This window comes from Schistocerca gregaria, chromosome 3 (genome assembly GCF_023897955.1).
Source record: "Schistocerca gregaria isolate iqSchGreg1 chromosome 3, iqSchGreg1.2, whole genome shotgun sequence".
NCBI lineage: Eukaryota > Metazoa > Arthropoda > Insecta > Orthoptera > Acrididae > Schistocerca > Schistocerca gregaria.
This window is the reverse complement of record NC_064922.1, coordinates 569,057,715-569,177,417: the sequence shown is the minus strand read 5'-3', so window position 1 is coordinate 569,177,417 and position 119,703 is coordinate 569,057,715. Positions and strand designations below refer to the sequence as shown.

General features: G+C 41.7%; 1 protein-coding gene across 1 annotated transcript; it reads left to right on the top strand.

Moving 5' to 3' along the window:
* The first annotated feature begins 23,907 nt into the window (after positions 1-23,907).
* On the top strand, positions 23,908-110,066 carry LOC126354558 (fatty acyl-CoA hydrolase precursor, medium chain-like). Its single transcript, XM_050004301.1, has 10 exons — positions 23,908-24,017; positions 29,422-29,556; positions 46,741-47,017; positions 49,752-49,937; positions 57,577-57,779; positions 68,772-68,922; positions 73,749-73,930; positions 93,106-93,235; positions 101,793-101,925; positions 109,380-110,066. Exons 1-10 carry the CDS (start codon positions 23,955-23,957, stop codon positions 109,546-109,548), a joined length of 1,629 nt encoding a protein of 542 aa, XP_049860258.1. The 5' UTR covers positions 23,908-23,954; the 3' UTR covers positions 109,549-110,066.
* Positions 110,067-119,703: the final 9,637 nt, after the last annotated feature.

Sequence of the window (119,703 nt, the reverse complement as noted above, 5' to 3'; positions counted from 1 at the left end):
GTTTCCAGTCATCAAAAGTCCAATGTTCATGGGCCTAGGCGAGGCGTGAAGCTTTATGTCTTGCAGTCACCAAGGGAACAAGAGTGGGCCTTCGGCTCAGAAAACCCATATCGATGATGTTTCGCTGAATGGCTGACATGCTTGCACTTGTTGCTGACCCAGCACTGAAATCTGCTGCAGTTTGCGGAAGGGTTGCACTTTAGTCACACTGAACGATTCTCTTCAGTCGTCAATGGTCCCGCTCTTGCAGGATCTTTTTTGGAGTCGCAACGATGTCGATATATTAGCGGATTCCTGATATTCATTGCAGACTCGTGAAATGGTCAAACGGGAAAATCCCCACTTCATCGCCACCTGGAAAACGCTGTGTCACATCGCTCGTGCGCCGACTGTAACACCACGTTCAAACTCACTCAAATCTTGAAAACCTGCCACTGTTGCAGCAGTAACCAATCTAACAACTGTGCCAGACACTTGTTGTCTTACATAGGCGTTGCCAACCGCAGTGCCGTATTCTGCCTGTTTACATACCTCTGTATTTAAATAAGCATGCCTATACGAGTTTCTTTGGTGCTTCAGTGTAATTTCATATATACAACCAACTTCAGCATGAGATTTCATTTTCTCGTGTACTTGCATAACGCGCATCTTTGTTGGAACTTCCAGTTCTGTTTGAATGGTATAGTATTAAATTTTTAGTCATGATAGCAAATAACACGGTGATATTATTTGTTTGTAACGCTGATCTCATATACGGAAAAGCTTTTTACACTTCGTCGTGTGGGATTTCGCTTTTGAGCTTGTGTGTCTGTGTATTTTGTTGTAGGAATGATGAACATTCGCAACTGTAGACAGTATGAGTCTCAGTGTAGTTTATACAAACAGTGGTAACGAACGCAGTTTCCGAGGTACATATGCTGCTTTCCCACATTTAGCAGAAGTAGCTTTCTTACGCTGACCCTATAGCGCTGGCATCTGAAACACCCTAGTGTGTTTTGCACTAAGTCTCACATGTTCTGGTAAGACTGGTGAATGAAGGAGCGTACAAATGCGGCAATTTTCTTTCCCAGTCACTCGCATCATTCTGTTTACTCGGCAAAGGCGACGTTCATCTTCGGTTTCCGCTTTCGCTGAAGCATGCAAAAAGCTTACATTTATTGAAGACTGGCCGCACTCGCCAGTTCTCATTACGGAACCTCGTATTGCGTTACTCGTATTCAGCCTAATTCTTATTACCGTGGGGCGGTCCACACTGAGCACGAACAGGGACGCTTGTGACTGATCCACTGCTACGGACAAGGTAAGCTACGTCCCCCTCCATCCTACGGTCATCTACCCCCTCCCGCCTCCGTATCGCCATCCGTCCAAGGACGTTTCCTGTAGTATGAAAAGCAGGCGAACTCGACGACTTATTTGCAACACGTAGCACTTCTGTCTCATCGGCGTGATTCACAGCAGCAATATGAAACCAGTAGGTGGCTGCTAGTGAAGCGTCCAGGCTCTGGCGGACTGAGCCCAGTACTCCCATTTAGTTCCTACAACGGCTACAGTCCTGGGTTTATCTACTGGGGAAAGTGGTGCTTATGATAGTTTCAAGACAGACTTCAATTCCTTTAAGCTAGTTCAGTTCCTGTGCACAAAGAAGTACCGAAAGCAGTGAGGTAGATAGTGTAGAGATGAGTAATCGTTAACACCTTCCTCAAACCAGGAACGATGTGAACCAACTACTGCAGAAACTGATGCGCATGGTTTTTTGTGTTAAATGTTCATGAAATATTACATTCGCGTTTTCTTATACATATGATACGGAAAAAATGGTTTCCAAATAGTTATCCACTGAAATTTTCTGTATACCAGCAACTTTGCCCATACAGTATTGTTATATTTCCCCAATCTGTACTGCAAGTTTCTGTAGTTATACTCAGTAGAACACTGCAGAGATAATGGGAGATCCACTAATTACGTGCGATCAAAATGGGGTTGATAGGGGGAGGGGGGGAATTCCGGCGAAATCTCATCAGATCTCATTTGGAAGGGGGATCAATGAAAATTTCATATCAACTCTTAATTCAGAGAATATAAATTATTGTAACCACTAACATTTTGTTTTACAAAGTTGATTCAGAGAGTAGACTATTTTAAGTGTCCACCTGTCTTTATGGCCTGTCTCTACTGAACTTAATGCCTTACACAAGCGCGTGCCCGGGATTCCCCTATTTGAAACAAGTGCCCAAACAGTGTCAGATTTCATGGTGTGAGTTCACTGCTCAGCCGGTCGACATCACTGTGTATCAGTCGTGAATAAGTCGTTATATTTTGCAGTGCATATAAAACCGATTTTATTGTGAGAAACATGAATTTATGTCAAAACGTTTACAATGCATGTTTTAAGATTCCTGTCGACAGGTCGAAACCTGCGATCAAGAAGTTCATCGTATGTGGAAGGAAGCTAAGCTGGAAGTTCACCAACAGGAATTCTCTTACTGATCATATAAATCAAGAGACTGAATACGATGTAATCAAACAGTGCCAAGGCAGGTACAAATAAAGCTGTCTTTGATCTGTAAGTAAACTATCAATGACGTTTAATCTCAAAGTATAAAAACAAATGTCCTGACTGACTCATCATCTATCTTTCAGCCGAAACCTCTTGGAACGTAAGTTTGAAATATGGAGAGGATGTTGATATTTCACTGAAGGCATCTTTAAAAACGAATTTTTCTTAATTACGCTCCTCAGGAGGCAAAACGGGTGATGGAAGCTTTTTGAAAGTATGTCGCTAGTTAGGTAATTTTGAAACTGTAACTACGAAAACGGGTACTTGATTCTCGGCCGAAAATTAAAAAATATGCTTTTTAGCAGTTTTGTAGTTTCATCCCGAAAGGGGTGAAATAGTGGATGAACTTTTTCTTGAAAGGTAATCCTTATTTTAAAGGTATTTATATGAAAATTTGTATTTGACTTCACAGTTTGTAATCGAAAAAGTTATTGTTTTAGTGTTTTTAGAAACTCAGTCCCTTACGGGGTGAAATAGGACAGGGAATGCTTTATGAAAATATTTCGTTATGAAAGCATTTTTGAAGCTAAATGCATGAAAATTTGTTTTTTGGAAATTCAACCCCGAGGGCGGTGAAACAAGGAATGAAAAAAGTTGTGAAAATATTTCGTTATATGAAAACATAGAGTGCTGATGTTATAGTGCAAGCTTCTTTAAAGAAGGTTTTTTTTCGAAATTCCATCTTTAAACGAATGAAATAGAGCATGAAAGCTTCTTTTTTGAAAACTATCTCAAATATGACAATTTTGTAGCTATAACTACGAAAATTAGTATTTGGTTCTTTGTCAGAAATAAAAAGGTACCTGTTCAGCTTGTTTAGAAATTCAACACTTAAGGGAGTGAAATAGTGGGTTAAAGCTTTTTTTAAAAATACGCCATTACTAAAGAACTGAAAAGGAATTAGGAAGCGACATATAGGAAAACTTGTATTTGACTTCTCAGTTAGAAACAAAAGCTACGTGTTTTAATGTTTTTGAAAATTCAGCTTCTAAGGGGTGAAATAATGGATGAAAAGTTTTATGAAAATATTTCATAATGAAAGCAGGGTCGCTTTTCAGTCAGAAACGACCGTACTCCTATCGCCTTAACTGTAGTGAAAAGTTAGGTGTTGGAATTTGTGAACTAAATCAAACCAAGCTATTTAATAGTCACCTAGACAAATCGCTGTGTCAAAATTGCGTGAGAAAAGGAACAGATCCAGAATGCATTAGTTTTACAATAGACCTATATTTTGTACTGTGCTGAGCATACTTAGGCATGAAAGAATGGTGGTGGTGACCGGTCATCAGGCTAAGTGCCAACTGTGTTAACAGTTACAAAGCACTTTATTGGTCTTCGTAGGATTTTTGGTCAGATGAGCATAGGGTAATATCGAAAGCAGAAGAAAATGGAGTAAAGGAGTAGGATTTGTTATGAACAGGAAGATACAGCACAGAGAGAGAGAGTTACTCTAAACAGCTCAGTGACAGAATTGTTCTCAGCAGGATCCACAGCAAAACCAAAACTGAAAAGAATAGTTCAGGTATGTATATCGACGTCGCAGGCCCAAGATGAAGAGGTAGAGCACGTTAGTGTAGGAGGTTACTGAATGGTTAATACAGTATCTATAGGGATATGAAAACCTAACAGTGATGGCAGGTTAAATCGTGGTTGTAGATGAAGGAATAGTAGTAGTAGAAGAATATAGGCTTCTTAGTAGCAATGAGAGAGGGAAATGACTAACTGAGTTCTCTAACAAATTTCAGCTGTTATTAGTTAACACTCTGCTCAAGAATCACAAGAGGAGGAGGTACGCTTGGAAAAGGCTGGGAGTTACAGGGAGATATCAAGAGATTACATCAGTAGTAGGGCGAAGCTGACTTTACTCGAGCCTCTATTGTAGCTAAATTTATTCAAGATGGCAAATCCAAGGTGGCGGCAATAGATATGGCAACGTCGTAACGATGTCATGGTCGGAAGTTCAAATTTTAGTGGGAAGATAGGTCAATTTGGCTACCTCCACTAACCTAACCCCTCCGCTCCCTCCTCCCAACTCCACCCACAGAAAATGGTGGGATGTTCAAATTCCATCAGGAAATGCTACACATAATGGCTGCCTCTACTAATCGAAGAAAATAGCGGGAAAAAATGGTACTTGTGCTACCTCCACTAGCTGAAGTCATCTGACGCCACATCTTCCTAGGAATTGGTGGGAAGAGCCTACGCTGGATAGGATGGACATAAGTCTTTATTTGCAGGCACTCTTTATGTAAACAGAGGCAGTACCTCCATTCAATGTGTCCACCATGAGATTCGGGGTCCAGCTGACAGTACAGAGTATTGCCACCAGGGGGTGCTGTCATCCCTCCTTTGACATAATCCTATATGGCGGTATGGAGGGGGGAAATGGCGGGAAAACGCTTCAGCCTGCGCATTGGTGCCGAAGAGAGGAAGGAGTGTACTTTATTTATTCTTGGAACAATTTATTTAGGGTTGAATTGCAAGTAGATAATTTATTACACTGATACGAAACACTCGCCGTGACATGTTTAGGGTCACAGAAAATAATCTGCATACCTGCAAACTACTCATAAATAATGCTTTACACTGATGTGCAGCCACGCAAACAGCTCTTAAATTACCGAAATAACGCATGTTAAACACTCTGCAGACACGCTCACTAATTCTAAACTGTCCAAATAATGCACTACACAGCACACAGACGTGCAAACAACTCGTAAATTAGCGAAATAATTCAGTACACAGCCTACATAACTGCAAACTACTCGTAGACCACCGAAATAATGCAGCACACTGATGTACAGACAGTTACGCAACTCGTAAATTTCCAAAATCATGCAGTACCCAGTATACAGACCTGCAAACTACTTGTAAATGACTGAAATAATGCAGTACACTGAAGTTCAGACACGAAAACAACTCGTAAATTATCAAAATAAAGCATGTAAAACGCTCTGCAGACATGATCACTACCTGTAAACTGTCCAAATAATGCATAGCACAGCCTACAGATCTGCTCACAAAATAATGCAACAAACAAGCAAACAACTCGTAAAAAAAGGCTCCAGTGTGTGCACACATGACACACCGCGCCCTGTCCACTGGACTGCACACGATGGTACTGTACACGTTCCCAGCAGTCATGATGCACCGGCAGCCCCCAATGTAGTGACGACACAGCTGTCAGCTGCTGAGCCACGCACAGCTGTCTGTTCGGGTACTTCAAGTATGAGGCAGTGGCATAATTTTCATACCTGACACCTGAGAAATTCCTCTCGAAGTACATGTTCACCTAGGCACCACTGCTGACATAATGATGCATAACTGCAGTGTGGGTCCAGCACCAAGAGACATGTTTGCATAAAAGCTAAAAAGTTCGCAATGTTATACTGACATCACAGGTCGCGCTACAGAAATATGTTCGAATGAGTTCCCCCCTTGCGATCCTAAAGAGACATGTGAGGCCTGTCTAGACCACACGTGTGAAACCTGTAGATACTGAATTCACAGGTAGCGCTGTAGAAATCTCTCCCTTGCGATCCTAACGAGACATAAAAGCTGCATCTAGCTGCGCATACATGCTTACCTGCCCAGCGTAGCAGATGGATCGCTGCAAAATGTTCGTCATGCTGTCAACATATCTCTCACAAACTTTTAACGTTTTCACCGCTAAAACCCTTCATCATGTCTGTGCATGCTTACGAAAATACCACTAATCATAAAAGTTTTCTTGTTGTTTGGAAAGAGAGCACTGTCTAAGTACGGAAGGGGAAGTATGGCAGGGGAAAATCAGAACAATTATGCAAACAGAATTCGAAGCACTGTCCTACAGAAGACAAAAATAGCGCGAATTTTCGGCGTCCTACACCTATTGGTCTCGAGATGTCCTAATACCGTAACGGCAGACGAGCGACGGCAATGCTGCCTGAGATGGATGGTCTGCTTCGATTTGTCTTTGAACACTCGCTTTCTCAGAACTTTCCATAAATACCTTGCCTCCATCCTGTTCGAATCAGTTCGTAGTCACTCCTATGTCCTGGCACATAGGATGTCTGGTGAATGAATGGAGCATGCTACACATGTGCAAGCATTGTCCATCTTTTTCTTTTCTCTCTGCAGACAAGACTTTCAGTGGCAAAAGCTATTTTGCACAGATCACCAAACTGCACCGACAATTAAACCCTGCAAAGCGACCTCAAGATCGTCAAATATGGAAAGACTCTTACTCAATTACACTGCTCTGCCACTGAGGACAGGAACAGGAATGTTAAAGCGTGAAACCGATCTCCAACCCAGCAATATATTACCACATACTGCGTCGATGTAGCAAACACACACTGTGTATCCTGCACCACCCAAAATCGCTCCTGATACATCATTTGTGTAGCTATTGGCCACCAGAAACTCGCACATATACCGTGAAGACACACGGCATAAGTACATGCACTATAGGCATACTCCTCGCTCCACTAGATACTTCACGCAAGATCGGGTTTTCATCCACTCCCAATACATGACCAGAGCGCCCTCAGTGGACTGAAGTCAGTCTCAGTACTGTTGTGGAAAGACTGGCTCGATTCCCCTCACCACAAACACATTACTGTTTCTGCTTCAGACATACTTACTTGCTTGCTTTTCTACAACCTTCTCCAGACTCTGGGATTACAAGAACATATGTAATTTCGCCCTACCCCAAATTAACCATGGACCTTACCGTTGGTGGGGAGGCTTGCGTGCCTGGGCGATATAGATGGCCGTACCGTAGGTGCAACCACAACGGAGAGGTATCTGTTGAGAGGCCAGACAAACGTGTGGTTCCTGAAGAGGGGCAGCACCCTTTTCAGTAGTTGCAGGGGCAACAGTCTAAACGATTGACTGATCTGGCCTTGGAACACTAACCAAAACGGCCTTGCTGTGCTGGTACTGCAAACAGCTGAAAGCAAGGGGTAACTACAGCCGTAATTTTTCCTTCATGGCATGCAGCTTTACTGTATGGTTAAATGATGATGCCGTCCTCTTGGGTAAAATATTCCGGAGGTAAAATAGTCTCCCATTCGCATCTCCGGGTGGGGACTACTCAAGAGGATGTTGTTATCAGGAGAAAGAAAACTGGCGTTCTACGTATCAGAGCGTGGAATGTCAGATCCCTTAATCGGGCAGGTAGGTTAGAAAATTTAAAAAGGGAAATTGATAGGTTAAAGTTACATATAGTGGGAATGAGTGAAGTTCTGTGGCAGGAGGAACAAGACTTTTGGTCAGATGAATACAGGGTTATAAATACAAAATCAAATAGGGGTAATGCAGGAGTAGGTTTAATAATGAATAAAAAAACAGGAGTGCGGGGAAGCTACTACAAACAGCATAGTGAACGTATTATTGTGGCAAAGATAGACACGAAGCCCACGCCTACTACAGTAGTACAAGTTTATATGCCAACTAGCTCTGCAGATCATGAAGAAATTGAAGAAATGTGTGATGAGATAAAAGAAATTATTCAGATAGTGAAGGGAGACGAAAACTTAATAGTCATGGGTGACTGGAATTCGAGAGTAGGAAAAGAGAGAGAAGGAAACATAGTGGGTGAGTATGGGTTGTGAGAGAGAAATGAAAGAGGAAGCTCTCTGGTAGAAGTTTGCACAGAGCATAACTTAATCATAGCTAACACTTGGTTCAAGAATCATAAAAGAAGGTTGTATACATGGAAGAGTCCTGGAGATATTAGAAGGTATCAGATATGTTATATAAGCGTAAGACAGAGATTTAGAAACCAGGTTTTAAATTGTAAGACATTTCCAGGGGCAGATGTGGAATCTGACCACAACCTATTGGTTATGAACTGTAGATTAAAACTGAAGAAACCGCAAAGAGTGGGCATTTAAGGAGATGGAACCTGGATAAACTGACTAAACCAGAGGTTGTACGGAGATTCAGGGAGAGCATAAGGGAACAATTGACAGGAATGGGGGAATGAAACACAGTAGAAGTAGAATGGGTAGCTTTCAGAGACGAAATAGTGAAGGAAGCAGAGGATGAAGTACGTAAAAAGACGAGGGCTAGTAGAAATCCTTGGGTAACAGAAGAGATATTGAATTTAACTGATGAAAGGAGAAAATATAAAAACGCAATAAATGAAGCAGGCAAAAGGCAATACAAACATCTCAAAAATGAGATCGACAGGAAGTGCAAAATGGCTAAGCAGACATGGCTAGAGGCTTATCTCAGTAGGGGTAAGATAGACACTGCCTACAGGAAAATTAAAGAGACCTTTGGAGAAAAGAGAGCCACATGTATGAATATCAAGAGTTCAGATGGAAACCCACCTCTAAGCAAAGAAGGGAAAGGAGAAAGGTGGAAGGAGTATATAGAGGGTCTATACAATGGCGATGTACTTGAGGACAATATTATGGAAATGGTAGAGGATGTAGATGAAGATGAAATGGGAGATACGATACTGCGAGAAAAGTTTGACAGAGCGATGAAAGACCTGAGTCGAAACAAGGCGCAGCAAAGTAACTGATGATGGTCGAAGTAGAGAGGATATAAAATGTAGACTGGTAATGGCAAGGAAAGCTTTTCTGAAGAAAAGAAATTTGTTAACATCGAATACAGATTTAAGTGTCAGGAAGTCATCTCTGAAATTATTTGTATGAAGGGAAGCCATGTATGGAAGTGAAACATGCACGATAAATAGTTTGGACAAGAAGGGAATAGAAGCTTTCTAAATGTGGTGCTACAGAAGAATTCTGAAGATTAGATGGGTAGATCACATAACTAATGAGAAGGTATTGAATAGAATTGGGGAGAAGAGGGGTTTGTGGCAGAACTTGACTAGAAGAAGGGACCGGTTGGTAGGAGACGTTCTGAGGCATCAAAGGATCGCAAATTTAGCATTTGAGGGCAGCGTTGAGGGTAAAAATCCTAAAGGGAGACAAAGAGATGAATACACTAAGCAAATTCAGAAGGATGTAGGTTGCAGTAAGTACTGGGAGATGAAGAAGCTTGCACCAGATGGAGTAGCTAGGAGAGCTGCATCAAACCAGTCTCAGGATTGAAGACAACAACAACATGTAATTTCGCATGGTTTGCCAGAATGTCATACCATTTTCGCGATACTTCTTGATATCATGCACTTACTAATATCGCTTGCATAGCAGTATTGCTCACGCAACATCATTCAGAAGATATAGACTCGTAATTATTTCTCTAGAAACCCAAAATATTAGAGAGGTGGAACATGCTGTAAACCACTGAGTAACTAGAAACTTACCCCATCTGTGGAGGCCTTTATGTGAAAATTCGAAGAAGAAATAGAGGAAACTGTTATTTACACTCACGAATACTGATGTCTGTGATGCAACAGAATCCAATTCATCCGTATAATTTACAAAGTCAACTAAGCTGTTCCTTCATATCTAGAGAACCACCAAATTTGTCATCCCCCTGTCTTTCACCTGCAAGATGCACACACCACAATTGATGTTCCCTCAACTAAATAAAAGTGCAAAATGTGCAGAAGCACTCAACTGTAAAATTTACATTTGAGGGAATAATGGTCCAGCACAAACACATTTACATACTGAATCATCTCGAATTTGCATGCGGTCACGAAAGCTGCCCAACAAATACTAAGTATCAGCTCGCTGTTTGGCCATCTAGAGCACGACACGGTTAAGTCAGCTACATTCCTAGATCCCCAACAGGCCTCTGCATTCGGACACATTCTGCCATTAACGGGTAACGTGAATCATTCCCGCCACAGGCCACCACCACCGTACCACTTGCCCCTAGACAGGATTATCCTAGGAAATCGGTCGCAAACATATTTGATCGCTATACTTACAATTAAATGCTACGATTGCAGTCTCAACTGAACAACATACAACAATGAGAAAAGTATCAGAAATAGCCCTTTCTGAAGGCTGTGGCTCCGGAAATAAAAATGTCTCTATCATTGTTATAGCCTGGCATACTCTTCGCTTTACTATCTCACTATTCCACGTCAAATCCACACCTTCCTTACGTCTGGACACAGTCATTTCCTTTGCACATGCGAGAACAGAAAAAATACCTTATAAGGCTGATGCACAAGATGAACCTATCACTCTTCCCTACTACTAAGTATAATACTTTGCCAATAAATGATTGCTGACGATACGAAATATTACTTAGAGGAAATCAGCGGTGAGCGTCTCATACGTTTTCTTGCTAGTGGTACCACTGTGTCTTAGAAAGAGATGCATAATCGTCTTACAAACCGCCAGATGTTAAAAATCCGATGGCAACAATTACTGTATCTCACTGTCACAAGCAGTCTTGGTTCTATAGGTGCACACCAGTATCCCTGTTAAAACTGGCTTTGTTAATCGAGGTATGGCATTACCTCCAAACGACATGTTTTCTTCCAAACAAATACCTTGACACTGAATATAGACGCTGATCATAGGAGTGTATATTGCCAGACCAGCAGTGTGGTTACACATCGCCAACGGTGCACCGTCCTAATAAAATTACTGAATTTTGAAAGTGATTTGGCTAAGGATTTTGGCATGAAACCAGTATTTGTAAAGTCCTCATGCCACCGCTAGATATTTCTCCAGTATTTTTGACACATTCTGTCTCGAGGCCATGGTTCACTGAGAAGGATCACAAACGGTAGTAAATGGTGTGCTGATTGAGGTCGTAAGAAATGTACACTAGGTTTTCAGATCTCTAGTGATACACTTTCGGTAGAAACGCTGTCTATGACTTGGAGTCAAGTCTTTCCATTCAACCACAGACCTCGATTGTATCTAATGGGGAAGTCCTTTACTGATTACAGCCACAAGTGACTCTTGCCTCTTGTATCTCTAAATTAGTCACCTTTCTCGAACCTATCTGCTTCAGTAAAATTCCATTGTGGTTTTAGGTAGTCCCTATGCATCTTGCAACTATTCCTCAGACTCCGCGCTACCGTCCTTACAGCTTTTCGCATGTGATCGTTCCAATGTAAGACGGAACTGAGTAGAAGTCGAAGAAAGCTATATCTTCAAGATTGTGCAAGCCATGTAGAAACAGGCTAAGCTGAGTTATTGAAACAGTACTGTGTTTTGACCATTCACTGCAAACAGGAACTGGGAGAAGCACGAGGACTCTGCTACTGCACTGTGCTGCATCCCCAAACTACACACAAGTAGTACAGATCGTCTATCACCCGCAACATGCTATCTTTGTTATTCTGTACCCTCCAACAGAGAAAAATTACGAACTATAAAAGTTTTCACTAACTTCACCTAACAGAGAACTCGATAAGACTTTTAGTGCTTCTCTCTCCTCACATATATCAAAAACAAATACCGCATGTGTGCTAGTATAGAGCACATGTGATGATAATATTAAATATACAAGTATTGATCAACTGCACAGACCAGTTTAAACTTTCTTCATCTGGACTGTATGAGGATGATCGTATCCCACAGACTATACTGTAACTCGCAAGAGACGCTCCCTGTGACCCTGTGTCATGGTTTGAAACATTGTTTTGTTTTCCTGCTGTAACACACTTTATACTGTGCTATAAATTTTATATTTCCGCCATGACTTCGAGGTCTGTTAGGTTCTAAACTGATATTTACACGTTTTGATCAATTGCTCCTGGCAGAAAGCTAGATGTCGCATGGTGTAAATCATGTTGTTACTGCTGCTACCATAACACACCACACACACTGGATGATTATAAATAAAAGACAGTTACAACATATGGGATCTGGAAGAGTTTTGCAGCGTTGTGGAGAGTTTCCAAACTGCAGTCCGTAGGTGACTGACGACGTCTACATTTAAACTCATTTGTCACAGTGGCGGAATAGATGATGGCTCTGCATTCCATTTCGACTGATTCCTTAGATTGCAGTCATGTACGCTATCACTTTTTCGGTGCTATCCTCTGCAGAATGTGTTGCCCTCCACCAAAATTCTTTCTGCTACACAAAGAAGTGATGTCAGTCAGTCATTATGTGGTACCCAACAGCGTGCCAGTGGACAGATGGCATGGAAAAGGCACCCTTGATGTACTGTAAAAATAAGCATCACAGTTGATAGTGTGAACTATTTTAGCAATTTTACAGTTATTTCAAACTGACCAATGATGCCACAGCTTTTTTCCCAATTTTAGTATCATAGCTAAACCGCCCCTTCCCTACTTTGCGAGTATCATTGCGAATGTAGATAGATGACTGTGCAGAATGTCCATTCATTGTTAATTCTCGAACACATCATCAAATTATACCAGACAGCACTCTACTTATTTCAAACACCTCGAGCATACTGCTTAATTTAAGATCTATCTCTATGCAGATGGGGGTCACTGAGCATTGCGGCAGTCTTAGGATAGAATTAGGGACTAAAACACCCCCTCACATTGTCTTTGACCAGCCCAACCTTCAGCAACGCTACTGATTTAATCTGCAGCTGACCAGAAATAGGCCATTACATTTCGCATCTCGTGAATGAATGGAGCTTTCCAAGTCCTCGCCCATCCAAGTGCACAAAATTTCTCCACATGCCCCCATGTCAAGGAGGTTAGAACCCCTTATTGGTGTACCACAACAGATTGGAAAGTGTTGTGATGTAATAGTTGATGGTTAAGACGAACAAGAAGGGGGTGATTTTTATGCAAGATGGAGCTCCAGATGGATGGAGTTCAAAGCATTTTATCTAAATCAACTATGCACTCAATTATTGTATTTTTCTAGAGTTTGGGATCATTACCAGGAGGGTATTGGTAAACGTAAACACACGCACTCCCAAGGCTACACAGTTCTACACTTAAAACAGGCTATAATGTTAGATCGCTTGAGTTCCTGACCCATCAGTCATGTGGAATGCAGCGCTGTTTATATTCCAATGTAAGAAATATATCTACATGACATACATCCTTCTTGCAGTTTTCTCTACGATAAACTATGGTAACAAACTGTAAAACGAAGAAACTACATCCTTAAAACATTTGTTCCGTGTGCTACATGCACAATGTAGTTCTCCAGAGATGTATAGCTTCCACTGTTCACATCCGATCACGGTTCGGAAACAATACTGCGTTCGCATCAGTCGTATATAAAATGATCGTTAGTAGCAGAGAATACCTCTTAGAAGGAAACAGATAAATGCAAAGCACCGACGTCCGACATGTGACATTACACGTTATGCCGCCACTAACTCTGTAAACGCCCGACATCTGTCAAGCAGATGTTTACAGGAGGACTGCAGTGTCTCACAAACACCTATCGCTAACATAGAATCATCTTAGTTATGAAACTGAAGTCTCAATTTTATACCCAAAATGCGACAAGGGAGTACATAGCACAAATATACGTTAGTTTAGAGGAATGTGTTGGAACAACATTATCACGTTTCATCACACATGAGATGGAAGTCCTCTGATGACAGAGTTTTGCTGTTAACGATCGCAAGTAGACAGTGCTCTAAGTCAAATACAAAACACATGGTTGTATACAAGTCGAATGCTGGCTATGTCACATTAGTGATGCATTCCGACAGATCAGCGGAAAAATAGTCAAATTACCTGCGCCAACATCTCATTCCCTCTCTAAAGTGCATCATCAGTCTGCCATTAAATTGTACTTTGTTACAGCCGCATCTCACTCGATCACTCAGTCCACTCTCTGTTATCCTTTAACGCAGATGCATGTAAGTTTAGAGGCGGATGGTTCTCCACTCTCCTTAAAAGCGTCAAATACAGTAGTCTACTCGCGTGTATCACTGTTACCTCAATAGGCATACAGTAGAATGCTGCCTCTATGGGAAAAAAGTACCTGTTTCCCTGGTTCCCTTCACTTACATGTCGATGTTTTCTCGGACTCCTCTTGCTCTCACATACTTGTCCCCATGTACAGCAACTGCTCTGCTCCAACTAGAAGACATGCAATTACTTCTTCAATTTCCCTGCATTTCAGTGTATTTTCCCTCAGTTTACACATAATTTCCATCACTTTTCGCCATTCTATTGATTTTTTAAATCAGTTCTACCCAGCCAATCATGACATAACCTCTCGTTTTGTGTTCTAAACTGCTTGTAAATGTAGTACATTTGCCAACATTGAGTGCAGATTCACTATTTATCTATTCAGAAGGTGTAGTATAGTACTGAAGTCGATTGTATCCTCTCGCCTCCACCTACATACTCCAAATAAGCAGTGCGTTTACTCCGTTTTCTGGAAAAAACTCCTCATTTGGAGGTAAAGTGGAGGTAGCCCAAGTGCCCTTTTTTCCCGCCATCTTCTTGGGTTAGTAGAGGTAGCCATGGTGTGCAGCTTTTCCTCATGGGATTTGAAGTTCCTACCAGTTTCTGGGTGAGGGGAGGGGGTGCGGGAAGGGAGGGAATAGGTTAGTGGAGGTGCTCAAGTGACCTATCTTCCCACAAAAATTTGAACTAACTGCCATGACGTCACTGCAACGTTGCCATATCTAACCCCGCCATCTTGGATCCGCAATCTTGAATAAATATGGCAACAATGGAGAGTCAGGTGACTTCTGCTTTGCCCTACTACTTACATCATTATCAGTCAGAGATTTCGGAATCAGGTACAGGATTTTAAGGAGTACCCAGGAGCAGATGGCTCAGATCACAATTAAACACTGATGAAGAGTAACTGAAACTAATGAGACTAATCAGGAAGAATCAGTACACAAAGAAGTGGGATATGGAAATACTAAGGAAAAAACAGAAATACCGGAAGTTCTCTGAGGGTATGGATGTTGCAATGAAGAGTAGTTCAACTTCCACGTATCATAGTGCGCCACGAGAGATACTCTCCAAAGCTTCAGGTGTTTTTCGCATTTTACCGAGAACACAGTTAGAAAACATCTTTCTTGTGCACAAAACAGTTTGCAGAAATCACGAGCCTCGATCTGGCTTTTCCCAAAATTGCGATAAGGTTCATTCTTTTGAAACTGAGTACTTGGTATTCTTATGTGTAACATGAAATTCATCCCAAATTATTATCTTCCTTCATATAGAAGACATACTGACTATTTATAAAGAGCGATATAAAACGACTAATACCTGACGACCTTCATAAAACGAGTTTCAAACGAAACTCGTAGAGTCACTAATACTCCCCATACTTGAATATGGTGGTGCTATTCTCCTAGGACTTTGGTAAGAGGGTTTATGCGGGCACGAACTGGCAATGAATGGCTCTGTACAATACAATTAGGACATACGCCATTTCGACCATATCATACCTGCATATGAGCAGTGAGCATTGTTACGCGCCTTAAAGAGTAGAGACTTTGAAACCCGGTGTTTGCACCATCGTCTTCCCGGTCGTTGCACTCCCTCTTCTTTATCTTCAACGCTTACACTATTACCTGAATCGCTCAGCTGAAACACTCATTCACAACAAAGTAAAACTCTCTCTGTGCCGTTGCGTAAAACTGCAATTTTGTCTAATTGTTTTCTGTTCCAGGAGCTCGACCTTGGAATATTCTTCCTCAAAATGTCACAAAAATCAAATCAAGTTTAAACTTCAAAATACAGTTAACGGCCCACCTTCTATCACAATAGTTATCTCTGCTACATAGAGGTCTCTTCCATATGATGGCCTATAGCTCACCCTCTTTAGCTCCCCTCGCCCAAAACTTAGCCATACCCCTTGTGGATATATCACTTAAAGATCAGTTCTTTATGGACCCAGCAGAACTGTTAATAATTGCTCCACAGGGTCTTTTCGTTCGTCTGTCTTTGTTTGCCTGTCAGTCCGATTACTACGCTGGTTTGGCATGTTTCAGATTTTTTAATGACGTGTTCAAAATACTGTTTAACACACTTTCTAAATAAAACAAATTTTTATTAAGATTGTTTACTCAGTGTTTAAAACTTTACGTTGTAATGTATTTTTACTCGACTACAGGAAAGCGACGGAGCGTTTATAGTATCATTTTAGCACTCAATGTATGTTTGTATGTGACTATGTTCATCTGTGTTCATCAAGTGTGAAAATCGCTCACGAATGTCTCATGCCTCCTCCTTATCCGAGCCTCCAAGTTGTGAACAAACCAAGCCAGTATCTGAGGATCACGATGGAAAGTCGTTTGCACCGTTCCTTCTTCTAAAATCTCTTATGGATTATCTACATCTACATCCCTACCGGTTCTAGGCGCTACAGCCTGTAACCGCGGGACCGATCCGGTCGCAGGTTCGAATCCTGCCTCGGGGATGGATGTGTGGGATGTCCTTAGGTTTAAGTAGTTCTAAGTTCTAGGGGACTAATGACCACAGCAGTTGAGTCCCATAGTGCTTATAGCCATTTTTTTGGTACGGATTCTACACTTCTTCTACCCTTCTTGTAGGTAGGTGTGAGCTGTGCTTTTTTCCAAGGTTTTGTTCCAGGAACCTACGATACATTATAGGTAGAAGACGGGCTAATTCAGCTGCAGAGTAATTATAGAATCTGTTAGGGATTCCTCCACCGCTGACGGTAATGCTTATTTTATTCCCTTTTACAGTGTTTTTTTCTTTTTTCTCTTTTTTGTGTCATCAGTCTTCTGACTGGTTTGATGCGGACCGCCACTAATTCCTCACCTGTGCTAACCTCTTCACCTCAGAGTAGCACTTGCAACCTACATCCTCAATTATTTGCTGAATATATTCCAATCTTTATCTTCCTCTACAGTTTATACCCTCTACAGTTCCCTGTAGTACCATGGAAATCATTCCCTCATGGCCTAACAAATGTCCTATCATACTTCTCTTTATCAGTGTTTCCCATATATTCCTATCCTCTCCGATTCTGTGTAGAACTTCCTCATTCCTTACCTTATCAGTCCACCTAATTTTCAACATTCGTCTGTAGCACCACGTCTCAAATGCTTCACTTGTGTTCTGTTCCGGTTTTCGCACAGTCCAACTTTCACTTCCATACAATGCTGTACTCCAGACGCACATTATCGGAAATTTCTTCCTGAAATTGACGCCGATCTTTGTTACTAGTAGACTTCTCTTGGCCCAGAACGCCCTTTTCGCCATTGGTAGTCTGCATTTGATGTCCTCCTTGGTCGTCCACTCTTATTATTCCCTCTTGGCTGTTGTACATATTGTATATGACCCGTATCTCCCTATAGCTTACCCCCACTTTTATCAGAATTTTGAAAATCTTGCACCACTTTACATTGTCGAAGGCTGTTTCCACGTCGACAAATCCCATGAACGTGTCTTTATTTTTCTTTAGTCTTAACAAAAACGTTAAAATTACCTGTCTCGTCCCTTTTACCTATCCTAAAGCCAAACTGATCGTCATCTTGCGCATCCTCAGATTTCCTTTCCATTCTTCTGTATATTATTCTCGTAAACATCTTGGATGCATGTGCTGTTAAGCTGATTGTGCGGTAACTGTGCCACTTTTCAGCTCTTGCCGTCTTCGGAATTGCGTGGATGATGCTTTTCCAAAAGTCAGATGGTATGTCGCCAGACTCACACATTCTACACGTAAATCTGAATAGTCGTTACGTTGCCACTTCCTCCAATGATTTTAGAAATTCTGGTAGAATATCATCCATCCCTTCTGCCTTATTTGATCTTAAGTCCTCCAAAGCTCTTTTGAATTCCAATACTGTATCTCCTATCTCTTCCACTCCTGTTTCTTCTTCTATCACATTAGACAAGTCTTCCCCCTCATAGAGTCTTTCAATGTATTCTTTCCACCTACCGCTCTCTCCTCTGCATTTAACGCTGGAACTCCCGTTGGAATCTTAATGTTAATTTCGGCGTAGCTTCCCTACACTTCCTATTTATTTTATCCCTCAGGGACTTTTTTTCTCTGTTCCTGATTTTCCAGGAACATTTTTGTACGTCTTCCTTTCATCGATCTATTGAAGTATTTATTTATTTTGTTTCTTAGCATTTATCTTCTTTGTACCAAGGTTCTCCTTCCCGACTTCTGTGATGGCGCTTTTTAGAGAAGTGCATTCCTCGTCAACTGTACTGTTTACTGAGATATTCTTTATTGCTGTATGTATAGCCTTAGGGAACGTCAACCGTATCTAGTCATTCCTTATTAATTCCCTATCCCACTTCTTTGCGTATTGATACTTCCTGACTAATGTCTTAGATACTTCAGACTACTCTTCATCAGTACTATATTGTGGTCTGAGTCTATGTCTGCTCCTTGGTACGCCTTACAATCCAGTATCTCACTTCGGAATCTATGTCTGACCATGATCTAATCTAACTGAAATCTTCCCGTATCTTAAGGCCTTTTCCAAGTATACCTCCCCCTCTTGTGATTCTTGAATAGAGTATTCGTTATTAGCACCTGAAACTTGTTATAGAACTCAATTAGTCTTTCTCCTCTTTCATTCCTTGTGCCAAGCCCATATTCTCCTGCAACCTTTTTTCTACTCCTTCCCCTACAACTTCATTCCAGTCTCCAGTGACTATTAGATTTTCATATCCCTTTAAATACTGTACTACCGTTTTAAAATCCTCATACACATTCTCTATCTCTTCATCTTCTGCCACGACGGCCAGCCGAGCGGTCTAAGGCGCCTTGTCACGGTCCGGCGGCTTCCCCTCGGAGATTCGAGTCCTCCCTCGGGCATGGGTGTGTGTGTTGTCCATAGCCTAAGTTAGTTTAAGTGAGATTAAGTTGTGTGTGGGCTTGGGGACCGATGACGTCCGCAGTTTGGCCCATAAGACCTTACCACAACTTTCCAATTTTCTTCGTCCTGCCGGCCGCGGTGGTCTCGCGGTTCTAGGCGCGCAGTCCGAAACCGTGCTACTGCTACGGTCGCAGGTTCGAATCCTGCTTCGGGCATGGATGTGCGTGACGTCCTCAGGTTAGTTAGGTTTAAGTAGTTCTAAGTTCTAGGGGACTGATGACCACAGCAGTTGAGTCCCATAGTGCTCAGAGCCATTTGAACCATTTTTTTTCTTCGTCCTCTGCTTGCGACGTCGGTAAGGATACCTGAACTACCGTTGTCGGCGCTGGTTTGCTGTCGATTCTAGTGAGAACAATCTTATCACTGAACTGTTCACAGTAACACACTCTCTGCCCTACCTTCCTATTCATAGCGAATCCTAGTCCCGTTACACCACTTTCTGCTGCTGTTGATATTACCCTACACTCATCTGACCATAAATCCTTATCTTCTTTCTACTTCACTTCACTTACCCCTACTATATCTAGATGGAGCCATTGCATTTTCTTTTTCAGATTTTCTAGTTTCCCTACCACGTTCAATCTTCAGAATTCCACGCCCCCACTCGTAGAACGTTGATTGTTGACTCTTTTTCTCATGGTGTATCCCCCCACCCCAACGTGCACTCCCCTCCCGGAGATCCGAATGGGGGACTATTTTGTCAATTGTGAGATCATCATGACACTTCTTCAATTACAGGTCACATGTCCTGTGGATACACGTTACGTGACTTTAATGCAGTGGTTTCCATTGCCTTCTGCATCCTCATGCATCATTGCTGATTCTTCCGCCTTTTGGGGCAGTTTCCCACCCCTAGGACAAGAGAGTGCCTTGAACCTCTGTGCGCTCCTCCGCCTTCTTTTACAAGGCCGTTGGCAGAATGAGGAGTAACTTTTATGTGGGAAGTCTTCGGCCGCCAATGCTGATTATTAATCAAAGTTTAAGGAGGGGCGGGATTTGAATCCGAGACCGAAGACGTTTTGATAATGAATCGAAGATGCTACCCCTAGAACACAGGATGATTAAATTCGTGCATTTCTGATGGTTTGTGTTTGTGAAGGAACAAACATGCGGGCTATTTGCAAATGCCGTACCTTTAATACTGCCCATCTCTTTTGATGAATGGTCATACTATCCATAAAAGATTGTGCAAGCCTCGCGACATATATTTTACTTCACGTGTTGAAACACAAGTCGGCGATGTGACTGAGGTCATAGTTCGACCAAAGTGTGTAGTCACCTGTCGGGCCGATGAGCAGATGAGCGCCAGAGACCATAGGCTGGCGCAGCCGCCTGAAGAGTATGTATCTAACTACTTTTTTGTGTACTACCAAAACAAGTGCCAATCATGTGTCCAATCACTACAAAAGAAGAAACACATGAATGTCCATGCGATGAGTGAAGAATGGGGAAGGTTGTGTAGCAGCCTACTTTGTATTTGCTTATTTTCAAAAACCAAGAAATGTAGAGAGCTATTTGACAGATTTTTAAAAATTTAATTAAACTCGTCATAGTGCACCTTAAACGTAGTTATCGTTTTCAACCTGCTTCACAGAAAAATTGTAGTACATATAAGATATACTGTGGGTATTTTAGTGGTACTAACGAATCAAATTTAATTATTAAAAATTATAAGGTAAAGGTGAAGTGAGGGGAGGGGGGGGGGGGGGAAAGGGGGGAGTCCCACAGCTACTCACCAAATATCACTCATGTTGGACGATGTACCCAAAAAAAAAAAGTACGTCCCTTAGAACTACTCTTTGTAGGTAATGGTACGCTTGCTTAAATCTACTTAAAATGGAACACTGTATGTGAATTAATCAACGTTCCACTGAGATTCAGTAGCTAAGATACATAAGTTAATCGTGCCTCTATTGAAACACTAAGCTCGATAGACTACATTATTAATGAAGTGAAACATTCACATCTTCGGTGCCTCCGAACTTCCGTGACGAGGCACAATGTGACACTGTTGGCTACGGCCAGAATACCCGTACTCTCTGCTACGCTCATCAGAAAAATTAAGGGACGATGCCGCTCGGCACAGTGTAACTGCAAAACTTTACTACTGGACTCGAAGTAATTTTCTGTTCTTTTACAGTGTCAAATGAGCCTAAGTTAGGGTCACCAGTTGCGCCGCAACCCTCAAGGTAGGGTTAAACTTCTCACCATTCCAACGCCAATGACTGAAAGGCCCTTTAGTACTCCGACCAATTTCAGGAAGATTCCAAGATACGATTACCATGCTGGAATATGAACAGCGCCAACAGTTCATACCATCTCTTACTGCTAACCAACAACACGCGCAGGTAGTTCACCAAGTTTTGCACAGTCGTCTTTAATTGTTTTTATATTTTCCAGGAGGAGAATAAAATTTTTTGTTTGTAGTAGCCACAACAACAAAACACGAATACAATGTGAACAGGGAGAGAATTACAAACAACCATCACTCAGAAATCTATACGTAAACAAATGAGCCGGCCGGAGTGGCCGAGCGGTGCTAGGCGCTAAAGTCTGGAACCGCGCGACCGCTACGGTCGCAGGTTCGAATCCTGCCTCGGGCATGGATGTGTGTCCGTAGGTTAGTTAGGTTTAAGTAGTTGTAAGCTCTAGGGGACTGATGACCTGACCAGGTAAGTCCTATAGTGCTCAGTGCCATTTGAACCATTTAAACAAATGAAATTTATTGACATAAATTTACTCTAGCTCAATCTGTCACTTTTATCCTAGGCAATGTACAGTTACTCAAGAGGCTCACGCTGTGCTGTAAGGTAATTCTTTTTACCATCCAGGGTTTACAGCCAAGCAGAATTACGACCACAATGTAGGCCTTCTCATTGGCCGTTTCCTGCTCCTGCAAATAAGGCTCTGGGATGCTGGTGCTTCCTGACCTTGATTTTTAAGACTTTTTCTGCAGCAGACGACGGAAAACAACGGTCATCATAGGAAATCAAAGAACTTTAAGGGAACCATGGAACTCATTTATGAAGATTAGGGAATGACCTGCCCATTATCGTCAGTTAGACCAAAATCTGCTTACAGTTGCAAGAGGAAATGGGCTGTGACGGCCAGAAAAAGGCACAGGACCGACCAGGGAATAATGTGCAACACGAGTTGTCATAGGCAGTGTGTTCTGAGCAGGTTTTCACATACTCTATCTTGTCACATTAATGTCCCTCTAAAAATCCGGCAAAAATAACTTTCGTAGCGTGGACTGCTCCGAGGCGTGCAGGAAGAGGCTGCCTGGGTTTCCTAGTTGAAGATCCACGGCGCGTACAGCCCGATCTAGGTGGCTCCAAAGATTTTCCATTGGTCTAAGAACGTGGAGTTTGGAGATCAGATGAGCAAGGGAGACTCATCTTGGTGCTCTTTGAGGCACTAACGTACAGGGCGGCCTGAATGAGACGTTGCACTGTCGTGCCATCGTGCCAACGGAAAACAAGCAGCATCAAGGGGTGGGCATGTTCCAGAATAACAGAATGCACACTTCTTTTGATCTATCGTGCCGTCAATTATGACAAAATCACCCACGGAATGCCACAAAAATATTCTCCAGACCATAACGCTCCCCCGTCAAACCTTAATCCTTCTGAAGATTAATTCAGTGTGTTGGCCTTCAGACGCTTTACGCTGTACGTGCCACGGCTATCGGTCCGATAGAGCATAGGACGTGATGCAAATGAGAAAGTAACCTGACCGCCCGTACTGCACGTTCAGTTGCTGTACTGGCGTGAAAATTGCAGCCTTTATCACCGATTAACAGCAGTCAGCATGAGTGCATGAACCGGCGCTTGCTTAGGAGGCCGCAACGTTCGCTGAACGGTCGTTGAGGAGGCACTCTTGGTAGCTGCTTATTTCGTATTGGCGGTCAACAGCTGCACGCCCATTGTCCGTACACATGTCCGCAACTGTCTTTCACCACTGTCATTTATGGTCTGTGGTGCTTCATAGTTGCCTCGTCTCCGGTTTTGGATAGCGCTGTTTTCCCATGCACAGGAATGGACTACAGAGTCATCCGCTTCTGAAACGATTCAATGGTTCGCCCGAAAACCAGTGATCACGCTCTTTGGGACGTCAGACAAACTGCTCCGTTTCCACGTAACGACAACGACTGCCATGCTTCCCGCGTGTCCCCGACAAGCCTTACTTAGCCTCACGTGCTAGTGCTGTCACTTGTCTTCTTTGAGTGTTTATTCCACGTTTATGTCAAACATAGGCGGTGGTCATAGCGGACAGTATAGCGTATATGGATTTCATCGCCCATAAGAAACATTAGGGTTTAGCACCCATTGACAACGACGTAGAGACAGAGCCCAAGCGCGAGTTGGGGAAGGATGAGAAAAGAAATCGGCAGTACTCTTTCCAAAACATCCATACCGCCATTTACCTTGAGAGGTTTGGGACAATCAAGAAAAATATAGATCTGTCTGTCCGGGCAGGTACTTAAACAGAAAAGGAGATAAATGTCTAAACCGCTGTGTCACCTCACTAACAACAATCTAATTTCATTGCCGGTAGTAAGACTACTTAATCAGAGCACAGTAATCTGTAAGATCCTCTGTGGCAACAAACGGCAATTAAAGCAATCTTATCGGACACTTTGCTGATGTCCTTGGGTTACAAACCGCGATGTACTGATTCTATTCGCCGAGTAGACTACTGTGATTTTATTGCTTTGCTTTGAACCTGCGCTACAGCCACCGCGATGCAACTTGATTGGTCACTAATCATAGCGTTGTTGCTGCTCGCTTTCGCCACAGTCATCCAGGTAATGGTTTTCTCTTATCCATATTGATTGTAGGTCATTGCGAAAAAAATCGAAGATCAAGAGCGAAATACGGCCTTTATCATTTTCAAATCTTGAGTAGTACCTCCCTAATTTTAAATATCTTTTTATTATGTAGTGGAAAGTCTACTGTATTTAATGATATGTGTTTGTTTTCACTTGGTCAATATTAATGGTCAAATTATTAATATGTTCCGTTCCAACAAGTACTTTTTCTGATAAATGAGCAACTCATTTACTTCAGACAAATCTATCAATAACCAGAAGGTTGGTTTGAACGACATTTTCAAATTAATAAATTATTTCTTGAAGAGAAGAGAAAATGTCACAATGAATCTCTGGATAGCCTTTGAATCAACCATGGCTCTTTGTATTGGTAAACTGGCACTTATTTGTACTGTGTCATATAGAAGGTATTCCATGATGTTTATGTTACTGAACAGACTATTGTAATATATCACAACGAGTTGCAGCTAAAGACTTCTTGTGGCCAAATAATTACCGTATAAAACTTTAACAGATAAACTATAATAAGGGAATTGGAAATTGGCGGACTGATTATTTAATAAAAGCAGAGATTTAGTTTATTCTCTGCTCCTCGCTCCCAATAAGACACAAGTAGAAAGTACAAGGGCGTGCTGAAGAGTAATGCTTTTTAAGTTTCACTCTAAAAACTCTTCTAATATTTTTAAGAAAAAAACGTCATTAATAGTCAACATTATTATTCTTCGTGTCTACATTTCTTTTTTTGGTCATCAGTCTACCGACTGGTGTGATGTGCTCCGCCACGAATTCCTCTCCTATGAAAACCTCTTCATCTCAGATTGGCACTTGCAACCTACGTCCTCAATTATTTGCTACATGTATGCTAATCTCTGTGTTCCCCTAGAGTTTTTGCCATCTACAGCCCCCGCTAATTCCGTGGAAGTAAATCCCTCATGTCTTAACAGATGTCCTATCATCCCGTCCCTTTTCATTATTTGACGCGTGGCCGCTACGGTCGCAGGTTCGAATCCTGCCTCGGGCATGGATGTGTGTCATGTCCTTAGGTTAGTTAGGTTTAAGTAGTTCTAAGTTTTAGTGGACTGATGACTTCAGATGTTAAGTCCCATAGTGCTCAGAGCCATTTGAACCATCCTTGTCAGTGTTTTCCTCATATTCCTTTCCTCTCCGTCTCTATGCAGAAACGTCTCATTTCTTACTTTATCAGTCCACCTAGTTTTCAACATTCGTCTGTAGCACCACACCTAAAATGCTTCAATTCTGTTACTGTTTTCCCATAGTCCATGTTTCACTACAATACAACGCTGTACTCCAGACGTACATTCGAAGAAATTCCTTCCTCTAATTATGGCCTATGTTTGGTACTACTACACTTCTTTTTGGCCAGGAATGCTCTTTTGGCCATTGCTAGTCGGCTTTTGATGCGCTCCTTGCTCCGTCCGTTATTGGTTATTTTACTGCCTAGGTGACCATCAATCCTGATGTTAAGTGTCTCACTGTTCTCGTTTCTTCTACTTCCCATTACCTTCGTCTTTCTTCGGTTTACTCTCAACCCATATTCTGAACTCATTAGATTGTTTATTTTATTCAGTGGATCATTTGAATTATTATGGGTGGAGGTTATACTCAACAACCGAGCTAGGTTAATAATTGGCTCCTTTTACCGACCTCCTGACTCAGCAGCATTAGTGGCAAAACAACTGAGAAAAAATCTGGACTATATTTCACATAAATTTCCTCAGCATGTTATAGTCCTAGGAGGAGATTTCAATTTGCCAGATTTAGACTGGGACACTCAGATGTTTAGGATGGGTCGTAGGGACAGAGTGTCGAGTGACACTATACTGAGTGCACTATCCGAAAATTACCTCGAGCAATTACACAGAGAACCGACTCGTGCAGATAACATCTTGGACCTACTGATAACTACCAGACCCGGACTTTTCGGATCTGTAAGCGCAGAACAGGGAATCAGTGATCATAAGGCCATTGCAGCATCCCTGAAAATGGAAGTAAATAGGAATATAAAAAAAAGGAGGAAGGTTGATCTGTTTAGCAAGAGTAATAGGAGACAGACTTCAGACTACCTAACAGATAAAAACGAAAATTTCTGTTCCGACACTGAAAATGTTGAGTGTTTATGAAAAAAGTTCAAGGCAATCCTAAAAGGCATTTTAGACAGGTACGTGCCGAGTAAAACTGTGAGGGACGGGAAAAACCCACCGTGGTTCAACAACAAATTTAGGAAACTACTGCGAAAGCAAAGAGAGTTTCACTCCAAGTTTAAACGCAGCCAAAACCTCTCAGACAAACAGAAGCTAAACGATGTCAAAGTTAGCGTAAGGAGGGCCATGCGTGAAGTGTTCAGGTAAAATTCTATGTACCGACTTGACAGAAAATCCTAGGAAATTATGGTCTTATGTTAAATCAGTAAGTGGCTCGAAATAGCATATCCAGACACTTTTACATTGGATTATGAATAAATAATATCCTATTTTAAGATTGTGCATTTACTTATTGAGCTCCCCTACACCTATTTTCATACAGACGCAGTACTCGTCTTGCTGTGTACATCTGCTCCATGGGCCATCATGGCCACCACAACCAATGCACAGACACCATGTCACGATCAGGAAAAGGCACGCTTCATATGTGTGCATCAGACATTCAAAAGTGATGCATGACACGAGCAAGCAGCTTTCCATCGCCACACTAGTGGCTTCACATAAAAAAGCATGATGTATTGGCGTAATATAACATATGATGATTATGCATTGATTTCTCAATTCCGTTCACATGCTCAACCAAGTCGTGGTGGTGAGATTCTGTATGATTTTAAGAAGACATCTGTTTGGTGCAAAAACTATCAAATGACTGTAAGTAGTGAAAGGTGTGAGATCATCCGCATCAGTACTAAACGGGATCGGTTAAATTTCGCTTATAAATAACGCAAATATATAGGCTTTCAGTTCAACTAAATACCTACAATATATCGATTATCAACAACTTAAATTGGAACGAGCTCATAGATAATGTTGTGGGGAAGTGAACAAAAGACTGTGTTTTATTGCCAGAACAGCTGGAAGATGCAGTGGATCTACTAAAGAAACTGCCTACTCAACTCTTGCCCTCCCCGGCTAGAGTAGTGTTGTCTTTTATGGGATACTTACCAGAGGCCGCCAAAAACGTTCAAAAAAAGGACACTAGTCTTGTATTATTACGGAACAGGTGAGAGAGTATTATGGATATGGTGTGAGGGCAGGGATGGCAATCGTTAAGACTTGGGGGTTTTACTTCGTGGGGAGAACTTTTTATGAAATTTCAGTCATCAGCTTTATCTCCCGAAAACGAAAATATTTTGTTGACACCCATGTAGAAGGGGAGAAATGAGAGCTTAAAAGGATATATTTAAGTGTTCGTTTTTCCCGCACGGTGTTTGAGAATAGAACGGTAGACAAAGAGTCTGAGGGTTGTTCGATGAACTCTGTGCAAGCCACTGAAGTATGAATTATGGAGAAGTCATGTTTATGTAGATGTAACTGTAGAAGTTATTAATTCCTATTCTATAGAAGGCGAGTGCTGACACGTGTGAATATTATCAAACCAGCAGTTTAATAAATAATGGTTGCAAAATATTGACACGAATAATTTATAAATGAATGGAAAAGTCAGTGTATTCTGACCACAGGAAAGGCCAGTTTGGGTTCCGGAGAAATACTGAAACACGCAAAGCAATACTGATACTGGCAACTACCTTAAAAGGTAGGTTAAAGAAAGGAAAACCAATATTTATAGAATTTGTACATTAAGGGAAAGCTTTTGACACTGTTTTCTGGAATCCTATTTTTTTTTATAAGCTGAAGGTGTCAGGGATAAAGTACAAAGAGTGAACAGTTGTCCACAACGCATTCAGAAAGCAGGCTGCCGTTGTAAGAACCTTAGGGCGTGAAAGGCTGTAGTGGTTGAGGAGGGAAAGACTAGGAGTTTTATGCTCTTTTTTCTATGGTATTCAGTCTTTCCACTGATTAGGAAGTAAAAGAAGCTAAGAAGAAATTTATCCAGGGTATTAAAGTTCATGAGGAAGAAATAAAAACTTTAGGGATTCTCGACGACATTGCAATTCTGTGAGGTATGGCAAAGGACTAGGAAGAGCAGTTGAAGGGGTGGGAAAGTGTCTTGAAAAATGTTAATGGAACATAGTCGAGTTCAATCAGGATGTGGATATTACATTACGAAATGATGCACAAAAGGAAGTCTAGCGTTCTTCTATTTCGCTAGCAAAATAACGGACGATGGTTGAAGTCGAGAGATACAAAATACAGACAGGCAACAGCACAAAAGGATTTCTAAAAACCAGAAATTTTCTAGCGTCTAAAACCAATTTATATGTTACAAATACATTTTTGTACGGAAGTGAAACATGGACGATAAGTAGCTCACACAAGAAGAAAACAGTATCTTCTGAAATGCGATGCTACAGAACACTACCTCAGTTTAGGTGTGTAGTACGAGTAACTAATGACGCGTTAATGAATCGAATTGGAGTTAGAAGGAAAAGTATAGTACAACTCGACTAAAAGAAGGGATGAGAAGATAGGACATATCCAGAGGCATGAAGGCATTATCAGTTTGGTAATCGAAGTAGGTGTGAGGGATAAAATTGTAGAGGTATACAAGATTTGAATGCAGTAATCAGATGGATGTAGGTTTCGTTGATTATGCAGAGATGAAGAGGTTTGCTCAGGATAGACTAGCGTAGAGAGTTACATCAAACCATTCTTTACATTGAAGAACACAATAACAACAAGTTCTGACGATATATGGAAATACAAAACACGTGCTACGTTCGTACCATTGTTCCTAAAACTGCAGTGAAATACAGAGCCGCCATTCTGTGTGCACTAGCTATTTGTCAGTTTTTATTACATGCTCCGCGTTTCTTCAGACTGACATTGGGCACCTCCGTGATTGTAAAAGGTTTTCCTTCTGCGTACGCAGTTCCAACGTTTTCCATAAGGGGTTGCTGAAGTGTGTTAGGCGTATCTGTTCGGTCTAGATGCGTCCAATGACTGTTAAGTTTGTAGTCTGTGTGACCGGTAACTTGAGACAGAGTGTGGAGATAGAATCTCAGTGCGCACCAAGGATCGTGTGAAAAGAATATACTGTTTGATATCTTCATCGTTGGCGAAACAATTTCTAATACAACCAATCTGAACATAATTTTGAAGCAACAAGTTTCAAAATGCTCTTATGTCAGTTTTATCTCCAACGTAAATCTGAAGAACAGTTGCATTCCTCCTAACAAATAGTTCTGCGGCCACATTTTTAAGTACACTATATCACGTAAGGTTATGTTCGCCAGCAAATATTGAACCTGTTTCAGGCGGAGGACGTGCTGGTGACCGTGCAGCAGGGTACCCTCCGTGGGAAGACGGCCACCGGCGTCTACCACACGTCCTACACGGCCTTCCTGGGCATCCCCTATGCTCAGCCTCCACTCGGGGAGCTGCGCTTCCAGGTGAGTACAAACTGCGTGAACCACACTGTAACTTCTACTCCACAAAGTAACACGTTATGTCTACCGAAGATGTCTTTCCTAGACCGCAGTGGAACAAATAGTGAACCCTTTTTGAGATTAAAGAGTGTTTTTTTTTCTTTTTTTCTTTCTTTTTTTTTTTTTTTTTTTTTTGAATCTTATAGGACTTAACTGCTAACGTCATCAGTCCCTAAGCTTACACACTACTTAACCTAAATTATCCTAAGGACAAACACACACACATGCCCGCGGAAGGACTCGAATCTCCGCCGGGACCAGCCGCACAGTCCATGACTGCAGCGCCCTAGACCGCTCGGCTAATTCCGCGCGGTAGTCGTTTCTGGCCTTTGATGCAGCTATTTCCGTTTCAAGAGCGTCACCGATTATCTGCCGCATCTAAGTATGCCTCACCTTTTGGTTGACGTTTACACCTCTCTGACTTAAGAAATTCTGTAACGACTCTCACGTGGTTGTACCATCTCGGTCCGAGACGTACACGGTGTGGAAAAAAAGGTGAATCACTCAGAAGGGGAAGAGGAACGACATGAAACTTCACTGTTTTAATGGAGTCCAATTAGCAAACAACCTCGCAGTATGAGCCCAGTTAGCAGCATGGCATTGCAGCCGCTCTGGATGCACACAACGAATTGGTTGGGAAGAGTGTCTTAAAGCTGTTGCGTACACTCCTGAGGCAAGGCGGTCCACAACTGTTGTAATAGTCCTTGATATCCTGGGTGCTGAATCTAGGACGACGTTGTTGTCTGAGCTCGACCGACACATGTTCCGTTGCGGACAGATCAGCGGGCCTTGCTGGCCTCAGGAGCACCACAACATGACGCAGACAGTTCATAGAGGCCAGTAGCAAGTCTGGGCACGTATTGTCCTGACAAAAAATTGTACCAGTATACTGTCGCATGAAAGAAAACACACGAATACGCACGATGTCCATGAGCTACCATAGGGCCCTCAGTGTTCACTCAATCATTAGCAGCCGCGAACTAAAGTCATACCCTATGGCTCCCTTTATCATGACCAGTAGTAACACTGCTGTTCCCCTCTAAGACGCTAGAAGAAAATGACTTCTCACCTGTCCGCCACCATACCTGCTGATGACAGTTATTTGTGGTAGTGCAGAAACGTGATTCGCTGCTGCGGGAAACGTGACACCATTATTCAGAAGTTCATGCTTCCGTGTCATGCTACCACTCCAAACAGTTACCTTTGGTGTTGTGTTGACGGCAGCCTAAGCTTTGGACAGTAAGTCCCTACACCGACTGCTGTCGGTGAAGGACGTGAGGTGGCACAAAAAGTTGCAGGATGTTCCTGGATGGCAGGCGCCGGTGTGATGGGGTTACGATGTGCTCGATGACCATACGTGGCTGACCAGAATCTTGACAACGTGTTTGTCTCCTCTCACATTCCCATGCAGTCCAATGTCGTTCAACTGAGACGTCTGAATCGCCTACAAATTTTGATACACCTCGACTTACCAGCTGGCCAAATGGGGACGCCAATTATGCTTTTCTGAAACGCTTTTTGGTGTTGATAACGCTGTGTCAAACCACTATCCTTCAAAGTGATAACTTAGCATCTGATGCTGTCCAGGTTCATTCTAAATGCCATCAGCCCTAATTGCAACACTGAACACGAACAACACTATAGCACTCTGTAGCCATTCTAACCGTCACAGAGAATAGCAATGACAATCATTTATACTCCAGGTATGTCAACAAATCTATTTTGAAATCCAACCACGTCATCTGGATGCTTTACTTATTTGTTTGTCAGATTACAGTGCTGCTGCAGGACTGGTCGAATGGATCACATCTCTTATTCCGCTAGGTCGCCTGTCGCGTTCGCATACGCCATCATCCAAGTGAACGGCTGCTTGAATTATGGACTGCCCTCATGAACACGTGACGACTTGGACGGCCCTATAGTATGGGGGGACGTTCACTTGGGCTTTCATGAAACCTGGAGCAGTAGTGAAAGGCAGAATGATATATGTGGATTACGTGTAGATTACTGCAGACCATCTGCATCCATCATCAATGAAATCTTCTCTGAGAGTGATGTCATCTTCCAGGACGTTAACTGAGTCTCAAAGCCAGAATCGTGTCACAGTAGTTTGAGGAACATAGCGAACCCATGTTGATGACAAGGCCACTAAATTCACCTGATCTGAACGTGATGGAAAACACCTGGGACGCTGTCTGGCGCCAGCTTCACACCTTAATACCACTGGCTACTAGTATACCGTAATTTCGTGAGATGTGCGTTCACATAGCTGGTGTCACATACCTCGGGATTCGTCACATCGATGCCACGCAGAACCGCTGCGGTATTGCGTTTTACACCTGGCCCAGCACGTTATTAAGCAGATGGGCATTATGTTTTGGCTCGTTCAGTTCTCCATAGTGAATTCGAGGGGCAGTGTCTGGTACACGGATAGAGATTGTCTCACTCTAGCCAGGAAATGATGGTTCACCGTTCCCATGAAACTAAATCGAATTTGGTCTAGACATACTAACTTGATTTTAAACACGGGTGAATTCCCTAGGATGGCCGCTGTTTTCTGGCACATGTTTCACCCAATTTTGTAATGCCTTGGTAGTAAGTTCTCTCGTGTATAATACAATGAGCAACAGAAGCAGGAAGAGACAAACGGGAACCCCTCAATTCAGTTCCTGAGGCTCAATGGCTGTATGGGCTAAATGCTAAAAAAATATGTTCCCGGAACCGTTCGGAGCTTGCGGAATCGAGACGTCACTTTAGGGTGGAGTATACAAGTCGTGTCATTCTGGGACAAAGGTGATGTTTCGGTGTGTGTCTCTAAAGATCCTGTAATTCTTCACTTTCACTGAGAATATCAGATCAACGAATCTTAACATCGATATCCTTTCACCTTGAATTTTAATTCCACCCTCGACCCTTTCTTTCGTTCCCGTCATTGCATCTTCGCCGTATAGACTTTACAGTAGAGGCGAAAGGCAACATCCCTGTCTTACACCCTTTCTAATCCGAAAACTTCGTTCCTTGTTTACCACTCTTATTGTTCCCTCCTGGCTCTTATTCATATTGTATTTTACTCGTCTCTCCCTATAGCTTACCCCTAATTTTCTCAGAATTCCGAACGTCTTTCTCCATTTGTCAGTGTCGAACGCTTTTCATAGGTCGACTAAACCTATGAACACATCTCGAGTTCTCTTTAGTCTTACTTCCATTATCAACCGCAACGTCAGAAATGCGTGGCTGTCACCTTTACGTTTCCTAAAGCTAAACTGATCGTCACCTAATACATCCTCAATTTTCTATTTCATTCTTCTGTATATTACTTCTCTCATCAATTTGGATGCATGAACCTTAAGCTGCTTGTGCGATAATTCTTGCACTTGTCAGCTCTTGCAGTCGTCGGAATTGTATGGATGATACTTTTCCGAAAGTTTTCATTGTATGTCGTCAGACTCATACACTCTACATAGCAATGTGAATATTCGTTTTGATGTCTCTTCCCCCAAGTATTTTATAAATTCTGATGGAATGTTATCTTTCCCTTCTTCCTTAATCGACCAGACGTCTTTCAAACATATTTGAAATTATGATTCTAATAGTGGCTTCCCTATCTCTTCTATATCGACTCCAGTTTCTTCTACCACGTCAAGATACAAACCTTCCTCTCATAGACGCCTTCAATGTACTCTTTCTATCTGTCCCCATTCTCCTGTGACTTTAACAGTGGCATTCCCATTGCGCTCTTAATGTTTCCACCCTTGCTTTTAATTTCACCCAAAGTTGTTTTGATTTCTCTGTATGCTGAGTCAGTTCTTCAAGAATCATTTATCTTTAGATTTCTTCACATTTTTCGTGTACCCAATTCACCTTAGCTTCCCTGCATTTCTTATTTCATTCCCAAGTAACTTCCGTTTTTGTGCTCCTGAATTTCCCTGAACGTCCTTTTACTCCCTCCTTTCACCGATCAGCTGTAGTATTTGTTTTGTTATCCTTGGATTATTCACATTTATCTTTTTAGTGATGTGCGTTCTTTCCTCATCAACTGTACTGCCTACTGAGCTATTCCCTATCACAGAATTTATATCCTCTCAGAACTTCAAGCGTACCTCGTCATTCCTTAGTATTTCCATATCCCCCTTCTTTGTGTAATGATTCTTCCTGACTCGTCTTTTAAGCTTCAGCCTACTCTTCATCACTACTAAATTGTGATCTGAGTCTATGTATACTTCTGGGTACGCTTTACAATCCATTACCTGATTTCAGAATTTCTGTCTGACCGTGGTGTAATCTAACTGAAATCTTCTCGCACCTCCCTGCTTTCCCCAAGTATATGTCCTCCTCCTCTGATTCTTGACCAGAGGATTCGCTGTTAATAGCCGAAATTTATTGCCGACCATAAATAGTGTGTCTCCTCTCACATTCCTAGTTCGAAGTCCATATTCGCCCGTAATCCTTTCTTCTACGCCTGTCCCTGCTACCGATTAGATTTTCATCTAGTTTACGTATCGAATTACCCGTTCAATATCATCAGCCGCATTTATACTTGAACTATCATTGGTGTTGGTTTGCTCATAACGGACACTGCTCCCATTATGCAATTTTCTGCTGTTATTGTTACCCCAACTGACCACAAATCTTCGTCTTCTTCCCATGTCTATTCATTGAACCCCACTACATCTAGATTGAGACTTTGCCTTTACCATTTCTGAATTTCTAGCTTCCCTACCACGGTCAAACTTCTGACGTTCCATGCCCTGGTTCCTAGAACGTTGTCATTTCGTTGGTTCTCCAGTCTTTTTCTCATAGTTACCTAACCTTGGCAGTCAACTCTCCATTGTGACTGAGGAGCTATAAAATAAGTATGTCAAAATATCTGCCAAAAACGAGTAGCTACTTCAATTTCAGAAAGGCTTAGAGTCCAAAAGTCGCTTGAGTGCGGTATAGCTACTTATCTGAACCACGAGAGCCTGAAAACACTGAGTTGATGCTTAGTTCGCCATGTAACGGCATGGACAAGCAAAAGCAAAGAAAGAACATAGATGACGCCGTGGATCATATATAAACATAAATGCGGACGAGAACCAATAATACCAGGCAGCCTGTCCCTCAGCTCAGATGAAGCTTTTCTGGAGGTTTGCTATGAATGACGGCCGTTTCCTGTTCATCTTCAACTGGAAAAAAATTTCTGCTAGTCAAGGCTCTTTTCAAGTTGCCAATGAGAACAGAGTTCTTTAACAGACTGTCCTATCATTTAGCGAAGGGAATGAAAACACGAAGCAAGAGAAAAAAAGGTATTACTCCATCCTAGGCAGCGAGATCACAAAAGACTACTGCACAGAGCACTTGAAGAACAAGCAGAAGTTAACAGACTAAATATTATAATAACCTGACATTGTCAGTGTTGTAGGAAGCGATATTTAAGTGTAGTGTTGTAATTTCCTTTTGGAAGTCTGGAATTTGCTGTCACCTGGGTAGCTCGTAGCGATACTGTCGGCAAACAAGATTGCTGTTTATATTTCGTCATTTTACCACGATGATGCATCCTTCCTGCCACACAATAAAACGTTGCACAGCATAAATACATTGCGCAACAATATTAAAGGCTCACTTTTTCGAAGTTTGAAATTTGGCACAAACGTGCCTACAACATACCTACAACTAAACCCTCGGACTGGGTGACTCTTGAAAAGACAATGTGTCGACATACACGGGAAAGTAGTCCACAGCCCAGAAGTTGGTGACGGTCGCAAGGAGGATTATTCATATCAAATTGGCACCAAATTTTAGCATAATTCTGTCCAACGTGACAGTGGACTTGTCACACGACGAGGAAGTCGTCACACCCCCTGTCACCCAAAATTCATTTCTTGTTTCGACGCCTCTCAGATAGACATCAGAATCGCTGAAGCTCTAGCGCCTGAAAGAGTCAAACTGCACCTAAATGGTTCTGAGGGGCTTATGTAACTCGCATGTGCTAGAGGAACCGCGAAATTAATGTGTGTGTAAGTTCCTGACAGTTGCATTGGTAACTTGTTCAAGAAAGGTGCACGGGTGCCACGAATGATGTGTCTATCCGGGGGACTTTCTAGGGCTCTTTGCCATCTAATTCAGGCTCATGTTGCACCTGCCCCACCCCCTCGATATGGCACAGAGGGTGCGATAAAAGAAGAATGAAAAAACGTAAAAGCGCCTTCAAACTTCGGGTCACGTTCAAATCCAATAGAATAAGTTCGAACCTTGTGTTTCCAACCAATACACCGGGCAATAATGTGCTGCCACGTTACACTTCACGGAGGTCAGGTGAGTTTTCCTTGGACTAAAGCCCCATGATGTCTTTAGAGTTGGGTTGAAACGCCCGCGTGTTCGCAGAAGTGTCTAGTACGTCGTTCTGCAGCTCATCGCACTGCTAACTGTTGTGGGGCGGCAGGTGGAAATTTCTATATTAAATGTGGAATGTCTTTCCCGGCACATGCACAATATGTGGGGCAGCGGGTGGAAATATTTGTTATTTAATGTGGAATGCCTTTCCGGGCACATGCACCTTTATGTGGGGTGGCGGGTGGAAATATTTGTTATTGAATGTGGAATGCCTTTCACGGCACATGCACCATATCTGGGGTGGCGGGTGGAAATATTTGTTATTGAATGTGGAATGATTTTCACGGCACATGCACCGTATGTGGGGTGGCGGGTGGAAATATTTGTTATTGAATGTGGAATGCCTTTCCGGGCACATGCACCTTTATGTGGGGCGGCGGGTGGAAATATTTGTTATTGAATGTGGAATGCCTTTCACGGCACATGCACCATATGTGGGGCGGCGGGTGGAAATATTTGTTATTGAATGTGGAATGCCTTTCACGGCACATGCACCATATGTGGGGCGGCGGGTGGAAATATTTGTTATTGAATGTGGAATGCCTTTCACGGCACATGCACCATATCTGGGGTGGCGGGTGGAAATATTTGTTATTGAATGTGGAATGATTTTCACGGCACATGCACCGTATGTGGGGCGGCGGGTGGAAATATTTGTTATTGAATGTGGAATGCCTTTCACGGCACATGCACCGTATGTGGGGCGGCGGGTGGAAATATTTGTTATTGAATGTGGAATGCCTTTCACGGCACATGCACCATATGTGGGGCGGCGGGTGGAAATATTTGTTATTGAATGTGGAATGCCTTTCACGGCACATGCACCATATCTGGGGTGGCGGGTGGAAATATTTGTTATTGAATGTGGAATGATTTTCACGGCACATGCACCGTATGTGGGGCGGCGGGTGGAAATATTTGTTATTGAATGTGGATTGCCTTTCCCGGCACATGCACCATATGTGGGGCGGCGGGTGGAATTAATTGCTAATGAAATGAAATGTTCCTATGATTTATTTAACGCTGTTGTTTGCCGTTCTCAACACTGGCTCTCTAACTATTTTACGCAACCACAAAGTGATTAGCAAAACGTGAAGCCTGTAATTAGAATTCCTAGTGCCCACTTCATCTGAGAAATACACTTATAGTTACAGCTTATAGCTCTGACGAATTAGGAGATTGTCTGGGATTCATAATCAACAACGATTCACTCTAAAAGGTTCACTATATTCTGAAAGTCACAGGCCAAAAAGAGACCATATAATCCAACTACCAGAGCAGTTCAGAGTCTAATGCGCTGATACAACTATAACTGTTCAAATTAAATGTTTAAGTGAATGCTCGCCATAATTTGATGATAATGTTCATCAAACGCCACGCTAAATAATGGTAGAATGTCTGTCCCAGGGCGGCACGTGAAAATACGACATACGCGAACTGAAGACAGATCATTAAAGTCATCCCAGAATTAACACTTCACTCGAAAATGATTTCTTGGCTACGCGCATCCCGAGTAACTTATTACGGCATCCGAGGCTGTTTATAGCAATGCTACCGACGGGACGCGACTCCCGGCATAGGTGGTGCGCTGATCAGCGTCTGGAGAGAACTGGGGCCTGAGGAGCAGTAGCGGCGGCGTCAACTGTGGCCGGAGCACCCGCTGTCAGGCGATCATCGGCTGCTGTGGCTGGGGCAGGTGCACCGGCTCCTGCATGCGCTGCACACGAGCATCAGCATGGTGGCAGCTGCCGGCAAAGCCCTCTGACGTGTGTATGGGTCACGAATCCTGAGCTCTGATGCATAGGAATGCTAAGTGGAGACTTGTCTACCACGGTCCATACCTAATCCACGGGATACCACATTGAGGAGCGTACTTAATTTTTTCAGTGGGTGCAAGCGGCACCCAAGGGTTGGCTACAAGGTCTCTCAGCTGCCCCCTCCACAACCTCTACGTGGACTTCCTCCATCTTGGCAGAACCCCTGAGACTCTCGGCTGCATCCTCCTCTAGATCTTTATCCGCCTGGGCAGCACCCGTGAGACGCTCAGCTGCCTCCTCCTCTAAATCTCGATGGGCTTGTTCCATCCTAGCTTTATTTATTCACCTAATTAACCTTTCTTGCTTCCTTAATTTTTAAGACAAAAACCAGAAAATCATGAATTGCCACTAAAATTTTAATTTATGAGATCCAAAATACTGTTTCTATTTAATTATTATGCAAAACGAATCTAAATATAAATTTTTAAGTTTCTAGCTCTTTTCTGTTGCGCCAATGATTTTTACAGAAAAACATCCATATTTCGAAAACGGTTAAAGTTATTGCACTGATATTCAAAATATACTGGTTTAGTATTACTCCTGACATGCTAGCAACGTTTCAGGTTATTTACTTGATTTTTAAAATATTGCGCAACATTTAGGACGTCAGAGCCAGTTACAGCGGACTGGCTGGCACACAATGGAAAGACTGATGTAAATTTCATACGGCGTGAGTAGGCTACTTCCCTTCATCGCCTTCTACTTAATTTTTTGTAATTTAAATGAAAAAAAATTAATTACAAAAAGGGAAGCAATTGTACAGCTTTACTCCCTATGAAAAATTAAATTTTAAATGTAAACATATACAAATATTATAAAAAACCTTATTAGCTACTTAAATTATTTAAATTGCTAGCATATTCACTGCCTCTTAAGCAACATTATCACTCATAATTTAAGCAAAATAAATGAAACACTTTTGCATACATATTGCCTTAGACAGACAAACACGTAAAATATGTAAAATTATGAAAATCTTAAATCCATTAAATTTTCTGTAAATATTTTTACATACACAAATTCAAACAAACTAACACAGTTATTCATGATACATAAACAGATAATTATATCTTAGCAGTCTTTTCTAAACCTGAAAGAGAATTTTCACAAATCATGACTATTTCATTTCTACACACGTTGTTGTAGCCGCTTTGGTTGGCGTTCTACGCTTTCATAAACAAGGGTATAGGAGGGCAAGTTGCTATGGTGTGCGTCCTTCATGTTCACTCTAAATTACATGGGGAAAGGGAAGGGGTCACTCTGAGTTGTGTCCAAGTCACTCCACGCTTTCACACACCTACCAGGCGGCCATTATCTGGTTTGTCCTGTAGAACAAACAAAAATAGTGACTTGGACTCTGTTCACTTAATATCTAAGGGTGGGTCACAATGAAATGGGAATATATACATTTTATCTTTCAATATGTTACTGGAACTAAGTTAACAGAACTTTTTCAATTTTATTCTCTTGGTTACTTAACTGACATAAACAAATGGCTCAAAGGGCCGTTAGTCACGTACTGGAGAAAGTTTATGCTCAAGGCATACAATCATAAATCCTATTTAAACTCAATTTATTATTTCTGGGCCAGAACACTGAACCAATGCTAGGTACATTCTTGATACATCTGTATTTTATTTACTTAGCTGACTCATCTTTGATTACCTTATTCTTAGTGATAGTATCAGTATATTTGATTGGCAGTTGTCTTCTGAACTTCGTTGTACGTGTGAGTAACTTGTGGTAATAGTACAGTTCTGAGTGTTCAAAACACACTACGTTTGGTTGACTATTAAATCCACTTATTGGTCGTCTTCTGCTGTGTCAGTTCCACATCTGCAATTATGTACTTACTTCATCCAAGTGTATTAATGCTGAGCTATAAATAATGTTTCACGTCTGCCATTATCTTACTCAATTATGTTGCTAGTGTATGTACTTATTTAACACTCACGCTATTAACATTTAAAGCATAGGATAGCACAATTGTTTCATATCTATAGTGTATTGCAGCTGATCAGTTTGCTCACATGGCAATCCATTTCCACTCGATCGGACGCTGAAACCACAGGTAGTCTCTCTCGACCTACCACTAAAGTAATTATGGACTAGCGAAATGCTAAATTCCTTAAACCTATAGGACACCATGAGTTGCTCTGTCTCATCTAACATAAGGGTACCAATGGTCGCATTCACGCCTCCAACTCATAACCTCAATACGTGTAATTGTGTCCTGTCACACACTACACCAAACTAATGGCCAGCTCCAGCCTTATAAATACTTCAGGAACGTGTCCTTCACGTCTCAACCACAAACACTGTTCAATTCTATTACACTGCCATTCCTTGCTACACAAGGTGAGTTCATTCTTACAACTTACCTGCATATTTTTCACAACACTAAGCAATCTTTTTTTTTACTATTTATTAGTTAGCTCTACAGCATAATAGGTTTCACTGCCACTTCAGACCCTATTTATAAACGAACTTGTACATCTTTTTTAAATATTATTCTGGGACCATTTAAAAAAACAACACTTTGTACTTACAATATTACCGGGGTTCTATACATACTTGTTACTCAAATACATTTGTATCTTAATTACATCATTCTTCTCTATTGTTTATGTCACTGTTAGGTTTGTTACATTAGGTGTTTTCTTCACTAATCGGTGGATAGAAAACATGAAGAGTGAGTTAAATCTGAAATGAAAAGAAGATCTCACACAGCTGGGACTACACAGCTGCCACACTGTGTAGAGGATACAGAACAACCTCCTCCCTACAGAATTCATTAGCTTAATGCTGGCTTGATAACCACAATGGAAAATTTATTGTGTTGGAAAGAAGAAGTCGAAATTTTAGATGGATAGAAAAGATGAAGAGTGAGTGAGACCTGAAAAGGAAAGAAAATCTCACACAGCTGGGACTGCACAGCTGCCGCACTGTGTAGAGGTTACAGAACAACCTCCTCCCTACAGAATTCATTGGTTTTAGAAAATTTTCATATTGGAAAGAAGGGGTCGAAGTTTTTGTAGACAGGAAAGATGAAGGATGAATGAGACCTGAAAAGGAAAGAAGATCTCACACAGCTGGGACTGCACAGCTGCCACACTGTGTAGAGGTTACAGAACAACCACCTCCCTACAGAATTAATTAACTATTTATGAACTTCTTTAGGTTGATCACATTCCTGAGACCTAATATCTTTTTACCCTTAGGGTAAACAATTAAGCATGGATGATCAATTAAATTATCATTAATGTTAAAGGGCAGCAAAGCTTCTTGTTTTACCGTTTTTGACACCTTGCCAGTAGCAACAATTATTCTTAGTCCTGATACCCGCATTACTGTAAGCTTGTCTTTACCAGGTAATGCACAAAGAAGGACTGAGATATCGCACTCACCTCACTTCCACTGTCTAAGAGACAACGCACATTGATACCCAACTTATTCACTATTATTATTGGGTGCCTTATTCTAGTTTGTACTGGTGGTTCCTCAAACTCATCCAATAGTTCCTTTTGGATCTGTCTCGAACTAAAGTGATCGACATCTGTCTTCATTACATTTAGGTCAAAGAGTGTAGGGGTTTCCTAAATTACATTTTCAGCTGCCTTTTCCAGACGGTCTATTAATTTCAAATCGAAATACCACACGACTTCATTACATTTAGTTTGCTGAACATGACCCAAATTACTGTAGTCTGAGTGATTCTGCGTCTCCAGACCGGGCATAACACTAGTTACAGCTAAACAACTTTCATCATTATCGTCAGGTTCCTTCTCAAGTGACAACTGGTCACAGCTAGTGGGTTAATCGACCACCAACAGGCTGCCCTCTACATTCTCACTTACCTCCTGTCCTAAATCCATTAGTACAGTATCAACATCCTGCACAGGCACTTTAGATAAGAGCACATCATCCTCATCGTAAATATAAGCATGAATTTCTTCTGCTTCCTCACCTGACAATTCAATATTTCGTAGCTCTTCCCTACCATTACACTACTGTGCCTTCTCTTTCTCTTGCCACCTAGAAAGCGTCTCTAACACGGTATCTATCAAATACTGTGAGTGATCTAATATTTCTGTTGTATCCTTAGATGCTACCGACCCCTCGTTCAAATGTTCAGTCTGAGTATTCTGATCTGTCTTACCAATTACTGTAATTACTGGCTTAGGAAAAGTAACCGCCTGGTGAGCGTCGGCGTTCTCATAGACGGGAACTAGTTTTCCTGCTTCGGCCTCCTACTGTTTCCTTTATTTCCATTATAGTTAATTGGCACAACATTGCTTTCCGCACTATTCCTTACTGCATAATTTTGTTCGGAACAACATTACTATCATTTGGATGCCATTGTTGGTTCTGGTAATTATTTCTCCAATTCCTACCTCTCTTAGGATGGCGAACACCTACTGTTCTGATGTTTACATTGTCATTCTGCTCGTTCCTAAAATTACTACTAGTGTTATTAGCATTTCCCTTATTACGTGCTTGCTCCTCATTGGCAGCAACACGTTCTACACGTTCCAAATATTCAATGAAACGATCAAGATTGTCTCTAGCGGCAGATATAATCCTAGTTTGCCAATACCATGGTAGTTTGGCTTCAAGACCTAGTATTATCATTTCAGGTTGTAGCTTTTCGGCCAAATGTGACAAACGTGAGATCCATGACCTGGCAAACTCTTTAATAGATTCCTTGCCTGCATTTAAGCGTTTTCCACTCCAAAATTCTGTCAACACTTCATTTTGCTTATTACTAGACCAATACTCATTAACAAAAGCTGTTTTAAATTCCGCTAATGTTTTACAGCTCAACATCACATCAGCTGACCAACGCATGCTAAATGGCTTCTAATAAATGAGATTGTCTCTCGTTCAGACCAAGCTGGTGGAATCACATCTTCAAAATCGTTCCAGAAATCTAGCGGGTGGATATTTTTATCTGGATCGAACCGCAAGAACTGCCGACACCCTATAAAAGCGGCGTTTGCAGCTACAACTTGCTGCATACTACCGTTACCAGAAGTTACTGAAGCTACTTTACTCTCAATATTAGCAATGTTAGTACTAATATTTTCTACTGTAATTTCAACATTATCTACCCTTTGCAAAATCTGAGTGGTATCAGTTTTCATTGCGTTTACTTCTGCATGACATATGTTTACCTTTATATTAACATCTTTAAACCTATCTGAGCACAGTTCAGATTCCGCCTCGATCCTTTCTGTTAACTTGCGCTCAAGCTTCGCATCTTCCATTTGGAAGTCTTTGCGAACCTCAGCAACTTAGGATTTTACTGTTTCATACATCTCAGATAACTGTTGAGCAACATTTTTATTAATATCCTCATGGTTGTAATCAATTTTATAATTTAAACTGTCCAGATCCCCTTTCAACATATTACAGCCAGTCTTTAAGAAAGTTTCTAATTCAGCTTTATTGGATTCTAATTTATTGTCCATTGCCTCAAACTGTTTATTAAAGTTGGTTCGGCTGGCCAGAATCCTGTTATTTACCTAAGTTATATCATATTTAAACTCAGCTGTCATTCTAGCATTACTGGCTGACATTTTTGCATTACTGGCAGCTATTGCTTGTAATATAACATTTAAATCAATAGCCCCAGTATCTTTGGGTTGCTCACTAGCTGGCTTTTTATCACACTCAGGTGACGAAAAACTAGCTCCAACACCAGAATCATCAAAGCTAAACGAAACTTCTGATCAGTCATATCTAACTTCTCCCTCTTAAACTCTACCATCTCTGATGACTGTTTCATTTTTAATTAATCAGAGAAACTATCATCCAATAAATTAACAATTTCTGATTTCTGCTTTACTACAGGGGTCTCTATTATTGAATCATTGCACCTTTTAACACTACTGTCAGGAGACAACACTTCGTATTTCACTTTCCCATTACTATTTTCATACATATTTACACTTGAACCGTTGTCTGGATTTACAGGTCCCTAACAGACATAGGTTCTGATTCAAGTTTAACCACGGTTTCTTCTGGCAGTTCTATTGGCGACAGTCTTTTAGTGCAGATTAGGAAAAGTTTTAACAGCTTTTAACTTAACTTAGTTCCTTCTGCACGCCATATGGGGTTGCCGGCGCGGCGAACCAGGATTACTGATGCGATTAGGCGCATTGAACTGCAGACGGGTGCTGTGTGTTTGCGTGGCCCCCAACTGCAGGCGTGGTTCCGGTTGCTGCGGGGTGGCGAAACTGGCTTCTAGCGAAGCCGGCAGCGCCGCTAGACTCAGTGCCAGGTCCGTCAATCCAGATGCATTGTTAATCCAGTTGCGTCGTCCACATGTACACCTAACACCATCACTGTTCTATTACTCAGTTGCGTGTCGCATTTCACTCCCGAACCCGAATATTTAAAAATCACCTTCACTTATACTCAGTTTGTTTCCGTTTTTTCCTAGCTGATGCAACATAAGTGGGGCGGTGAGTGGAATTAATTGTTAATGAAATGAAATGTTCCTATGATTTATTTAACGCTGTTGTTTGCCGTTCTCAACACTGGCTCTCTAACTATTTTTCGCAACCAGAAAGTGATTAGCAAAACGTGAAGCCTGTAATTAGCATTCCTAGTGCCCACTTCATCTGAGAAATACACTTATAGCTACAGCTTATAGCTCTGAAGAGTTAGGAAATTGTCTGGGATTCATAATCAACAACGATTCACTCTAAAAGTTTCACTATATTCTGAAAGTCACAGACCTAAAAGAATCCATATAATCCAACTACCAGAGCAGTTCAGAGTCTAATGCGCTGATACAACTATAACTGTTCAAATTAAATGTTTAAGTGAATGCTCGCCATAATTTGATGATAATGTTCATCAAACGCCACGCTAAATAATGGTAGAATGTCTGTCCCAGGGCGGCACGTGAAAATACGACATACGCAAACTGAAGACAGATCATTAAAGTCATCCCAGAATTAACACTTCACTCGAAAATGATTTCTTGGCTACGCGCATCCCGAGTAACTTATTACGGCATCCGAGGCTGTTTATAGCAATGCTACCGACGGGACGCGACTCCCGGCATAGGTGGTGCGCTGATCAGCGTCTGGAGAGAACTGGGGCCTGAGGAGCAGCAGCGGCGGCGTCAACTGTGGCCCGAGCACCCGCTATCAGGCGATCATCGGCTGCTGTGGCTGGGGCAGGTGCACCGGCTCCTGCATGCGCTGCACACGAGCATCGGCATGGTGGCAGCTGCCGGCAAAGCCCTCTGACGTGTGTATGGGTCACAAATCCTGAGCTCTGATGCATAGGAATGCTAAGTGGAGACTTGTCTACCACGGTCCATACCTAATCCACGGGATACCACATTGAGGAGCGTACTTAATTTTTTCAGTGGGTGCAAGCGGCACCCAAGGGTTGGCTACAAGGTCTCTCAGCTGCCCCCTCCACCACCTCTACGTGGACTTCCTCCATCTTGGCAGCACCCCTGAGACTCTCGGCTGCATCCTCCTCTAGATCTTTATCCGCCTGGGCAGCACCCGTGAGACGCTCAGCTGCCTCCTCCTCTAAATCTCGATGGGCTTGTTCCATTCTAGCTTTATTTATTCACGTACTTAACCTATCTTGCTTCCTTAATTTTTAAGACAAAAACCAGAAAATCATGAATTGCCACTAAAATTTTAATTTATGAGTTCCAGAATACTGTTTCTATTAAATTATTATGCAAAACGAATCTAAATATAAATTTTTAAGTTTCTAGCTCTTTTCTGTTGCGCCAATGATTTTTACAGAAAAACGTCCATATTTCGAAAACGGTTAAAGTTATTGCACTGATATTCAAAATATACTGATTTAGTATTACTCCTGACATGCTAGCAACGTTTCAGGCTATTTACTTGATTTTTAAAGTATTGCGCAACATTTATGACGTCAGAGCTAGTTACAGCGGACCGGCTGGCACACAATGGAAAGACTGATGTAAATTTTATACGGCGTGAGTAGGCTGCTTCCCTACACTGTCAATGTCGACCACAAAATGTGAAGCAATCAAAGACCCAAAGGAAGGCATGGTTTCATTGACGTCCTTTATGCCAACCCTGATGCCTTCTCATGCTGATTCTGAGCGGCGGCATGCCACCCATAAGAAAATCGCGTGATTTCAGAACTGGATGTCGCGGTTCTGACCTAATTGCAGAGACGTCAAAAGAAAGGGTGAAATGTGAGTAAGAGGAGCTGTGTCGACCTCCCTGTAATGTGACACATTCACAGTGTCATTGGGCAAAACTGTGCTAGTATTTAGTGCCAACATATCAGTAACCTACTGTACACCTCACATGAACTGAGCTGTTGCTTCTCTCTTACTTGAATTGACACCTTGGTGTTCGAAGTGTCTCCCAACCTGAGAGTGAAGTCGCGAGCCTCCGTGCTTTTGCATCGTTACAGAGAAAGCTTGTAGGCACCTTTGAGCTAAATTTCAAACGTATCGCAATATCCATTTACAATAGAAAACATTTGCGGTGTTTCGAAAAAAGTGTCATTTAATTATATTATTACCCAGTGATATTGTAACTAAAAATTTGAGTTTCGAAATGTCAAGATGATGGTGATACAGGGACTCGAATTAGTAACCCATGTAGACACTGGTTTATATTAGGTAATCTGAAGACGACCTTTTAACTGTTCTAAAATAGTAACCGTTCTATCCCTCCTTGCAATCTAGGCAAATTAAAAGTTTTGCAAAACTACAACACTAAATAATCTACCTAAATCACAATCAGCAACGAGGCCAGGGAAAATGATTATTGGATCTGTCCGAGGCACTGGGGATGACTATAACATCTGCCTAATTTAAGAATCGTCTGTACGAAGATTATTTCCCGGTTCCATTGCTTCAGAGTCAAAGCGTGCGGAACATACTTGGAGTCTTGGAGACTAAGATCTTTCCAACGTCACGCCCTTGCTGTTTCAGGCTCCTCAACCACCACGTAACTGGGAAGGCATCCGTGATGCCACGGAGTACGGCAGCGACTGCGTGCAGAACACGGGCTCCGGCTCCGAGGACTGCCTCTACCTGAACGTGTACGTGCCGGGGGTTCCAGAGGAGGGCGCCGGGCTGCCCGTCATGTTCTGGGTTCACGGCGGGGGATTCTTTACCGGCAGCGGCTCAGACGACGAACATGGCCCAGACTTCCTCGTTTCCTATGGCGTCATACTGGTCACCATCAACTATCGCCTAGGACCGATAGGTATGTCTGTTGCACTTCCATCAGAGTGATACGACTAACATCTCTTCTTCATAGTGAAACAGTTGCTACTTTTTATGAAGCTATTGGAATTATCTTTCCATACATCCATAACTCTTCCTTTTTCCTTTTTAAATTCCACCTCTCTGTAGATTCTTCCTTCTTCTCTTTCTCATCGTCATAACCCTCTCAACTTCAAGTCATATTAATTTGATTTTAATGGTTAATTTCTTTGCAGTTTAATCCTGCTAGAGGTGCTCGCACGGTCTATCTGTATGTTTCAACGATTAGCTGTACTGTTTCGCTAATCTATGTACCTTGGTCAACCACTTTATATATCAAAATCAAACTGACAAATTTTCAAGGAGAACTGCGGGTAGTTGTCCTTGACTGGAAACATTAGAAAATGGCTCTAAGGACTGTCCAACATATAGAGTCCAATGAATGACATCGTGCTACGTTTTTAGCAGTAAATGCGTTTTTGCACTGATGGGCCGCAATCGGTACTTCTCGCATTATCCCTGATATGTACGCGGTGCATCGAAAAATAAAATGCGGGAAACGCTTAGTAAATTGTGTAGGATGGCAAACATTATATTTTAGAGAGGGAACTCTTATCCGGTAATGCACTATTCCGGGAGTGTAGGGGTTAGAAGTTTCATGGTACTGGCGTCAAAACTTCTTTACGCTGTGATTCGTATTCCCATGTATTAGGAAACCTATTAGCTATCAGTGTAAAGTAGACACGCCGATGACATCTTTAGATGTCACGATTTGCAGGAATATCAAATTCAGTGCGGAACCCATTTCAAGAAACTCACAAATTCATGGTTTTTGCGATCTGGGGTTTCAGATTTGTATAACAGCTCGCATTTGTTGATGGATAAGTGTTTCCTTTTTAGTTATAAATCTGTTCTAGCATTACATTGTGCAGTACGCAAGTAACATGATAGTTTGGCCATTTTGGTTTTTTCGGTCACAAAGTAAAAGTCTTTCTACACTTCTGGGAAACAGATTAATACACCTGGAGAGTTGCAAAATCGCTCTGTTAACTCAGTTAGCGGATTACTTGTTTGGGCAATATGTATTTCCATCTTCAGATGGTAGTTACACCTTACACCTGTCACATTAGGCTTATAAAATATGCATAAGAAAAGGGAGACATTACCACGAAATGTATTTGTAAACTGATATCACTTTACTCGAAATCCGTGGTTGCTGCTGAAGATATGTACTTAATATAAAGAATTACTTAATCGTTTAATCAGTAACTGTTGTTTTTTAGTTAATGTTCGTATTAAACAACGAATGAAAGAATAATAAAGCATTATGAAAAGTCATAGATAAGTTATATTTTCTGTGCTGAGAAATTTAATCAAAGTCACTATTCCTGAAAAAAACATAATAAAACTAAAACAAAAGAGCGGCTGTTGCAATGTGTTGTGATTTAAATATTTTTTGAAAATAACTTTAAAAAAAGTAAATCATAGGCCATATGTACGTAGAAATGGTATTAATCGGTATCTACAGCATAAAAATGAAAATACAAATGCATCTTATGTGTATTTTATGTGTGGATAGAAAAAATGAATAGTAGTGATGAAAACGAATGTCCAAGGTTGCTAAAACTAAAGTTATAGAAGCATTGCATCCAAAAACTACTATCTGTTGATGTTACTATCTACTTAACTGATATCACATCGTTACATCTTGAGAGATTTTTGCATTGCTGAAAAATCCGTGTGAAGTACACTCTGAAGACAACTGTCAGCAGACTGGAAAAGTCCTTGTCAGAAAAAAGTGGACCTACCACTATAGTGTCAGGGAATATAAGGCAAATTCTTTGAAGTTCATGTATCAAGTTGACGTCCAACTATCAGGAGGCAAGTACGAAGAACGTTTTAAAAGAAGGGTGCCAACTTGTTAAATAATAATGTATTCTTTCCTGTTCTTGAGCAGGTAAGAAATTGTCAGGTCCGTCAAAAAAAGAAAAACATCCTAAGATCTTCGATTGCTCAATTTCCATACTCGAAACTAATGATAATGAGAAACTGGCCGCTCCAAATATTGTAAAAGAGTTATCGTCTCCCAGCCGATTCAAGGAATTAAAAAAGAGAAGGGTTTAAATTGAGCATATTAGGAAAAAATTTAGAGCAATGGAAATGTGACTCTACTTTCTGAAACTATCGATAAATGAGAAGTCGATCTAAGAGAAAAATGTCGCAAATTTTATAACCCACCGTATTGGATTCTTCATCTTCATCTCTACAATGTTATTATAACAAATTCGCAGGTAGCATGGTCAAAATTGCGATATCAATTTTCATTGAATAAAACTGTTTTTCTCTCGTCTTTTATTCGTCACTTGCAATTCATTGATTCCGTTATCAAATTCTTTATTAGCAAGACAGGAAACGCACTCTTCTCTTCTTTCTTCTATCTTTCGCTCTTTCTTTTGAAGCTCATCGAGGTTTCAATTTTCGGTCTGACCCATTGCACTCAGATGAGGAAATATGTATAAGCGTTGGATTACTCTACCTCAACAAGGAAACTGCCTTTCCGAATTTATCTCTGGTGAACAGTCATCACTATCTACGTATATATAGTGAATTACTGAATAAAAGTGTTTGAGATGTTATTCGGATTGGCTGTTAGTATTTAACGAGACTGGTAGCAATATCCCGATAAACTGATGAGCAAGAAGCAGCTTGCTTAAGTATCAGCCCTGTTTCTTCAGGTTTTGTGAGTACGGGAGACGCTGTCGCACCTGGCAACGCAGGACTCAAGGACCAGCAGCTGGCGCTAGCCTGGGTCCAGAACAACATCGCCAACTTCGGCGGTGACCCTCAGCAAGTGACTCTCCAGGGACAGAGTGCTGGCGGCGTGTCCGTCTCACTCCACTTCGTATCGCCCATGTCCGCAGGTGAGCACCGTCCGGCACCACACTGCTGCTTCCGGTCAGTCGTTCGTTCTACAGACATACGACTTCGAACAAGCGCAAAAGGAATATTTTAAGAGCGGATATGGTGGTGGTGTGAATGGTTCAAAAACTGGACTACAGTGATCAGTTAACTGAATGGGATGCATTTTGAATGTATTCCTCTACAACTCAGGATTATAAGGAGGTAATAACACATTTCAGCACAAAATATTGGATACGATACGTTTACTTCATTCCTTAATGAAATTTGTAACAAATAAAACAGCAGTTTTCTGAACCAACAGTTCAGGTCATGGAATCAGTATTATAAGAATAATCTTCTTAATGAAGGCACATAATTTAATCAAGAAAGACGTCCATTATTCACGAACACGTGTTTTCAAAAACATGCCAGAGCTATTCCAAGTTCAATTAGCAATATATTTCAGTTTAAGAATGTCAGAGTAAAATACAGTGTGAAACAGCACTTTTCGTGTGATCGAGTATTGCGTTTCACAGTTACTTGAGCTTCCTTTTCGAGATGGTCCAGTCGCATCAATGTGACTACCTAGCAAAAGCCTGAATAACTACCTTTAGCAGGTAAGTCAGAAAATTTAAATATTCTGGATAAAATTAGACGAAATGGACATTTGCTAAATTCGGCGACAGGAGGAACAGGACTTCTCTTCAGATCAGTACAGTGTTATAAATACAAAAACAAAATAAGAGTAACGGAGGAATAGACCAAACAATGAATAAGTAAATAGGGATGTCATTAGGCTACAATGAACAGCATTGTGAACGCATTGGCGTAGCCTAGATAGTCACTAAACCTACCCCCCCCCCCCCCCACCACCACCACCACAAACACACACACAAGCACAGAAGAACAAGTTTATGTGCCAACTGTCTCCGCTGATGATGAAGAGATGAAGAGATTGAAGAAATGTATGATGAGATAATGAGAAATAATTCAGATAGTAAAGCAAGACGAAAATTTGATTTTGGTATGGGAGTAGCATTCGATAGTAGGGCAAAGAAAGAGAAGGAAAAATTAATGTATGTTAATTCTTATAAAGAAGAAAAAACAGCAACCAGCCACTATTCATACTGCTATTTATTTAGGTAAATAGCGCCGTTACCGGTTTCGAACTGACAAGTTCGTCATCAGACGGCTATTCACATGATTTTCGATTTTTGTTATTCCACTATGACGAAGTAGTTTTGGTGTGTTGTTTCCCTACGGTAGAAAAACAATGATATAAGCGCCCTATGTGAAAATAACTAACCTCCAAACGATGAAATACAACGAAATACAATGAATACGACGTAAGTACCATAACCACTTAACCTCACAAATTGATTTACGCTGTATTTCATCGTTTGGAGGTTAGTTACTTTCACATAGGGCGTTTATAACATTGTTTTTCTACGGTAGGGCAACAACACACCAAAAACTTCGCCACAGTGGAATAATAAAATCGAAAACGGACGATCATGTAAAGTGTATCTCGAAAATCATGTGAACAGCCGTCTGATGATGAACTTGCGAGTTCCAAACCGGTAACGGCGCTATTTGCGTAAATAAATAGCAGTATTAATAGTGGCTGGTTGCTGATTTTTCTTCTTTGTAAGAATTAACCTACATTAATTGTACGAAGCCGCGATCTCACCATGTCAGTTTTAGACAAAATAGCAGCAGGAAAAATAATAGGTGAATATGGGCTGCGGCAAACGGATAATATAGAAAGCTACAAGGTAGCATTTTGCATAGAACATAATTTAATCATCCTTTGCACTTGGCTTAAGAAACCATGAAAAAAGATTTTACTTGTAGAAGAGACAGTTTTCATACTGATTGTATAGTGGTAAGACATAGATTTTGGAACAATATTTTAGACTGTAAGACTACTATCAGATGTGGATTCTGACCACAATTAAATGGTTATGAACTATAGATTAAATCTGTGCAAGTTAAAAAAGACAGGAAGCTAAGAAGATATCATGGGGATAAGTTGCAAGGACCATTCGTTGTTGAGAATCTCAAAAGAACAAGGCATCGATTGTCTACAACAGGGGAAAGGAATACAGGAGAAGACTGACGGGTACGTTTCAGAGATAAAATGGCGAAGGCAGCAGAGGATTAAATAGGAAAAAAAGGCAAAGCCCAGTAGAGAGAAATTGAATTTTATAGATGAAACGAAAAAATGTGAAATGCAGTAAATAAAGGAGGCGAAAGTGAATACCAACGTCTAAGAAACGAGACTGATAGCAAGTGCAAATGTCGAAGCAGGAATGACAAGGGAATGAATGTGAAGATACAGAAGCAGACATCACTAGAGGAAAGGCAGATACCTCCTATAGAAAAATTAAAGAGATCTTAGGAGATAAGGGAAGCCTCTACACGAATATCAAGATTTAGATGGAAAACCAGTACTAAACAAAGAAGGGAGAGCTGAAAGATCGAAGGAGTATGTAGAGGGTCTGTACAAGGGATCCGAACTAGGAGGCAAATTATAGAAAGTGAAGAGGAAGTGGATGAAGATAAGATTGGGAATATCATGCGACGAGAAGGATCTGACAGAGAGCAGTGAAGACCTAAATTGCAACAATGTCCCTGAAGTGGAAGGCATTCAGTAATAGCTACTGATATCCTCGAGAGAGCCAGCCATGACTAAACTACTGTACCTAGTGTGAAAGATGTGCAAGACAGAGAAAATAGCACCAGATTTTAAAAGGATGTAATGATCCCAAATCCAAGCAGATGGTGACAAGTGTAAATATTAACTTATATTAGGTTAATAAATGAAGATCGTGAAGTACTAACCTCCAGAAAAGATCATTTTCGATTGCGGAGTAATGAAGGAATAGGTGCGAAGCAATATTGACTTTACAACATCTCTCAGGAATTAAGTTAAGAATAGGCAAACCTACACTCCTGTAAATTGAAATAAGAACACCGTGAATTCATTGTCTCAGGAAGGGGAAACTTTATTGACACATTCCTGGGGTCAGATACATCACATGATCACACTGACAAAACCACAGGCACATAGACACAGGCAACAGAGCATGCACAATGTCGGCACTAGTACGGTGTATATCCACCTTTCGCAGCAATGCAGGCTGCTATTTTCCCATGGAGACGATCGTAGAGATGCTGGATGTAGTCCTGTGGAACGGCTTGCCATACCATTTCCACCAGGCGCCTCAGTTGGACCAGCGTTCATGCTAGACGTGCAGACGTGCAGACGACGCTTCATCCAGTTCTAAACATGCTCAATGGGGGACAGAGCCGGAGATCTTGCTGGCCAGGGTAGTTGACTTACACCTTCTAGAGCACGTTGGGTGGCACGGGATACATGCGGACGTGCATTGTCCTGTTGGAACAGCAAGTTCCCTTGCCGGTCTAGGAATGGTAGAACGATGGGTTCGATGACGGTTTGGATGTACCGTGCACTATTCAGTGTCCCCTCGACGATCACCAGAGGTGTACGGCCAGTGTAGGAGATCGCTCCCCACACCATGATGCCGGGTGTTGGCCCTGTGTGCCTCGGTCGTATGCAGTCCTGATTGTGGCGCTAACCTGCACGGCGCCAAACACGCATACGACCATCATTGGCACCAAGGCAGAAGTGACTCTCATCGCTGAAGACGACACGTCTCCATTCGTCCCTCCATTCACGTCTGTCGCGACACCACTGGAGGCGGGCTGCAAGATGTTGGGGCATGAGCGGAAGACGGCCTAACGGTGTGTGGGACTGTAGCCCAGCTTCATGGAGACGGTTGCGAATGGTCCTCGCCGATACCCCAGGAGCAACAGTGTCCCTAATTTGCTGGGAAGTGGCGGTGCGGTCCCCTACGGCACTGCGTAGGATCGTACGGTCTTGGCGTGCATCTGTGCGTCGCTGCGGTCCGGTCCCAGGTTGACGGGCACGTGCACCTTCCGCCGACCACTGGCGACAACATCGATGTACTGTGGAGACCTCACGCCCCACGTGTTGAGCAATTCGGCGGTACGTCCACCCGGCCTCCCGCATGACCACTATATGCCCTCGCTCAAAGTCCGTCAACTGCACATACGGTTCACGTCCACGCTGTCGCGGCATGCTACCAGTGTTAAAGACTGCGATGGAGCTCCGTATGCCACGGCAAACTGGCTGACACTGACGGCGGCGGTGCACAAATGCTGCGCAGCGAGCGCCATTCGACGGCCAACACCGCGGTTCCTGGTGTGTCCGCTGTGCCGTGCGTGTGATCATTGCTTGTACAGCCCTCTCGCAATGTCCGGAGCAAGTATGGTGGGTCTGACACACCGGTGTCAACGTGTTCTTTTTTCCATTTCCAGGAGTGTATATGTATAGCGTTTGTAGACTTAGAGAAAGCTGTTGACGTTGTTGAATGGAGTACACTCTTTGAAAGTCTGAAGGGAATAGGGACGAAATAGAAAGTGGAAAAGACTGCGTACAACCTGTGCAGAAACGAAACAGCAGTTTCTAGTGGCATGAAAGGGAAGCAGTGATTGAAAAGGAAGGGAGAAAGTGTTGCGGCCTATCCCATATACTATACAATCTGTACACTGAGAAAACACTAAAGAGAACCAAATAAAAATTAGGAGAAAGAATTAAAGTTCACGGAGAATAAATAAAAACTTTGAGGTTTGTCGATGACGTTGTGATTCTGTCCCAAACAGCGGAGGACTTAGAAGACCATTTGAGTGAAATGGACAATGCCTTGAAATGAGTATGTAAGATGAAGATCAGCTAAAGCAAAACAAGGGTAGTGGAATGTAATCGATTTACTCAGGCAATGCTGGGAGGGGGGATTGGATTAGGGAAAGAGACACTACATATAGTAGAGGAGTTCTGCTATTTTTCAGTAAAATAACTGATGACAGCCGAAGTAAAGAGGACATAAAATGTAGATTACCAATGGAAAAAAAAACATTTCTGGAGAAGAAAAATTTCTTAAGATCGAACATAAATTTAAGTGTTAGGAAGTCCTTACTTTTTTGGAGAGCAGCCTTATATGGAATGGAGACGTGGACGGTAAGCAGTACAGACAAAAATAAAATAGACATGTCGAAATATGGTGCTACAGAAGAACACTGAAGAATAGGTAGAGATAAAAGCAATTTGTGGCACAACAAGATGTCGGGTGATAGGACGAATTCTGAGACATCAAGAGATCACCAATTTAGTGTTAGAGGGAAGTTTGTTGAATAAAAATTGTAGATGGATACTAAGAGATGAATACAGTAAGCAGGTCGCACTTAATAGTATTTGAAAGAAAGACATCGGGTAAAACAGAAGTAATAGCTGACGTTCACCAAGGAAGTGTCATGGGCCCTCTGCGGTTCCTGACTTATGTTAACGATTTGGGGGGCAATATGAGCAGCCTTCTTAGAGTGTTTGCAGATTATGCTGTCATTTTCCGTCTTGTAAAGTCAACTACAAATCGTTTTACACATTATATCTGTTTAGTGCGAAAAGTGTCAATTGACTCTAAACAGTAAAAAGTGAAAACTCAATCCATATGAGTAGTAAAAGACGCGCTACGTCTTCTACGGGGCATTCTGAAGCCGCTTATGCAGAACAACCGCACGAAAGAACAATCCCAGTACGTTCAGAGGGCCGTATCATCACGCGTTATATGGCGCTTGCAGGCGACGCTACTGGTGCCCATGGTGTGCACCTGCACTCAATATAAATCCTGTGCACCTCTCACCGCCAGGACATGCTGCTAATTCCACCTAACTTTTATGCTTCCTTGAAAGTGTTGCATTTTGGGTGACCAGCAGTGTAAAAGTCAGAGATCTCAGGGTAAGATTTAAGTTATCACCCTATCAACAGATCCTACCGAATATAGTCCACTTACGCAATATTTACGTCAATGCTGCAGTATCCCATTCATTAGGCCTCACATAAATGAAGACTAATTCCCAACAGTCTTTCATCCAGCTCTGACCACCATCACCCATACTTCCCAACATCCAACAACCAAATTTACTCCGCAGGTATAGTACCTAGGTCCTATACTGTCCTATCCTACATCCTCCATCACAGTGTACTTCCCTTCTAGACATACGACACTTTCCCTGAGCCTATTATCCACATACACTATGTGATCAACAGTATCCGGACAAACCCAGAGACATACGTTTTTCTTATTAGGCGCATTGTGCTGCCACCTACTGCCAGGTACTCCATATCACCGACCTCAGTAGTCATTAAACATCGTGATAGAGCAGAATGGGGCGCTCCGCAGAACACCCGGATTTCGAACGTGGTCAAGTGATTTTGTGTCACTTGTGTCATCCGTCTGTACCCGAAATTTCCACACTCCTAAACATCCCTATTTCTACTGTTTCCAATGTGATAGTGAAGTGGAAACGTGATGGGTCACGTACAGCACAAAAGCGTACAGGCCGACCTTCTCTATTGACTGTCAGAGATCGCCTACATTTGAAGAGGGTCGTAATGTGTAATAGGCAGACGTCTATAAACACCATCACACAGGAATTCCAAACTGCCTCAGGGTCCACTGCAAGTACTATGACCGGTAGTTGGGAGGTGAGAAAACTTGGATTTCAGGGTCGAGCGGCATAAGCCACACATAACGCCGGTAAATGCCAAACGACGCTTCGCTTGGTGTAAGGAGTGTAAACATTGGACGATTGAACAGTGGAAAAGTTGTGTGGAGTGACAAACCATGGTACACAATGTGGCGATCCGATGGCAAGCTCTGCGTATGGCGAATGCCCGATGAACATCATCTGCCAGCGTGTGTAGTGCCAACAGTAATATTTGGAGGCGGTATTGTTATGGTGCGGTCGTGTTTTTCATGGAGGTGGTTTGCACCACTTGTTGTTTTGCGTGGCACTATCACAGCAAAGGCCTACATTTATGTTTCAACCACCTTCTTGTTTCCACTGTTGGGGAGCAATTTGGGGATGGCGATTGCATCTTTCAGCACGCTCGAGCACTTGTTCATAATACACGGTCAGTGGTAGAGTGGTTACACGACAATAATATCCCTGTAATTAGATGACTTGCACATAGTCCTGACGTGACTCCTATAGGGCACCTTTGAGATGTTTTGGAACGCCGGCTTCGTGCCAGGCCACACCGGCCGACATCGATACCTCTCCTCAGTGTAGCAGTCCGTGAATAATGGGCTGCCATTTCCCAAGAAACCTGCCAGCATCTGATTGAACGTAAGCCTGCGAGAGTGGAAGCTGTAATCAAGGCTAAGGGTAGGCCAGTACCATATTGAATTTCAGCACTACCGATGGAGGACGCCACGAACTTGTAAGTCATTTTCAGCCAGGTATCCCGATAGTTTTGATCACATAGTGTAACAATACCCACCACTCAGTAGCCAAATGCAGCTGTACCCTTCTTTGCACTAGCCATATAATTGACTAGAATGTTCCATTAATAGCTGCAATAAATATTAATATTTTATAATACTTGTTATTTTATTAATGTTAAATACTGATGTCCTAAATTCTACTATCTTAATGAGCAGAAGTGTGGTCGTACCAGGCCGCCCCTTACCCCACATAAGAGGAAGGGCATCGAAAGATCAACAGTGAAAACAGAACCACTTTTGTTCACATGCATACTGCTTGCGTCCATAGGTCTGTTCTCGCGACTGATCATTGAGAGCGGCAACTTCATCGCCCGACCTCCACTGCCGGCCACAGTGGCACGGCAGCATGCATTTCGACTGGGCGCCGCCCTCGGCTTTGACACGGACGACTCGCAGCAGCTCATCACTTTCCTGCGGTCCGTGAACGCTACAGACCTACTGGTGGACAATTCACTCATCCTGACAGAGGAGGTGCGTAAAATCTCTCACTGTTGTCGTTCACAAAATTTGCTTTGTGGCTTTTCATAAACATCTTACTAGATTTTGGAAAATTATCTGCCTTTATACCTTCCCGCTTGTTTTAAACCCTATTCCCAGTACAGACAGCTGAGAATATACACAAACAAAGGCATTCTGCCAAGTCGGTGTATCAGGATCTTTCGTTTCCCCAAAGCTTACTTGATTGTACACAAAAAAAGAATGTTTAGAATCTTCTTACGTCCTGCTTTAAAACCATAATGCTCATCCACCCTTTCTCATAGGATGTTGTCAGCATAAACATAACACAATAAAAGGTGACATACTGCAGCCCTGACATAGGACCTTTCTCATATTTACTGCTTTACTCAGTGTTTTGTTGGTTTCTTTGATTATTTTTATGCGATTGTACAGACTACTAAGAACGTAAAATAACTGCTTGGTGTAGCCCGTTTTACCAGCCCCTCTTATCCATCATTCCCCAGAATCTCCCCCCCCCCTTTCCTTCTCAAATGGTCGAAGGTCATCTTCATGACCTGTAAAGCCAAGACGCGTTTCTGATTTGAATTCTCTATGTTTTTCAGTAAGGTTATTCACTAAAAATATTATATCAACACGGAGTTCAAAAAATAGTTCAAAAGGCTCTAAGCACTATGGGACTTAACATCTGAGGTCATCAGTCCCCTAGACTTAGAACTACTTAAACGTAACTAACCTAAGGCCATCACACACATCCATGCCCGAGGCAGGATTCGAACCTGCGACCGTAGCAGCAGCGCGGTTCCGGACTGAAGCGCCTAGAAATCCTCGGCCACAACGGCCAGCTAACACGTAAGTTGCCTGGCATATAGTCATATAGTTCCTCAAGCAGTAAGATCTCAATAATCACTGTTGTCCTTTCATTTATTCATTTTGTGGTGTAGATTTTGTAGCCAGTTGTCTTAATATTGAATTATTAAAAATCGTCTCCTTTCTTAAAAACTGAGATCACTATCATTATCGTCCAGTGTGCAGTAGTTGTTGTTGTTTTCAACACAAATTGTACAAATGAAGCAGTCTTAATTCAACGGATGTTCCACCATGCTTCAGAAGTATCTGATTTATCTTATCTATCCAGACAGCTTTACTATTCCTATTCGTTTGCAGGGTGTATTTTAATTGTGTTCTTGATATTAAACTAACACCCAAATTTTCTTGTGAAAAATCTCTCGGTAGTTACGTTTCGTCATGTCATTACTTTTTATACTACTCAATACTGTCCTTTTCTTTATAATTTTCAGTCTAACGACGTCTCTTTCCGTTTTGTTTAGGTATTTTGTCATCCTACATGCTACTTATTGATGTCCTTTTTCCTGTTAACGGTATTCGTTATTGTCAGCTGAATAAAATTTCCCAAATCTCTGAGCTCTTCTAATTTTTCGTTCTCACAAGGTACCCCAAAGATTTGAACTACGTTTGGTATTGGTATATTGCCAACTACAGGATTTAAATCTACTCTCATAATAAGGTAGTCATTATTGTTCAGTTCATCCACCTGTTTCTGAATAGTATCATAAAATATTCCTGATTGCTCTGGTGCGTCTACTGAAAAGAACTCCAGTTTAAATCTAGATGTGTCTCTCCATTCATTAATGTAGTTGTAGGACACCAATTTTTCCTTCTATTTAGAATCTGTCAGAGGTGACAGAAATGCTCTTCTATAGTCTACATATCCACCCTGATGTGTATCATAAGATTCCTAGATTTTAAGTCCCATTAAACTTCTTTTTGGTTTCTGTTATGGCAACAATATTTATTCTCCTTTGTCCTAGAATTTGTATTAAGTCATTTTCTAGCAAGTCCATTCCAGGTACTGAAATTCAATCTGTAATTAAACATAACAATTTTCCTCGTATACACTATGTGATCAAAAGCATCCGACCACCTGGCTGAAAATGACATGTTTGTGGCGCCCTCCACGGCTTGCGCTGGAACTCAGTGTGGTGTTGACCCACCCTTTGCCTTAATGACAGCTTCCACTCTCGCAGGCATACGTTCAATCAAGGTTGAAGGTTTTTTGGGGAATGGCAGCCCGTTCTACACGGAGAGCTGCACTGAAGAGAGGTATCGATGTCGGCCGGTGAGGCCTGGCACGAAGTCGGCGTTCCAAAACATTCCAACGGTGCCCTTTAGGATTCAGGCCAGGACTCTGTGCAACCTCCGTAATTGTACATATGCATGCACTATTTCATTAAATTGCAAAGGGTTTATGCATTTACACTTCTTCAGACGCGTGATGTACACCATGAGTTTTTTTATCTTAGTTGCTTAACAGTTCTACGGACACCATTTTAAGTTCAAAAACATTTAATATTACTCTGTAATGAAGTACGTTACATTACAACAACACAAATTTACCGTAAACCACATTTACTACCCATTACTGAGCGAATAAAACCTGTGTGTCCACCTTCCCTTTATAGTTTCCTCAGTTCATATCGAGCAGCTGAACTCAAGGATAATCGACTTATTTGTTTGAAAAAGATACAGATTAGTGTGAAAATCGATGAAGTGAATATCGTATTAGGACGTTTTCAAGGAAACAGACTGTTATTGTCCTGAATTACTCTTATAATGGACATGATACAGATTTATCAAAAGGCTTGTATATAGTTGTACGTATTGATACAGTTTTAGATCAAGACTATGACATATAAATATAATCTTAAGAGACAAAACTGCTAGTAGGTTAATAAGTTCAGTATTGTAGAAGTCTTAACAGGCACATTCCATTAAGGTAAGTAGAAGATTAGTGCTTTATGTACACTGAAAGCATTCTGTTGAATAGGCGATCAGAATTTCTGACACGAAGACTAAATATTTTTAAAATAAATTACGAGAGGCAGACTGCACACTTGGCTCAAATTCATCAGGAAGTACAAGATCACACTAACGTAATGTATGTTCCAACTTTTTTTGTTTGAAAGTAGCTCAGTGCTCGTGGAAGAACCAATTAAAAAAATCAAAATATCATCAAAGTTAGCAAACAATCCGGTATTAAAATACCTTGTAGATTAACATCTGTACTCTGCAAGCTCTCTAACGACTTTGGATCTGTGGCCGTGTAGACTGCAGATTCTTCGACTTGCGCCATTGGGTTGTGGGGTTTAGGAATCCGCTCGATAGGTCAGGTGTCCACTACACACAAGAGTCGGCTACACGGCTAGCAGGGCTGTGTGGCGTGGACTGGGTGCTTTTTACGTTAGACAGTCTTCAGAAAGATCAAAAAGGGGATCAGTCTCAAAGGGTACAGGGCAAAGACACGACGAGAATCGATCAAGCAACAGTCGGTATTGTAATTGTAAATTGTCGTAGCTGTGTTGGAAAAGTACCAGAGCCTTTGCATGAAGCTGAAGCAGAAATAGTTATAGGAACAGAAAGCTGGCTGAAGTCGGAGATAAATCCTGGCGAAATTTTTACAGAGGCGCAAACCGTGTTCAGAAAGGATAGGTTAAATAAAGTAGGTGGTGGTGTGTGTGTGTTTGTTGGTAGTAGTTTACCTTGTAGTGAAGTTGAAATAGATAGTTCGTGAAAATTACTATGGGTAGAGGTTATACTCAACAGCCGTACCGAAATAATAATAATAATTGGCTCCTTCTACCGACCCCCCGACTCAGATGTTATAATAGCTGAACACTTCAAAGAAAACTTGAATCTCATTACAAATATTTACTCCTTTCACACAGTTATAATTGGTGGAGACTTCAATCTATCTTCGATTTTTGGCGAAAATACATGTTCAAAACCGGTGGTAGACAGAAAACATCTTCCGAAGTTGTACTAAGTACTTTCTCTGAGAATTACTTTGAAGAATTATTTCATGAGCCCAAATGAATTGTAAATGGTTGCGAAACACACTTCACCTCTTAGCCACAAATAATCCTGATCTAATAGAGAGCGTCATGACGGGTACAGGGATTAGTGAACACAAGGTCATTGTAGCGAGGCTCAAAACCACATCAACCAAAACCACTAAAAATGAACGCAATATATATATATTTAAAACAGCAGATAAAAATTAGCTTAATGCCTTCCTAAGAGAAGGTCTCCATTCTTTCCAAGCTAATTATGTGTGTGTAGACCAGATATGGCTCAAATTCAAAGCCACAGTATCGACAGCAATAGACAGATCCATAGCGCATAAGTTAATAAGAGTCGGGACTGATCCACCATGGTACACTGTTGCAGAAGCAACGAAAATAGCATACCAAATTCAGAAAAACGCGTAATCCCCATGACTGGCTAAGTTTCACGGAAGCTCGAAATGTAGTGCGAACGTCAATGCGAGATGCTTTTAATAGTTTCCACAATGAAACATTTTCTCAAATTATGGTAGAAAACCCAAAGAGATTCTGGTCGTATGCAGAGTACACCAGTGGCAAAAAACAGTCACTACCGCCAATGGGCAATAGCGATGGAAATGTTACCGATGATGGTGCCACTAAAGCGGAGTTACTAAATACAGTTTTCCGTAATTCCTTCACGAAGGAAGATGAAGTAAATATTCCAGAATTCGAAGCCAGAACAGCTGTTAGCATGAGTGACAAAAAAGTAGATATCTTAGGTGTAGCGAAACAACTTAAATCACTTAAGAAAGGCAAGTCTTCCGGTCCAGATGGTATACCAACAACTTTCAGAGTATTCTGACACAACAGCGCCTTTCTCAGCAATTATGTACAACTGCTATCTTGCTGAAAGGTCTATTCCTGATGACTGGAAAGTAGCACAGTAACACCAATATTCAAGAAAAGAACTAGGAGTAACCCATTCAATCACAGACCCATATCACTGACCTCAATTTGCAGTAGGATTTTGGAGCATATACTGTATTCGAACATTATGAATCACCTTGAAGAAAACAACTTATTGGTACATAACCAACATGGATTTCCATGAAGTAATAAGTGCTGTCGACAAGGGATCTCAGATCGATTCCATATTCCTAGATTTCCGGAAGGCTTTCGATACCGTTCCTCACAAGCGACTATTAATCAAGGTGCGTGCATATGGAGCATCGTCTCAGTTGTGTGATTGGATTCGTCATTTCCTCTCAGAGCGGTCACAGTTCGTAGTGATAGACGGTAAATCATCGAGCAGAGCATAGGTGATATCTGGCGTTCCGCAAGGTGGTGTCATAGGCCCTCTGCTGTTCTTGGTTTATATAAATCATCTACGTGATAATCTGAGCAGCCCCCTTGTATTGTTTGCGGATGTTGCTGTAATTTACCGTCTAGTAAAATCATCACACGATCAATTCCTATTACAAAATGATCTAGAGAGAATTTCTGTTTGGTGCGAAAAGTGGCAATTAGCACTAAACAAAGAAAAGTGCGAAGTCATCCAGGTGGGTTCTACAAGATATCCGATAAATTTTGGGTGTACGATAAACTGCACAAATCTAAGGACTGTCAATTCAACTAAATACCTAGGAATTACAATTGCGAGCATCTTAAATTGGGAAGACCACATAGATAATATTGTGGGACTGATGACCTCAGAAGTTAAGTCCCATAGTCCTCAGAGCCATAATATTGTGGGGAAGGCCAAACAAAGGCTGCGCTTTGCTGGCAGAACACTTAGAAGATGCGACAAACCCACTAAAGAGACAGCCCACATTACACTTGTCCGTCCTCTGGTGGAATACTGCTGCGAGATATGTGATTTTTACCATATTAGGAATAACGGAGGACATCGAAAATGTGCAAAGAAGGGCAGCTCGTTCCGTGTTATTGCGCAATAGGGGTGAGAGTGTCACTGATATGATACGCAGGTTGGGGTGGAAGTCACTGAAAAAGCTGTTTTCTTTGCGGCGTGATCTATTTACGAAATTTCATTTACCAACTTTCTCTTCCGAATGCGAAAATACTTTGTTGAGACCTACCTACGCAGGGAGAAAGGATCACCGTAATAAAATAAGAGAAATCAGATCTCGAAAGGAAAGATTTAGGTGTTCCTTTTTCCAACGCGCCATTTGAGAGTGAAATGATAGAGAAGTAGTACGAAAATGGTTCGATGAACCCTCTGCCTTGTCCTTAAGTGTGAATTGCAGAGTAACCAAGTAGATGTAGATGTAGATGTTGACAGAGGGTACCTCGGGAGACACAGTTATTTCCCACCTCTCTTTTCTTTCACGAAACGTACACCTGAATTCTGAATATTTCAAAAACTCCGTCTTTCCTGTCAAGTTCATTTTAAAGGAAATGAAGATCTTTATGAGAGCGATTGAATATGGGGTACCAACATAACGAAAAATTTATCAATTCAAATGATTTATGGACATAGTGCTAGTCACATAGCCTTACGTACAGCATTCTAATGGTGCCATATGGAGGCCGCCCAGCATCGCGCGGTCCTCTCAGCGTGATCGCGGAGTTACCTTTAATTTTACGTCTAGCCTTTTCTAAGGTCCAAAAAGCAGTGAAAAAGACGCCAAATGAGCAAACAATACCACATAAATCTGTAAATAATGTTCATGCAGGACAGTAAATGCAGATTATCTCTCCCTATTTCTGAAATTATTCAGTCCTATACAGAAAAGTAAAGTGTATCGCTGTTCGTGGTATGGAACTGCTGACCAAGACTCAGGCTTAAATTTTTGAGACAACAGCACCCCCTATCGTTTTCACCTCACGTCGTTTTATGTCTCTTTGTTGGTGTTGTTGTTGTCTTCAGACCTGAGACTGGTTTGATGCTGCTCTCCATGCTACTCTCTCCTCTGCAAGCTTCTTCATCTCCCAGTACCTACTGCAACCTACATCCTTCTTAATCTGCTTCGTGTATTCATCTCTTGGTCTCCCTCTACGACTTTTACCCTCCACGCTGCCCTCCAATACTAAATTGGTAATCCCTTGATGCCTCAGAACAGGTCCTAACAAGCGATCCCACCTTCTAGTCAAGTTGTGCCACAAACTTCTCTTTTCCCCAATCCTACTCAATACCTCATCATTAGTTATGTGATCTACCCATCTAAACTTCAGTATTCTTCTGTACCACCACGTTTCGAAAGCTTCTATTCTTTTCTTGTCCAAACTATTTATCGTCCATGTTTCACTTCCATACATGGCTACACTCCATACAAATACTTTCAGAAATGACTTCCTGACACTTAAATCTAGACTCGATGTTAACAAATTTCTCTTCTTCAGAAACGCTTTCCTTGCCATTGCCACTCTACATTTTATATCCTCTGTACTTTGACCATCATCAGTTATTTTGCTCCCCAAATAGCAAAACTCCTTTACTATATTAAGTGTCTCATCCTAATCTAATTCCCTCAGCATCACCCGACTTAATTCGACTACATTCCATTATCCTCGTTTTGCTTTTGTTGATGATCATCTTATATCCTCCTTTCAAGACGCTATCCATTCCATTCAACTGCTCTTCCAAGTCCTTTGCTGTCTCTGACAGAATTACAATGTAATCGGCAAAGATAAAAGTTTTTCTTTCTTCTCCATGGATTTTAATACCTACTCCGAATTTTTCTTTTGTTTCCTTTATTGCTTGCTCAATATACAGATGGAATAACATCGGGGAGAGGCTATTACCCTGTCTTACTCCCTTCCCAACAACTGCCTCCCTTTCATATCCCTCGACTCTTATAACTGCCATCTGTACAAATTTCTGTACAAATTGTAAATAGCCCTTCGCTCCCTGTATTTTACCCCTGCCACCTTTAGAATTTGAAAAAGAGTATTCCAGTCGACATTGTCAAAAGCTTTCTCTAAGTCTACAAATGCTAGAAACGTAGGTTTGCCTTTCCTTGATCTTTCTTCTAGAATAAGTCGTAAGGTCAGTATTGCCCTACGTGTTACAGTATTTCTACAGAATCCAAATTGATTCCCGGAGGTCGGCTTCTACTATTTTTTCCAGTTGTCTGTAAAGAATTCGTGTTAGTATTTTGCAGCTGTGGCTTAATAAACTGATTGTTCGGTAATTTTCGCTTCTGTCAACAATTGCTTTCTTTGGGATTGGAATTATAATATTCTTCTGGAAGTCTGCGGGGAATTTCGCCCGTCTCATACATCTTGCTCACCAGATGGTAGAGTTTTGTCAGGACTGGCTCTCCCAAGGCCGTCATTAGTTCCAATGGAATGTTGTCTACTCCGGGGGCCTTGTTTCGACTCAGGTCTTTAAGTGCTCTGTCAAACTCTTCACGCAGTATCGTATCTCCCATTTCATCTTCATCTACATCCTCTTCCATTTCCATAATATTGTCCTCAAGTACATCACCCTTGTATAGACCCTCTATGTACTCCTTCCACCTTTCTGCATTCACTTCTTTGCTTAGAACTGGGTCTCCATCTCAGCTCTTGATGTTCATACAAGTGGTTCTCTTATCTACAAAGGTCTCTCTAATTTTCCTGTAGGCAGTATCTATCTTACCCCTAGTGAGATAAGCCTCTACATCCTTACATTTGTCCTCTAGCCATCCCTGCTTAGTCATTTTGCACTTCCTGTCGATCTCATTTTTGAGATGTTTGTATTTTTTTTGCCTGCTTCATTTACTGCATTTTTATATTTTCTCCTTTTATCAATTAAATTCAATATATCTTCAGTAACCCAAGGATTTCTACTAGCCCTCATCTTTTTACCTACTTGATCCTCTGCTGCCTTCACTACTTCATCCCTCAAAGCTACTCATTCTTCTTCTACTGTTTTTCTTTCCCTCATTTCTGTCAGTTGTTCTCTTATGCTCTCCCTAAAACTCTCTACAACCTCTGGTTTAGTCAGTTTATCCAGGTCCCATCTCCTTAAGTTCCCACCTTTTTGCAGTTTCTTCAGTTTTATTTTACAGGTCATAACCAATAGATTCTGGTCAGAGTCTACATCTGTCCCTGGAAATGTCTTACAATTTAAATCCTGGTTCCTAAATCTCTGTCTTACCATTATATAATCTATCTGATACCTTTTAGTATCTCCAGGGTTCTTCCATGTATACAACCTTCTTTCATGATTCTTAAACCAAGTGTTAGCTATAATTAAGTTGTGCTCTGCGCAAAATTCTACCAGGCGGCTTCCTCTTTCATTTCTTAGCCCCAATCCATATTCACCTAGTACGTTTCCTTCTCTCCCTTTTCCTACTACCGAATTCCAGTCACCCATGGCTATTAAATTTTCGTCACCGTTCACTATCTGAATAATTTCTTTTATTTCATCGTAAATTTCTTGAATTTCTTCGTCATCTGCAAAGCCAGTTGGCATATAAACCTGTACTACTGTAGTAGGTGTGGGCTTCGTATATATCTTGGCCACAATAATGCGACCACTATCCTGCTTGTAGTAGCTTACCTGCTTTCGTATTTTTCTATTCATTATTAAACCTACTCCTGCATTACCCCTATTTGATTTTGTGTTTATAACCCTGTAGTCACCTGACCAGAAGTCTTGTTCCTCCTGCCACCGAACGTCACAAATTCCCACTATATCTAACTTTAACCTATCCATTTCCCGTTTAAATTTTCTAATTTACCTGTCCGATTAAGGGATCTGACATTCCACGCTCCGATCCGTGGAACGCCAGTTTTCGTTCTCCTGATAACGACATCCTCTGAATTAGTCCCCGCCTAGAGATCCGAATCGGGGACTATTTTACCTCCGGAATGTTTTGCCCAAGAGGGCGCTATCATCATTTAATCATCAGTAACGCTGCATGCCCTCGGGAAAATTTACTGCCGTACTTTCCCCTTGCTTTCAGCCGTTCGCAGTACCAGCACAGCAAGGCCGTTTTGGTTATTGTTACAAGGCCAGATCACTCAATCATCCAGACTCTTGCCCTTGCAACTACTGAAAAGGCACTCTTCAGGAACCACACGTTTGTCTGGCCTATCAACAAATACCCCTCCGTTGCGGTTGCCCCTACGGTACGGCTATCTGTATCGCTCAGGCACGGAAGCCTCCCCACCAATGGCAAGGTCCATGGTTCATGGTTATCAATGCAAAATGGTGTATGTTGTTCTCTATTCATAATGGTTAAATGAATCACAGACTGAAGAAAATCAAATTTGGAAAATAAAATCTTCCTAGCAAAAAAGTTTTCCATAAGAATAATCGTTGTGGTTCAACAACGATTATCTTACGAATATCAGGAAAAAACCTATTCTAGCTGTAAACATATGCTCCGAGTTCAAGAAGACGACTTCTGCCCTCGACGTTATTTAACGTTGAAGCTAGACTTACTGAACACTGGATTCATAGGAAAGTTCCTGAGTTGAGCTGGAAGAGAGGGCTTGTCATTTGACAAGCACACATGTTGTACGAATCTCTCTAATTCAGGACAATAACAGTCTGTTTCCTTGAAAACGTCCTAATACGATATTCACTTCATCGATTTTCTCACTAATCTGTATCTTTTTCAAACAAATAATTCGATTATCCTTGAGTTCAGCTGCTCGATATGAACTGAGGAAACTATGAAGGGAAGGTGGGCACACAGGTTTTATTCGCTCAGTAATGGGTAGTAAATGTGGTTTACGGTAAATTTGTGTTGTTGTAATGTAACGTACTTCATTACAGAGTAATATTAAATGATTTTTAACTTAAAATGGTGTCCGTAGAACTGTTAAGCAACTAAGATAAAAAAAACTCATGGTGTACATCACGCGTCTGAAGAACTGTAAATGCATAAACCCTTTGCAATTTAATGAAATAGTGCATGCATATGTACAATTACGGAGCTTTGTCATAAAGTATTTTCAGTATGATAAACAGTGAAATATTTACATATGCATTTTACTTCCACCTTATATCTGTGAGCTGTTATTCCACACTGAAGTCGAACATAGTCTGTGGCAACATTAATGTGACTGGAGCATGTATGAAGATACTGTAAGGCGAGTACACAAATCAGTCATTATACCACAAGATAACAATTCCTAATTGCTGAAAGCATGAGTTAAATTTTTAAGGGAAGTTAGCATGCAACGTAAAAATATGTTTCTGTTCTAGGAGCAAAGTCGCATCATATCTCAGCTGTGGGCTCCAAACATAGAGTCAGATTTGGACGGCGCCTTCATTCCAGAGTCTCCGATTCAGGCTCTGATCGAAGGGCGATTCAGCCTGATGCCTGTCATGACAGGGACTACTTCTGCAGAGATCGGTTAGTATCCATTAAGCAGCAACACTTGTTTTGTAGTGTTCAGACGACAGAATCACTAATGCAAGACACTTATCAGTACTTTCGATGTTGATGCAGACGGTCGTATCGTTTCGGAAGCACTGATTTCTATCATGATAGTAGCGTTGTACTTAGTGATGTTTAGTACCTCTAGAATTCTATGTGCTCTCTAAACAAACACAGGTATTATTGTGCAATTATTGGTCTGTTGAAAATGTCTTACCCATGCAACGTCGGATAATGGTGCCGTCGTATTTTAACAGCAAACGGAGGTTACGTAATTGGTTTCCATTACGCTATGACCTACTAATGATATTATGTTTACATGATCATGTCGCTGAATTAATAACGTCAATTCTGCTGATCAATAACTGCAGAGCTTCATTTACGGTGTGCGATGAGTTGTACTTGCTGTTGCTTTCAGTAGGCACGAATACAAATTATACTCTATTTCACGAATCATTAGTTTCCGTGCCTCTCATTCTCAACCCCTTAGCCCATGAGATAGGTAAATTATTACGTACTTCTGGAAGTAAGCTTCCGTTGGGATGTTACACCAAAAATTTTGTTACAAAAACCTGAAATAGGAAAGGAAATCGTACAATTAATACAAACAAAGCTATCTGTTTTGAGACAGAAACCATTAGCTACTTTTTGACTGCAACACCTGTGACAAATTGATGGGCCATGTCATTAGATCGAAGTGTTGCACCATCGTTATGATTTTGGATAGTTTTGCTTTCTGGTAGGAAGTACTGAGGACAAACCCTCAATTACTCTAACGTATGCATTTTAATCATTTCTGCTGTCGTATCCACTTCAGCTACCCTGTGCCAAGCTTACTCATTAAAATCCGTCATCTCGTAAAGGGATTTACTGTCGTTTACGAGTTTTACCTACTTCTCAGAGACACCCACCTCCTCATAAGTAATGATGTTGGTACACAGATCTATTATTTTTTTCTAAACAAGTCTCGCCATTCCTTACAGTCATTTAGGATAACTTTTAAGTTTCTTGTTAGTAATAATACGCTGCTTTCAGCCATTTCAGTACCCTAATGCTTCCTGTAGCTCGGAGAGTAAGAGCCCTTGATGGAGAAATACTGACGAAAACCGAATGTTGCAGGTCTTCAGAACACATTCTGCGTCTTTTTGTTTTTGATTTGATGGCCATAATGTCCGTTTCCAGAATTCTCTTATATCCCTTTCGTTTTCCTTATTACAATACTAGAGGGATATTAAAAGCAATCTAGATTAAAGGTAATTCAGCAGCGAAGCATTATTTGTAGACGTAATTTTCTATTAAGTTAATGAACGTTATCAAACGTTTTGTCCTGTGAACGGATTCCATCTGTGGGAGTGCAGTTGCTGGAGGTGTACAAAATATTTTTCTACGGACGCCATCTTCAGTGTACTCTAAACGTCCTTGACCCAGGATTTACCGTAATTATGTTAGTAACTGAAACTCAAATAATGTTAAAACGGCCAGTAAGGTGCATCTTATAATCATTCTAACTTCAGATATTTCGAATTTATTTTTCCTCCTGAAATATTACTGTTCTCCTTCGGCCGATTTATTTATGCGACCCAGGCGGCAATTCCTCTTATTTTCAACAAGATTTCTATTTGTGGTACCGATATAGAGAGAGGATCAAGTAGATAAAATACGAGGGCTAGTGGAAATCCTTGGGTAACAGAAGATTCATTAAATTTTATCGATGAAAGGAGAAAATATAAAAATGCAGTAAATGAAGCAGGAAAAAAGGAATACAAACATTTATAAATGAGATCGACAGGTAGTGCAAAATGGCTAAGCAGGGATGGGTAGAGGAAATGTAAGGATGTAGAGGCTTATCTCACTAGGGGTAAGATAGATACTGCCTACAGGAAAATTAGAGAGACCTTCGGAGATAAGAGAACCACTTGTATGAACATCAAGACATAGGATGGAGACCCAGTTCTAAGCAAAGAAGGGAAATCAGAAAGGTGGAAGGAGTACATAGAAGGTCTATACAAGGGTGATGTACTTGAGGACAATGTTATGTAAGCCACCTAACAGTTATTTGTTGCAGCCATAAAGGAAGGCGCTGAGAGATATCAATGTAGATGAAAACATTACTGTTCTTACTGCAGATAAGGGTAATGCCACCGTCATATTGAAGAACTATCATGGAAAGATCAATGATATTTTGGTTCCCTCCAGTTATAAGAACTTCAAAAAGATCCGATTATGAAGATTTTAGTAATTACCAACCGTCAGATGAAAACGTCTTCATTCTGCTCCAATGATAAGAAGCTGTTTTGTGAAACAGAAGCGTACCAACCTAGACTCTATAGTTACCCAAAGTGCGCAAATCTGAGGTTCCTTTGAGTGACATTGTTAGCGCTGTAAGTGGTGCCACTCTCGAGTTCGCTAAACATCTTTCTCATTCCTCCAACCTCATGTTGGTAGGATTGACAGTCATATTAAAAATTCAGCTAAATTCATTAACAAGTTAAGGTTAATGGGGGTTGACCCGGATGATATCCTCCTTATTTTTTATATTGTGTCGTTATTTACCATGATTTCGGTAAACGAAGTTATCTCGTGCATAGCGGATACATTGTGGCATTATTCCGACTGCGTCAAATCAAATTACTTTCAATACAATAGCCACTTTTATGAACATATTGACGGCGTGGCTATTGGCAGTCCTGTTAATCCTGCAATGTATGGAGACCTTTGAGCAACGGGCGCTACAGGCTGCCATTAAGAGACTAGCCAGATGGTATCGCTATGTCGGTGACACTTTCGTAGTATGGACACACTGAGCAGAGGATCTGGATGCCTTCCTCACACATCTATCAGCATAAAGCCGAAAATCCAATTTACTATGAAGACGGAGAGTAATGGGCAACTGAATCTTCTGGATGTGTCTGTGATTAAACGATGGGACGGAACGTTGAGCCATAATGTATATAGAAAGGCCACACATACTGATCGTTATCTGCATAAAGATTCAAACCACCACCCTACACAAGAATGAGATGAAATAAAAAATTTAGTAAGCAGGGCGTAAAAAATTGGTGAACATGTTTATTTCGAAGATAATTCTGAACATCTACGGTGAACTATCGTGAAGAATGGTTATTCTAGCAACGAGTGAGGTAGAGCATTTCGCTCTAGGCAGAGAATTAGGAGCAACGACGAACAACAGTCGCCCAATAGCAAGGTTTTTCTTTCGTTCATCGGTAAGGTCACAGATCGCATTGGGGAAGCGTTAAGCCAGTATGGCGTGGGAACTATTTTCAGACCCACCACGAAAATAAAAGAATATTTAAGATCCGCAAAAGATGCACGACATCCTTTGACTACAGCGGGGATATGTAAAATTCCTTGTAGTTATGGACAGGTTTATATCGGTTCCACAAAGAGAAGGTTTAACATCCGTCTTGTTGAACATAAGAAGAATTTCCACCTGGGTCGCATAAATAAAAAAGCTTGACGATCAATTACTTTATATCGAGAACGTTGGCATTACCAGAGACTGCCTCATAGCCGACGCCACCTGAAGGAGAGTGGCGCCCTATGTACTGCCTATATAATCAGCGCTTCCTCGAGTTCTCTTTGCAGTTCCCCCATTTACCTCGGAGGATGTGTCCCGCAGTCGGAGACGTAACGTGATGGGAGAGTTTTAAACATCGACCAAGTTCTATCAATTTTAATTGTTATTACAGCTTGTTTGCCGAGGGATACAGTTTCTCAAAACTGCGTTGTAAATGTCCTCTATTATAGGATGTGAATGACTGAAGAATGTAATATATGAAGAGGGAAAGAGGAGTCATTTTTAGTAACGAATGTCAAATTATGACAGATGTAGGTTAATCGTTTAATTTTGGTCTAATGAGAGGTACAGCCAAGTTACGAGTATACCATTCCTTTGTACGACCAGTTGTTACATGTGGGTCAGGAAGGCGCACGATGTCAGAGACACGTATTAACAACTTAAGGGTATTAAAGAGAAACATCATTTGAAAAAGTTATGGGCCTTTGAGAGAGACAGAGGTCCAGAGACTAGGATACAACAACGAGCTGGAACATATTCAGGCGAAAGATACAGTACAATTTATTACATGTAAAATAATACACCGGCTAGGACATATGAAGAGCACGATATGTGAGTGGTTGCCCAAACGAATAACGAAATACAGATTGTATTCCACCAGCTTGAAATGCCGACAAAGACGTCAGACATATCCTTAAAAATATAGAGAGCCGAGGATGGAAGATAATAACAGATAAGTATGGAGGCAGATTGTTGAGAAGGGCTAGGTCCATCAAAGGCTGTAGTGTCAAAGAAGGAGAAGAAGAAGAAAAAAATTAATTTTAGTGAAGTTGTGGAAGACCTCGTCTTTCAGCGAGCGATAACTTTGCACATCAGTCATCAGTGGCACCGGAGCCCTTTAATGTCAAATCTACTGTGGAACTGGTTTAGTCTGGTATTCTTTAATACAACTGTCTCGTAGCCACTGATGGAAATTTGTGGTACATTCCTATGGGATCAGACTGCTGAGTCATCGGTCCCTAGGCTTACACTCTAGGTAACCTAACTTAAACTAACTTACGCTAAGGACAACACTCACGCCCATGACAGAGGGAGGATTCCAACCTCCTGCAGGGGAGCCACGCGAACATAGGAAAGGCGCCTGAGACCACTCGGCTTCCCCGCGCGGTGCCCCTGACGATATAACTATTCAGAATGGGACCATATTCTTATTTTTTCCGTCTAGAGATTAGTTTTTATGTTGATGTGTTTCACTTTTCCATAGGATTTTTAATACTAGAAGACCCAACTCTTATTGCTGGTCTCAGTAATGAGTTCGAGGATACAGTTGGACCCTGCCTTCATTTGTCGACGGTGGAACAACAGTCAAATGCGGCCGATAAGTTGAGAGAATTCTACTTTGGCAATGACACCATTTCCTTGAACGATTCGGACAATCTGGTCAACGTGAGTACTCAATTAGTAATTAGTATCACCTTATGTCCTGAGAAACGTGTAGACAGTTGCTTATTAAATGTTATGTAGTATCTCATACAGAGTGTAACGAAAAGGTGTGGCCAAACTTTCAGAAAACATTCCTCACACACAGAGGAATAAAATACGTTACCAACTTTTAATTCTGAGATTCATAACTAGTGTTCGTTGCTTCAATTTGAACGAAGGTAATCTTAACATGGAACTCACTTCAATGACTGTCTTAATATGTTTCAAACTTCGTTTCTTGCGCAGACATGTGAATAAATTCTCTGCTCGTGTCGACATATGGTTAACGGCATTGCTCTACTAACGTCAACGCATAGCTGCAGCTGTTTACTGTTCATCACGAACGTTGTTTCCAGTGCAGTGCAGTAGAAATGTACTCAGATCCGTGGTTGGCACATGCCTGTTTGCTGTGCGAATTAGCAGATGGTGATGGCTGTGGAGCTCGACTTTTTTTTTTTTTTAAATCGGAAGAGATATCCAAAACAATCGTTCTCGGAGAGGAGGACACTTGAAGCAATTTACAATTGTCATAGGGGGCAAGGAATGTTTAAGCCAACTACTCGCGACTGGAGGAGGCCTAGAAGGAAGTTGGGTAGGCACTTACTCTTACACTTGACGACAACCCTAGTACACTCATTTAAAACAAGTAATGTTGACCAAGTAACTGCCTGGAGAGTAGCCTGCTGTATTCGTGCCAAGTACAGAGTTTGCAGGCCCTATCAGCAGCTGATTTTCCCGAAGCGCTACTCTTTAACCAATGGTTCATTGAACTATGTGTCCAGTCGCACGTCAGTGCGAATGTGCTTTTCACGGATGAGATTAAGTTTCAGCGTGATCATTACACTCAGAACGTATGGGCTGTCGAGCGTCCTCATGAAATTGTGCAGCAACGTTTTGGCTGCCGTTGTTGGTGACTATTTCTTAGGCTCAACGGAGAAACTTAAACACAGTTTCTTAGAGAATACTCTACATGTTCTGCTACGAGATGTGCCTTTACGAGTGAGACAAATCATATACTTCACGCCCAATGGAGCTCCTCCTGACTTCAGTGTTAATGTTCGCACGCTTCTAAATAACAGTTTCCGCGACAAACGGATGAGTAGAGGTGGGCCAATTCCTTGGGCTACATGCACCTCGGACCAAAACATACAAGACGTTTATTTGTGACGGCTTTCGAAAGCTGTTGCGTACTGAAGCCCGGTACAAGATGTTCATAGTCTTCGTACTTGTACTGTGGAACATTCTGAAACAAGCGATTTCTAGGGGTACATCAGAGCATCAGAGATTGAGTGCATATGCGGGCTGATGAATGTATGCTTGCTAACGGTGAGCATTTTGAATATTTCAAACTGTGCTGATACGTTCTTGTCCTGTGTGTTTTCCATGGTTATTGCTTTGGAGAGTAGTAAAAACTGAACTCTAATATGAAAATAAAGCATTCCCGTTCCCACGACAATATAACACATTTTCCTCCTGCTAGTGCGAGGAATGTTTCCTGAAAGTTTGGCAATAGTATTTTGTTCCATCCTGTATGGATAGTGACTTATTTGCTAAGACGTCGTGAAAATTTACTTTCACGTTACATCCCATTCTTTTAAGTTGAGAGTTTAAAAACAACAAGATACATTGCAAGGTATGTGTACATCTTGGATGTATGAATGGCTGGACGCACAAAAATACATGAGAGCTATCTAAGAGCGGTAACTAGGCAAAAGTTCTACATGTAAGTATTACAGGAAACATTACTAATAGGTTAAGGGTTTGGTCACACACAATGAGTAAAGAAGTAATTACTATAATATTGCGACATTTATTTGATTACAATATGAAATACAGTAATATGAGTTTTGTTGTTATATCCCACAATAGAATAAGGAACTCACAGTTTTATTAATTCACTCCTAAATTAAAAATAATATACTTCACAAGGAATTTCATTATATTATTTGTAAATATTTTCGTGCGTTTGTAGAATAACTGATCACTATCTCTGTCTAATCAATGTGGGCCTATGAAGCATCTTGCTTCTCGTGATTTTCCACTTTCCCAAGCTTTTCCATTTGACGAGTAAACTTATTTCGGAGGTATGGATTGTTAATTATCCTCTCCATTAGAGAAAAACACTTCTTTTATCAGATCTTCCCTCCATGTAGTTGGGATGTTGCTGTGAAAAGACACTTATTCATACTCCATCCATTACGTTTGTCCATAAGACAATGTACCATTTTTATGACTGTCCCTTTCAGATCTATGTATATGCCTTCTGATCAAATTAATCAACTCCCGATTTACACTCGTTATAGAATAAAATTTTCTTATTTGGTTTTTATGTTCTTCGGCTACAGTGGTGCTGTGGTGTAGCGTACTTACTACAGCAATATGGCCGAAGCCTTCATTTGGAGTAGAATTTTCTATTTTTCTTGTTACACTACCTCTTGATAGACCGGTTCCAGTTTTCATGCTACTATGTACACGTATTCTACTCATCTGTGGCAGTGATTTACTCTAATGAGTTCCATCATGACGTATAAGGAAATTAGAAATTCTGTCCTCTGTATCATCTAATTCTTCACAATTTTGTTTGACTTAGGTTCATTATTCTGGCATCGGTGTCCGAAACTGCTGTCTCCTTGATCAAAGAGAGTTTGATCATCAAGTCATCCTGTAATTCATACCGCAGGAGATGGACTCTCAATACCCTAGTACAGCAAGCTGTCACTGGACGATCACTTTAAACTTTCGTGGTTATGTCATCATTGTCTTAACACAGTTCCATTGGTAAGATTTTTTATCAGTTCTCCGCGGTTAATGAGTGTTCCCTTAATGTCCCAATTTTTTCCTATTTATGACAGACCAGAGTTGGCTATAAAGGTTTTTTCCACCCGACGCAGACGTTGTATGTCCTGACTGCACTCCTCTTTTAATGTGGACTGCATTTCAGCACTACGTTCAGTAAGGGGTCAACTTACCAGTCTTCTAGTCTGTTATATTACAGATTAGGTGAGCGACATCTTTCACTACACGGCGTCCATTACCACAGTTTCTGCCCTTTACATTTTAACTTCCAATGATATGCTCTAGTTCCCCATGTCTTTTACTGGGGCCTGAGTGTCCATTAGCACTGTTTCTGTCCTACAGGCCTTATGTGCAGTGAATTGTCTTTATTCCGTAGGTATTTTATTGGGGCATCAGTTTTGTGGCTTTCGACATTCAACTAGGATGTATAAATTCAAAGTTTAGCCTTTCGTTTTTCAACCTTTGAAGAGGCTACGAAATTAATCTGTTTTCAGCTTGAGCGTTAAGACATCGTGCATTCTCTCTGGCCTTATGAAGCGAGAAATTGTGAATAAATACCTGTTCCTTTTGCTCGCTGTTACGTGATTTGTATTAATAGAATATTGTAAAACACACTTTTTGTATTCAATACAGGTTATCGCCTGAACATTTGACTACAGTGATATGAATCGGGTTGTGTTAACTAATACATGAACATATATACAGCTAATGCGACCTTGAAGAAATGTAATTCATTTTCAATAAAAAATATTTAAGATTATTTTGGAGAATTTTAGAAATATCCTTACACTAACGCCTCAGCATTCGTTGACACAAAATTTCGATGACTTGTGCTGATTTCAGTTGATAGTTTTTCCGCTTACAGATAGTATGGAAAAAGTGTTCTAAGTAAAGAATAATGGTTATGCTGTTTATGAAAGGAAACTGAGAATAAGACTTATCTTCATACGAGTAAACGGTTATAGCTTTCACAGTACAAAGCGTTTAATGGTTCCAAACAGACAACTGTTATCAGTAATCTGTTTTAACCCACCATTAAGATAAAAGATAAATAAACTGCTGAAAGATGGCTGTTTCACTAGGGAGTTTAAAAGACCTTTGTCATGCACCAGACATGTAGGATTACAAAGTTCATAAGTTTTCAGCGAATCATGTGTCTTTCCGAAGAAAATCAATTGTATTTCCAAGAATTGCACAGGACACCAACAACATGAAAGGAATTTTAATGAAATGTATTGAGAAAATGAAAGGTTTCTGGCTAAATGAAGTGTTTCATGCATCGAAGGCTAACACCACATAGGAGAAGCAGCGACATGAGACGTTATGGTTGTGAAATTTCTCTCAGAATTTGAGGTGACATGCAAATTATACATGTAAATAAAATCTGAGCTCTAGCAAAGTGAGAAACGTAACACAGAATTTAAAGTGTCGGAGATGGTATTTGTGATCGTCTTATCGGAAAGTTCAACTATAGACGTGGATTCCATCCATGACGTTAGATGTCTTGTTGCTTGCACTTACACTACTGGAAATTGAAATAAGAACACCGTGAATTCATTGTCCCAGGAAGGGGAAACTTTATTGACACATTCCTGGGGTCAGATACATCACATGATCACACTGACAGAACCACAGGCACATAGACACAGGCAACAGAGCATGCACAATGTCGGCACTAGTACAGTGTATATCCACCTTTCGCAGCAATGCAGGCTGCTATTCTCCCATGGAGACGATCGTAGAGATGCTGGATGTAGCCCTGTAGAACGGCTTGCCATGCCATTTTCACCTGGCGCCTCAGTTGGACCAGGGTTCGTGCTGGACGTGAAGACCGCGTGAGACGACGCTTCATCCAGTCCCAAACATGCTCAATGGGGGACAGATCCGGAGATCTTGCTGGCCAGGGTAGTTGACTTACACCTTCTAGAGCACCTTGGGTGGCACGGGATACATGCGGACGTGCATTGTCCTGTTGGAACAGCAAGTTCCCTTGCCGGTCTAGGAATGGTAGAACGATGGGTTCGATGATGGTTTGCATGTACCGTGCACTATTCAGTGTCCCCTCGACGATCACCAGAGGTGTACGGCCAGTGTAGGAGATCGCTCCCCACACCATGATGCCGGGTGTTGGCCCTGTGTGCCTCGGTCGTATGCAGTCCTGATTGTGGCGCTCACCTGCACGGCGCCAAACACGCATACGACCATCATTGGTACCAAGGCAGAAGCGACTGTCATCGCTGAAGACGAGACGTCTCCATTCGTCCCTCCATTCACGCCGGTCGCGACACCACTGGAGGCGGGCTGCACGATGTTGGGGCGTGAGCGGAAGACGGCCTAACAGTGTGCGGGACCGTAGCCCAGCTTCATGGAGACGGTTGCCAATGGTCCTCGCCGATACCCCAGGAGGAACAGTGTCCCTAATTTGCTGGGAAGTGGCGGTGCGGTCCCCTACGGCACTGAATAGGATCCTACGGTCTTGGCGTGCATCCGTGCATCGCTGCGGTCCGGTCCCAGGTTGACGGGCACGTGCACCTTCCGCCGACCACTGGCGACAACATCGATGTACTGTGGAGACCTCACGCCCCACGTGTTGAGCAATTCGGCGGTACGTCCACCCGGCCTCCCGCATGCCCACTATACGCCCTCGCTCAAAGTCCGTCACCTGCACATACGGTTCACGTCCACGCTGTCGCGGCATGCTACCAGTGTTAAAGACTGCGATGGAGCTCCGTATGCCACGGCAAACTGGCTGACACTGACGGCGGCGGTGCACAAATGCTGCGCAGCTAGCGCCATTCGACGGCCAACACCGCGGTTCCTGGTGTGTCCGCTGTGCCGTGCGTGTGATCATTGCTTGTACAGCCCTCTTGCAGTGTCCGGAGCAAGTATGGTGGGTTCTGACACACCGGGGTCAATGTGTTCTTTTTTTCCATTTCCAGAGTGTAGATTCGATTATAAAAGCGATTCAAAACCAGTTAGTTTCCTGCCTCTCCACAGGGGATGAAACCCGTGATCCATTGCGCTGCTAAAAAATCCATCTCATTGACTTTAGGACAAAAGAAAATGTTTAGTGACGAATGTTGCTACGCTATTTTGAATTTCACCTCGGCAGTCCAAGACCATCAAAAGCTTTTGGATAGCGTGGACAAAGGTTACGCGGACAATTAAAGTTGGGTTTCAGAAATTGATAAGTGGTTCCACACTGGCAGAAAGTGTACTCAGTGTAATAAATTAATTAGAAAGATTTCTTGAAGTATGGACAGAACTACAGTAGGAGCTATAACAGAGAAATTGTGTCCTTACCTTTGAAAGGCGTAAGTCATACCTTACGTTAGCTGGAAATTCCAAGGACGTTTCTACATTTTATTGTGACCCTTTGTAAGGGATAGATATTTTAGATATTCAGCAAATACTGCCTGATTTTGAAAAATAATATAATGACTGTAGTTCGAGTCTACGAGTTACTGCATGTTTCCCATGTCGCAAATAGAAACTACCTTTCCTGCAGCAAAGAAGACAGCAACAGACTGACGGATTTGAGTATGGGATGCCACTGCAGTCCGACGAAATGTTTCTGTAATTCTGTAACAAGATCTGGTTGGTAGGGCTGTGTTCAAGGTCGGCGACAGGGTGTTCGGATAGCGATCACACTCTCTCTTCTTAAACCAGGGATGGGTCATATGTCTCGAAGTAGTTTCCACAGAGATGGAGTTGACAGCTATATAGGACTTCTCTGCAGGTCATGAACAGGGCTCCAGAACACATTTTGAAGAAGTAGTTTTCGGTGTGACCACATAAAGTAACATTCCGTTTCAACAGTGTTTGAACTGGAAGTGGCATTACAAGAGCCTTGCCTTTGTACCTGCTGTCTGGAGTGTATTTCTTCTCTACTTCGGAAGGCACATTATGCTACTAGTCACAAGTCTTACGTTAGCTGCAAACCTGGAGATTCTACAGGTGTCTTGCCATTTCATTGAGTTCACTTCTAAGTCACACAGATATTTTAAACTAGCTGCTACGAGCAGCTGCACTCGAATACAGTACCATCAGTACGATGAGTGACGGGTACTAAGCTGTTGTAAATGCAATAACATCAGCTGCACTAACGTGTCTGACTTTTCGAGTAAGTACAGTTCGTGATGTGTGCTCCGCTTTCACCTCTCCCGAGCTGTCCGAATTCACAGTGCACTGACATGCTCAGCTGCCTTGCTAATCATTGCGTACGGTGGGTGGGGAGAGACCATGGGCAGGAGTGCAAACCTTCTCTTTGTGCAACTGAATAATGTGTTTTCGTTTTGAACGGCCAGTGTCGGTTGGTCACAGCCAGTGTGCTCCCTACCGCCTTTGGATAAGCAGCTGCCAGCAGCAAGTCGTATACCCCTAGCTTACTTATTTGTTACATAGTTTAATTCTTAATTTCTTTTCGTGTTTTTGGTACTTGCATTGTTTAATTCATACCTTTCAGGCGTATTTTCGTATTTGAGAGTTGTAGCATCGCGCTTTAGTGTTTACATCGTAGATTCTTACTTAAATTGCTTGTGAGTTTCGTATAGGAGGTGTAATTTCGAGTTTCAGTTACTGTAATCGTAAATTCAGGCAGATTTTAGCGCAGTCGTTAGGCATTTGCACAGGTTTGTTAATACATTCTTTGCGTGTTTCGCTTGCGTTATCTAGGCAGAGACTCGTGTTTCAGTAACTGTTGTTCAACATCGATTAGAATGGACAGGGACTGCGATTGCTGTGTTCGGATGAGGGCTGAGTTGGCATCCCTTCGCTCGCAGCTGCAAGCGGCGCTGACTTCGGTCGCGCAGCTGGAGGCTGTTGCCAATGAGCACCACTGTGGGGAGCCGGACTCGGGTATCACGGGGATGTCAACCTCGTCCCGTCTTTGCCCAGACCGGTCTGCCGCTGTGGTTGCGCCGGTTGCTGCCCGCAGTGGGGCTGAGCCCTCGCCTGTGGTTGATTGGGAGGTCGTTCTAAGGCGTGGCAGGCAGCGAAAGACGTCCCCGGAGGCTGATCAGAAAGCCTCCCCGGTGCGTCTGACAAACAGGTTTCAGGCACTGTCTCTGGCTGAGCTAGATGCAGCTGCCCGCCCTGTTTCAGAGGATCATTCTCAGCCTTCAAGGTCCGAGCAATCGCAGAGGGTGGGCTTATTGGTAGATGGGAGCTCCAATGTTAGGCGCGTAATGGGGCCCCTTAGGGATATGACGGCTAAGGAGGGGAAGAAATCCAGTGTGAACTCTGTGTGCATTCCGGGTGGAGTCATTCCTGATGTGGAAAGGGTCCTTCCCGATGCCATAAAGAGCACAGGGTGCAGCCAGCTGCAGGTGGTGGCACATGTCGGCACTAATGACGAGTGTCGCTTTGGATCTGAGGAAATTCTCTCTGGATTCCAGCGGCTATCTGATTTGGTGAAGGCTGCCGGTCTCGCTTACGAGATGAACGCAGAGCTCACCATCTGCAGCATCGTCGACAGAACCGACAATGAACCTTTGGTGCAGAGCCGGGTGGAGGGTCTGAATCAGAGGCTCAGACGGTTTTGCGACCTTGTTGGCTGTAGATTCCTTGACTTGCGCCATAGGGTGGTGAGGTTTCGGGTTCCGCTGAATAGATCAGGAGTTCACTACACTCAGCTGGGGGCTACACCGATAGCGGAGGCTGTGTAGCGTGGGCTGGGCGGTTTCTTAGGATAGAAGGCTTCGGGAAAGTGCAGGGTGGGCTGCAATCTCAAAGGGTGCATGGTAAATACAGGATGTGCTTGGATCAAGGAACAGTCGGAATTGTAGTTGTAAATTGTTGTAGTTGCACTGTGAAAGTCTCTGAGCTTCAAGCGCTAATAAAAAGCACAGAAGCTGAAATCGTTATAGGTACAGAAAGCTGGCTAAAGCCTGAAATAAGTTCTGCAGGAATTTTTACGAAGTCTCAGTCGGTGTTCAGGCAAGATAGATTACGCACAATTCCTGGTGGAGTGTTTGTGTCTGTCAGTAGTGGTTTATCTTGAAGTGAAGTTGAAGTAGATACTCCGTGCGAATTGGTATGGGTGGAGGTTATGCTTAACAGCCGAACTAAGTTAACAATGGGCTACTTCTACCGACCCCCAGACTCCGATGATATAGTTGCGGAACAGTTCATAGAAAATTTGAGTCTCGTAACAAATAAATACCCCACTCATACGGTTATAGTTGGTGGGGACTTCAACCTTCCCTCGATATGTTGGCAAAAATACTTGTTCATAACCGGTGGTAGGCAGAAAACATCTTCCGAGATTGTCCTAAATGCTTTCTCCGAAAATTATTTCGAGCAGTTAGTCCACGAACCCACGCGAATTGTAAATGGTTGCGAAAACATACTTGACCTCTTAGCCACAAACAATCCAGAGCTGATAGAGAGCATCATGACTGATATAGGGATTAGTGATCACAAAGTCGGTGTAGCTAGGCTCAATACCGTTTCTTCCAAATACACCAGAAACAAACGCAAAATAATTTTATTTAAAAAAGCGGATATAGTGTCACTAGAAGCCTTCCTAAGAGACAATCTCCATTCCTTCCGAACTCACTATGCGAGATGTGGCTCAAATTCAAAGATATAGTAGCAACAGTAATTGAGAGATTCATACCTCATAAATTGGTAAGAGATGGAACGGATCCCCCGTGGTACACAAAACAGGTCCGAACGCTGTTGCAGAGGCAACGGAAAAAGCATGCGAATTTCAGAAGAACGCGAAATCCCGAAGACTGGCTAAAATTTAAAGACGCGCGAAATTTGGCACGGACTTCAATGCGAGATGCCTTTAATAGGTTCCACAACGAAACATTGTCTCGAAATTTGGTAGAAAATCCGAAGAAATTCTGGTCGTATGTGAAGCGGCAAGACGCAGTCAATACCTTCGCTGCGCAGTGCCGATGGTACTGTTACCGACGACTGTGCCGCTAAAGCGGAGTTATTGAAGGCAGTTTTCTGAAATTCCTTCACCAAGGAAGACGAATGGGATATTCCAGAATTTGAAACACGAACAGCTGCTAGCATGAGTTTCTTAGAAGTAGATACCTTAGGGGTTGCGAAGCAACTCAAATCGCTTGATACAGGCAAGCCTTCATGTCCAGATTGTATACCGATTAGGTTCCTTTCAGATTACGCTGATACAATAGCTCCCTACTTAGCAGTCATATACAACCGCTCGCTCACCGATAGGTCTGTACCAACAGATTGGAAAATTGCGCAGGTCGCACCAGTGTTTAAGAAGGGTAGTAGGAGTAATCCATCTAACTACAGACTTATATCATTGACGTCTGTTTGCAGTAGGGTTTTGGAGCATATACTGTATTCAAACATTATGAATCACCTCGAAGGGAACGATCCACTGACACGTAATCAGCATGGCTTCAGGAAACATCGCTCTTGTTCAACGCAGCTAGCTCTTTATTTGCATGAAGTAATGGCCGCTATCGACAGGAGATCTCAAGTAGATTCCGTATTTCTAGATTTCCGGAAAGCTTTTGACACCGTTGCTTACAAGCGACCGCTAATCAAACTGCGGCCCTATGGGGTATCGTCTCAGTTGTGCGACTGGATTCGTGATTTCCTGTCTGGAAGGTCGCAGTTCGTAGTAATAAACGGCAAATCATCGAGTAAAACTGAAGTGATATCACGTGTTCTCCAGAGAAGCGTCCTGGGACCTCTGCTGTTCCTGATCTATATAAATGACCTGTGTGACAATCTGAGCAGTTCTCTTAGGTTGTTCGCAGATGATGCTGTAATTTACCGCCTAGTGAGGTCATCCGAAGACCAGTATCAGTTGCAAAGCTATTTAGAAAAGATTGCTGTATTGTGTGGCAGGTGGCAGTTGACGCTAAATAACGAAAAGTGAGAGGTGATCCACATGAGTTCCAAAAGAAATCCGTTGGAATTCGATTACTCGATAAATAGTACAATTCGCAAGCCTGTCAATTCAACTAAGTACCTGGGTGTTATAATTACGAACAACTTCATTTGAAAAGACCACATAGATAATATTGTGGGGAAGGCGAGCCAAAGGTTGAGTTTCATTGGCAGGAGACTTAGAAGATGCAACAAGTCCACTAAAGAGACAGCTTACATTACACTCGTTCGTCCTCTGTTAGAATATTGCTGCGCGGTGTGGGATCCTTACGAGGTGGGATTGACGGAGGACATCGAAAGGGTGCAGAAAAGGGCAGCTCGTTTTGTATTATCACGTTATAGGGGAGAGAGTGTGGCAGATATGATACACGAGTTGGGATGGAAATCATTACAGCAAAGACGTTTTTCGTTGCGGCGAGACCTTTTTACGAAATTTCAGTCACCAACTTTCCTTCCGAATGCGAAAATATTTTGTTGAGCCCAACCTACATAGGTAGGAATGATCATCAAAATAAAATACGAGAAATCAGAGCTCGAACAGAAAGGTTTAGATGTTCGTTTTTCCCGCGCGCATTTAGGGAGTGGAATGGAAGAGAGATAGTATGATTGTGGTTTGATGAACGCTCTGCCAAGCACTTAAATGTGAACTGCAGAGTAGTCATGTATATGTAGATGTAGATACAACATTACACAACATGTATATCATGCAACAAATAGTGAGGAACTATGGATCAAACAAACAGATGATTGTATGAGCACTGTATTCATTACTTTGAATCGTATCACATAGCATACATCAACCAACAAAATAATTTTCACAATTGCAATAAACATAAAAAGTCACAGAGTAAACACCTTTCAACTAATGTGCGCAATAGTACAACAATCTTCTACTATACACTTCGTACAGTAGCCTACGTTTTTCCTCAGATTCCAAGCTATCTCAGTACAAAATTCGAGGGAAATCGGTTTAGATTAGTCGTTAAAATATAACAGAACGAGTTAGTTTCGAGTTTATAATATTTGTATGAGTACCACTTTCAGTAACAATATCTTTACTTCCGTGATCCGATTCTGGTTCCGATTCTTCGTGCCCCAAGCTATTCTGAAGTCACCTGCGAAAACCCCAAGAAAACATGTATAGTAATTTAGGAGAAATTTGTTCAAACATTCAGACGTGACACTTTTACAGATTTATTATTAGTATAAATACAGATTTCTATACACTCACATAGTTCTTTTCGGAAACATTTTCGCTCCTAAACCAGTATTTATTTTACTTTTTTCTTTGGTTCTTTGAATAGCAATGATGATGACCTTATGGCATTACTGGCTGGGAGACACCGTCTGCAATTATTCGGCCGCCTAATGAAACTCTTTCAACTTTGCGACGCTTCGAAGACTGGAGCGTCTTTTTCATCAGGATGAGATGAAATGGTTAGTACAAGACAAGGATCCAGCCCCGAGTGAAGAAAATGTCAGGCCAGACTGGGAATTGAGCGCTGCACCCAGTGATCTGAGGACAACGATGCTAACCACTGGACCAAGAGCTGCGGACATTTTCATAGTATTTCTCTCACTGCTTAACGTCTTGTGGAATCATCGTTTTATGTGCAAAAGTTTTCGATTTTAGGCTCGTCTTCCAGTATTATAACTTCAAATATACTGTCCAATCACATTGTGACCATACGTCAAAACCTGAACGATCACCTTTTGTAGCGTGGACGTCTGGGGGACGTTGAGAAAGAGAGTCAGTGAGAGTTGAGATTCTGGAAGAAACTTACAGTGATGTGGTGCCATGCCGACCCCAATGGCTTTCTGTCGTTTCACGTCCTACACGCCAACAGCAGTATGAGCGATGCAGCATAAAACGTGAAACATCTGAAAAGTACACCTGTCGCCATTCAGTGGACGTCCAGTTGAGGTATTGTCGTGAAAATCCCAACCGTCGTCGCTAACGGACAGCAATCAGCATAGGTGCATGAACCAGGCGCTTGTTTCTGATAGAGCCATTTTGCCACGAACTACGTATATACTTTAACCATAGAGGCACGCGAACAGTTTGCACACTTAGCCGCTTCTGAAATGCTGCTACCCTTGGCCGATAGCCAATGATCATGCCCTGTTGGACGTCAGATAAATCGCTGAGTTTCCACATTCCTCCCCCAACCCCTCTCTCACCCCCACACGGCTTGTATTGTATGCCATCACTGCTAGTGCTGCCACTTGGCGATGCCTGTGTGTGGTTATTGCACGTTGACACTGAACGTAGCAGTGATCGATCACATTAATATGCATGGACTGTGTATCTCTTCAAAGAATGGAGATATGTGCAGAGAATATTGGTTTCACTTTTTACTGAAGTGAAACTATGGTCGCTAGTTTTTCAACATTTTCCTCATCTTTTCTTTGGTTTTAAGAGTTTCATGAGGTTCCTGACCATAGCATGTGACGAGATTCTTAGTTATCTGATCTGAAGGCTACGTTAATGTAAGTACATGATATTTCAAACTACCCCAATGACGATACTTGTAGGACAGATTTAACGTGTTAGCTACAAACTCATAGAATTTTCATTTGTTCTTGCCTCGCTTACAACTGTAAAGTATATGTGTCAGCCTGACACATCTGTAGAAGGTACATGCCAATCGTGAGGGCATTAGGCTGGCTACTGGGGCTTACAGATGATATGTCTTATCCAGTTTCAGGGCAGAGTCGGAAAAGTCGCTTCTACTTTTCAGCCTGCAGCTTCTTTTGATTCGAAACAGTTCCAAATGCCACTCCATAGATCAGTCGAATACTTATTTTTCAGTTACCCATCTGGGTATTTTTGCACCTGTATCAATGACATCAGAAAGTAGTTAGGCTAAGTGCGATTAGGGCAAGCAGCTTTTGATAGATTCACGCGGCTGGCAGAAGTGTTCTATGTCAAGATAGGAGTGGATCACTGTGTTGATTACTGGTAAGGCCCTGTACATTTATAAACCTGATGGTGTGTGTGAAGTCGTGTTTCCCAAAGTAGTATTCGTAAAACAAAATTTAAGTTTTTTTTATCAAAGACAAAGGATTTGAGGTTATATGCAAAGACGGGCCTAAACTGGGTACTAATATAGCTAGCTCTACAATACATGGCAGAGGTTGCCTTGTACCATTAGTAGTTATTATCTTTCACGTTCCATGTGCAAATGTAGCGAAGAAGAGCTGATTGCCTCCGTACGTCTGTACGAGTCATAATCTTTATTTTATCCTTAACGTCCTTATGCAAGATGAACGTTAGAGATAGAAGACCCTTTTTTTAAAAAAATTGTGGTAAGAGAAGAGCCTATGGGACCAAACGGCTGAGGTCATCGCTCCCAAAGCTTACACACTGCTTCATCCAACTTAAACTAATTTACGTTAAGGACATCACATACACCCATGCCCAACAGAGGACTCGAACCTCCGACTAGGGAAACGGCGTGAACGGTGACAAGGCGCCCCAGACCATGCGGCTACCAAGGGCGGCATAGTAGAGTGGTTCTATAGTCTGCAGATATGCCGGTTATACCTTTCCCGACAACAATCGTTCATTGCAGCCCATCCCTACTCAGTGAGTTATTTTGCTCAATGTGGGATATTCGGCAGTTTCAGAGATCGCTATAGCTCGAAATAGCCGCAAGGGCCGTTAGTAGAGTCAATATCTTCTCTGCGGGAACACACTACACTTTAAGGTGTTTAATACTAGAGAAATAAGAACTATTAAATTCTCCATTTCACATCTTTGGCTCTGGGCGAGGGGGGTGTCTATTGCAATGGACTTGCTGGTGCTGCATGGAACAAGGCAGATGGCGAACTTCAGATTTTTTTAGTGTCTGACAATCTGTTCACAACCTTTAGAGCGCTCATATTTAGCTTAGAAGTGGCTCTAACGGATCTGAAAAGTGTACAGCCTTCGATAGAATCTAATAATAAGTTTTTTCCGTACGTGTCTAAAATAATTTTGAAGTCGTATCAGCAGGCTTCTTTTATGGTTGTAAGTTTCAGAGATTAGATCAAATAGTCTCGGCTTAAATAATATAATAATTATAATGACTGACACACGCGGGAATAGGCTTAAGACTTACGGTAACTCTAATTAAAGTTAAAAAAAAGATTAGCCCTCTGACAGTGCTGAAAAGATGACCTTGATAATGGAAGAGGCCGAAAGGGATTAAAATTGTCACGTAATTTTAATTTCCATTGTGCTTGGTAATCACTCTTAGCGATAATGTAGATTGTCTGCGTTGGATTAGACAGCTAACCTGTCTTATCTTAGATGTTTTAATTCAGCCTTGGCACCTAAGAAGTGAGGTATTCGAAGGCCCTAAGCAACATTTCGGGGAGCCTAGTGCGACATCATATGTGCTGCGAAACTCTTGACTTTCTCTCAATCGGAGTATCACGACGATGTCGCCAGTGGCGGTGTAGGAGGCGCTCACAGCATTACTTATCGGAGGTGCAATATGCATCAATTGAAAAGGCTATTGCATGTTTTGAATTATCTGATCTCAATCGCCAGTATCGTTCTGCCATTTGAACGAATGTATGTTTCCTCCAATTCGTGCTGTATAGAACAACAACAAACAAGTAATCTATCGTATATCACTTTTTTCAACAGATTTTATGTTGTTTTGCCATAAACATTTCCAAGTGAAAATATCTCTCACGATATTTCAACCTTTGTCTTTACTGGATGCCGTGTGCACAGTGGATATTAGACAGTTTTATGTATACACATTCAGGTTTGGTTATTTATTTATTTATTTATTCTTCACAATTACAGACAATTATCCGAAAAGCTGAAATAGGCCATATAAGTAGCATTTCCTTGGATGATAATAATTTGTGTAATAACAATTTATTTAGTTATCTTCTCTCCATCTGCAGAGTACGTAATGTAGCCTGGATGGCAGCACGCTGGCTTGCAGTTAATAGTCTCTTGATGGATTCCTTGGCCTTTTGGGATACTGCAGCAACAGTCTCGTTCATGATCCACCAGGTTGATTCACTCCTTACTGCTGCTTTGGAATCCATCAACCTTAATACCTTATATCCATTACCCGCCACATCTTCATAGAGGGTGCAGCCCACAATGTGCGTTCTGGTGTGTCCACACTGTCGCAGGCGCAATTATTATTCACTTGTCTTCTGATTTTGTATAGATACGTAGCATAAGGGCCATGGCTAGTCACATAATGTATCAATCTAATCGTCGCGTTAACAAATCTCATTTATAATCCCTCGCTGATGCGTGTGCCTGAAGTGTCCCATTCATTTTGCCACAATTGTAATAGGGATCTTTCATTGTCTTTTCCGAACTGGCCTCAGTTCCAAGCACCCTTCGTACATCCATATGATTGCCTTTCTTTAACCAGTAAAAGGCTCCCTTTTGATAGTTTCCAAGTTCAGAGCACATTCCTAGAATTACTAACAATGCATCATTCGGGGTAGTGCAGTAGGCACCCGTTAATCTTAGTAGCACTCCTCGTTCTACTCTTCTCACTAACGAGGATCGCTTCAATAGCTTGATCTTGTAATGTTTTGCAATATAGTTTTTTAAATATCTTACCGAGAACGTACGAAAGGCAAATTATTCTGTAGTATTTGGGTATCATTGGATCCTTAACTTACCCTTTACTAATTATTTGCACTTCAGCGTTCTTCTAAGGTGCAGGGTTCGCCAGGGATCCCGTCTGTTCCTGGAGATTTTTCCTTTTCGGTCTTAAAACTAGCTGGTCCCAGCGGAGGTTCGAGTCCTCCCTTGGGCATGGATGTGTGTGTTTGTCCTTAGGATAATTTAGGTTAGGTAGTGTGTAAGGTTAGGCACTGATGACCTTAGCAGTTAAGTCCCATAAGATTTCACACACATTTGAACATCTTAAAACTATATGCCTAATTTCTTCTTGTGCCAAGCGGTACACAAGTTTATTGTCTACATTGTCAAAACTTCCCATAACATTTTTTGTAACCTGTACTGACCATCTGTCTCCGCTTCTTCTTCATCGTCAGAAAGTAGTGTTTCCATTGCCAGGACAGTTGACTATTCCAAACTTTCTGTTACCGTCCTATCATTCCTTCTGACCTTCTATAATACTATTGGTGATCGTGTTGTCTTGCAGATCATTTTTTTTGTACGCTCCAGAGATGGGTTTCTAAGTTAGCCCCCATGAATTGCTTTTATTGTTCCATTTTTGTTTCCCAAAACTCTCCCTTAAAACTTTGTTCGACATACCTTTATTTATGAAACATGCGGACTCTTTCTTCTTGCGTCGTGCTACTGTGGTATACCTTCCTGGCTATTCTCGTTTCACCTCTTAATTTCTACAACACCTGGATCCAGATGCAAGCTATCCCCGACCTCTGCTGACAAGTATTGATACCTCCATTGCTCTATGTGTAATCACTGGAATTCCTTGCGCCTTAAAAGCTGCATTATCACACAGCGATAGACTTCCTGGACACTGAAACATCCTTCTTAGTTCTTCCCAGTGAGTATCTTTGATTGGGTCTTATGCGCACGTTTTCTGTGGCGTCTTCGATTTCCATTCTAGTGATGGTAAAGTATACGATACTGTGTTTACTCGATGTCACTGCACTCTCTAACATGTAACCTTTGACTCGACGCGCTGCTGCCGTATTTGTTAATGTGACGTCATTATATGACCTTGCTCCGATCCTCGGTGCTTAGGTTGCCTGATTGTGAGGGGCATTCAATACTTGTAGGTCGAGTTCGATAATGGCTTATGCATGTTGTCTTCCACGGCCATCAGTCATGCGGCAATGTCGCAATACAGACTTCACATTTGCGTGAGTGCAGAACACGAGAGTCTTAGCAGATATTCGTCTATCTCATAACTAATTTGAAAGTACATTAAACTGGAATGCAGCTCTCTCTTCCGGTTTTTTCTATACAGATTGCGCGTTACGAGCAGTACTGTGATATTTTTGTCACTGTTATGGCCTTGTATAATGCTGTTATTGCTACCATAGGACGTTTCCCTTGTGTTACTATCTAGGCATTTATTAGCGTGGAGGTGATCATTCCTGCCTTTGTATACGGTCTCATGGCTTTAAGCAGTCCTCTCTTCATCACCATTAGGGATGATTGCTATATATTCGACAATCTTGCCCTGCTCCCCTGTAATCCCATGCTATATTACCATGCGTCATCACACAGTGCTTGTACAACGTTTCTAACGACAATGATTCATTTCTTCTGGCACAAACTGCGTCAACAACTTCTCCAGTTATCCACAACTGTTAGCAGATTGTTGACTCTGAGACGGATTCTATCTACGAAATCAGGTCCGGATAAAGTAGTATACTCCCCTTTTGACGCTTATATGTCTTAACGCTGTAGTAAGTGTCATTGGCTCTTCCAGTCTAGTGAGATGCATAACGTTCTCTATGCTTTCATAAATGTGTCTCGGATCTGTTCTAGTTTGTGTTTTATTGTTTCCTTCTTTGTAGTAGGAGTTTATTTCCTGTTCGAACTGCACTGAGTCTCGTACCGTTTTTGTTGCAGATACACGTCCTACATCGGCGGATCTTTTTTTGCTTCAGAAGACAGCGCAGTGTATTCCTCAGGATGTGTGTCGTTGCATTCTACGTACAACTGCCCAGTTTATGAAACCATTTCCCGTGACACTTTGCGTAGCAAATTCCATGATGACCACATTATTGATATGCTTTATCTTCCTTGTGCAAATTTTCTCCTTGGTTTTTTTTTTTTTATTAAGGTCGTTGTGTCGTGATGCTCTACCTTTGCCTCTTCATTAGTTCTTGATTTTATGAGCAGATGTTTCTTGCATTATTTGCGCTGCGCGATTTTAGTGGAAGCAGTTGTTTCGGATACATATCTAGTAGGTCACGCCTTGAGCACCGCATATGCGTTTGTTTTCTGGTTTTTGTGAATTTTCTCTATAACTTTCTTTTTAATTTTGTAGTTGATTCAACCTTCCAATTAATAACGGCTGCTCTATTGCCCATTGCGATGTTTTCTCATTTAATGTCATTTCCATTTCACTTGCTCTTGCCTGTATCACCTTTTGCCCAGTCATTTCAAATCTTCAAGCAGCTGTTGTTTACTCCACTTTTCCCTTCGGCATCAGTTTTGGTTGCCAGTTGCCAGTTGTTATCAAAACGTAAATGAAGGAAGAGAAGATAAATTAAACAAACCGTTGCAACTTTCAGACAATTGTGGATCAGGGAAATCATTGTTGGGTTGTTCAAAAAATCATATCACCAGTTGTTTAATCTGATCTAAGAAAAATGTGTTCTAGTAAATAAATTATCGTCCGCAACATTCAATACCTATTTTCGACACTACCATGATACTACTCTTTTTCGTTTTGCCACTCGTTCAGGTGGTGTAAGCTCTTTCTACTGGCAACGTTATACCCATGAATATGTGTCGTCTTTAAACGTTATTCCCGTTGTTGCAGTTTAACAACGATATTGGAACCTTCGAGCCTACTGATTCGTTGATAAGAAAATTGACCAGTATCTCCAACGTGACTATTTATTACTACACCTTCGACTACGCGGGAGTGAACGTGCCTACTTCACCGTGGGGTAAGCTCTACTTGAATTTCTATTCTATTACACAAACTCAGACTCGTAAAATAGAAAGAGATTTCAGATAAATGTTCCTTTTAATTTAACGTGTTACTAGTTAAAAGTCCACCAAATTTAAAGTAATTCAGATCCACAGCAGATTTTCTACATGTTGTGAGGGAAATTATTTTTAATCAGGCTATATGTTTTTAGGAACTTTGATCACTCAGCCAAAACACTTTTCAAACAGTTTTCATAAGTCATTTCAAAGGCGAAAAGTCTAGGGTTTTGCGTGCCGTCGAGGAGGACGTCATTAGCCACGCAGCATAAGCGAGTCTGCGGACAGACGGCAAAGGAAAACCATTCCAGCACTATTCTTAATCTCAATCTGGATGTCCGTGGAGAGATCTGAATCGGCATCTTCTCAGATACGAATCTAGTGTCTTACCATGGTGCTACCTAGCTCTGCAATTGTAAAATTGAGATTGTGATAAAACAGGAAGCTGTTACCATCGAAAGGGGGGCATTTTAGACCTGTCCGATTATTTTAAGGTGCCGTACAGCTGCCGATAGTACATCCCTTTATCATTTCTATGATTTTCGGATCAAGGACATGTCGCGAGGTGAAGGGAGTAGTATATGGCCAGATTTATCTTGTAAGGTACACTACCGGATATTTTATCACTAAATTCGTCTTTGATGTCTAATACCTTCCTTGTGTCCGCCTGCTTGGGTGGGTGATAACTTGCTTGCCTCCCGTGCAAGCGGGCCCGGGTTCGATTCCCTGCCGGGTTGGAGATATTCTCCGCTTCATCATCATTTCATCGTAATCACAGGCGCGCGGGTCGCCAAATGAGCGTCGAATGAAATACGACATGCACTTGGCGGCCGAACTTCGCCGAATAGAGGCCTCCCGGCCAACAATGCCATCGGCTCATTTCCATTTTGTTCCTTCCTTGTGGCTTCAGCTTCTGACTTTGGACACATCTCTGGTGGTCTCACTTGGAGTAAGCGAACCCAACGTGGCGGCTCCCTAACTCAGATTGAGACGTTCATTTTCTGAAGAGAATTTAAGATTGCCTCCAATCTGAAACGGTACAGTACAGTAACAATAAAGTACTTCTTTTAATCTTGGCCGAACAACAGAAATACCGGGGTTGGCTATAAATCACCTGGAAAAATGAAGTTACCAGCACAGAAAGCATGATTGGGGACATAGATTTAGAACCTGACTGCCTTAGAAATGATTCCGTCGCTCCGGAGGCACCTTACAAAACAAGATGTTAGAACAGGGAATAAATGTCTGTGTTGGCCTCACGTAGCGATTTAAAAACTGCACACTGCACAAAGATACTGAAAACCAATAACCACATTTTCATATAAATTTGATCTATAAAAGCTCAGCTTGCGAATTGCGATATTTTTTTAAAGTTTTGTTCCGACGGCTACCAGGTAATAAAGAGTAACTGAGTCCGATAATCAGGTAGTCACGCGGCAGAGCTTCCGACATTATTTCAAACACTGCTGCCGGATACTTTTGCGACACCGCCGATGAGCGAAGCACAAGACCAGCTAACGCCACAACGTAATATAACATCTTGTAACATGGAGCACTTGCGTGTTGTGAAAACTCACACGTTTGCAAATATGACAGCTCCTATCAGCTCGTACTCAGTGGGGAGCTCTGGAGCGAGCCACGAAAAGCCGATGGGGCGAGTAATGTGGAACAAATTCAGCTGTCCCCTCCAATAAGCCTACGCCAGAAGGGTAGCCAGAAATGTATTAATATTCGATCCTACAGGCTCAGGGTATTCAGTGGTGCATTCATTTTGACTGCATCTTGAACTGGAGAGAATGATCGTCTGTGTTCAAGGGAAATATTTAGGATGATGGAAGTCTTCTGGCTGCATGTCCGCTGACAACTTGTCAAGTTGTGGCCAGAAGCACTGCTGGACAGGGAATCTTTGCCGTTGAGAGAAGTCGGTGTTTGCCCAACCTCTGCCCTTGGCCGACGGACTGCAAGCTTTCTACAGTCCGACAGGGTTGGTGTGTCCTCGAGGCCTCCTAGCCACCTAGACGTCATCGGCCACCGTCCCTGTCGCCCCCTGCTGCTCGGCATCGCACATACAGTGTCGGCTATCGCAACCAGCACACTACATGCCACGGGTAAGCCTGTGGGTGCATAGCCGGGCAAGATCCTGAGGCTGTGAGCGGGCTGCAGTCGTTTCTTCGCCTGCTCGTGTACCACACGGCGCCGCATTAGCCGCCGCCCACGACCATGGGTAGCGGTCGTCACGGGCGCCATCGACGTGGCCGCGCCATGCGTGCTGGATGGCCGTCGTGGTGTACGTTGCTACTGGGAACAAACACTCGTTTATGCTACTTCTGTTTCACTGCGCGCCCGAATAACTTCCTAACAGCCTTAAAAAAAATACTGTTACTAACCGCCAAACCCGTGATGCAATAACAGATCGGTGTGTCTGGAATGAATACATAACAACACCGCACTACTACAGTCCTGTATTTGTCCGTATTGTTTGCAAACAACCCCTAGTTTTCAATGCTGTCCCTCTTAGACTCACATTCATATCAGTTTCACAAGTACTCGGTTCCCTGGAACATGAAGCTGGATATCAGCTCAGATGTTCTTTCAAGTACACATGTAATAACTTTTTTCACAGTTATTAATAAATCGATTGTTCCCTCTTGTCTTCCCTCTTCCATCACTCAATGACAATCTGAGATTCATTATCCTGGGTTTGCATTTGAAATCTAATACTTTACAACGGAATAAAAAAAAGAATATCTATATGGATCATTATAGCTTCAAGAAACCCGCCGATCTCGAATCTTCTTTAACTCTCTATTAATATTACCTGGTACCGGTAAAAGTTTTACGAGAAATTCTTAACAGTTGGTCGAATCAGTATTTCGTAAGCTTTAAATTTCTTAGGATTCCTCCAATGAGACCCGGCTTAGCACCTGTTTTTCCTGAAACTTATTTGATATTGTTGATCCACTTCAGGTCGCTCCTGACACATACTCGTAGCTATTTTAAGATTGTTACTGTTCCCGTGAGGGATCGCTAATTTCCTAACCGCATAATAGAACGATAATGGGTAGGAAACTCACGTATGACATTGTCTGTTCTAGTCACAGTTTACTAAGTCCCACTGGTATTCCGAATTCTTATTTTGCTCAATTTTACAACTACTATCGCTTCAATCAGGTGGCTCAAAAATGAAATTTTGTTAAAGACTTTAATCTCCTTTTCATTCCCGAGATTTTTGCTGTGGTACAATTCACCTTCATTTAGCCTCTAAACGCAATTACCACATTGAACTGGAAGCATCCAAATTCATTAGTAACATCAGCAGAGTGGTCGTTAGTTACGGAGTACTCCCCCATTAAAAAAGTCCAATATGTTTTAGTAGTTCAGTGACCATGTTTTCAGAACATTTTTGAAGGGTACACACATTCAAAATGCATATAAAACAACGTTTTGCTTGATGTTTCAGGTATAATTTATGTAATCTCACCTTATCATTACATTCTGTTGGATGCGGAGGCAGGACGTTTCCATCGTTCCTTTCAGTGACTGTCAACTGAAATATTGACGAAGATATCTCAGGGTTTAATGTACCGGATTAGGATTCGTGGCAGGCAGTTTGAAAATTTTCCCAAACCATGTAGCTGTACACTGTTAGTAGCCTTCCTGAATCGATTAATGAAAATTATAGGGTGGTATCTTTGAAGAGGATATGGACATGTTTACTACCTAGTACTGTATCATCCACTAAAAAACGCGTCCCTCTTCCTTCTTTCAACGGAGACACATAAGTTCTTCCACATTAACGTCAACAGCGAATCTCTTGATACTTTCGTAAAGACTTTGCATTTAGGGTTTAAGGATAATCGCATCCTATATGACCATTGGGTTTCCATGACATAGTAAGAAATATGTATGTCTGATATTACATCAGTAGTTGGGAGCAATATGAAGATTACATTTTTCTTAAAGAATCAACTTTCCCAAGATCGCTAGTAATTCCTGAGATGCCCTGCTAAATCCGCAGGACAGGACAAGAGGTAGGAATTGTAGAAGTGGGCCAGAATGAGCGACTGTCAGTTACACTCCAAACATAACAATTTATTTAGTTGTCCAAACATTACAGAGAAACTTCTAAGCTTGACTTCGACAGAAAAAGTTTTTAATGCTAAAACGGCTGAAGACACATGAATTAAATACAACTGCTATAAATATATTTTATTTAAACAGAAGGCTCTAGGCTTTAACCTTAAATACGAGTAGTATTTAAGACCAAACCATGTAAGACTTGACTACTCAGATAGATTAAGTTTCTTAAAAGTGTCCGAAAAAATTTTAACACCACAACTACAATAACCTTTCAATAGGCAGAAGGCCCAAGCTTATGACCAATAAGAAACCTTACACCTAAACGGCTGAAGGCCTTTGTTTAAAAAACAAACTGCAACCAATTTTCCAAGGCAGAAGGCCCATGGCTGTTAACCAACAATACAACTACAATAAATTTTCAACAGACAGAAAGCCCACAGCTTTGTCTATCATAAGGTAATACTTGACAAGTAAGATCCTTAAAATTCAAAGTGGCTGAAGTCCGATGCTTTAAAACAATACAATAAATTTTCAACAGTCAGAAGGCCCAAGCTTTATCTTCAGACAATGTAAGACTTGCCCAATTTAGAAAAACGTACTTTTAAAGCTGCTGAAGGCATTTGATTTTACAAACACAATTACGAGCATACAAATTCCAACCATTGGCTATGAGCTACTAAAAATGTACAATAAACGCGAACAAGAAAGGCAGTATAGGCAATGGCGCTCAGAAATTTCCAGGGGGCTCAGTCTGTCCTTGAAATCTGAACGTTCGCTTAGGTGAGATAAGAAGTCGGCCCACCTATACTCGATCCGCCGGCAACACAACCAAGAGACAGTCAGGGACCCACCGACAAGATGGCTTGCTAACCACCAACCAGTATACGACAATTCCAGAGCCACAATATTACAGACATAGCCGTCCACAACCAAAAATACATTAATCTGTCAAAAACTACACATCACGTTGCACAGCGACAACAGGTGAGAAAAGGACATTGCCTGAATTCATGTCAGCGACCAGGGCAGATAACCGGAATACTAACAGCCACAACGCAGAAAATTCCGCTGTTGCACTTGAATTTGAAACCGACAAACATAGTTAATTCCACCACACGGTGGCTAAATCTTCACCAACTTGAAGATTCGCTGTTGCTCCCAGGACTACCGCCAACAGCAAACCACCAACCAAGGGGACAACGTGGACAGACGTTGCTCCGGCAATTAAATCACCACTCAACTTTCATGTTCTGGGTCGGTGAGCCATGAACCTCGTAGCACTCGGAACAGCTCCCAGACGCTCCGACACTGCACATGGAACGCCAGTGGGTCCAGTTAACTGCTCCGCGCAGAGACTTGCTTGGTGATCCGCTCCAACCGACCGACTGGCTGCACACCGCCAAGCTGAAACTATAAACACCTAACCAAAGATGATATACAGTGCAGATATCGACACACACCGCTGCTGCCACATGTAGAAAGAGGCACAACCAAGGCGTAACCGCAATAGCCGCGGGAAACCAAACGCAGAGTAACAGCCAGGTTTTAAAGCAACGCATAATACGGGATCAGCTCGGCTCAGTTCCTTTTATTACTATTATCGGTTTTGGTGAGATCCGATGACGACAGCGCAGATCTGTCGAAAGCGGCAACAATAGTAAAAAGAAGTAGTTGCAATCTTAGAAATCTTAATTCTTCAGAGATATCACAGTGGTTCCATAAAAAGTCATAGATGTATTGTTGTCTTGTATTTCTACAATGAAGATATGGTGCAGTTATAACATTATTACCCTCTATTTTATCTTATATTTTAATCAGCATATTACGAAAACGAAGTTTCAAGATTAGCTTGCTCCCAACTATAACAACAATTTCATTAGTAATAAGGCATTTAAAGCGCAAATTAATCACTGTGAGTTAAAGTATGACTAGTTTAGTAGTTTAATAATCTGTACAACCTCTCTATTTAGTTCCCGTGTGATGGACACAGAGGAATTAAGGGCAAAGTTTATACTGATTTCGAACTGGAGAAATATGTTCTGTGAAAGTAGGTTAATGACGAAGAATAGCAACCGACATTTGATAACAAAATACTAAGAATGCTAAAAAAATAGAGTGCTGCACTGCCGGCTTAAAAAAGAACGCCGAAGTATCTACAGGCAAAAGTGGGTAGTAATTCGTCTATCAGTATAAAGCATACGACTTCCATCGTCATACGTCAGGGAAAAGATGTAGCCAAAAATTCTATAAAATTGTGGTCCTGATTAATGAAAGGTTCGGTGGCTTGTACTGAGCTACACGTACACCAGTCTCATGTGGCAATAAAAGGCACCAGCACAAAATGTAGTTTTAAATTTCGCGTTTAAAAACATTTCATGCAGGAAGATCGTGCAGCGATACCATCAACTGACCGCTGCACAAACTCCCGTGTGGAGGACAAAGAAATGGGCACCTCTAGCGCCGAAAAGCAACCTGGAGAGCTGAACAGATATAAATCAAGTCAAGATGAAATCCAAATTCGGTTTCAGAGAGAGTGCTCCTCCACACTGGCCCTGTACTCAGCCTGTATCTGTTGTGAATCTGTGGCCTAGCAGAAAGTCCCAAGCGACTGGAAAATGGCGCAGTGATTCTCGCACACAGGAGTATAAACGATAACTATTTACAACGTACCATGGTAGTGTAGGGGAAGTCAAGACTAACAGTACATTATAAGACACATGCAGCCTGGGGAACTGTCTCAAAATGGCCTACAATAGCCACTTAAGCTACAGCGCACGTGCGCAGAAAAGGTTTTTCAGGATCCTTTTGCTTTCCTTCGTCACCGACTTGGTTATCTATTTCGATAACATCATTAAGTTAAACTTTTTCGTGAGGGAAATGAATGAAAAGAATGTTTCAGCACACGTTATGCAACAATTAATCGCGTGTAAAATTCGATTTAAAATTAACCTATGCGAGCCTGGTGGTTTGTGCTATTAAAATTCACGATAGTTTTTAAATGAAATTTAATCAAACAACAGTTTTACATTTTGTAAATGCAAAAACAAGTGGTTTTAATATTCAAGGACGAATTTAGCCAAAATATCGGGCGATGCTCATGTTGTGTAGCTTGGATGTCTTCTGTAGGCCAATTTCCCGGCTTGATAGACCACATGTGCCCCATACCAATTTGTTCGTTACAATAGCATCTACACCACAGTCACAAACGTATATTTCGTTTAAGGACCGCGAAGTCAACAGAAATCAGGGCTCGCTCGAAAGCATATAAACTGTCTTTTTCCTCGCTCCTATTGCGAGTGGAACGTTGTAGAGAATGATTAACAGTGGTGCAAGGTAACCTCCGCCACTCGCTATATATGTGTACACATGTAGATAACTGCGATGGATTTCTCTCGGTTAAGAAAATAAGCTTCTGTCTTACGTCTTTCTGCTGCTATTGACTGTACCGTTCACGTGAAAAAATTAAATTGGTGTGAGCTGTTTTTGTTTCGGGATTATTTAATTTATAATGCACTTTTGAGTTTCCCTGATTATACGAAAACCGCGCTAAAACCAATGGATTACACTTCTGGACCTGTGAGAAGAATTTAAACTGGAAAATCTTTACCATTTTCAAAGTGAATCTGTTAGCTCACATAAGAAACCCTGATCCCTAGCTTGTAATAGAGGTTTCAGAACATATTGAATTAGAAGCTGAAATTGTCCTTGATCAAAGAATAGTCAGAGAAGACAGAGCTTTACTTCTGGGCGATCATAAGGTCATGCCTTTCTCTGTCTTGGACCAACTTACTCAGCGAGTTGTAGGAGATAATACATTTAACTCTGACGTCGAATCACAGTGTAGCTTGAATTTTCCACATAATATAAAAATTAGATGAGTTGTATAGAAATCCTAAGAGCGACTGAGAACTGAACCGGAAACAATCGATTTGTAGTCTGATACTTGCAGAATCAGCCTGTGAGTAACACTCTTGTTGAACTGTTTAGTAAAAAAGCAGTTATAAATATAGATACCTTCAAAAACGCTCAGTTTGAAGTGTAATGAGTATGGTGTGATACGGTTAATCCAGATAACCAATAGGAGAGTACCAACAATGACAACGAAACTTGAGGCCGAGTTTGTAGGTATGCTGCAATGCGATAAATGGGTAAACATAAGAACAGATTTAGAATATGAATTTACGTCTGTACTCCTCAAGTCACAGTACAGTGCCCGGCGTGTAACCTTAACTTTTATTTGTCACAAAAGAACTTCTTAATAGTTACATCTTTGAGTTGCATGTAATCATATTTCTAGAGTTTGTTAGTGGAATTAGAACAAGAACAAATCTTAAATGTAATAATGTCTGCAGAAGAGTATAAGGTAAAACCTATACTTTGATATTGTCATCTCCATTTGTCTCTCTACGAGAATAATGAAAACAACCACTTTTGCAGGAGTCATACACGGCGGCGAACTGCCATCTCTCTTTGTGCGGAAGGATACTGAGTATAATTTGGATCCCGAGTCCGAGGAGGACCGAGTACGGAGAAACGTGTTACGTCTCTGGACCAACTTTGCAAAATACGGGTACGTGTCTATTATGGCTCTGAGCACTAAGGGACTTAACATCTGAGGTCATGAGTCCCCTAGAACTTAGAACTATTTAAGCCTAACTAACGTAAGGACATCACACACACCCATGCCCGAGGCAGGATTCGAACCTGCGACCGTAGCAGTCGCGCGGTTCCGGACTGAGCGCCTAGAACCGCTAGACCACCGCGGCCGGTGCGTGTCTATGAAACAAATTTAGACTAAGAAGTGATCTTTAATTCTGCTCCTTTTTTTCTGTGTTCAATATTGTTCGCGTGTTTCTGCTGCTTTCGCGTGAATGTTATGTTCAATCTTGGTTGTTGTAATAACTATACCTCTGGCGTTTTTGGTTCGCTTTCCCATGATTTCTCTGAATTATTCACACAACAGAATTTACTTCCTACTGTAAACATTTCATTCCACTTTTGAGTCGATGACTCTTTTACAATGCCCAGTATGCCTATAAAGCTTTGCGTTTCAATTTCTTGACTGCAGGCGAACATCAGAAATAAAAAAAAATCTTGCATAGTTCATTTTATTTCTCTTAATAGCCTCTTAGCCACAGATAATGACTAGGTACAGGCTCCTGTGTACTGGAAGTTAGTCTGCATTCTCAATGCAGTTCAGCAGAATGCACCGAGTCTCCAATCGTCAACGAGAGCTGTGGCGTTTGTACACTGTTCGGACTGCCACCACACCTGGTAAGGTAAGGTAATCTTAAGCACAGGTCAAATGTATAGCGTCCCTTGATAGCAAAAATGTTCCGACAAAAGCACGGGAAGCTGCTCGCCTAACTACTGCACACCACAGCGACTACTTCCGAACATACTGTCGCTATAGCAAGCACAGAACAATGAATGCAGGCCTCGTAGAGATTTCCTGCCACCAATTGCGGTTCATAGGTGGATTGTTCAAAGAACCAGTTGCTGCGGCAATGTTGGTACCTCGAGACGAAAACACAAGTAAACATAGTCGCCGCCAGAAGCAACGAGGAATGTGAGACGATGGCGTAGACTCCCCCAGAAGAGTCTCCACACGCCACCGCATCAGCTCGCTTACCTACGGCAGAGCCAAGTGCCGCTCAGACCAGTCAACTATCATCACCGAAGATGACAGCATCGTTTTTCTACCGAGCCATCACTGCAACAATTGTGTTAGACAATGCTCTGCATAAATCTTCAATTGTACACTGTGAGAAGAGACTACTATACAGATGTTCTGCGACAGTAGTAAATACTCACGACATTCGTGTGCACATGGATGGTAACAAAGCTAAGTTCTTTTTATCTTGTTCAATTAGAAAAAAAAGTGATATAACATTTTGTGTGTTGCACTATAAAATCGTCCTCCTCCAACAGTAAAGCTAGGAGCCCACCTCTGTACTGACAAGTGTTGTTTCGTCTAGTATAATGGTAGGGATTCTGAAGAGAATCGAACAGAGCAGCGTGGCGTTTTTAAAAGACAAGTAGAACAGTACGTAACCATGTCTACACGACAAATAATGCGTTGTGGAGCAGATATAAAATGGAACTTGGATCAATAGCGTCGAGTTCTCTCAGTCGGAGAGTTCATGATTTTGCTGACATCTGATAATCATCCTAGAGGAGTGAGGAGACGTGTAATCCCCGGTACATCAGTAAGGTGGCTCACTTTGAATCTGGTTCGCAATTACGATGTCAGCCGCCTACCAGAGCAAAGGTAACCTGAGAGCTGTGTCCTACGGAGGCGTGATTTTCCTACATATCGTTGAGCCAGAAGTTCATTTAAGACAATGTGTATCAACGCGCCATGTCCATCTCGTTAACATTTTTCTCCAGGGGACCAGAAAGAACTGAATGTAATAGTATACTGTATCTTCTGACGTGAATCCGATTGAGAAAACTTGGGAAAACTTACTACTTGCAGGAATTAGCGCAAGAACCTTCTTCGCGTTATGGATGGTCTCGGTAGAGCCGCAACCGAAAGAGAAGGACAGGCATCAAGAGTCACCTTTCGACCACCTTGTGGACAGCATACCATGGTGTACCTAAGCATATCCCAAGATGTTTTGAGACCTCATTATAAAAAAAAAAAAAATCAGTGAAAAGTTATAATAGTGGTTTTAATGCTTCAGGTGTCCTTCATCCCCCCCCTCCCACCCCCACCACATGAGGAAAACGCTCAGAACGTTCATACAACCAAGTAAAACCGTCAGAAAAGCTCTTCTTGGGGATTTCACATTGGCTTGGCAGTCGGTTATATCTTTAACACGTTAACATTTCTTGTGAATTTCTGACTATCGTTTTGTGATAGTTTCCTATAGATAACACCAGGTCTCGTAAAGCATGATGATTTTTTTTACGAACTGTCCGCGTTTTGTATTTCATTCCAGTCGTGGGAGGCATCCACTAGTCGTTCGTTTTGTACAGTGGTCACAGTGTGCGCGAAAATCTTTGCATACACTTTTATCTTCTTCAAAATATCCTGGAGAATGTCTTGAACGCTTGATTTAGATATGTTTCCCCATTGAGACTGATCACATAACAACGCTGACACACTACGACCCCAAGTACACAACCGGCCGCTGTGGCCGAGCGGTTGTAGGCGCTTCAATCCGGAAACGCGCTGCTGCTACGGTCGCAGGTTCGAATCCTGCCTAGGGCGTGGATGTGTGTGATGTCCTTAGGTCAGTTAGGTTTAATTAGTTATAAGTATGTGGGACTATTGACCTCAGACGTTAAGTGCTCAGAGCCATTTGAACCATTTTGCACCTAATCCACAACTTCATACCACCTACTCATAAATGGCTACTATAAACCTTCTCTTACATTCCTTATTTGAAGCTGGGCCGTAGTTAACTGCGCTAACATCACGTATACCACTACTTCTACATGATTACTCTGCAAATCACACTTTACAATAATTCTCTATTATTCCAATCTCGAAATACGCGTGAAAAAATGGTGAACACATTTATCTTTCCGTGAGAGCTCCGATTTTCCTAATTTCATTATCATGATCGTATTTCCCTATGTAGGTTGGGAACTGTCCGCGTTTTGTATTTCATTCCAGTCGTGGGAGGCATCCACTAGTCGTTCGTTTTGTACAGTGGTCACAGTGTGCGCGAAAATCTTTGCATACACTTTTATCTTCTTCAAAATATCCTGGAGAATGTCTTGAACGCTTGATTTAGATATGTTTCCCCATTGAGACTGATCACATAACAACGCTGACACACTACGACCCCAAGTACACAACCGGCCGCTGTGGCCGAGCGGTTGTAGGCGCTTCAATCCGGAAACGCGCTGCTGCTACGGTCGCAGGTTCGAATCCTGCCTAGGGCGTGGATGTGTGTGATGTCCTTAGGTCAGTTAGGTTTAATTAGTTATAAGTATGTGGGACTATTGACCTCAGACGTTAAGTGCTCAGAGCCATTTGAACCATTTTGCACCTAATCCACAACTTCATACCACCTACTCATAAATGGCTACTATAAACCTTCTCTTACATTCCTTATTTGAAGCTGGGCCGTAGTTAACTGCGCTAACATCACGTATACCACTACTTCTACATGATTACTCTGCAAATCACACTTTACAATAATTCTCTATTATTCCAATCTCGAAATACGCGTGAAAAAATGGTGAACACATTTATCTTTCCGTGAGAGCTCCGATTTTCCTAATTTCATTATCATGATCGTATTTCCCTATGTAGGTTGGGAACTGTCCGCGTTTTGTATTTCATTCCAGTCGTGGGAGGCATCCACTAGTCGTTCGTTTTGTACAGTGGTCACAGTGTGCGCGAAAATCTTTGCATACACTTTTATCTTCTTCAAAATATCCTGGAGAATGTCTTGAACGCTTGATTTAGATATGTTTCCCCATTGAGACTGATCACATAACAACGCTGACACACTACGACCCCAAGTACACAACCGGCCGCTGTGGCCGAGCGGTTGTAGGCGCTTCAATCCGGAAACGCACTGCTGCTAATGTCGCAGGTTCGAATCCTGCCTCGGGCATGGATGTGTGTGGTGTCCTTAGGTTAGTTAGTTTTAAGTAGTTCTAAGTTCTAGGGGACTGATGACCACAGATGTTACGTCCCATAGTGCTCAGAGCCCACAAGACGAGGAGGTATATTTGGGGAAGGCCGGATGATACGGGGAGGTTTCAGTTACATTACATCATGGTGAGGCAGATATTTCGAAATCAAGTACAGGTTTGTAAGGCATACCCAGGCGCAGATATAGACTCAGATCACAATGTAGTACTGATGAAGAGTAGGCTGAGGTTTAAGACATCATCTGGAAACAACTTAAGACGGCTACTCAGATTGCCTCCTATATCGTTTAGGTATGTAAGGAACAGCAGACGGCCTATAACAATACCTTCTGTTTTACTCAATGATTTTCTGCCAGTTACTGCGAACTTAGAACTCTCTGACAGGTAATCACGAATCCAGTCACATAACCTAAACGATATTCCACAAACTTGAGATTTCACTAGAAGCCACTTGGGTGGCACAGTGTCAAACGCCTTCTGGAAATCTAGAAATACGGGATCAGTTTTAAATCCCTTGTCGATAGCTCTCAACACTTCGTGCCAGTAAATGCCTAGTTGTGTTTCACAAGAATTTTTTTTTTTAAATCCGTGTTCACTATGTGTTAATAGACCGTTCTCTTCTAGGTAATACATGACGCTCTAACACAATATCTGTTCCAAAAGAAATTCTGTTGCATATTGACTTGAATGATATGGGCCTGAAATTTAGCGGATTACTCCTACAACCTTTTTTGCACCTCTGACCTAAACGTCCGCCCACTCCACACCACAGAGACACAGCTGCCGGCGTAGCCGTCTCCTGACCTATTCAGAGGAATACGAAAACCATCTATCCTTTGGCGCAAGATGATGAATCTGCAGCCCACACGGTCGCAGAACCGTCTGGGTATGTGATTCAGACCCTCCACTTGGCTCTGTACCACAGGTCCGCAATCGATCCTGTCGACTATGCTGCAAATAGTGAGCACTGCTTTCATCTCTCAAGCAAGACCGACATCCTTCACAACGTTTGCTAGCCTCTCGAAACTGGAGAGAATATCTTCCGGTTCAAAGCGACACACATCACCGGTACCAATATGAGCCCCAATCTGCAGTTGGCTGCATCATGTGCTCTTTATGGCATCCGGAAGGACCCGTTCCGTGTCTGGAATGACTCCACTCGCTATACACAAGGAGCACACATTGACTTTATTCCCTTCTTTGGTAGCCCGATAACGGGCCTAGTATTGGAGCTGCCATCTACGAGTACAAATAACCCCACCCTCTGTGAGTACCCGGACTTCGCTGGTTGAGAGGTTGCCTCTGGAACAGGACAAGCGACTGCGTCTGGCTGAAGACAGTGTCAGCCACGTACGGCACCAAGAAACTTTTTGTCAGACTAATGGGGAGGCCTTAAGTGCAGCCCACTGGGATGTCTTTCTCCACCTGCAACGTCCCGAGGCAAACCCCCATCGACCATACGTGAGGGTCCAACCTCATTTCGAGCAGTAAGTGGGTTGGCCACCGGTGCTGACCGATCGGAGGGCTGGGAAGTGGTGGACGTCCGTTGGATTCCCAAAGCTGCCCCACAATAGTGACACCCGTCCACTGCTGCTTCAAGCTGTGAGCTATGTAACCGAAACCGTCACAGCGTGGCGCGGAGAGCGAGGTGTCGCCAGCTCGGCTGGCGTCCGCACACAACTGTCACAGACCCTGTCCGAACTAAAGACCGTGGAAAACTGCACTACACAGCTAAACAAAGGTCAGTCGACACGAGCTGCGGAAATCCACAGTAGGCACAGAAGAAAACTCAAGAACTGTAACTAAAAAATTAGATTAATAAGTTACATTAATATTACCAAAGCACTTAGGTGAGACTAAATAATTCGAGGCTAATTAGGAACAAAATCGGTTTACTTTCCAAGACAAACGAAAACGCGAGAACTTTGTCTATTAAATATTAAATTAACACGCAAAAACTCAAGAAACTAAACTGCGAATGCACAATTCGCTCCTGGCTAGGAACTCGTAAAATGTCACTACCTCTGTTACTTCCCCGTTGCTGCTAGTGTCTCAGCCGGCTGTTGCTGCCTGGCCCGACACGAATAAAATCAGTGCCGGAACGTTTTGGACGGAAGTGTATTACAGTACATGAGCAACAGGTTGACTTGTCTCCCACCACTCGTGTATCCCCCAAAAGGTCACCCATCATTCAGTTGCCCCCGCGCACTATCAGCGCGTGGCTGTAGGTTACAGTACGAGGCCGCGGCTTCTGTTGCCAACTGCGTGTAGACCGGAGAAGTGATCAGTGCGGTTTTCAGGTTACGCTTTTTAGTTAATAGCTATTTACTTGACGGGTCTTGTGCTAGCAGAACATCCCTCCAATGTGTTGCAAGTACTTCTCGGTTTTTTAAGCAAACCTCAAATTATGTCTTAAGAGTTTTTCATCATTTTTCACATTATCAATGGATCACTATGGTATAATCTGTTTAGGACCCATCCACCATACTGGATTAGAATTCCTCTGTGTTGTTCCATGACATTCCGCGTTTTAGCAGTGTTTTGTTCTGACGGACAAGGAGTGTTGTGTACAAAGTTCTGAGCTTACTATATCTAATGCTTTAGTTATATGAGTACAAATCATTTAACATTCTTACGTGAAAATTTAAATAGTTATTAAAAAAATTTAAAACCTTAAAACAAATTTTAAAATTATCATATCAATAGAAATCTCAGGGTTGTTGTCCTTCTGAAATTATTGTTATATAGACGTTAACCTGAAGACGTGGCTTTTAGTGACACTAAACTTGTAATGATCTAAAGATAAAGGACTAAATACAGCTGAAGCGGCTGATTAATACCCAAGATGATTACTCACAGCTGTGGTTGCCCTATTCACAAGGTTGTCTGTTAAAAACATTAACTGTAATAACTGAAATTGTTGTAGAGAATCTTGGATTTGGAAATAAATGGAACACATGAGCTTCAATAGAAACTAGTGTGGAAAGAACGTTAAACTGGAGAAAATGAATCTGGAACATTCTGCCTGTCGCGCGTATGAATCATGTTCTGTATCAGATAAAAACATGATGAAGAACGTAATTTCGTGTCAGTTTTTTATGAAAATTCTTGTGATTTCCTGTAATGTATTTGCTTTTGGGTGTTTTAGGACTACTGAAATAAACTAATTCTCAGATGAAAATATGTCTGCAGAAATTATTTTACTTAATGCAACGTAAATTTGAATGCTGGAAGTACGAATTAAGATCAAAACGTCGATTCTGTAGAAATAGCAGGCAGTTTTCAGTGTAAAACACTGTGCAGAAGCAGAGTGTAAAATGTTGACAACGAACTGTTAATACACTCACTGTTGACATTAATGAAGGATAAAAGAAGCCCGACTGTCATTCTTGTGTTTTCCTCTTCCAGAAACCCCACTCCAGAGGCGGACCCCGTGGTGTGGGAGCCGTACGACCTGAGCAGCCGGAGCTACCTGCTGATGCAGGCCAACTTCTCGCTCGCACACGACAGGCTTGGCGAGCGCATGGACTTCTGGAACGAGAACGTACCACTGTTGCCGTACCCTGGCACCTACTAGTCAGAAACGTTTCCAACAGCAGTGGCTTACACGACGCTGCACAAGATACCGAACAAGTTCTATAATATAATGCGTGGTTCGCCGCAACCAAGATTTGTGCATTACCTGGTATATTTTATAATAAACTCAGTTCTTCATATTCAGTCTCTTGACAAATGGCAGTAGCAAACGGTAGGTTGAAATCCAATGGTAGTGGCTTAATAATATTTAGATCCACGCATCATTGCAAATGAATATTTGGATGTTAATGCTCTAGCTGCTAATCCAATACATGTGTACCTTTTATCCTCCATCAAACACTGCTCTATGACTTTCAGAATAAAAATACACACTTGCCCTTAGACATATATACATACGAAGACGAATGTAACTCTGCGAGTTCTTAGTAGTTCTTCTTCCATTAAACTGATTTTAACAAAATAAAAATGTTTGTGGGGTGGTAATAAGTAAAATAGACGTAAAAGTTTATATGAGGTTTTATACGTAGCACTGGCGTACAAATTATATCAATACTATCTGGGACCATACCGAAATAAAATACCAAGTGATGTAACATATTTTTACTATCGTATTAATGTTAAACATCCTTTCCTATCCCCAGACGCTAGCAAGACAGTAGACGTTCAAGACCTACGAACTCTCATTATTCCTCTTTCGGGCGTAAAATGATGCAAAATAATGCTACTTTTGGCCAAAACTAACGACAAAAGGATAAACTGGATCAAGCCTAAGCCTTATATAGTCGTAATACATTGTTAAAAACCTCTCAAAACTGTTACGATTGTAACATCAGTCTACATAGCTCCATATTGGGTGCAGTAGTAATGTCACTCGCTAGTAAGTCAAAAACTCACTGCCAGAGATTATTGAATCGACGCTGGGATTTCCTCTTCTTAGCACAACGGCATTTTAGTGCTGTACTTATCTTCATTGTTGTACAACCAGAACGTTAAATTGTACTAAAGGACCTTTTGTTTTGGTGATGATCTGAAGAAAAAGAGAGAGACAAAAAAATTGACATGACCTTCTGGAAAATATTGGTCTGCAGTGTCACAGTATCTGTGGACTCGAGAGTCAGAGTAGTTGGTACTATGCTACACGGCTAGCAGTGTCTTGGATGTCCACTTGATAAATATGCAGAGAAGTCTCGGTGATTATGGAAACAGTAGCGTCGAGATTCATTCCCGGATGAATGGATGATATGCTGTTATGCAGATCAAGACCCCTTCCATTTCCAGAATTATTACTTTCACTTACTATACTTGTGCAAACATATTTTCACCATCACAGTGATGACAGATTAATGACGGAACAGGGAAGCATAAAATTACCTAAATAGGTATGCAGAGTGAATTAAATGTGTACCGAGTGATCAAAAAGTCAGTATCAACTTGAAAACTTAATAAAATGGAATAATGTAGATAGAGAGCTAAAAATTGAGACACATGCTTGGAATGACATGGGGTTTTATTAGAACCAAAAAAAATACTAAGTTCACAAAACGTCAGACAATTGCGCATCGTTTGGTGATGATCGTGTGCTCAGCCACCACTTTCGTCATGCTTGGCCTCCCAGGTCCCCAGACCTCAGTCCGTGCGATTATTGGCTTTGGAGTTACCTGAAGTCGAAAGTGTATCATGATCGACCGACATCTCTAGTGATGCTGAAAGACAACATCCGACGCCAGGGCCTCGCCATAACCCTGGACATGCTTTACAGTGCTGTTCACAACATTATTCCTTGACTACAGCTATTGTTGAGGAATGATGGTAGACATTTGAGCATTTCCTGTAAAGAACGTCATCTTTGCTTTGTCTTACTTTGTTATGCTAATTATTGCTATTCTGATCATATGTTGTGGTGCGCTCACATCCTGTCTCACAAGCGATCTGACACTGCCTGTCCCCTGAAGAAAAGCCATTTCGCTTTCGTCTCCCTGATTCCCTTGTTGTGCGGCCTCGTTGTTGCTAACACTGTTCATCAGCAACGCCTCCCTACGCCCAAACGGTGCCTCAGTTGTTTAATTGCGCTCTTTGTACATTACGTATACTTTATTTTCCCGCTCCAAGTCTACTTGTCTAGCCCTACTTCTCGTTATCATTCAAGTTCTCTATCAACAACAACTTCAATTATCCATTAAACACGTGGAAAACCTACCATCTAATTCACAATATATACGCAGCATACTGCAATGAAAGTAGTACACGAGATTAAAAATAAAAAAGAAGCAAATAAAAAGCAAATACAATAGTAAATACCACGAAAATAATTCGACAACGCCGTTCGGAACGACGGGAAATCGGTCGATAAATGACACAGAAGTCGCTCACACAAATGCACTATAAGTAAAACACATGTACAACACAATCAGAGCATTAAATATCTAGAGCATAATATTGAATCATATTTTTCTTAGTAATGCGCACCTTTTCGCCAAGTACGTCAACTGACAGCCTCACAGAAGTGCCAAGGACCAAGACCCTGGTAGCGGTTTGCCAAATCAGAGACTATCGTTAATAAAGTAAGAGATCCTGGGAGGGGACCCCCAATCAAAAGCTTCTACTTATGTTTCTAATCTAGACTGTAATAATAAAATGGGAAGGAATTGTTAATCAGAACTCAGGGAAAAGTTGTGATTTAAATGACACTAGATTTAATATTACAAGACAACATAAGTGATGAAAGAAACATTAAACAAACATTTTTTATCTGAATTCATACACAGTGTGCTTAGAAACATGTATTAGAGCCCTATGCCACAGCAGCGAATCCTTTACCCTCTTGCTGGTGAAGGTGGCAAACCACGATGCGTTCGGTGACTGAAATCGAGCAAGCAGTCTGTTATTAATGGCGCGTTCCCGAAAAATGTGCCGTACATGGTCTCGCGTTCAGTTAATTCGGGACGCCGGTACTTTCCTATGAACCTCTGAATCCCCGGTGGCTTCCCGTGTGTGGGAGGCCCCGTCTGCTGGTCTGCCAAGCCAGTCTGACTCCGTGCCGCGACTGTGCGTGACGGAATATGTCAAATGTTTAGACAAATAAGTACACAGACGTTAACCCATTGCCAGCGTGATGATGTAAGCAGTACCTTTGGCAGTTCAGAATGTGACTGGCACAGGCTGTATGTGGCACACTAGCAAAGGACACAAGTTTCATCATTTAGGTAGAGACCTGCACCTCTTTACTAGCGAAACACCAGTACAAGAGTGTCTTCTTCCTTTCTGCTCCCTCCCTCCTCAGCTTGGTACCAAAAGCACATTACATTTTAGACTGGCCCCGCTTTGCACAAGCCAATCACGAGATGGAGCCCAGCATTCCCAGCTGGGAGAGCGGCCTTTGCTCTGCGAACAACAATTTGACCAATCAGGGACTTTAAAGTTAATTGCGAGGAAAAGGAAAAAAATAGTTGGCTTCGCAGCCTCCTTCCAGCGCGTTTTCCGTGTCTTTTGCTAACAAAATGCTCAGTATGGAAGCACGGCGTTCCATAAACCGCTTGTTATCTTCCCTGTTGTGTCCATTTCAAAGTTTCCAAAGAACAGCCATAAAGTCGCTAAAAGCCTCGTGCTTTCACAAATATTGTTTCAAACAAAATGATGACGTGTGGGCGACAGTCGCCCGGCCCCACGGAAATTCGCAGAATGCATACAGATGTCCTGTCGGCTTCCTGCCTAACAATGACTCATCCTCCGCTTCATTGCCGGTGTACAACGCGCTGGCCAGTGCAGCGGACACTGCTCGGCGCTAGTCTGTGTACCGGGACGCGCCTGCCTCCCGCCTCGTGCCAACTAAATGTGTCTTCACATTGAGACTGCGGAACTCGGCCGTCCGGAAATGTCTCCACACGTTCCGCAGAAAGAAAACTCGCTTTTCTGGGTCCACCATCGCCGTAGTTTTTACTGCAGTCGTTTAAATCGGCACCCTATTCCTTTGAACGCAGGGAAAGCTTACTGCCATTCCTTCCGTAGAGCACGCTCGCAAGACCATTAACTACTGCCCACCATTTCACCATAATTTATCAAGTCAAATCGCAGTAATGAACATATTCCGTAAGAACATGAAGTGGCATAACACCGAATCAGAAGTGAGAGTGCCCTGCAATCTCTTAACTTTAGTCTCGTAGGCAGTAAGGTTAGTGTATTTCAGAGTGACTCATCTATGGTAAGTCAAGTAATCAGGCAGTTAAGATATCTGCTGTGTGTGTGTCTGTGAATTCTCTCTTGATTTTTACGAAACTGTTATGGCTTACATCATTTTGACATTTTTGTGAACTTCTTACAACCAAAGAGCCCCTCGAAGATCTTCACAAGAGCGCTAAAGACCTCGATGTGTGCCCAACATCTATTATCACTACATAACCCACGTGGAAATGTATTGGTTGTATTTCCGCGGAAAGCCATAACGAATAGCTTCTATGCATACGATGATATTTTAACTGTGTGGGAGACGCAGTGAGCGACTGAAGCCCTTTGTAAATCCATGAGACCTTATCCCGTAGCATAATTGATAAAACAGTGCTTTCCAATGACCTTCTTTTTCTTCCATTTCGAGAACACAATAGCAGTCACTCACAAACACAGAGTACTGAAAAAACTTGAAAGACTTAGAATTGTAAGATGTTGAGGGCTCCAATATATTGACTGAAGAAAGAAGAAAATTATGGAGTGTAGACTTTACCAGGGTTTAGAACCACAAGATATCTGCCAAATCTCCAAAAGATGTTCCTGCTATACCAGAAACTGTGGTGTATGTTGAAACAGCAAGAGGCCTCCGTGGTTTTTTTAATCAACAGGTAGCAGACACTGTAAATGAGGCAGTTATATCTTTCGTGAGGCCTGCACACTTCATGACGGGTAATGGAGGTCGGGTCAGCTGTTGACGTCAAACTGCACGAAGACAAACCCATGAATGTGCTAATGGTGTAGAACACACGCCAAAACACACTGTATATCCACTGCATGCTGATGTGTTGATACCGATAGGCAGCAACAGCATCAGTGGGAAAGATTTCATGTTAGGGAAATACTTAATTATGAGACAAAATGGCAGATCCTGTACAGTATCACTGAAGAAATTTCAAGGAATACTTGCGAAGCACGCCACCTCAGTGGTCAACCGCCATTCACTTCATTGTGTGTTATCGTGACGGTAGATAGAGAAGCAAAGCAGTGAAGACAACTGTATGCACGGCGATCGAAACGACACCTGAGTAGAAGCGCAGCCGCTCGTCGTGTCTCACCACCCAAGGAACTGGAACCACGGTGACGTACGGTGGCCGGAATGTCCGTGTGCTCCTCAACAAGATGGCCCCTCGGTACCGGGCAGTCGTCCCATGACAACAGGGAACCAGTCGACAACTGGCGAGGCAGAGTTCACCACAACGCTGCGCCAGCAAACCATCAGGATGCGCCTAGGCGCCTGGGAGTGATGCAGTGCATTGTACAATGTGGCAGAAAAAGACTTCTGTCATTACCGTTCATAATCTGTTTTAATTATCTGTAGTATGCACTAACGAGGGATTGGAAGAATCATGCTGTAGGTCAGTAGTAGACTCAAACTTAATTAGGTTAATTTTCATTAATGACAGAAAATGCAGTGTTGATTGGAAACAGCTGTGGGGCGCCGAAAGGGAGTTGTATTATGTGAAGAGTCATCATAGTAGTCTGTTTCGTCTTAACATATTTTCACAGTGACTGGATTTTAAATAAGATGTATTAATGTGTGTTTGACGTTATTGTTATATCTTGCTTATATGTCTCCTATCGAACCATATGCTATAGTGGGCCAATAATAATGTGTCTGTACCAATGTTGTTACGTGGCCGAAAATTGGACTCGAGTGGCAAAGATGCACAGACAATGTGAACGGTTCGAGTGGATAAGTCTAATTTGATAACACTCTACAGTTGTTTGGTAAATGGTTCCTAAATGGTTTAACTTGGGATTAATTCAGTCGTGGTTGTACTATTCTTGGAGGAGTGTCATGAACCGTGTATTCTCAGTACAGGTGACCTGTGAATAGCAGTTGCTAGCTATAGTGGTGCTAACATCAGTGGAATAGTAACACTTGCAGTGTGGAGTGGCTTAAGAACTTTTTTTTCCTTTGGTTATCAGTATTAACTCACTTGAAATATTGTAAGGATAGATACTACTAGCTTCTGATTAAAGTGATGAACAGTTAAGCTGACGAGCGAGAACTATTTGTTGGTTAGGAATGGATAATTAATATTTCACTCGAAGCGAGAGTTTTGTGGGACGAATGGTTCGGACAACAGACTCCAGTTACTGAGTCGTTATTGTAACTGTGGATCACTACTGACCTGAATGTTTATCTAAATTCGTATTAGTTTTCCTGGTCCGCAAAATCGTATGTGGTTGAATGTGGCAAGTAATTGTTTGGTGTATGAATTTGGTACGCTCTGACAGAAACGATTGTTCAGCCTGAATAGATATAGATTTATGCACATACTAAAAGTATAGTGTGATACGTTATTGTTTAAAAATGTTATTTATTTTCGTTTTGAGTAATAGGAACTCAATTGGCGATGACTGCTATGTAGTAAGCACTAACGATTTTCGGAACGTGATAACTGACGAGTAGTACAGTGCTAATTTCGCCCATTGACAACTGAGGAGCCATAATTATGCTTTAGTTTGTGGCATTGCAGTCTTATTTAAAGATGTTTGCCCATTTTATACAGGCGAATTTCTGTATAAGGACAGAATCAAAAACGAATAATAAAAATAATATTTAATTTACTGGCAGCTAATATATAATTTGCCTGTAATGTGTCGTCTGTGAAATGCAGTGACATGCGTACTTAGTGACCATTATCGTTTGTATAAAAGAAAGATACTAGGGTCAATCAATGGACAATACGATGTATCAATCTAAAAAAAAAGGCGCTCTCTCGGTTACTTGGTTCTAGATCTCTTGGATTGAGATTTCGTGATTATGATCCTTTATTCTTTTGCTGAGCTATCTGGTTTAATGTGGGTTATATTTTCCTGTATAGATCGAATGTTTATTACAGATGTAAAATACATTTCTTGCATCTCGGCTACATCAATTATGGATCTTTTCATTAGAAATCGAAACAAAAGTTAGTTTGGTCCAGTGAAAGTGAAATGGTTAGGTACGGTAACTTTTCGTTTCGTTCATGATCATTTTAAACTCCAGTTTGTATGTAATTGCTATTTGATTATTACATTTAGTTGAACAAGCAGACCTGTGTTTGTCACAGAGTCCGATCACAATTCTGAGTGCAATTATTCTGAAAGAAATTTTCGTTTCTTTTCACAGTCATGCAAACTACCAATTGAATGCCCCCGTATTAACTATGGGCCTAGCTTCTCTTTCAGATTTGAAGTAAATATCAGTTAATCATATTATTACCATTCTCGACTTTTTACGAAAGCAGTTGCGAATTAAATGAGACGTAATTGGACCTCAGTTGTCTTCTAAACTTACCTCCAAAAATAGACTTTCAATTAATAATTTTTCTTGTTGCAGATATGTTTGTAATTTTTTCGTTTTCTCTCATCCCCAGTCGCTTCAGAATTCATGGAGGTGTATTTTGTCTACGGAAATAAATTAAAGTAACTTTGTTATTTAACTTGTGCGTATTGCTTCACTTATTTGTGAAACATCTTTAGTTGCCTGTAATACATGTTTCTTTATATAATATAATAAATGTTTTATGTGTTAGTTACAATATGTTACTATGTTACATTTTGTTATGTTTTTCTCTTGTTTTTCTGATAGGTAACAACCTTTGTAGCACAAATATCGTGGTGTTAAATTATCGTTTGGTGTTACTTATGATTTCCATTGTTGTTACTATATATTAGCCCAAATGTTAGGACCTGTTTACAGAGTGAACTGTCGCTGTGTTTACTTTCTGTCTTTTGTTTGTGTTGGATGTGTGGTTCGATATTATCAGTTCTTTTGTGTGTGTGTGTGTGTGTGTGTGTGTGTGTTATTGTTTTTGTGACTAACATGATCAGGGAATTATTACTTACTTGGACTTGGTCATTAATTATTATCTATTTCATTGCAACGACTCTTTGTGTGTGGATGTTTTCTCATAAGGACAGGAGTTTTTGTTGTCATTGTTCACTCTAATAATTTTAGTGTCTTGTTTTATGTTGGATGATTTATGTTATGTTTTTGAAGGTGTCTGGCAAAGGTAGAATGGCTATTTTCATACTTCCAGTTTTTATATATTCTTCATATCCAGATTAGAAATCCATGCCTGTCATGCCCAGATATACTAATTCACATTCTTTTTATCCTATCTAGTATATACCTGCTCCTTGGTATTTATCTGACTTGTCTGTTGTTGTTTGTGGATATCACTGGTGTATGTTTCATGTTCTGTAAGCAATGTGTAATCGCTGCTTCTTTAATGTATTTGCTATCCTGTGTGTTGATTTTTGTTTCTGTGTTAAAGTGTACCACTTTCTTCTGTTAGTGATGTCATGAGTGTTATAGTTTCGTGACTCTTTGTGTGCTTAGGGTTTGTGGTGTTCTTTGGCGCTTGTATACTCTGTTTATTTTAATTTTTCTTTAGTTGTATTTTAATTTTTTTTGGTTGAGTCTTCGTATTGTGTGGGCATTGTAGCCATTGTTTCTCGCTATGAGATGTACTGTTTGTAATTATTTTTCATAATTTTCGTTGCTGAGTGGGATATTATATAGTCTGTGTAACACTTGTCGAAGAGCTGCTAATTTTGATTTTTTTGGGTGGTAGGATGTAGCATACATATTTGCATCTGTGACTGGTGACTTTCTGACAATATGAAATGTATGCTTATTGTTGTCTCTCTTTATTTTTATATCCAAGAAATGTATCTGCATTTATGTTTCTTTATCTGTGCTGAATTGAATATTTCATGTTTAGTGTTTATGTCTGACTCGTGCACATCTATTTTCTGTGTTGGCTCATCTTCCATTCAGAGCATGTCATCAACATATCTGTATGAGTAAACAACTTTGTGTCATTTCTTTATGATGACTGTATTGACGGTTACGTTTTCTTGTGATTGGTGAATATGCTCGCAAACTATCCTGATTTTGGGGATCGTATTGGAAGCCCATCTTCTTGTAAGCAAAATTCTTTTTCCGATTGGAAGTAATTTTGGAATGTGATTGCTCTGAGGGTTTTGGTTATTTTATTAATATTGTTTGTGGTTAGTTTATCGTATGGCAGTAAGCTTTTCTCGATAAATTTATTGTGTCTGTAGTGGGTACCTAGATGTATGCATTCTCTATAGTGAAAGATATGAGTGACGATGCTTGCAGAATGTGTAAGTATTCAATTGTGCAGTTTTCACATTTCTACTATTCTTCATAACATAATGTTGCATTATGATTTTGTTCATGTGTTTTGCCACATTGTATGATGGTGTACTCATGAAAATTAATAGCAGGCCTCAATGGAATAAGGGGTTTGTGAATCTCAGCTTGGCTCCTGAGTTGGATATTTTGGACTCTTGTGTAATTTTTTGTTTCAGTTTCTCTGCCAGGATGATCTCTGTTTCTACAATCTGATATTCTATGTGGTGGTTATTTAGTTTTGTGCTGATGTTGTGGTCGAGCCCTTTCTCTGGTATCTGTGTTTCCTTCTCTGATAAGTCTGCATCTGTGAGGTTTATTAGTTATGAATGAAATTTGCGATGGTGTGTGTGTGTGTGTGTGTGTGTGTGTGTGTGTGTGTGTGTGTGTGTGTGTGTGTGTGTTGGTGTGTTGTACTTTGTTCAGTTTCTCTTTCTAATAATTTTTCTTAGAGAGTGTTCTGACATTCTCCTTGTATTTGTTCTGCATGTATTCCAGTGTTCTTCGTGTGATGTGTTTAATGTTTTGTATTATGTTGATCATCACTGTTTTGTTGCTAATAAATACAGATAACTCGAGTTGTACATCATCCAACATTCTATTAAGCATGAATTCCTTAGTATAAAGCAACTTGCTTTCATGTTTTAAACAAATCTTTCCTGGAAATGATTTCCTTCTTTGTGCTACTAAAGTGTGTGTATGTCTGAGTGTGTGTGTGTGTGTGTGTGTGTGTGTGTGTGTGTGTGTGTGTGTTTTGTTATATGTCGTTCCTTCTGAGAGATTTTTATTTTTATTTCTTAATTAACTTGTTGATACCTAGGT

Excerpts from the sequence above, each read along its gene's own strand:
- LOC126354558 (XM_050004301.1), top strand. The coding sequence starts at position 23,955 with ATGCAACTTGATTGGTCACTAATCATAGCGTTGTTGCTGCTCGCTTTC. Across the intron at positions 24,018-29,421 it reads CTTTCGCCACAGTCATCCAG|GCGGAGGACGTGCTGGTGAC; the intron begins GTAATGGTTTTC and ends AACCTGTTTCAG. Across the intron at positions 47,018-49,751 it reads CTATCGCCTAGGACCGATAG|GTTTTGTGAGTACGGGAGAC; the intron begins GTATGTCTGTTG and ends CTGTTTCTTCAG.